Source organism: Papio anubis, chromosome 1 (assembly GCF_008728515.1).
Source record: "Papio anubis isolate 15944 chromosome 1, Panubis1.0, whole genome shotgun sequence".
NCBI classification, from domain to species: domain Eukaryota; kingdom Metazoa; phylum Chordata; class Mammalia; order Primates; family Cercopithecidae; genus Papio; species Papio anubis.
The window spans coordinates 154,274,487-154,411,340 of NC_044976.1; the positions used below are offsets into that span (position 1 = coordinate 154,274,487).

Sequence of the window (136,854 nt, forward strand, 5' to 3'; positions counted from 1 at the left end):
TGGCAGAATGATTTATATTCCTTTGGGTATATACCCAGTAATGGGATTTCTGGATCGAATGGTAGTTCTGTTTTCCATCTTTGAGGAATTGCCACACTGTCTTCCATAATAACTGAATCAATTTACATGCCCACCAACAGTATATAAGTGTTCTTTTTTTCTCTGCCACTTTGCCAATGTCTGTTGTTTTTTGGCTTTTTAATATTTGCCATTCTGACTGGCATGAGATGGTATCTCATTGTGGTTTTGATTTCTATTTCTCTAATGATCAGTCGTGTAGAGCTTTTTTTATATGATTGTTAGCTGCATGTATGCATTCTTTTGCAAAGTGTTCATGTCCTTTGCCCACTTTTTCATGGGGTTGTTTTTCTTCTTGTAAATTTGCTTAAGTTCCTTATAAATTCTGGATATTATACCTTTATCAGATGCACAGTTTGCAAAAATTTTCTCCCATTCTATCTGTTCACTTTGTTGATAGTTTGTTTTGCTGTGCAAAAGCTCTTTAGTTTGATTAAATCCCATTTGTCAGTTTTTGCTTTTGTTGCAATTGTTTCGGCATCTTCGTCTTGACATCTTTGCTCATTCATGTGTCCAGAATGGTATTGCCTGGGTTGTCTTCCAGGGTTTTTATAGTTTTGTGTTTTACACTTAAGTCTTTAATCCACCTTGAGTTAATTGTTGTATAATGTGTAAGGAAGGAGTCCAGTTTCAATCTTCTTCTGCATATGGGTAGCCAGTTATCCCAGCACCAAGCAACCCTAAGCAAAAATGAGAAAGCTGGAGGCATCATACTACCTGACTTCAAACTATACTACAGGAACACAGTAACCAAAAACAGCGTGGTACTGGTACAAAAATAGACACATAGACCAATGGAACAGAATAGAGAACCCAGAAATAAGGCCATACACTTACAACTATCTGATCTTTAACAAAACTGACCAAAACAAGCAATGGGGAAAGGACTTCCTATTCAAAAACTGCTATCTGAGCACTTACTGTGATAGGATACTGAGAAGACAAGGAAGGAAGACTTCTTTCAGCAAAACTGAACACACACATGCGTGAATTTCTTTCCTTGTGATTCTGATCACCTGATTTTGGAAGTTGCTATTTATCTCATACAAAATCAATATTCTACATCTTGTCACTTTTCTCAGCCTTTCCAGACTAATTTGGAGTTTGGGAGTCTACTTTGTTTTCCCAGTCAAGTGCTCTCTGATCTTTTTTCTATACTTTAAAGAGGTTTCACTAAAAATATTCCACAGTTCCTTCACTTTCAATAAGCCCATTACACAATTACAGTGTATATTTTTCCTGTGTGTTTCCTATTGATAAACCATCATTCTGTGTAAAGATTTTATGGTATTGTAAAATCATATTTTATTCATTAAGTTCCTTCTACCAAGCTTTGAAGTTTACCTTATATATGGGTTCTCAATCTTAGCCAAGAATCTGATTTAACTGTATTTTTTAATGCCCATTATTGGAACCTCTTGATAAAAATTTAGACCCATAAACCACTCTTCTTAAAACAACAGCTACATGTGTTCTGTGACATTAATCTTGATTATTTGATTCTTAATCTTTATCCCAATGAAAAAATAAATTTTCTATATATTACGTAGTATAAATACACTGTGTCATTTAAAATTATTTCCATATCGATTATCACAATCACCGTATGATATATGTTTTTTTCACTTACCTTAGGTCATACATTTTTAATGTATTTCCAAAGTCCTCATATGTATCACTTTAATAATCACATCATATTCTACTGAACAAAATTTACTTAATCATTTACCCAGCTTAACTATGATTCCAGACTCCTATTAGAAAAAATTGAATCACAACTAGTTAAATTTTAGCTTTATATCCTTTGTATACAGTCTTATTCTTCAAGGCTTTGTTCTTTTCCAATTTAATAGGGAGACCAAAGTCCCAATTTCCTTCTTATGTGTGCCATAATATTTCCTCCCGGACACGAGTTCATTTGAGGACTCTTCTAACATTTATCCTAACCTAAACATTTTTCTATGACTTTACATTATTTTAGTGCCAATAATGTGATCCCAGGGTAGTGTTAGAGGGGAAGCCATTGCTTTCTATCTAGGTGTTGTCTTTATCTTTCCTTCTGTAGCTTCCCCTAAATCCACAGCATGTTCTATGCATCTAAATCTCTTTCTTTGCAATATTGCCTTCTTTATATGCTGTTTCTGGTTCTTGTTCTAGTTCTTATGTTCTATTTATGAAATAAACAGTATCTCAGGAAATACTAATCTAGAGATCCCAGGTTTAATTTTTATCCCAATAACCTGAATTTAGCCTTTAGTTCTTTTCTTACATTGTCTTTCTCCAGTGCTTTGCTCATGAATTACTACAATCATTGATTCCCTACCACTGTCATCCTATGCACATGTTTTCTACATGCAGAGCAAATTGCCATCCAGTTCTCATTGTCAGCACAGGCTAAATGAACTGTTAATTACATCTCACATCACCACTGCCTCCCTTCACTTTAATGGGGCTACTTTTCCTGAGTGGTGTCTGAGGTCAATACTCTTGGAATTTCTTCTACTACTTGCCTGAGAATGGATGCTCACATTCTGGTGCCAATTCCATCACTAAGGGAAGGACTTTGGTCAATTCACATTATTTCTCTGGACTTCGTTTCCTCCTTTATAAAAGGAGGGGTTGAACTCTAAAATTCTTAAGGGCTGTTTCAGCTCTTATGTCTTATGATTTTATAAAGTCTCTTCCTTAGCACTTTCAAGACTGATCTATTGAAAATGGGCCTACAGCCTCACCTATAGAAACTCTGCCTTTGTCCTGCTTTTTCAGTTCAGCAATCCTTGCTCTAAGGAAACAAATTACTCTCCAAAACCCAGTGTCACATGTTTGAGTATACACAGTGAAAGAAGAATCCAGAACTAGATAACAGATATCACAGAAACAATTCTTGAGTGTTGCTGGCTAATGTTCATGCTGACTAAAGGACTTTTGTGCTTTGTAAAACTTTTAATCATAAGCAATATTCTTTCTAATATGTTTTTTAAATGAGTGCTCATCAGACAGTACAGTTGGATATTTGGACAAAAGACCCTGTTCTCCTTTTTGGAAAATCCCTCTAATCAAACCAAGAAAGACCGGTGCTTTCTGCAGGATGGTAAAGGGGTATTAGATTTGACCCTGGGACTTCCATGACATCTGACAAACATCAGTGTTCTTAGTCAATCTACTGGAATAACTAGACAATAAACAAACTAGTGTTTGTTCTTTTTCTTCATGCTTCCAAATTCTCTTTCAGGTGATATTTTTAGGATATTCTTATAAATTAAGTATAACAAAATAAATATAAATCAAATATTAACCTCACTGAATATTTTCTCAGGCCATTTGGCCAATAGCATAATCTTTCATAAGCATTTGGAATTACAGAGTTTAGACTGGAATAGAATTTTACATATAATATGATCCAGTGATTTCTAAACATGGCTGGCCATCACAATCACCCAGGAACATGTTAAAAATGGATTCTGTGTCTGAACCTAGGCTAAAGAACTTAGAAGCTCCCAGATGAAGGATCTAGAACCTGTGTTTTTTATGATTTTCCAGGTGGTCATTTTGACACAGTCAGTTTGGCACCCATATTTGAAAATGTTTGGGGCTTCTGAACATTTCCTTCCTGTGCTTTATGCAATATACTCTCTTTTATTTTATTTTATTTTATTTTATATTTTTGAGACCAATACACTCTGTTTTAACATTATCTGCAAAGAGCTTTATTAGTCCCCTCTTGACTAAAAATTTGTTTAGGCATTCTCTCCTTACTTGTAATTTTTTTGTTTTTGTTTGTTTTGTTTGTTTGTTTGTTTTGACAGAGTCTCGCTCTGTCGCCCAGGCTGGAGTGCAGTGGCACGATCTTGGCTCACTGCAACCTCCGCCTCCTGGGTTCACACCATTCTCCTGCCTCAGCCTCCCGAGTAGCTGGGACTACAGGCACCCACCACCATGCCCGGCTAATTTTTTGTATTTTTAGTAGAGATGGGGTTTCACCGTGTTAACCAGGATGGTCTTGATCTCCTGACCTCGTGATCCACCTGCCTCGGCCTTTCAAAGTGCTGGGATTACAGGCGTGAGTCACTGTGCCCTACCTCTCTCCTTACTTGCTTTGGCATGGAGACAAAATTGGCCCACCTGCTGTTTTCAACCATTGGCCTTACTGAATTCCGCCATTTGCTAATTCCCATATCTGACACCAGCTATCATGTCCTTCCATAGGCCAAGCATTTTACTTCTTGCATTAGTTATATTATGGATTCAAGTTCTTGTACCAGTTTCTTCACTTGCTGTTGGATACAACATATTTAGATAACTCTCCTTCTAAAATGTGGAGGCAAAGCTGACCTCAACATTGTACTTTATAATCAGCAAAGAAAAGCATGAGATTGTCGTCTTTTTTCCTGAACACTAAACTTGTACTAATGTGGTCCAAGATGACAGAAGCGATTTAGACAGTTCTACCACATTATTGACTCACTGAGTTAATTACATTGAGAAGTTGTTTTCATACGTGGTCTTCATAAGCCATCTTGATATCCATATTGAATTTATACATTTGAACATTTGAAGATTTTTATAAAATTAATAATGCAACAGTACTTATATATAACAAATAGTTATATTTGTAGTATTTCTATATGGTAGATTTGACCTAAAGCTTTCTTAGGTCAATATTATTTTGGATGCTTATCCTTTTAACCAGCTCTGGCTATTCATCCCTACCTCACCTCAATCACACATTTAACACATGTGTCATCAAAAATTCTTCCAGGTCAGTGAGAGGGCCAAAGTCAGGTTTCTTTTTGAAATAAACTCTCAATTGCTAGGAATAATTATTTTGTGAGATTAAAAGAAAAATGAAAGCACACACTTATAGATCGCACGTAGGCTCCAGTAGTGTTTTTGTAGTTGAACTTTATTCCTAAACATATGGACTTCAAAAGGGTTTAATTTCCTTCATCTAGAGTTGGTGAATTTTATAACTATTTTAATCTGCTATTCTCTGGTTTGTCTGTGTTACGTAATTGAATTCACTTCCTCCCTTCCCCCATGGGTTTTGTCTTAGACTCTCACAAGAGTTCCCATAGGAAATAGGAACCAAGGTACATTGCACTTGCCTTTCAATTCTTCTTTTAGGTTAAAGTATGTGTGGTACAACTGCAAATTTGAAAGTTGGTTTTAAGTCTCTGATTATTTTTTGGTTCAAAAATAAGTTAATATTAGGAATAATTGTATAATCTGAAATAAGACTAAATATATTGTCTCCAAACCAAAATTAAAAAGACTTCTACTTTGCAGCACTTAAAGATATGATTAATAGAAAGTTAGTTTTCAAACTCCTATAGAAATGTGAAGATATTATTACTAATCCCAACTTTTTCTATCCTATCTTATAAACCACTTTCAACCTTTTTCTTTTTTTCGGGTCCATTCTGCTATTTTTGTAGTTTTCACCATCGTCACCACTAACCTAGGCTTCTACAATAGCTTCCCAAGTTCTCTTTCTTTTTTTCCATTTCCAAAACTCAGATATGGGAGCATAGGTAAGAAAACAAGAAAACTTCACAATTGATGTTACAAATAATTATGCCGTTTTTACTGTAAAGTCTATCACACAATTATAATAGTCTTGCAATAAAATTATCATCTAAGTGTTACTCTTATAAAAGAGAAATCATGAAATAGGTAGCCCCTTTAAAAAAAAACAGGTGGTAACATAATAGAATTGTCTTAATATTTTAAAAGTATTCAAAACCCATAAATTAGCACTAAAAAGGAAAATTTTATCTCCATTAGTTTATAGTTTGTGGTTCCTTCTTCCAGCATTCAAGCTGGTTCCTTTGGGATGTGTAGCTCCAGAAATTTGTATTGAGGAATTGAGAAGTCAGTGGCAGATCTACTGAGGAATTCTTACCCATCTCTGAGGGCAATGGTTGTCATCCCTGACCGACTGTCAGAATCACCTGGGAAGGTTTTTTTTTTTAAATGTACAGATTCTCATGCCCCACCTGGGAGCTACTGAATCAGGTTCACTGTTCACTGAATCAGAACAGGCTGAGAATTTATGAATTTAAAAGTTCCCCAGGTGATTCTGATAACCAACCAAGGTTGTGAACCACAGTTTTAGGAAATTCTGATAAATGGGTAAAAAATTTGAATGTCATCAAGAGGAAGTATGCAACCCTAAATATAAATTGTTACAGTTGCTATCAGTTGAAGACATGTAAATGCAATTTGCGCGAATGGATTTAGAGACTGAATATGCAAACTTATCCCTATTGGATTTATTTATTTTTGACAGTATAAATGCCAATGCCAGGGTTAAAAATTATAAATATAATTATACTGACTTTGGAGAGTGAGGTTCAAATTTAGCATGATTTCAAGTAGATATTTCCAACAGAATACTCCCTTGGTAACACCCTAGACTTTTTCATGTCCTAATATGGCACCACTTCCAAAATCACTAATTCAGACATCCTGCTGTCTACATGCAACCTCATCTGCATTCAGCTTACCTATTCCAATGTCAAACTACTTGACCTTTGTTTGACTTCATGAGAACTTTCTGTCACCTTTCCCCCATTCTAATCTACTTGTCCACTCTATCTTCAGTTCCTTCCTTAATCAGTCTAGAGTCTATACCACAAGTTCAATAGCACTCCTGCCAATAACAAACTCCTTTGCCTGTTTCCTTATTGCAACTGTTTAGAAAATCCCAAACCTCAATCATTGTTACTTTCTGCTTTCCTTACCTAAGCACTGAGATAGAGTCACATGGCAGGTTGCACTAGTAGATAAATTCAGGATAACCAATTTCAAATGGATTCTCAACCTTGTGTGGCAACCTTACATTGTTTTCTTCTTTTTAATTCACTTCATCAATGATTACTTTGTATCTTCTTTATACTCTTCACCCTTCCAACCATAACTGACCGTTTTCTGCCTGCCTTCTCTCCTCCTTCCTCACTGAGAAGCTGTCGGAGATCTAGTCTCCCAATTTCGTGCTAGCAACTCTAGGACCCTCCATCTGCATTCTTTTCTTTTTTCCATTTTATCTCTTCTCTTATTGAAGGTCAGTTCTTTCACATGAGGTCTTGGATTCTACTCTTTCCTGATTTTTCAGAAACATTTAACTATCAAACAATTCCACTCTTGCCTGTATTTTCAACTGTGTTCTAACATTGGATCATTCCCCGTGACATTTAAAGAGCTAAAAAATGTCTCAACAGACTTTCTTCCCCCAACTTCTTCTCCTCAGACTCTGTTCTAGCTAGCCCTTTCTCCGCACTTCCAGAGCTAAATTTCTTTCTTTTTTTTTTTCCCTGAGATGGAGTCTTGCTCTGTCCCCCAGGCTGGAGTGCAGTGGTGTGATCTCAGCTCACTGAAACCTCCACTTCCCGAATTCAAGCTATTCCCGTTTCAGCCTCCCGAGTAGCTGAGATAACAGGCACGCACCACCACACCTGGCTAATTTTTTGTATTTTAGTAGAGATGGGGTTTCACCATGTTGGCCAAGATGGTCTTGATCTCCTGACCTCGTGATCTGCCCGCCTCGGCCTCCCAAAGTGCTGGGATTACAGGCGTGAGCAACTGTGCCCAGCCTGAGCCAAATTTCTTAATGTCTTGAAAGAGTTACAGATGGCCTGTCCTTTTCAACACCTTTTATTAATGTTCAACCTACTTTGATTTAGCCTCTATCTCTCTCATTATGACTAACAATCACCTTCATATTGCCAAAGCCAATGAACATTTTTCAGTTCTTGGTGGAATTTGACATTAACCACTCTTTTCTTTTTGAAACAATTTGTTCTGCTGTCTTCCCCACATATCATTATCAACTAGTTATCTGATTAGCTCTCTGGTCATTCTTCCTCTCTATATACATATATATCTTTTTTTCCAGATTTATCCTCCTCTCGCTGGTGATTAAATGTTGGAGTTTCTCAAGGCGGAATCCTGGGCTCTTTTCACATTCTATTGTATCTCCACAGGCAAATATATCTATTACCACATATAAGTATATGAATTGAAAAATTCTAAATTGAGCTCACACCTGTCTTCTATACCTAAGACCCTGTATACCTTATTTTGCCTCTCCATGTGGATACTTTAATATCAATATGTCAAACACCAAACTCAGTCCTCTCTGACAGAGCAGGAGCACCACATCTTGGACAAACACCACCACTTTAAGTTCCAGCTCTTTTTCTAGCCTCATGCATTTCAAGGAAATCACTTCTCTTCTAACAACAAGCGGCCAGAAAGAGCAGACAATAAAATACAGATAAGACAGCTTGGGCACAGAGGGAGGTGGTGGGGAAGTCTCTTGGGTAACTGCCAAACTTTACCCTCACACAACAGGCCCCAGTAAAACAATGAGCCTTAATAAGCACATTCCTTTCCCTTTAAGTGCGCTAAGACAGGGAAGCTAAAAGTAGACTTGGAGGGCGGGGGGATGAGTGCGCCTGCAGCTGCAGGAAGATGTATGGGAACAGACACAAAAGTCTCCCTCCCAGATAAGCACAACAAAGAAACACAGAAGCAGTACAAGTCTCTGATAAACGATTCCAACCTGAATCCTTAAAAACTCTTAGTCTGTAAGAAAGTTGGCTCTAACCTAACTTGGGCAGAAGCCCCCTCATGTTTGTTTTCTCTAAAATAAACCTGTCCTTAACTGTCAAGCCACCTTTCATGTTTCTTTCCTCTTTCTTTAATTCTTACTCCCTCCAAAGTTATTGGTTCCTGCCAATGTTTCTAATCTCATTGAATAGTACCATCATGCATACAGTCACCTAATTTACAAATCTCAGGTTCATCCATGACACCTTATGCTTTTCATTCTCCAATATCTAGTCCATCTTTGAGATCCATCTGTTTTTTGTTCAAAATACCTCTTTATCCATTCATACTTCCCAAATCTTCTGCCAGCATATTCCAAGCTACCACCAACTGTAGCTTAAAATAATGCACTAGTCTTTTAATTGATGTCCCTTCAATTTCTGTGCCTCCCATTTGAATTCATTTTTGACAAGCAATATCTAAAAAAACAAGTCTCATTTTGTTCTATTTGATAGAATAAATTCCTCCTTGTTATTGAAATACCAAAAAAGTCACCACCCCTCCCCATGCACACACAATTTTACCTATCCCTGAAGCTTTCAAAATTGTTAAAGGCTTTCCATTGTTTTTAAGCTATGGACCAACATCCTTAATATCCTCAAAGTTCTTGGTTCCAAGAAGCTGCATTGTATGGCTCTTGATGATCATCATAGCGCTCCTTCTACTATCCTCCTGAGTTTCTCTCTGCCCTAGTCATGCTTAGGGCTATAATATTCTTTGAAATGAAGAGGTGAACAAGGTTCCTACAGATAGATTAAGACAGATAGAGAATTGATCTAACCCTAAGTAGAACAGAAAAGATGTGTTAATAACCATGCCAGGTGAAAATAAACTGTTTCTGGTGTATTTTATTAACAGGTCAAGATAAAAATATTTTTTTGAATCAACAGCTGCATTGCAGGTAGAAGGGTACGTGTTCATTGGCCCTATCAATTGGAGTCAGGCTTTCATTAAGTTAAATGTTAAGCCAATATCATTTTCATGACCGTTTCTTTTCTGCATTGGCCAAGCAGGTGAGATGAATGATGTTGTAGAAATCATAAATGATGGTTACATTAATCTGTGCAATTTATCCAGGAAAGTAGTATTGCTTTTGGTTTACTCTTTTGGTAAGTACAGGAAAGTTCTAAGGGTTTCCATTGTCCTTCCCTACCAGGAAAATAAACTGAGTAGGAAAACAATATTTGTAGTCTGCAAGTTATTGAGCATATGTATTCCAACTTTGCATTCCTGAATTGCAAAATAGCCATAAAATGTGTTCAGGGACCACATGTGCCCATTCATCATAAGGGACAAGTTACTCAACTGGCCAATGTCAAGTATATCTGTGGATCAACCACTCTGAGTACTCCCCTTTTGCCTGGGTGTTAATTACAATAACCTCCTCCAGCTGGTCTGTTGAGTAAGTGCTACCACTTGGTCTTTATCCCTTCAGGATCAAATTATCTCCACTGGATTCAAAGAGGCCTTCCCCTCCCCTCCCCTCCCCTCCCGTCCTCTCCTCTCCCCTCCCCTCCCTTCCTCTTCTTTCCCCTCCCTTCCTCTTCTTTCCCTTCCCTTCCCCTCTCTTCCCCTCCCTTCCCCTCCCTTCCCCTTCCCCCATTTTTTTTTTTTTTTTTTTACTTTAAAAGCCAGATATATTTTTAAAAGATCATGCTTACAATAAGTAAATTACATATTAAGGAAACATCAAAATAAAGTAGATGAATAAAAAGGCACACTCGAAAAATGTGAGCGCAGAAAGGACAGTTCTTTTTGTTTTGTTTCTAATGTCAGAAGAAAGAGAAAGAGATATATTAAAATCATTGTTTTCAAGTGAAGGTTTCCGTCAGTTGAAGTGGTTAGCATTGGCTTTTTTTCTCCTATGTCCAAAGCAGGCTTTTCCTGTGCTGGCTTCTGAGGAGGTGTTCAGTCTTCTGCCATGTATAGGTGATACATGAAGGCGACGGCCACTGCAGAGATGGCAGGGATCACCCAGTTGGTCCACCAACTGGAACTAGAATCAACAGTAGTGATAAGAGTTTCCGGAGGCTTGTTTAACTTTGATCTGTCATCTGGATGGAGCTCCCCAATGATGTATGTTTTGGACATTTCCCTGGCATCTGTAGAGTGCCCGACATCCTCAAAGTTCTCAGTAGTGTCACCTCCAGCTTATTACCTTAAGACTTCTTCCCCACCAGGATGCTCTTCCAGAAATTTGGTCAAATCGTACACCTTGTGGTGCAGGATCAGCCAGGTGCTGTTGCTATGGTTGTGCTTCTGAATCTCCTTTAGAGTGTAGTACTTCACAGCCTCTTCCAACTGCTCTGCCACCTCGGTTTGCCACGAGCCAGGCCCAGCACACACAGCCACGTCCGGTGGAGGAGAGCGCGCCACTCCGCCAGCTCCACCCAGGACATTCCCCATGCCGGACACAGCACTGGGGGCTGGGTCTTCTTCATTTTTTTTTTTTGAGACAGGGTCTTGTGCTTTCACTGAGGCTGGAGTGCAGAGGCATGATCATGGCTCACTGTAGCCTAGACCTCCTGGGTTCAGGTGATTCTCCTGCGTCAGGCCTGTGAGTAGCCGGGACCACAGGGGAGTGCCACTATGACTGACTTTTTTTTTTTTTTTTTTTTGTACTTTTTGTAGAGACAGGTTTTGGCATGTTGCCCAGGCCAGTCTGGAATTCTTGGGCTCAAGCAATCAGTCCACCTTGGCCTCCCAAAGTGCTGAGATTACAGGTGTGAACCACCTCACCCAGCCAAAGAGGCCTTTCAATGACAGAATTTCCCACTGTAATTTCTGGCCTGCAAAGGAAATCTAGTACAGGGGACTTAAAGAATGCTGGAATTCCTCTCAATGTATTCCTCAAACTCTTGGGAAGATTGTAGCCTTTGGATTTCATGAGGCAAAATTAGGTAGCAGGTGCATAGCTCGAACATATTTCATTTCAGAATTCCAATATCCCTCAGTGTTTGTCACCAAGAAGGTAACACTTATGGTAATCAGTGCCAATAGCTGGGCAGTTTATCAAAGCTTATGTATGTGTCAAGCCTGTGTGTATAAATCGGGCCTGTGTGCCCAATGCTTATGGGTCAGGCTTATGTGTCAAGCCTATGTGTATGTATTGGGTTTGTGTGCCCAAAGTTTGTATATCAGGCTTGTGTGCCAAGCCTGTGTATCAAACCTGTGTGTCCAAGGCCTATGTCTCCCTCGGCCTAGAGGATGGAGTGTAAGGTACATGGATGTACTTTGGTCAAAGAAAAGACCAAGGTGGATATCCAGGCCTGCATGAATCAGCAAGTTTGGCGTGCAGGCGCAAACCTCCACTTGTTATATAACCTGTTTGTGTAAGTTCATACTTTGCTCTGAGCCACTATTGCCTGTAAAATGTATGATTGCCCTGCTAATGCTATACAGGGGCTTGTGGGCTTGGCTTGGCTCAACATGGCAGGTGCACTTGTGCCCAGAGAAAGAGAGAGTCAGAGCTATCTGTCTTGCAGACAAACAGGAGGGAGCAAGGACACAGCTCGACTGGCTTGTGTCCAGAGACAGAAAGAGTTAAGCTGCTGACCCCGAAGGCAGGGGAGAGCCAGCTGTGCAGCTGTATGTGGGAGCCGCTAGCTTAAACAGCTGAGACAGGGAAGACAGTGTAAAGAGTTAGTGTGGGAAAGTTGTTAATGAGAGCTGCTGCTGAATAAAACCATATTCACCTGCCTAAGGCCCCCTGAGTGTTCTTTCTGCCCATCCACCCACTTCTCTCATACTTCAGCATGGGCTAGATCTAGACCCCAGGATCTGACAAAGGTGCCTGCTTCTCCTTTGCCTTTTGCCATGATTGTAAGTTTCCTGAGGTCTCCCCAGCTATGTGGAACTGTGAATCAATTAAGGCTCTTTTCTTTATAAATTACCCAGTCTCAGATATTTCTTCATAGCAGTGTGGAAACAGATGAATACATATTGTCTCTCACAATAAATGTGCTCTCGTATCATTTTTCCTCTATACATAAGTATTTCTGATTACTTTTACAATTTTTTAAATTGGTTTTGAGTAACTGGATTAAAATGTGACTTGGTGAATTTTTTTTCATATTTCTTGTGCCTGTAATTTGTTGAGCTTCTTTGGTCTGTGTTATGATTTACAACAAATTAGTAAAATATTTGGCCGTCATTTCTTTAGTTATTTTTTTCTGCCTTCCCTTCTCTCTCCTTATCTGTGAGGACTCCACTTCCATATATATATATTAGACCACTTGAAATTATCCCAGAGCTCACTGATGCTCTGTCCTTTTTTCTTATCTTTCTATGTTTCATTTTGGATAGTTTCTATTACTATTTCTTCATGTTTGTTCATCTTTTTTCATGAAATGTCTAATCTGTTAATCGTATCTAGTGTATTTTTCTTTTTTTCTTTTTCTTTTTTATTATACTTTAAGTTCTAGGGTACATGTGCACAATGTGCAGGTTTGTTACATATGTATACATGGGCCGTGTTGGTGTGCTGCACCCATTAACTCATCATTTACATTAGGTATATCTCCTAATGCTATCCCTCCCCCATGCCCCGACCCCACGACAGACCCCAGTGTGTGATGTTACTCTTCCTGTGTCCAAGTGTTCTCATTGCTCAATTCCCACCTATGAGTTAGAACATGCGGTGTTTGGTTTTTGGTCCTTGCCATGGTTTGCTGAGAATGATGGTTTCCAGCTTCATCCATGTCCCTACAAAGGACATGAACTCATCCTTTTTTACGACTGCATAGTATTCCATGGTATACATGTGCCACACTTTCTTAATCCAGTCTATCATTGATGGACATTTGGGTTGGTTCCAAGTCTTTGCTATTGTGAATAGTGCCACAATAAACATAATGTGTGCATGTGTCTTTATAGCAGCATGATTTATAATCCTTTGGGTATATACCCAGTAATGGGATGGCTCGGTCAAATGGTATTTCTAGTTCTAGATCCTTGAGGAATCGCCATACTGTCTTCCGCAATAGTTGAACTAGTTTACAGTCCCACCAACAGTGTAAAAGTGTTCATATTTCTCCACATCCTCTCCAGCACCTGTTGTTTCCTGACTTTTTAATGATCGCGATTCTAACTGGTGTGAGATGGTGTCTCATTGTGGTTTTGATTTGTATTTCTGTGATGGCCAGTGATGATGAGCATTTTTTCATGTGTCTGTTGGCTGCATAAATGTCTTCTTTTGAGAAGTGTCTGTTCATATCCTTTGCCCACTTTTTGATGGGGTTGTTTTTTTCTTGTAAATTTGTTTGAGTTCTTTGTGGGTTCTGGATATTAGCCCTTTGTCAGATGAGTAGATTGCAAACATTTTCTCCCATTCTGTAGGTTGCCTGTTCACTCTGATGGCAGTTTCTTTTGCTGTACAGAAGTTCTTTAGTTTAATTCGATCCCATTTGTCAATTTTGGCTTTGGTTGCCATTGCTTTTGGTGTTTTAGACATAAAGTCCTTGCCCATGCCTATGTCCTGAATGGTATTGCCTAGGTTTTCTTCTAGGGTTTTTATGGTTTTAGGTCTAACATTTAAGTCTCTAATCCATCTTGAATTAATTTTTGTATAAGGTGTAAGGAAAGGATCCAGTTTCAGCTTTCTGCTTATGGCTAGCTAGTTTTCCCAGCACCATTTATTAAATAGGGAATCCTTTTCCCATTTCTTGTTTTTGTCAGGTTTGTCAAAGATCAGATGGTTGTAGATGTGCAATATTATTTCCAAGGGCTCTATTCTGTTCCATTGGTCTATATCTCTGTTTTGGAAACAGTACCATGCTGTTTTGGTTACCATAGCCTTGCAGTATAGTTTGAAGTCAGGTAGCATGATGCCTCCAGCTTTGTTCTTTTGGCTTAGGACTGTCTTGGCAATGCGGGCTCTTTTTTGGTTCCATGTGAACTTTAAAGTAGTTTTTTCCAATTCTGTGAAGAAAGTCATTGGTAGCTTAATGGGTATGGCATTGAATCTATAAATTACCTTGGGCAGTGTGGTCATTTTCACGATATTGATTCTTCCTATCCATGAGCATGGAATGTTCTTCCATTTGTTTGTGTCTTCTTTTATTTCATTGAGCAGTAGTTTGTAGTTCTCCTTGAAGAGGTCCATCACATCCCTTGTAAGTTGGATTCCTAGGTATTTTATTCTCTTTGAAGCAATTGTGAATGGGAATTCACTCATGATTTGGCTCTCTGTTTGTCTGTTATTAGTGTATAAGAATGCTAGTGACTTTTGCACATTGATTTTGTATCCTGAGACTTTGTTGAAGTTGCTTATCAGCTTAAGGAGATTTTGGGCTGAGACGATGGGGTTTTCTAAATATACAATCATGTCATCTGCAAACAGGGACAATTTGACTTCCTCTTTTCCTAATTGAATACCCTTTATGTCTTTCTCATGCCTCATTGCCCTGGCCAGAACTTCCAACAATATGTTGAATAGGAGTGGTGAGAGAGGGCATCCCTGTCTTATGCCAGTTTTCAAGGGGAATGCTTCCAGTTTTTGCCCATTCAGTATGATATTGGCTGTGGGTTTGTAATAAATACCTCTTATTATTTTGAGATATGTTCCATCAATACCGAATTTATTGAGAGTTTTTAGCATGAAGGGCTGTTGAATTTTGTCAAAGGCCTTTTCTGCATCTATTGAGATAATGATGTGGTTTTTGTCTTTGGTTCTGTTTATATGCTAGATTACATTTACTGATTTGAGTGTATGTTGAACCAGCCTTGCATCCCAGGGATGAAGCCCACTTGATCATGGTGGATAAGCTTTTTGATGTACTGCTGGATTCAGTTTGCCAGTATTTTATTGAGGATTTTTGCATCAATGTTCATCAGGGATATTGGCCTGAAATTGTGCTTTTTTCTTGTATCTCTGCCAGGCTTTGATACCAGGATGATGTTGGCCTCGTAAAATGAGTTAGGGAGGATTCCCTCTTTTTCTATTGATTGGAATAGTTTCAGAAGGAATGGTACCAGCTCCTCCTTGTACCTCTGGTAGAATTCAGCTGTGAATCCATCTGGTCCTGGACTTTTTTTGGTTGATAGGCTATTAATTATTGCCTCAATTTCAGAGCCTGAAATTGGTCTATTCAGGGATTCAACTTCTTCCTGGTTTAGTCTTGGGAGGGTGTATGTGTCCAGGAATTTATCCATTTCTTCTAGGTTTCCTAGTTTATTTGCATAGAGGTGTTTCTAGTATTCTCTGATGGTAGTTTCTATTTCTGTGGGGTCGGTGGTGATATCCCCTTTATCATTTTTTATTGCATCTATTTGATTCTTCTCTCTTTTCTTCTTTATTAGTCTTGCTAGCAGTCTATCAATTTTGTTGATCTTTTCAAAAAACCAGCTCCTGGATTCATTGATTTTTTGAAGGGTTTTTTGTGTCTCTATCTCCTTCAGTTCTACTCTGATCTTAGTTATTTCTTGCCTTCTGCTAGCTTTTGAATGTGTTTGCTCTTGCTTCTCTAGTTCTTTTAATTGTGATGTTAAGGTGTCAATTTTAGATCTTTCCTGCTTTCTCTTGTGTGCATTTAGTGCTATAAATTTCCCTTTACACACTGCTTTAAATGTGTCCCAGTGATTCTGGTATATTGCATCTTTGTTCTCATTGGTTTCAAAGAATATCTTTATTTCTGCCTTCATTTCGTTATGTACCCAGTAGTCACTCAGGAGCAGGTTGTTCAGTTTCCATGTAGTTGAGTAGTTTTGATTGAGTTTCTTAATCCTGAGTTCTAGTTTGATTGCACTGTGGTCTGAGAGACAGTTTGTTATAATTTCTGTTCTTTTACATTTGCTGAGGAGTACTTAACTTCCAACTGTGTGGTCAATTTTGGAATAAGTGTGATGTGGTGCTGAGAAGAATGCATATTCTGTTGATTTGAGGTGGAGAGTTCTGTAGATGTCTATTAGTTCATCTTGGTGCAGAGTTGAGTTCAATTCCTGGATATCCTTGTTAACTTTCTGTCTTGTTGATCTGTCTAATATTGACCGTGGGGTGTTAAAGTCTCCCATCATTATTGTATGAGAGTCTAAGTCTCTTTGTATGTCTCTAAGGACTTGCTTCATGAATCTGGGTGCTCCTGTATTGGGTGCATATATATTTAGGATAGTTAGCTCTTCTTGTTGAATTGATCCCTTTACCATTACGTAATGGCCTTCTTTGTCTCTTTTGATCTTTGTTAGTTTAAATTCTGTTTTATCAGAAACTAGGATTGCAACCCCTGCCTTTTTTTGTTTTCCATTTCTTCCTCCATCCCTGTATTTTGAGCCTATGTGTGTCTCTGCACGTGAGATGGGTCTCCTGGATACAGCAAACTGATGGGTCTTGACTCTTTATCCAATTTTGTGGTGTTTAATTGGAGCATTTAGCCTATTTACATTTAAGGTTAATATTGTTATGTGTGAACTTGATCCTGTCATTATGATGTTAGCTGGTTATTTTGCTCGTTAGTTGATGCAGTTTCTTCCCAGCATCGATGGTCTTTACATTTTGGCATGTTTTTGCAGTGGCTGGTACTGGTTGTTCCTTTCCATGTTTAGTGCTTCCTTCAGGAGCTCTTGTAGGGCAGGCCTGGTGGTGACAAAATCTCTAAGCATTTGCTTGTCTGTAAAGGATTTTATTTCTCCTTCACTTATGAAACTTAGTTTGGCTGGATATGAAATTCTGGGTTGAAATTTCTTTAAGAATGTTGAATATTGGCCCCCACTCTCTTCTGGCTTGTAGAGTTTCTGCCAAGAGATCCGCTGTTAGTCTGATGGGCTTCCCTTTGTGGGTTACCTGACCTTTCTCTCTGGCTGTCCTTAACATTTTTTCCTTCATTTCAACTTTGGTGAATCTGACAATTATGTGTCTTGGAGTTGCTCTTCTCAGGGAGTATCTTTGTGGCATTCTCTGTATTTCCTGAATTTGAATGTTGGCCTACCTTGCTAGGTTGGGGTAGCTCTCCTGGATAATATCCTGCAGAGTGGTTTCCAACTTGGTTCCATTCTCCCCATCACTTTCAGGTACACCAGTCAGATATAGATTTGGTCTTTTCACATAGTCCCATATTTCTTGAAGGCTTTGTTCATTTCTTTTTACTCTTTTTTCTCTAAACTTGTCTTCTCACTTCATTTCATTCATTTGATCTTCAATCACTGATACCTTTTCTTCCAGTTGATCGAATTGGTTACTGAAGCTTGTGCATTTGTCATGTAGTTCTCGTGTCATGGTTTTCATCTCTATCAGTTTGTTTATGGACTTCTCTGCATTGGTTATTCTAGTTAGCCATTCGTCAAATCTTTTTTCAAGGTTTTTAGTTTCTTTGCACTGGGTTCATAATTCCTCCATTAGCTCAGAGAAGTTTGATTGTCTGAAGTCTTCTTCTCTTTTTTTTTTTTTTTTTTTGAGATGGAGTCTGGCTCTGTCGCCCAGGCTGGAGTGCAGTGGCCGGATCTCAGCTCACTGCAAGCTCCTCCTCCCGGGTTTACGCCATTCTCCTGCCTCAGCCTCCCGAGTAGCTGGGACTACAGGCGCCTGCCACGTCGCCCGGCTATTTTTTGTATTTTTTTTTAGTAGAGACGGGGTTTCACTGTGTTAGCCAGGATGGTCTCGATCTCCTGACCTCGTGATCTGCCCATCTCGGCCTCCCAAAGTGCTGGGATTACAGGCTTGAGCCACCGCGCCCGGCCTGAAGTCTTCTTCTCTAAACTCATCAAAGTCATTCTCCGTCCAGCTTTGTTCCGTTGCTGGTGAGGAGCTGCATTCCTTTGGAGGGGGAGAGGAGCTCTGATTTTTAGAATTTCCACCTTTTCTGTACTGCTTTTTCCCCATCTTTGTGGTTTTATCTACCTTTGGTCTTTGATGATGGTGATGTACAGATGGGGTTTTGGTGTGGATGTCCTTTCTGTTTGTTATTTTTCCTTCTAACAGTCAGGACCCTCAGCTGCAGGTCTGTTGGAGTTTGCTCGAGGTCCACTCCAGACCCTGTTTGCCTGGGTATTGGCAGCGGAGGCTGAAGAAGAGTGAATATTGCAGAACAGCAAATGTTGATGTCTGATCATTCCTCTGGAAGCTTTGTCACAGAGGTGTACCCAGCCGTGTGAGGTGTGAGGTGTCAATCTGCCCCTAGTGGGGGATATCTCCCAGTTAGGCTACTCAGGGGTCAGGGATCCACTTGAGCAGACAATCTGTCCGTTCTCAGATCTCAAACTCCATACTGAGAAAACCACTACTCTCTGCAAAGTTGTCAGACAGGGACATTTACATCTGCAGAGGTTTTTGCTGCCTTTTGTTTGGCTATGCTCTGCCCCCAGAGGTGGAGTCTACAGAGGCAGGCCTGCCTCCTTTAGCTTCGGTGGGCTCCACCCAGTTCGAGCTTCCTGGCAGCTTTGTTTACCTACTTAAGCCTCAGCAATGGTGGGCACCCCTCCCCCAGCCTCGCTGCTGCCTTGCAGTTAGATCTCAGACTGCTGTGCTAGCAATAAGGGAGGCTCCGTGGGCATGGTACTCTCCAAGCCAGGCGTGGGATATAATCTCCTGGTGTGCTGTTTACTAAAACCCTTGGTAAAGCGCAGTATTAGGGTGGGAGTGACCCTATTTTCCAGGTGTTGTGTGTCAGGGTTTCCCTTGGCTAGGAATGGGAATTCCCTTCCCCCTTGCACTTCCTGACTGAGGTGATGCCTCGCCCTGCTTTGGCTCTTGCTTGTTGGGCTGCACCCACTGTCCTGCCCTCACTGTTGGACATGTCGCAGTGAGATGAACACGGTACCTCAGTTGGAAATGCAGAAATTACCCATCTTCTGTGTCATTCACACAGGGAGCTGGAGGCTGGAGCTATTCCTATTTGGCCAACTTGGTGCGGATCCTCTAGTGTATTTTTTGTTTTTGGATGTTGTAGTTCTCACTTCCAAAAGTTCAATTTAGGTCTTTTTTTTTTTTGTACTTTCCATACCTTTACTTATCTTTTAGAACATACAACCTATGGTCATAACTGAGTAATGTCGTTATCTGCTCACTCCAACATCTATGCCAGTCTGAGTAGGTTTCAAGTGATGGATTATCCCCTCATTGTGGACTGTATTTTCTTGCCTCTGCACATGACTGTTAATTTTTTTATTGGATAGTAGACTTTCTGAATTTTACCTTATTGGGTGCTGAATATTTTTGTACTTCTGTAAACATTCTTGCACTTCATGCTTTTGTGCAGTCTACCTAAAAAATGTGATCTTTTGGGGTCTTGATTTTAAGATATTTTTAGGTGAGGCCAGAGCAGTGCTCAATCTGGAGATAATTATTCCAATTCCAGAGCCAAAATCATCTGGCATGCTACATAATCCCCCATGAATTGTTAGATTTTCAGTCAAGCTGGTGAGGACAGGCACAGTTTCTGCCTGTGTTAGGGGCTGCTCTTGCATTACCATAAAGAAATATCTGAGAGTGGATCACTTATAAAGAAAAGTGGTTTAGGCTGGGTCCATTGGCTCAGCCTAATCCCAGCACTTTGGGAGGGCGACGTGGGTGAATTGTTTGAGTGCAGGAGTTCAGAACTAGCCTGGTGAAATCCTGTATCTACAAAAAATACAAAAGAAATTAGCCAAGCATGATGGCATGCACCTGTAGTCCCAGCTACTCAGGAGGCTGAGATGGGAGAATCACCTGAGCCTGGGAAGTTGAGGCTGCAATGAGCCATGATCACACCACTGCACTCCAGCCTGAGTGACAGGAGTGAGACCCTGTCTGAAAAGAAAGGAAAAAAAAGAGGTTTAACTAGCTCATGCAGGATTTATAGAAGCATAGTGTTGGCATTTTCTTGGCTTCTGGTAAAGCCTCAGGGAGCTTTCAATTATGGTGAAAGACAAAGGGAGAAGCTGATGTCTCACGTGGCCAGAGCAGAAGCAAGAGAGAGAGTGGGGGACCGAGGACTGCCACAAACTCTTACAAAACCAGATCTCACAAGAACTCACTCATCACCAAGGGAATGGGATAAGCCATTCATGAGGGATACACCTCCATGACCCAAATACCTCCCACCAGGCCCCATCTCCAACACTAGAGACTACATTTCAACATGAGATTTGGAAGGGACACATATTCAAACCATATCACTGCCCTTTTGTGAATGGTAAGCACTGTCACAGCTAAACCTTTTCTCTAGCCATGAGTATTTTTCTCACATGAATGCATTGAATAATATTCAGCTAAATACTCAAGAGCACCTTTTGCAGATCTCCAAAGTTCTCTTTTTTCTGCAGTTCTCTCTCTTCTATGTCTCCGTCCTGTGAACTCTACCTTCTTAGCTTCCTTGACCTCCCCATACTCTCAGTATTGTCTCAACTCAGGTAGTTCACTGCCCTCCACTGCCCTCACTGATTCCCCTTCCCTGTGCAGCAGTCTAGAGATTCTTTGAAGACTGCAAAGTAGGGCAATCATAAGTCTTACATCATTTGTTTCCCATCTCACAGGGATCCCGGTCCTTCATTCTCTGATGTCCAATGTCTTTCATATAATTGTTTCCCATATGTTATCTACTTTTTTGTTATATAGATGGAAGGGAAAACCCAGTTCCTCTTTTCCACCTTTGTTGGAAGCAGAAATTTCCTTTACGGTTAGATACCTTCCTCTACAATATACCTAGAAAGCTCTGACATCTCCATTCTATTCAACATAGGTCACCTTTGCATTTAGGTTTTAGTCAACCAGTGGAGCAGATTTTTAGAACCACTCCCAGTTGTCTAAGCTAATGCATCAAACCCAGAATCTTTTGTTAGTGCTCTTATGCTAAAAATGCATTAATGCTAGCACTCACCTGGTAAAAATATGACATTTCTTTCACTCTGATCTAACATGTTTAAGATCCACTCCCTTTTATATTCCCTAGATTTCTATGGACACAAATAGAGAAATCTGGAAATTCTTTCCATGCATATAATACTGCCTCCCAGGTCACACATACAATCAAGCCTGGGGAGCTGAGAGAACTTAAAAATAATTATAGATCTAGAAGCAACAAGAGCTGCTGGAGGTGGGTCTTGATGAGGATCAGCATTCCCCTCCAAGGTAACTTCTTTGGGAAGTTCATTAAAGCCTCTTCAAAATAAACATTTCTCATTGTAAGTCAGTTACCCACAGGATATAACTTTAGTTCTTTTTGTTTTGTTTTGTTTTTCTTTTAAGAAATGTTTACTCAGCTACATGAGATAATTTTGGGGGGCCTTCAAAAAATTTCTTGCTCTTTATTCAAGCTTGAATTGAGAATTTAAAGTCTTGAGCATATAATTTACTTTCTCCAAGTTCTCTGATTCAGAATTGGTTAGTAAACCATATACTCCTTATATTTATATTATCTTCATTTCCATTAAGATTAGCTCTATAGGCAGATGCCAAGATGAGAACAACATTTATTTTACTCACAGTTGTAGGTGTTGTGCTTGTTCATACAACTCCTAAATATGGCATTATTCAGTTTGCCCACTGTATGCTAAGTAGATAGGGTTTGTAGCAAAGTTATTTAGGTATCTTCCTGTGGATTGTTACTACCATGTTTCAACAGTAAAGCCATTCAATAGGGTCTTGCTCTGTTGCCCATGCTGGAGTGTCATGGTGTGATCATAACTCACTGCAAACCGTACCCAACCATAAGAGATAGTTAAGAAAAGTAGCGTATAGCTATGGAATATTATTACATACCTTTACAAAAAATAATAAAATATTTATGAAACATTGAGAAGTTAAAAAAAAAAAAAAAAAAAAAAGCAGCGTGAAACAAGAAAAAGTCATTTATAAAACCAAATTTTCCAGTGGCTACTTCAGCATTTTAGAACAATGACAGAAGAGCAAAATTCTTCTTGGGGAAGAACTGCTGTTTTGTTTAGGGAAGCTTGATGAAGGAAGTCCTTTTGCTCTAGGAGGCAGGGCCACAGGCCAGTCTAGATAGGGAGAGTTTCAAAAAATCAGGAGCCAAATTGTTCAGCATGACAGAATAACAAGAGTTTTTAGTTTTTACATTGATGGCCTAAAAGATAGAATGCTGGAGCACGCGATTAGGAAAGAGAGCCAACAAAAAGGTCAACAAAATTGTAGTAGGCCAGGGACCAGGAAAAGGTTGTTTCTGTAATGACAATACACATCTCCTAATTGCATGAGAATACCTGCTCTGGATTGTTAACTTTATATTCTACCTATTAGATGATGTTTTTAATTAGAAGAAAAGAGCATGATAGATATTCCTAGTCCGGTAATTCTTGGATAAAAAATAATTATTATCTTTCCTATCAGTTGCTGAACTGAGGCCCAATTGGTTAACTAGTTGGTTGGATTTATACACTGGGTCAGTGCAGGTTAGCAAATTTGTGCAATATTGGCACCTACTATTTGTTTTTAAGTTGTTTTTCTGTTTTCTTTTGGCAATAATCTGCTATTGCTAAATCTTTATAAAGTGCTTTTAAAAAAACACGTCCAGCAGCAATGTGTTTTGATGTTTGAGGAAATACAGGAATGGGAGCTAGATGGTAAAAGGAAATGATAGCAGGTGCAGAGGAGGAGTCAGATTGAGTTGAGGTCAGCTAGAACACACAGTTTAATAGAACTTTCTGCAACAATGAGGCGTTCTAGATCTGCACTACCTAATACAATAGCCACTAGCCATATGTGCCTACTGAATATTTAAAATGTGGCTAGTGTGACTGGGAGCCGAAGTTTCCATTTTATTTAGACTTAACTAGCTCAAATTTAAATAGCCACATGTAACTTATGGCTTTGTATTGGAAGGCATAGAACATCTATAGAAAATCAAAAGCAGTGGGTAAAAAATGAGGAATCAGAAGAAGGTAAGCATGTTCTCTTCCATTCAGAAAACTCAAAGCTAATAGAAAGGGCACTGGGCTTCTGGAAATCACATAAAATAGAAGCTTAAGATATTTTCTTCAATTACTTAAGAAAAGGTGACTCTAAAATGTTGAAAGACAAGTAATATATATTGTATGAACCTTTATTTTTTATTTATTTATTTATTTTTAGATAGGGTCTCGCTCTGTTGCCCAGTGTGGTGGCACAATCATAGCCCAGCCACGGACAAAACCTCTCAGACATTGGCCAAATAAAGCCAAATCCTTCCTTAACCCGCTGTCTGAGAGCACAGTTCTTGAGATATGAGTCTGCCGGTGCTCCCAGCCAAATAAAGTTTTCAGAGAGCTCAGTTCTTGAGACGTGAGTCTGCCGAAGCTCCCAGCGGTTTGGATGCGAATCTGCCGAAGCTCCTAGCCGAGTAAAGCCAATTCCTTCCTTAACCCGGTGTCTGAGAGGTTTTCTTTGGAGATAGGGTCTTGCTGTGTTGCCTAGGCTGGTCTCAAACTCCTGATCTTAAGCCATCCTCCCACCTTGGTCACTCAGAGTGCTAGGATTACAGATATGCGTCACCACACCCGTCCTGAACTCAAAGTTTTAAGGCACATCTCTGTTCTTACAGAAAAGACTGAAAGACTATATATCAAAATGTTAACTTCAGGTGGTATGATTGGGAATAATTTCTGTTTCTTTATACTTGCTACATTTCTCAAATTTTCTCCCAGAGCATGTCCAAGTGTTTATATTTGTATTTGCTTAAAATCTTGTTATTTGTCTAGATATTTTGAGTGTAATGACCTCCTTACCCCTGCCCTACCAATTTCCCCCATTTCCTTCCTCATTCAATTGATCACTGTGACTGCACTTCATAGCTTCTGGGAAGGTATAAGGTTGGTAAGAAAGCAGAAGTTATCTGCAAGGTTTCCGGTCTTTTATTTGTGAGTATAAATGTTTTCAAACTTTTTAAAAGAAATTGGGAGTTTGGAAGAAACAGAAGGGGGTCAGTGAAACTCCCTCTGGAGAACAAAATGGTTCCCAAGGGGCTGAGAGACAAGCTTGAGTGTTTCAGAGTAGAGGGGACCTGAGATTGACTTTCTGGTGGTGGTGGGTCTTGCATGACCTCGCAGGGAAATGGCAGCATGCTACAGCTGGAAAGTAGAATTGACAGGTGCTGGGTGCCTCTGCCTTATGAGAATGTCTCATGTGTCACGTGTGGTGTAGAAGCCACAGAAACCTGCCAACCCTGAAAGCGTCAGACAGCAGAAAATAACATTTCAGTGATAACTTTTGTGGACCCAAGGGTTCAAGCCCCAACACTTTGTGTAAGTTCCTTGAACTTTGACACAACCTTCGGTTGGGTGTGGAGGGCACAAGAAGGAATGAAATGGAATTCTACACCATCTGAACAGGAAAAATTTAAACACTTAAATTAACTTGCATTTTCTAAAAAGATGTGGAGAAATTGGAACCCTTATGTATTGCTAATAGGAATTAAAAATGGTGCACCTGTTGTGGTAAACAGTTTGGCAGTTCCTCAAAAAGTTAAAGTTAGACACAGAACAAACATATAATTCGGCAATTCCACTTCTAGGTATATACTCAAAAGGATTGAAAGAGGAACTCTAACAGATACTTGGACACCAATGTTCATAGCAACATTTTTCATAACAGCCAAAAAATGGAAACAACTCAAATTTCCATCAACAGATAGTAGATTAAAATCTGATGTATATGTACCATGGAATATTATTCAACCTTAAAAAGAATGATATTCTAATAAATGCAACAACATGGATGGACCTTCAAAACATGCTGAGTGAAATAAGCCAGAAACAAAAAGACAAATACTGTATGATTCCACTTATATGAGGTAGCTGGAATAGGCAACTTCATAGAGACAGAACCTAGAGTAGAGGTTACCAGGGGCTGGAGGCAGTGGGAACAGGGACTTATTGTTTAATGGGTAGCATTTCTTTTTGGGATGATGGAAAGTTCTGGAAATGGATAGCAGTGGTGGTTTCACAACATGGTGAATGTTCTTAATGCCATAGAATTATACACTTAAAGATGGTTAAAATGTTAAATTTTTTGTGATACGCATTTTACCACAATTTAAAAATCTTAAATGTTAGCTTTTTCCCCCCTGTTCTGAAGTTTGTTAAAGAGATTCAGAACAGCCTTTAGTCTAGAGCAAGCTTGTCCAACCCATGGCCCGTGGACCACAGGTGTCCCAGGATGGCTTTGTATGTAGCCCAACATAAGTTTGTAACTTTTTTTGGGTCATTTTTTAAAAAATAGCTCATCAGCTATCATTAGTGTTAGTGTATTTTATGTGTGGCTCAAGACAATTCTTCTTCCAGTGTGACCCAGGGAAGCCAAAAGATTGGACACCCCTGGTCTAGAGTGAACATAGCCTCAGTACTAAGACAATACCCCTTTAGTTTTCTACCCGATGCCCCATGTGCATGTGTAGAGTCCTTTCCACTCTAGCTAGTGAGAACACCAATTATTCCCAACCTAGCTGAGCTTCGAGAGTTTTCTGCCTATGTCTTCCTGGTGACTATGTCTCTGGCCTCAGGTAACTTCCTATACAAATGTAGATATACTCATCTAAAGACTTGAGAGTACCCCTCTGTAGGTCTCTGTGCAGCACCTCCCTCTCTGATCTTCTGCCCTTGTCCACTAAACCCCAGCCTCTGACCCCTCAACTCCAGACTGCTGCCTCTCTGGGCTGTAACCTGGTAACTGTCTCCAGGTAATGAGTTGTTCCTGTGATGCACACAGCTCACTTTGTTTATTTTCCTTCTCCTAAGGTCACAGTCCTGTGCTCCCTCTTACATAATGACTTCAGGTGGCCCTTAGACCGATTTCTGCAGCTCTTTCTGTCTTTGGCTCTATTATGTACTTTCCCCAGGAAAGTCCTGCCACCTCAGACTCCCTGAACCTTGATCTCTATCTCTTAAAGTCTAGGAACCCACTGTGCTCTGCTTGGGCCTTCCCTGTCTCAGTTGTGGTCCAAAACTCATCTCTATGCAGAAAGCAAGACAATTGTTGGAGCAGTTAATGTATGAAAAAATCACTTTATATTTTATCCAGTTTACTTGTTTATGATAGCAGGGAGAGTCTGATTCTAATTATGCTGTCTGGATGTGGAAGTGTGAATTACTTTATTTTTCACTTTTAGAATTTCTGTTGTGTTCTTTCTTAAACGTGCCTGATCCTTTTCATTATGTCTATTATGCTTTCTCCTGCTTTCTTCTCTTTGAATATTGTAGACATCCTTAAACCATTTTCATATTTTTCTATTCTCTGTATTTCTTTAGATGTGGTTTCTCTAATTCATGGCATCCCAGATACCTCTTTTCCCTAGTTCTTTGTCTCCTCTTGAGGATTGTACATTTTTTTCTAGGAACTCGTCTTCAGTGGGAGTTTTTCCACAGGCATCAAGTGCACTGGTTTGTGGCGGTTTCCTGTTGCAAGGGGCACATTTGATTCTACCACGGGCACAGTAGTTTCAATTTATATAAGAATTTCTCAGTGGGGGTTTTCCACATAGACAGGATAATGTAAATTCATACAATAGCATCAGCAAGGTTCAGAGATGTGCTTCCTATGTCTTTTTTTCTCCCACAGCACAGAGTGGTTGACTTGCTTCTTTGCTGCTTCATTGGCTTAGTGGTAAGGGTGTTCTAATTTTCATTTTATGGACTGGCTGTCAGATTTAAGCCCATTTCTAGGTGCCAGTGTTGCATGGGACTTTAGACTCAAATCCAGAACCCTGGTATGTGCTAAAATCATGGGCTCCCCCTAGGGATTTACCTGGTTTAGCTCTTACTCACTACATTGATTTTGAATATTCTATTTATTTCCTCGCCCTGAGGATCTCTCTCTGTCTCTCTCTCTCTGTCTGTCTGTGTGTGTGTGTGTGTGTGTGTGTGTGTGTGTGTGTGTGTTTGAGATAGGGTCTCACCCTGTCTCTCAGGCTAGATGGAGTGCAGTGACCTGATCTCAGCTCACTGCAGCTTTAACCTCTCAGGCTCAAACAATCCTCCTACCTCAGCCTCCCAAGTAGCTGAGACTATAGGCATGTGCCACCATGCCCTGCTAATTTTTTGTATTTTTTGTAAAGTTGGGGTTTCACCATGTTGCTCAGGTTGGTCTCGAACTCTGCCCCCCTCAGCCTCCCAAAGTGCTGGGATTACAGGCGTGAGCCACCATACCTGGCCCAGGATTTCTCTTTCTTAATTTCAATCTCAGTTATGTATTTTTAAATTAAGTTTTAAATTTATAATTGACACATAATTTTACATATTTCAGTGATACATTTAAAATTTAATTTGGTTCATTGTATCCATTTTTCTAATTCTTTTGTGTGGTAGGAGATGGCTTCAAAAGTCAGCCTTGTCATGATGTTGCCTTGATGTGTACGTATCTGTAGTGCTAAGTACAGCAAACTACCTCTCAAGTCATACATTTTCATGAACCGTAGAGTCTTCAACTTCTTTTTTTATTGTTAATGGTTACATTCTTTTCTCTTTTTTACAAATAATTTTAACTTTTATTTTAGATTCAAGGGATGTGCAGTTTTGTTGCATGGGTATATTATGGAATGCTTAGATTTGAACGATCCCATCACCCAGATAGTGAGCATAATACTCAACGGTTAGTTTTTCAACCTTTGCCTCCTTCCGCCTTCTATGAGTCCCGAGTGTCTATGTCCATGAGTACTCAATGTTTAGCTCCCACTTATATATGAGAACATGCAGTATTTGCTTTTCTGTTCTTGCATTAATTTGCTTAGTATAATGGCTTCCAGTTGCATCTGTGTTGTTGCAAAGAAAATGATTTCATTTTTTTTAACGACTGTGTAGTATTCCATGGTGTATATGTACTGCATTTCCTTTATCCAATCCACCATTAATGGACACTTAGGTTGATTCCATGTCTTTGCTATTGTGAATAGCATGGTGATAAATATACAAGTTCACATGTCTTTTGGTAAAATGATTTCTTTTCTTTTGGATATATATATATCTCTCTCTAAGGAATGGGGTTGCTGGGTTGGATTATGTATTTTCTTTTGGATATATACCTAGTAATGGGATTGCTGGGTCAGATGGTAGTTCTAAATTTTTTGAGAACTCTTCAAACTGCTTTCCACAGTGGGTAAAATTACATTCCCACCAACAGTGTATAAGATTTCCCTTTTCTCCACAGCCATGCCAGCATCTGTTGTTTTTCTGACTTTTTCATAATAGCCATTCTGACAGGTATGGGATGGTATCTCATTGTGGTTTTGATTTTCATTTCTCTGTTGATTAGTGAGGTTGAGCATTGTTTCATACGTTTCTTGGCCACTTATATGTCTTTTTATTTTTGAGATGGAGTCTCGCTCTGTCGCCCAGGCTGGAGTGCAGTAGCACGATCTCGGCTCACTGCAAGCTCTGCCTCCTGGGTCACACCATTCTCCTGCCTCAGCCTCCCGAGTAGCTGGGACTACAGGCGCCCGCCACCACGCCCGGCTAATTTTTTGTATTTTTAGTAGAGACAGGGTTTCACCGTGTTAACCAGGGATGGTCTCAATCTCCTGACCTCATGATCCACCTGCCTTGGCCTCCCAAAGTGCTGAGATTACAGGCATGAGTCACCGCACCCGGCCTTGTATGGCTTCTTTTGAGAAGTATCTGTTCTTGCCCTTTGCCCACTTTTTAATGGGGTTGTTTTATGCTTGTTTAACTGTGTAAGTTCCTTATAGATTCTGGATATTAGAACTTTGTTGGATGCATAGTTTGTAAGTACTTTCTCCCATTAGTCTTTAACTTTCCATGAATATAGTATTTATTTTATGCTTTGTTTCCCAAATAAATTTTAAGTGCTAGTATAGGAATTTATTACCTCCTTATTTGATTGTAAAGTACTGGCATGGAGCATGCTATTTTAATTTGTGTGCTCCAGGGCTCCTAATGGAACCCCAGCCTAATACAGTGATGAATAAATATCTGTTGAAAAGAACATCAGAAGCTTTCTAAAATTTTATTAAGAAATGATATTGATTAAGTTTAATTTCTTTTTCTTTTCCTTTTTCTTTCTTTCTTTTTTTTGAGATGGAGTGCCCAGGCTGGAGTGCAATGATGCAACCTCCGCCACCCAGGTTCAAGCAATTCTCCTGCCTCAGCCTCCTGAGTAGCTGGGATTACAGGCATGTGCCACCACTCCCAGCTAATTTTGTATTTTTAGTAGAGACAGGGTTTCTTCATGTTGGTCAGGCTGATCTCGAACTCCCGACCTCAGGTGATCCGCCCACCTTGGCCTACCAAAGTGCTGGGATTACAGGCATGAGCCACTGCACCTGGCCAGTTTAATTTCTTTAAAATGAAACTTAAGACAAAATTTTACCTTTTTGCCTCCACATAATTGTTATATATTCAAGTGTGTAAATGATCTCTCAACTAGCAGCTATTTTTTATTTTCTCTAAATCCGATTAGAAATATAGCATTAGAAAAACTCAGTAAGAAGTTATACCTTCTCGAAGAAGCAGTGCTTTCATTAGCTAGTGTGGAAAATGATAAAATAGTTCCAATCCTTTTCCATTTTATTTGTTATAATTAATTCAGATATACAAAGATGTGTAGAGACTGATACAATAAACATCTAACAACCAGCGAAATAAACAAAACCTTATAAATGGGAGTAGGAATGGAGAAGAAATGAATGGTGGCACTCTCATGTGGCTGTCATGGGACCACCCAGGGACAGTATCAGAATCTGGAGCCACAGCAGAGTGGGATGCAGGGGCAGAAAGACCCTTCTGTGAGAAGGAAGTGGGGGCTGGTGAGTGTCCTAAAACCGCCTCCTGCTTGCTTATGGCTCCAGAAGGAGTGGGTGTCTCCCAGAGGGTTCGTGTATGTGGGACTGAAAGAGTCTCTGGTTGGCCTCATAGCTGGAAACTTCAGGAGTAGTTGGAAGCACTTCATAACTCCTTGCTTTAAGAAAATCCCTAGATATCCCTAGCTGGAAATTTATGCAATTGGATTGTCCCAGATTTCCCTGAAGAAGACGGGACTTCTTGGGGTCTTCTGCAAAGGAATAAATCATTTGGAAACCATGGCACTCTGGATATTGTTTTTGAGAATTTTTGTAAAAGTCGGGGGGACAAAAATGTGGGTATAGGAGAGCATGACATTAACTTAGGGAACACAGCAGGGAAACAGCTGATCCAGGTGCCTGATTCCTCTATTGGGCTGTTAGGAGAGCCTCTTTCCAAAAGGATCCAGGATCACTGGAGGGGCAAGTAGTAAGGGGTGAGGGCAGGTTGGGAGTGAGATGGCCTTCGCACTGAACAGGGCAACCTTGATGGGCCTTGTTGGCTAATTGAGGACAAAGAGCAACTTTCTATCCATAGGCAACTCCTCTTTCAGAGAGGGAGCCCAGAAGAGTACCTTAAAGGAAAAAAACTCAAATTATATATCGGAAAAAAACTGAAATAACCCAAATATCTATTTCCATGAAATTTTAAAATCTAGATTAAAGTTTACTAAGAAAAAGAAAAAGGAAGACCAGCAATGATAATTGTGATTCTCAAGAGGCAGAAAAAAACACCTTTGAAGTTGAGTGTTTATCCATTTGGCTCTTGAAAACGCAAAGATTAACTATGTTAAATGACATGTTAAATGTAAGGGAAAGGTGGGATCCACTCTTGGAAGAGCTTTTAACAAGCTTGCTTCAGTTATCTTCACAGCAGGTTCTTCTGCAAGGATTGCTCAGAGAATCGATTCATTTCACTACCAGGGACTATGAAGGAAAGGTCAGCAATTCATCTCCAGCTCTTGCTTAAAGTATAATCATGTTAGGAGACAGCTTTAAGATTCTCTACTTTAACCCCTTAAATTCTCAAAGAGGGAATTAAGGTCCTGAGTGGTAAATGACCCACCCAGGATCCTATCTGCCAATGACAGCTGGGGCTGGAATCTGATTTTCTGACCCTCAACCCAATGTCTTTTCTAAGTACAACTCAAAATTTCTTGTGGTTTGGAGAATATGCTAAACATTGGTCTATCTGTGAAATATGGATTAAGATAATATTGACCTCAGGTTAGGAAATCACTTGTCTAGATGTAACAAAACCTTCTCCAGGGGCAGGAAAAGATGTGCAGCAGCCCACATTTGTTTATTGCCTGTGATGGGAAGGGAAGATAGTCAATGTTTCTACATAGAGTCATATGTTTAGGCCTCTGCTATTCATCCTACAAAGACATACAATTTGTGATTAGTTTTGAGTATGCCTGGTTAGATTATTAGGACCACAGGTAATTCTAGTCCTCTTCTGTTTTCTGTAGTGGCAGAGAAGGAAGAGAGCAAAAAAAAAAAAAAAAAAAAAAAAAAAAAAAGACTCAGTTTTTATTTCCCTTTCCCATTCCTGTGGTTCTGTCATTTTATGTAAGTCAGAATCCTTTTGATGGGAACAGAGTGAAATGGGAAAGGGAAGTGCTGGAGAAGGGGAAACAAAAACTTCAAGGGAAAGAACCTGACATTACTGTTCTTTATAGCAGACTCCAGCTCCAACATACACACTTGTTACATACAGCACCTTATATATACAACCAACACATGCAGGCATTTAGTTAGTTTGGGTTTGTTGTTGTTGTTTGCTTTTATAGACATACATTTGTTAAATTATGTAGCTTTTTTCTTGTTATTAATCTAATTTATGTAAGAAAACTTAGCAATAATTCACCTACTAATGTTTTAAGATGATGGCCACAGAAAGAGAGTGGGAAGATAGAAAAATATATATTTGAATAAATTATATAGGCTTCAAATTTCTAGAGAATTTTCATTTTGAGGGTCAGCTAAATTCAGCCTGATGTATATGCTTTTACGAAGGATTCTCTGTCTGATCTCCCCCTAAGTGTCTCACACTGAGGGACCTCATTATCTTTATTATGTAATTTTACAATAAATTATGGTTCTATTGGACTTAAGCATTTATAGAAACATTAGCTCCCTTAATCATCATAGTTGTAAATGGGGCAAATCTTACAAAGAGCATTGAACTTGGAATCAAGAAATCTAATATAAATTTCTAACTCTGCCATTTGCCAGTTTATTGAGTTTGGATGAGTTATAAGATCTCTTTGGACTACATGCTCCTCATCATAAGATAGAGACAGTAAACACTTTCTCTATTGCCCTCAGGGAGTGGTGGGAAGGATTACATGAGACAATGTATATAATTGCAGAAAGTATTATGGGTTTGTGAAGTGTTTATTGACATTGTTACATATGACAGAATGAAGGCTCAAAAGGTTTAGTTAGTAAATGGAGAGTCATCCCAAAGGTATATAAATGTTATACCTGGGACTCTTCATATTTAAAAAGGTCTGAAGGCTATAAATAAGTGTGAATAAGAAGTCTTGGCTCTGAAGTTCAGGAAGAACTGATAAATGGCCTATATAGCTAACGAATCCATAAATAAGGGCCACTAGTGTTTTTAATATATATCTAAAATTTTGAATTTTAGTTAATGTTTGAAAAGACTTTGTGAATACCTCAAAAACTTGATGTTACTAAATTTGCAAGTAGGAATTCAAATGAAAGTTATCAGCAGAAAATATTATTTCATTCCTGTATTAAAAGCAAAACCAGGTGTGGTGCCCACATCTATATAATCCCAGCATTTTGGGAGCCCAAGGCGGGCAGATCATCTGAAGTCAGGAGTTCGAGGCCAGCCTGGCCAACATGGTGAAACCCTCATCTCTACTAAAAAAAATAAAAATGAAAATAAAAATAAATAAATAAATAAATAAATAAATAAATAAATAAATAAATTAGCTGGACGTGGTGGCAGGTGCCTGTAATCCCAGCTACTCAGGAGGCTGAAGCAAGAGAATTGCTTGAACGCGGGAGGTGGAGGTTGCAGTGAGCCAAGATTGCACCATTGCACTACTACAGCCTGGGTGACAAGAGCAAAACTCTGTCTCAAAAAAAAAAAAAAAGACAAATTGTGGTGACCCTGATGATGTGTACCCAATAAAAACCACAGACTTCCTATGTATTCAGCACTTCAGCTGTTTCAGTGTGACAATGGCCTCACTTATTGTGCAAATCCTTAGAGTACTTACCTACCACTAGATGGAGACATAACCATAACTGATCAAAGGCCATTTAGCTGTTTAAAATAAAAAAATACCTTACCTTCCAATAACCATATATGAAAAAGTACATATTCATTAGCAATACTAACTTTCTTTGATATTTTGATACACTTGCTTGAATTTTTAATATTTCAGAAATGTGAAATATTGTCAGCTGTGAAGGTTCCAAGTACTTTCTAGATGGCGTATTTATACCTCAAATCTCTGGAACTGGGTAGCAGAAGACAGTCAGTTATAAAAGCAAAATAACGTAAAAAAGTATATATATGTTTTTAGAATAGCGTGAAGAATATATTTTCTATTGGGGAACATGAAAAGATCTAATAAACCCAGTAGAAAACTTCTGTAAAGCACAACTTTCTGCCTCTGAATTCAGAGATTTTTTTTCCCAGAATAATCCTAGGTGGATGTATTTGCTTTATCAACTCTGCCTGAAAGTCTGTGACCCTATTCACTTTATAGATTCAAGGTTATCTTCAAACTAGGGACAATTTCCTTTATTATTTATATATTTATTGTCTACAATGAAAATGTTTTATGTATGTGATGATGTACTTATATATGTACTATGTTAGGTCGTTCTTGCATTGCTATAAAGAAATACCTGAGAATGAGTAATTTATAAGAAAAGAGGTTTAATTGGTTTATGGTTCTGCAAGCTGTATAAGAAGCAGAGCGGTATCTACTTCTGAAGAGGCCTCAGGAAGCTTCCAATCATGGCAGAAGGCAAAGGGGGAAAAGACATGTCACATGGCAAAAGCAGGAGCAAGAGGGAGAGTGGTGATGGGGGGATGCCATGCACTTTTAAACAGACAGATCTAATGAAAATTCACTATCATGAGAACACTACCAAGTGGATGGTGCTAAACCATGCATGAGAAATCTGGCCCCATGATTCAGTCACCTCCCTCCAGGTCTCACCTCCAACATCAGAGATTATAATTCAACATGTGATTTGGGTGGGGACAAATATCCAAACTATATCATGCATATATGTATGTGTAAATTTATATGTATCTATATTTTTATAGAATGTGTATCATAAAAGTGAGATTTATAGATTAAGCATTATATGTACTTAAATGTTATCAGAAACCGCCAGATTACTTTCCAATTACTTTTCCATTGTTGAAATTCATACTTCTACCACCGATGTATGCGTCTGTTTCACCAAAATCTTTTCAACAGTGAATGCTTAAAATTTTGCCAATCTGATAAATAAAGACTAATTTATAATTTTCCATTTTCACATCTCTAAATGCCTGTGAGGTTAAACTTCTTTCCATGTATTTGTTAGCAATAGGCAATTTTCCCTCTGTAATTGTCTATTGCTTCGTTTTTTGTTTTTGTTTTTTTTTTTTGAGACGGAGTCTCGCTCTGTAGCCCAGGCTGGAGTGCAGTGGCCGGATCTCAGCTCACTGCAAGCTCCGCCTTCCGGGTTCACGCCATTCTCCGGCCTCAGCCTCCCGAGTAGCTGGGACTACAGGCGCCCGCCATCTCGCCCGGCTATTTTTTTTATTTCTTAGTAGAGACGGGGTTTCACTGTGTTCGCCAGGATGGTCTCGATCTCCTGACCTCGTGATCCGCCCATCTCGGCCTCCCAAAGTGCTGGGATTACAGGCTTGAGCCACCGCGCCCGGCCTATTGCTTCGTTTTTGTCCAATTGTTTATTTGAATATCTTTTTCTTTTCAGTTTGTAGAATTTATATTGACTATTAATCAGTTGCAAATATTTTCTCTCTGGCTTGCATTTACTTTTGCCACATAATTTTTAATATTATGTTATTATTTTTCTTTATATTTTCTGAGTTTTGTTATGTTGAAGTTTATCCAATGGTTATTTTCAATTTTTACCATGTGTGTCTGTATCACACACACACAAAAGGGAATAAAATTATATACGTGTATTTAAGTTTTAGTATATAGTCCACCTGGATTTTCCTTTTACAAATGGTATGTGCAGCAATCTTTCTTCCAAAACTGTATACATTTATGCTGGCCTCATTTTTAAAATATAACATTAATTTCTAATAAATCGAGTTCATCCTAATTTAAGTTTTCATATATCACTGTATCTGTTTTTGTATTGTATTATTTGACTCTTGACTTATCTATTATGAAATATATGTTAGTACCCTTTATGGTTTATTTTACAGTTTGAGATATATTGTTTTAAGGAATTAAAGATATGAAACAATAAGTAGTCTTAAAAATTAATGACAGAACTCTCAAATTTAGTAAGATTCCTGTACTTCCCATAGTAAAGATGAACAATTATCACTTGTTCCTCTTTCTGAGGCATCAGAAGTTATAAATTGAGATGATTACTATTTTTCCTGAAACCTAAACATAACACAGAGGTTTTTGTTTTAATAATTTTTCCACAATGAATAGTTCTATTGTTTTGATTTGAATTTTTTCCCTACAATAAATCATTGTTTCCTTGGTAGTAGTGTGACATATTGTCTCATTGCAAATTACCTAAATTTAGCTCAAAGGCCTTTTTCTCTGGATGGGACTTCCAGTAAGGGAAAGCCTGCTAGTGGCTGCTTAACTGTATGCTAGCCTAGTTAAACTGTGTTTCTCCCCGTTCCTCCCACAAACTCTCGAGAACCACTATTGTGTCAAAGTCATCCCATCGCTGGTAACATGTCTCCTGAAAATACGGGTTTCTGATTGGTAGTTTTAATACTTTTAGCCCTGGATAAAATATTTAAATTCACATATCTGTTTCATCAAAGACATAAATTCTTGCGAGTCTTAGATTTAAGGAAGAGCTTTAGATTTTTCTTTCTCATTTTCAAAGGATAAAATAAGGCCCAGTGTAGTGGCTCACGCCTGTAATCCCAGCACTTTGGGAGGCCGAGGCGTGAGGATCACTTGAGATCAGGAGTTTGAGACCTGCCTGGCCAACGTGGTGAAACCCCGTCTCTACTAAAAATACAAAAATTAGCTGAGCATAGTGGCAGGCGTCTCTAGTCCCAGCTATTTGGGAAGCTGAGGCGAGAGAATCGCTTGAACCCGGGAGGTAGAGGTTGCAGTGAGCCGAAATCGCGACATCACACTCCAGCCTGGGTTACAGAGTGAGACTCTGTCTCCAAACAAAAACAAAAAGGATAAGATAAAATCCATAGCTTTGCTGGATTCTTTTTTTTTTTTTTTTTTTCCCAAGACGGAGTTTTGCTCTTGTTGCCCAGGCTAGAGTGCAGTGGCATGAGCCACCGCCCCTGGCCCTGCTTTGTTGAATTCTTATTCAGAGAATTAAAGATTCCTTGTCTCTTTTAAATTAATAGTTGTCTGAGGACTACATAATTCAGCTCTGATAGGCATATACAATGACAAACAGAGGTAAAGTTAACCTCTACCTGTGGCTCAGGAGGAGGAACGCCCCCTGCCATCTGTCCCTAACCTGCTGAGAACATCATTGACAATGAACTGTCCATGCTTGAGAAGATCTGCAGAGCCATGAGAATAAAGAGAACTTCATGTATGTGTGGCTGTTGCTGGTTGTTACCGAGGTTGGATCCTTAGGACACAGGTTTTCTTTCTTAATGACAGGAGGAAGACTGCACACCTTCAAACTTAAGGAAGAGTGGTCTATGCTTCTGGTTTGATAGTTCACTAGGTTAGAGCCTTAGTCTGATTAAAGGAAGGCAACGGGTTTCTTTCTGTGCGCAAACTGAGGGCCCAGTAGAGGGAGGTTTGGGTTTTGCAGTGTGGGTGACCAGCAGCAGAGCCCTGCAGCTCTGTAGGCAAATCTCTGACCTCCCCAGATTCTTCCATCAGTAACAGGGTATGGCCACCCTCTGGTGGATGAATACAAAGCCATGTTCTGATTCCCCAAAGCTCACTCAGGGAAGTCAGGGAGCTCTGGATGAGACAGTCCCCAAGACCAGCCTCTACCAGATCTGGTTCAGGTTCCTATCTGATATGGTTAGACTTTGTGTCCCTGCCTAAATTTCATCTTGAATTGTAATCCCCAGGTGTTAAGGGAGAGACCTGTTGGGAGGGGATTGGATCATGGGGGCAGTTTCCCCCATGCAATTCTTGTGATAGTGATGGAGTTATCATGAGATCTGATGGTTTTATAAATGGCAGTTTCACCTGAACTTTTGTTTCTTCTCTCTCCTGCCGCCATGTGAGATGTGCTTGCTTCCCCTTCTACCATGATTGTAAGTTTCCTGAGGCCTCCCCAGCCATGTGGAACTGTGAGTCAATTAAACCTCTTTCCTTTATAAATTACCTAGTCTTGGGTATTCCTTTATAGCAGTGTGAGAACAGGCTAATACACTATTTCTTTTCTTTCTTTTCCTTGTACAAAAAAAAGATAGCTATAACCTCCACTTTGCCCAAACATTTGATGCTTCACTTTTAGTGAAATTCTCTCACTAAAGACAGTCAGTTCTTCTCCACTAAATAAAAGCCCATGAATTAAAAGATGGGGAATGGGGTGTACAAGTGAAATCCAGGTATCCTAAACAGGGGCTACAGCTTTTCAGGCACAGAGGCAGTTTGGCATCTCCATATTTCCTGAGATGGGAAATGAGTATATTGAAAATAACCCTGATATATTTTGAATAGAACCCAGTTTCCATAGAGAAAAAGTTGATGAAGATCAGTTTGTATATTTAATTATTAAATACAAAGGCAATAATGTCTCTCAAATGCAATGCCATTTCCATAGTATTAGTATAGTATAAAAAGACCACTAATTGCATATATCAATCCGGGAGGACCTTCAAAGATTTGGACAAAATCAAGATAACATTCCTAATGTTCTAAATGTGCTATCTCTGAAACACAACAAAACCAATGAAATAACAACAAAACTTCTCTAGGTTAAGAGAAAGCCAGAAGTACATATCTTGCAATCACTGTGTTTGCAAAGATAATCATTATTTATTTAAAATAAAGAAATAAATATTCAGAGCATCAAGTTTTCTCTACTTGAAAAATGTTGTCTTCTAAATAAAAATGCTGACTTATTCAATTGTGTGATAATATCATTGGTTAAAGATAAAATTTCCCTCTGACAAAAGGAAAAATAAAATGCATACACATAGGTGTATAGGAAAATCTAAATTATTAATGAATGTTTTTCTTTTGTAGTATAAATGCTTTCTATTCTTTAGGAAGTTTTTGGATGAGGAAAGGGAAACCAACTATGACATAAAGGCTTCAGTGTCACTGATGAATTACAAGACAGAGAAAAATAATATATAAATTAACAACAACCCAGTAATAGTACAGAAAAGGAAAAGGAGAAAAACACCTGAGGCATTAGATCTAAACTGTTTTCTGTCATCAAAAAATAATATTTAAACTGATAATATACACATAAAAGGCAGTTAAAAGGTACTTTACTTTTATTTGTGTGTATTTAATTTAATAAACACGTAGCTTACTACATGCCAGGAACTGTTCTAAGCATCCTACAGCTATTGACAGACAACCTGGCTTGCAGATGGCCACCTTCTGGTTGTGTGCTCATATGGAGCGGAGAGAGAGAGGAAGTTCTTAGGTCTCTTCTTATAAGGGCATTAATCCCATCAGGAGGACCCCACCCTCATGAACTCAGCTAAGCCTCATCACCTCACAAAGTCCCCACCTCCAAATACTATCACACTGAGGATTCAGGATTCAGCATATGAATTTGTCGGGGAGGGGGGAGGCAGGATTCAGTCTATCCCAGCCATCTTACAAGTGATACTTTGATATACAATGAAATGACCCTACTCCATTTGGCAGCTCCTCCTGAATCCACCAAGGTCCAATTATTTTGGGGTATGGTTTTTATGAAATGGTATTTCTTTTTATTATACTATATTAAAGCAACTGAGATTCTTTTATTTTTTTGTTAGATTTACTAGAGATTATTACGTATTTCCAGTTCAGGGCTCTAGGCTACCAACTGTTCATTCCCAACTCTGGGGCTTGCAAATATGTGTGGGCCTTTGTGACAGCCCTTGCCTGGTGTTCCAACTGTGATGCCACATCTGGCACCTGTGGACTATGACACATGAGGATGGGGAGGGTGGTAACAGATGTCCTTTATACTGTGTGCTCCTACTATGGCACCCAGGCCAGTCACCTCCTCTTCCAGTCTCCCAGCCTCCACTCCCAACCCAAGCCCCACCACTGGCTCCAGCCTATGTATCAGGCTGTTCTCTCCCCAGAGATTTCTAAAACACCAGTGGGCCCCTCCTTTCAATGCCCTGCCTCCAATGCATGTAGAAATGGGGCACTCTCCTGGGCTCATCTTAAGCCATGCCAACAGATGGGTGGACATTTCTTGTGGGGATGGAGCTGCTCTATCACTCCTCACAAGATCTGACCTCCCACTGGGTACAAGGGGTAGAAAGCAGGGATGCAGGCCCCACGGAAAGAAATCCCATTTTAGCCATGTGTTGATTATGGCCTAAAGAGTTCAGATGAAGACATATTATAGATTCCAAATGGTAAATTTAACAAGACTAGAAGAGGAAATATTATTTAGATTTTTCCCGCTTGGATAATATTTGTAATTGTGGTTCTCATCAATGAAGCACAGAAGCAACCTTCGAGGGTCATTGGAAGGAAGCCATTGTTCGTGGTGGTACAATAGATGATCAACACTGTGGGTAATGACATACTTAACAATGAATACATGGTATTAGGAAACCAGAAGGGCAAGAAAATCTCTATCATTTCAACTTGTATAAACAGGTTCTAAAGGGCCATGGCATTGTAATAGCAGTGTTGTCATCTTTGTCTGGTCAGAGAAGATACAAAATTAGCCAAGAACAGCACATTGTGCACATTTGACAATAAAAAACATGGAGGATCCAGACTCCAAAAAGGGAGAGATGGTGCCTGGACACTATGAAGAATCTTCATGTGCAACGATTGGGCAATGAAAAAGTTAGTGTCTTTTGATACTCATTAAAAAATTTTTATTTATAAATGACTATACCTCACATGGGACCATGAGTTTTGTAATGCATTTTTAAATCAAATTGTTTTCATAGACAAAGAATACACACACACACACACACACACACACACACACACACACACACACACACACACACACACACTTTGCTGGGGCCTTGCATGCCCTAAGGATGGCCCTGTCTACAGAAAAGTCAATGCTGCGTCTCTACCCCACTGATTTTCGGTGCAGTAGAGAAGGGGGACCGCAGCATCAAGCTCTGTGGAGAGTCCTTTCGTTGATCAGCCTGATTTCTGCTCCATTTCCCAGTCCCCTAATCCCTGCCTGCCATCTCTAGTATGGGAATCTCTGTAGTTTCCTCCAGGAAGAGTGGCTCCTCACCGCTGTCTCTGCGCATGTTTGAGCTACAGCTCCCCCTACTCTGCATCATTCCTACTAGGCTTCCACAGGCATTCTCTCTTCCAAAACGTCAACAAAAGCTGGCAGCTGCTGGCACCTCATTCAGTAGGCTACAGTGTTTGTGGCAATTACCAAGCCATGGGTAAAAACTGTGACACATTTCAGGGAAGGGTGCTCCTCCACATCAGGGAGTTGAGCCTGTTCTCTTGTGTCACTTAGCAATTGGGCTCAGAGCAGCTGCCCTAAACAGTGGTTCTGTAGTGAAATTGAAGATTAATCTAACTTTCACTAACTGAGGAATGTTGAAGGATATGACTAATCATGTCTGTTAGCTACACTGTCAGGGGTAAATATAGGAGATTTTGATAAAGAATTGTGAAGAACAGAATGTCAGAGCAAGCCTGATAAAGAATTACAAAAGAATAGAGTGCCAGAATAAGCCTCATTGATGCAAAGTAAGTATCTGCAGATCATTTACTAAAACTAGGATGATGTATAAGCACTGTAGCCTTAATTGTATTTGATATAATAATATATGCACTCCTTTATTAACACCTTAAATAATACGATTTAGCAGTGGTTTAATAACTGTGATTTCAAAGTACTGATACGCATAAGTGATATTTTGAAATATCTGTAACACCTGGAACATTTTTTGAAAATATTCCTGATTTATATTGAGGACGAAGTCCTAGATACTGCAAATAGTACTGTGGTTTGCTGTCACTGTATTAGTCTGTTAGGGCTGCCATAACAAAGTACCACAAACTGGGGGACTTAAACAGCAGAAAGTTACTGTCTCACAATTCTGGAAGCTTGAAGTCCAAGATCAAGATGCTGGCAGGGCTATGCTTCTCTGCAGGCACTAGAAAGTGGCCAAGATTCCAGTCTACAGATACACCCTACATACAAGAAAGAGAGGTGGGAGTTGTGTTTGTAAGGAAAAAAGTCTTCAACTAGCCCACATTCTGTTGCTGGGGTCTTTTTCCTCACTGGCCAGTGCACTAAATACCTCCTTACTCCCTGTACTCTAACAATCAACTATAACAACCTCAAGTGACCCAATCCTCTGACACTGAAATCACCATCTGAGGGCTATATGGTGAAAGAGAACAACCTCTGTTTTTAATCTAAAAGTCAAATGTTATCCTGTAACCCCCTGGAACTATCCCTTTTAAGATAATAGGTGGGAATTTACTCTGGAGTTGGGGACTCATACACTAGACCAGATTGAGGACTAGCTAAAACAGGACCCAGGTGGAAGCAGCTTTCCATAAGAACCTCATCAGTGCATCAAGTTACTGTTGCCACTGCAACACCCAACAGTTACCAGCCTTTCCCATGGCAATGACCTGACAACCCAGAAGTTACTGCCCTTATCCTAGAAATTTTGCATAAACCACCCTTTAATTTGTGTATAATTAAAAATAGGTATAAATATGACTGCAGCCCTGCCTCTGAACTGCTATTCTGGGCACACTGCCTGTGGAGTAAACCTGCTCTGCAAGGAGCAGTACCTCTGCTGCTTCTGTACACTGCCACTTCAGTAAAAGTTGCTGTCTAACACCACCGGCTTGCCCTTGAATTCTTTCCTGGGCTAAGCCCCAATTTTGAGGGCTCATCTGCCTGCATGACTTTGAAAACCTTCTCATCACTTTCAGAATTCTTAAGGTGACATTCAAGCCCCCACCACCTCCCTGGGCTCATTCCACTCCCCTCTAATACCTGAGACAATCAGCCACCTGCCTTCTCACAGGCCGCTGAACACACCCATCTTCCTTCGGTCTCTGGCTTCTGCATTTGCCGTTTGACCTGCTGTGATTCCGACGCCCTAAGGATTTCTGCAAGATGTCGGAGGAATGTACCTTTCTTGCATTTGAATTAGCAAAGAGAAAGACAGTGTAAAAACCCAGGAGTTTTGAATCCTGAGAAAGGCATCACGTATGAGTGAGAGTTCAGTTCATTAAAATAACTCAAATTTTATATTAAAAAAAAGACAATACTCTGTAGATCTGTAGCCATTTGCTGACTACCTACATGCATTTCCACCTGAATCATATTTGTTTTATTCAGTAACAAAATCAATTAATTCTATATTTATGAAATAGTATGTTCCTTTGGGTCTGGATTTCTTTCTTCCCCCAAATACTTCAGCTGTTTTCAATCTGAGCAAAAGTAGAAAACAGTGATATGTCTATGTCATCCTGGGATAAATTGGAAGTGTTTTGGCGCCCCTATTTGGGCTTGATGAAAAAATTCATTATGTTAAAAATAACATATAGCCTTTTTTTTTTAAACCATGAATTAGGAAAGGCCTCATATATTAAATTATTAAAAATTTCCAATATTTTAAAAAATTTAAATGAGAAGCATCAGCTTTCTCACTTACGTAGAGTTTTATGTAACTTTTTATTTGCTTTGTATAGCAAAAGGAAAATAAGATTTACTTTTTAGAGTAGTTTTAGGTACACAGCAAAATTGAGCAGAAGTTACAGAGAGTTTCCATGTACTTCCTGCCTCTATACATCCATAGCCTTCCTTATTATCAACATTCTTCACCAGAGTGGTACATTAGTTCCAATCAATGAACCTACATGGACATATCATTATTACTCAAAGTTCACAGTTTATATTAGGGTTGATTCTTGGTGTTGTACCATCTATGGATTTGGACAAATGTGTAATGACATGTGAGCCTCTATCTACATGACAACAGCTAATGATCCAACAAAACCATGCAAACCGGATAGTAAACCCTTCGTCATAGTATCACATAGTTTCATTGCCCTAAAAATTCTCTGTGCTCTGCCTATTCATTCTACCTCCTGATTCCGAACAACATCTGACCTTTTTGCTGTCTCCGTAGTTTTGCCTTTTCCAAAATGTCACATACTTGGAATCATAAGCATGTAGCCTTTTCGAATTGGTCTTTAAATTAATGAAGTTTCCTCAATGTCTTTTCATGGTTTGGTAACTCATTTCTCCCTTCCTTCCTTCCTTTTTTACTTTTTCTTTTTTTTTTTTTTTTTAACCATTGTTGAATTAATGCATAAGGAACATGTGAAGTTTATGAAACTCAGAAATGAATATAAATGGTTGAAAAGCAACATTTTTGCTTATTAGTTGATAGAAAAAAAAACCCTTCATTTCAAAGATTTGGATCCATTTACTGTCTCATGCTGCACGTTTCTTTAGCACTGAATAATATTTCATTGTCTGGATGTCCCAAAGTTTATCCATTCACCTACTGAAAAACATTTTGGTTGCTTCCAAGTTTGACGATTATGAATAAAGCTCCTTGTGGCTGACTGCCACAATTACTACTTGAGACTGCCACTACTACAGTTACTACTGTTACTACCTGAGACCGTCAAGACTGAATGAAGAGAGACCAACGTAGAAATGGAAACGTAAGACAAAAGAAGCTGTTGTAGGCTGGTGCAGTGACTCATGCCTGTAATCCCAGCACTTTGAGAGTCCGAGGTGGGTGGATCACGAGGTCAGGAGATCGAGACCATCCTGGCTGACAGGGTGAAACCCCGTTCCACTAAAAAATTAGCTGGGCGTGGTGGCAGGCGCCTGCAGTCACAGCTACTCGGGAGGCTGAGGCAGGAGAATGGCGTAAACCCGGGAGGTGGAGCTTGCAGTGAGCTGAGATCGTGCCATTGCACTCCAGCCTGGGCAACAGAGCGAGACTCTGTCTCAAAAAAAAAAAAAAGAAAAGAAAAGAAACTGTTTTAAAGGCAGGGGCCAGGAGAAGAACAAGAAAGCTCCCAGCTTCTAGTGAGCAAAGGCAGCAACCCTGAGCTTTCTATAGCCCTTCGTATTTATTGGATAGCAAAAGCAGGGAGGAGAAGGTAACGATTGGTCAGCTGATTAATTCATCACAGGTTCATATTATTACTAACAGACTTCAGATGTACCTAATCACAAGATTAGGGATGTGATTGCCCTCAGCATTCCTTCTGGGTGACATATGCAGTTTGTCAGCTTGCCAACATTCTGCATTTATGAGTAACAGTTTGCTGCTTACTCCTACAGCCTCCAGTGGCATACTGAGTTGATCACAACCCTCATTCTTTCCGCCTCCAACAGCTGCTGCTATAAACATCTGTATGCAAGTTTTTGTGTGGATATGTTTTCAGTCCTTTGGGTAAACACCAATGAATACAATTGCTGGATTGTTTGTTTGGTTTTGTAAGAGATTGCCAAACTGTATTCCAAAGTGGCTGTACCACTTTGCATTCCCACCAACAATGAATGAGAGTTTCTGTTGCTCCACATCCTCGTCAGCATCAGGTGCTGTCAGTGTTCAGGATTTTGGCTATTCTCATAGGTGTGCAATGACAACTTCTTGTATGATTTTGCATTTTCCTAAGGACATATGATGTGGAGCATCTTTTCACATGCTTATTTGCTGTCTGTATATATTCTCTGGTAAAGCATTTGGTAAGGCCTTTGGCTTGTTTTTGGTAAGTCATGCTCTCATTTTCATTTAGTTCAAAATATTTTAAAATTTCCCTTGAGATGTCTTTTTTCCGCGCTTTTTTTTTTGTCCTTTGATGTGTTACTTAGAAGTGTATTGTTTAATCTCCCAATATTTTGGGATTTTCTAGCTATCTTTCTGTTACTGAATGGCAGTTTAATTCCACTGCAGTCTGAGAGCGGATATTATATGATTTATATTCTTTTAGATTTATTAAGATATGTTTTACTTGTTATTAGGACCAAGTGGTAACTTCCAGTCTCCTTATATATAGAACTAGAAATTGGAAGTTCTATGTGACTTTTCATATACAGTTTTGTGCTTAAAATGCTCCATATAATTCCTGATCAAGAGCCTTCAATGGAGATCTTATATTCTTGATGGTCACCGTCAATGAAACATTCTTTTTGCAAAATTTAGACTGTTTTAAACTATCGACAAGTCATAGCACTTGAAATCACACTTAATTTACCAGCTCTCCTTTTTGTTGTAATGACAAATATGGTTATTGTGACAATGCACATTATTTTCATACTAAGTATTTTAAAGTGATGATCAAGCTATAATTTGCAGAATATGCATGATTGTTAGAGTAGTTTGTGTAGATAGTTTGAAAACCATTGCAAGGGCACATTTTACCTTCCTGCATCAAAGTATTCTATAATTGATTATACCATTATCTTCATGACAAAGTACAGACTACCTAATGACTTATGTATTAATAGTTTCTGCTTACATCTCTGACCTACTCTGTAGCCTGGTTCATACATTTTGAGTTATCTTGCTATGCTTGCTTCTTCTGACCCCCAGGGCTTTGCATGTGCTGCTCCTTTTCTTGAACCCATGCTCACAGGGCTAACATTTGCCTCTTGAAGAAAGGAGCGTATCATTTTCAGTACTGTTTCCTTAGTGCAGCCATTAAGGTACACAGTAGGAAAGTTACTGTTTGTTTAATGATAGAATAATGCCACCTTTTGGTGTGAGGAGTTGGTCACTGTAGGGGCCGACATTTCAACTGTGAAAAATGTATAAGATTTGGGCATATTCGTATATGAGTGGGAAGACCCCTTGAGTGAACTAAACAGATAGCAAAAAGCATGGAGAGTGGGTTGTAATTAAGGAGAAGTTCTCCAGTTTGGCTGAAGAATCAAGGAGGAGTGCAAAATAGTACTTGATTGGAAGGCTAGGGCCAGATTTTAGTGTTTCTTAAATAAGAATACAGTTCTGAAATTTATTCTCTAGATAGTTCAAGAGATTTAAGTAGAGAAATCTTCAATTTATTAAAAGTTCTGAAAATAAGAGTAACATTGTTGAAGTTCTACCCCTAAGTTCTACCTCTTAATCCAGCATCAATGTGTGCATTAAATAACGAAGTATACACAAAACATGAAGAAAAGGTCCCCTTTAGCCACATGCGTTCAGTTAGGCTTGGAAGTAGTGATATAGTTTGGCTGTGTCCCCACCCAAATCTCATGTTGAATTGTAATTCCTAGTGTTGGAGGAGGGACCTGGTGGGAGGTGTTTGGATCATGGGGGCAGATTTCCCTCATGCTGTTCTCATGATAGAGAGTGAGTTCTCATGAGATCTGGTGGTTTTAAAAGTGTGTGGCACTTTCCCTCTTGCTCCTACTCTCTTTCTCATGCTCTGTTATGTGAGAATGTGCTTGCTTCCCCTTCACCCTCCACCATGATTGTAAGCTTCCTGAGGCCTCCCAGTCATGCTTCCTGTTAAACCTGCAGAACTATGAGTCAATTAAACTTCCTTCTTCATAAATTATGCAGTCTCAGGTAGTTCTTTATAGCAGTGTGAGAACAGACTAATACAAGTGGATATCTACTAAACTTTCTGCCTAGTAATCTTCTTCCTTGGAAACTGACTTAGGCAATCTACAAGGTTACCAGACTGGATTCTGGATGAAATATCTTTTCATGATGACCTATGACTCTAGCCATAGAAACTGACTTAAGGGTGGCTTGGCCCTTAACTGACCAGTACCAGAGTTTAATTCCTGGAATCTGGCTGTGTCTAAGAGATTCTAGCTTCTGTCTGGATGTATCTCTTGAATAGAAATGCAAAACCTGGAAACAGTTGGTTATGTCTCCTGCTGTATACAGACAATGTAGCAGAACAGTCCAAAGAAAGACAAAAACAAAAATCAAAAAACAAAACCCAAACCAAAACCAACAAACAACCAAAATGTAAGCAGGTACCCAGAAAGAAAAAAGAAGAAAGATGGAGAGAAGACCCTGACTGTCGTCCAGGGCCTGGCTCCACTGCCCATCTGAAGGCAGCTATAGCACTGCTATAGAACCCCCCCTTCAGTGGGGCCTGTGAGACTCCTATGTCCTTATAAAACACCCTTCACATACATATACATTGAATTTTCCTAAAGCCACAATGCGCTGATTTATTTCACCTACCAGAAATGAGTTTTAACAAATCCACAACTACAACAATGAAGATCACTACTACTAAGCCTCTTTTATTATAATCATAAGTCAAGAAAAATAAAATCCCATAATTATAAAGCATTGGTGTCAACAACATAAAATTTTCTTATATTAATTGCTTCCAAGATTTTCAAAATACTAAAAGTTTTAAGATGTAAAATACTACATTTGATTTATTATTTCATTATGATTCTAAGCAAACTAATAAAGGTTAAAATTTTAGTGAATAACCTACTTCGATAAAAGTGACAATGTATTTATTCAAATTATAATTAGGTTGTACTGAATGATTTAAGATGCTATTTTTCTCCATATCACTGAGCCAGGAGCATTTAATGTTAAAAACAGACTTGGAAATATTTGGCAAAATGTAAAAATGTAAAGTTAATTAGATTTCAAACTCAATTACAGTGACATCATAAATACTGATTTATTGTAATTCAGCATATTGTATCCAGAAATTAGAGTAGTTAGGCCTCTGGTAAACCTACAAGAATATTTCAGACTTTAACAGAAGACATTAAAACATTCTACTCATTTAGACAGCTATTCATTCTATACTCATTACATGTAAACAGCTACTCATTCTGTGCATATACTCATGTCTAAAACAGTGGCTGTTACACTTGGCTATATGTGAGTCACCTGTGACCTTTTACAAATTATGGGTTTTATTTTTCACCGCTGGAAAATATAACTCAGGTGATCTGGATCTATGACTAGTGTCAAAGTCAAATAAAACTAGAGATGAATCTCTAAATTTAAAATGTTTTATTTGGGAAGCAAGACTTATAATTTGGGGCATACACACAGACTGGGTGGTCCATGGTATGGAAAGTTTATTGGCACTAGTAATGTGACTATAGTCTTAGAGTCACAGCAGGTTGGTTCATAATTAGATAAAACTAATTGAGGTATTTTTCTTCTGTACCTACTTTGTTGAGAGTTTTTTTTTTTTTTTATCATGACAGAATGTTAAATTTTATTGAATGCTTTTTTGGTGTCTATTGAAATCATTTTTTCCTTCATTCTGTTGATGTGATGTATTACATTTATTGATTTGCATGTATTGAAACATCCTTGCATTTCTAGAATGAATCCCACTTAATCATGATGAATAGTATTTATAATGTGTTGTTGAATTCAGTTTGTGAGTATTTTTTGACAGTTTTTCCATCTATGTTCATCAGAGATATTGGCATTTCATTTTGTTTTTTCATTGTTGTTGTATCTTTGTCTGTTTTTGGTATCTGGGTAATGCTGGCCTTATAAAATGAATCTGGATGTACTCTCTTCACCACAATTTTTTGAAATAGTCTGAGTAGGAATGATATTAGTTCTTCTTTAAATGTTTAGTGGGATTCAGCAGGAAAGCCACAAGGTCCTGGGATTTTCTTTGATGGAACACTTTTTATTACTGTGTCTATCTTATTACTTCTTATTGGTCTATTTAGGTGGTCTATCTCTTCATGATTCAATCTTAGTACGTATATATGTCTAGGAACTTATCCATTTCTTCCAGGTTTTCCAATTCATTTGCATACAGTTGCTCATAATACCTTCTAATGATCTTTTTAATTTTTATGGTATTGGTTGTAATGTTTTTTTTTTTTTTTTTCTTCAGAGACAGAGTTTCACTCTGTTACCCAGGCAGGAGTGCAGTGGTGCCATCTTAGCTCACTGCAAGCTCTGCCTCCTGGCCATTCTCCTGCCTCAGCCTCCTGAGTAGCTGGGACTACAGGTGCCTGCCACCACGCCTAGCTAATTTTTTTTTGTATTTTTAGTAGAGAAGGGGTTTCACCCTGTTAGCCAGGATGGTCTCGATCTCCTGACCTCGTGATCCGCCCGCCTTGGCCTCCCAACGTGCTGGGATTACAGGCGTGAGTCACTGCACCTGGCCTCATCTCTTCTTTTATTTATCTTACCTTTTAGAGTATTTCTAAATGCTAGGAATAAATAAAAAAAATTCTCAATAGCTCTACGAGCACCTCTTTGAATCCTTATAAATACTTTTGACTTTGTCCTTGAGATTAATATTACCAGCAGAAGAAGAGGCTAAGTCTGATAAATTAATGCAAAGGAAGATGTGATAATCTGAAAAATAAAATAAGAAATATTTATCAGGAAACCAACAGTAGAATTCAGGATCTCACAAAAAAATAAAGTAACAATTAAAAATTTACTCATAACTCATGAAACTAGCTTATAAAATAATGAGTTAATTCTTACCACCATAAGAATTTAAAACAGATCCTTTAATAATTTCAGCTGTAAAACTAGCATATGCAGTCAACAACAAAATAGGATAAATATCACAAATATCTATATGAAGCAAAATACATAATTATAACAATAAGAAGTGATATGTAATATGACAGTTGAATAGAAAATAGTGTGTGTGGGATGTGAGAGTTTGCTTTTGACACAGCTTAAATTAAGAGACACAGAGAAAAGATGTGAGAGGTAAGATGCGGGGGAGAGAGGCAGGTCATAAAAGCCCTCTAAGCTAGAAACCTGTACAATAAAACTAGCATCTTGTGAGAAGGTGCTTAGGAGGGAAATAACTGAGAATAAACTAATGTGGCCAAAGCTTATGGAGCAAGAATAAGGTGCTTAAGATAAATCTTGAGTGAGAGATGGGGCCAGAACATGCAAGATTTGACAGGTTGTATATGGACAAGGAAATATCTTTATACTTTCACTGTTCACTTAATAATCCATTGAATATCCTGACCTTAAAGTTTCTTGACTCTTTACCTCTTGTGATCTGAAACATCCTACATCTACTACCTCTCAAACTTCCAGTTCATTTAATAAAACACTTTCCATCTCAGACATTTTTTAAAACCTAAACAAGACTTTTAGATTGATTCCAGCAATTTACTCACCATCCATTAGTCCCTTTTACACACTCTTCTTTCTCAGTTTTGATGGTGTAGTACATCATAGTCACTCTTGCAAATTTGCTTGCATTAGTTGTCTCAGTTTCTCTCTAGCATACATATGCTCTAACCCTGGATGAATTCAATAATCTACTCTTTCTACATATGTGGACTCTAGCGGCTGAACATTGCTGGAAAAAAAATTCCACACATCTGGGTTGATTGTTTTCACTACAAATTAATGGTTAGAAACCTTAAACTGGCATTCAGCATTGACAATGCATCCTAAGGTTTTCATTAGATTACTGTATCATGCCATTTGTTCTTCTAAAATATATCATATTCTTTTCCACAATGTCCCACATTCAGGTGATAATTTTCTAATTCACTAAGAAAACGGCAGGCAACAGTAAAGAATACTCTCATTTTCACACCATGAAATACACAAACATACCTGTATGTTTAATTGTCTTCTTCTTCCCCCCATTAAGAAATATACATTGTTCATCTTATTAAACTCCAACCTATTTATACCTTTTAAATCAAGAAACAAAAGAAAACATTATTTTGAAAACAAAACAATGGGTAACAAATTATGTAAAAATCACCCATATTCCTCCAAAAGTGGAAGTATAACAAATCTCATAGATAATAAAGAAGGTAGAAAGGCTAACTGAAGCTTTCTTTTCAATGAACAGTATTGAATAAAATGCATGTATAAAGAACTCAAATAAACCTATGGATGCCAAGTTGGAATTTTTGATGAGAGAAAGTAATTTTGGATGGATCACACCTGTGGCCTTTTCATATTCCTTACTGAGGCACACATAACACCTGATATTTAAGTTGATTCATGCATTGATTTACTAAGCCAATAACATGCCTGGCACTTTTCTAGGCACAATGAAATCAGCAATGAATAAAATAAACAGAGCTCCTCATGATGCTTGTGTTCCAGTTGGGGGATACATAAAATAGCAAGTAAACAAAAAATATAATATTTCAGGTAAATAAATAGAATAGATTGGGAGTAGGGAGTATCAATAGCCCATTTAAGACCTTGGAATATCAAGGGAAGAAGGACTTAGCGGTAACAAAAGTAACAAAAGGTAACGTCATGCCTTCTTTGCAAAAATCAGGCTTGAGTACATTAGAGTGAAGGAGAAAAAGTGAAGAGCAGACAGCTTTGAAATAACTGTTATATAAATTTCCATGAGGAAACATACCGTACAACAATACTTTATGACCTAGAAAGACTTCCTGTTAGCCTACAGTCCAATTACTGAGATGATTAGGGTAGGCACAGTGGCTCAAGCCTTTAATCCCAGCACTTTGGGAGGCTGAGGTGGGTAGAATGCCTGAGTCCCAGAGTTTGAGACCAGCCTAGCCAAAATGGTGAAACCCCATCTCTACTGTAATCCCAGCTACTTGGGAGGCTAAGACAAGAGAACACTTGAACCCGGAAGCAGGGGTTGCAGTCAGCAGAGATAGCACCACTGCACTCCAGCCTGGGTGACAGAGTGAGACTCTGTCTCAAACAAACAAACAAACAAAAAATTTCTGAGATGATTAGAGTCAACAAACAATACTGAAGCACTCTCCTTGACTCACCCCACTCAGTATATGCCCTAAAGATCATATCTTTTTAAGAATATTAGTAACTAGGAAAAAAAAAAACTCATGTGACCTATGAAATGATATTGACATGCACCCCCTTCCCAATGGAGAAAGGGAACATAAAATATTATAGAGAAGATTATACACTAGAAAACTACACATGAAGGAGATTCAATTCATTCAGCAAATAGGTAACTTGCCCTTTCTATGTGCTACGAACTATGATAGATTTTACAATAGATTTTAGGAATATAGCAGTGAATGATACAAAGACCTTATATTCTATGGGTTGTAACAACTAACAAATAAAGAAATTCATATATAATAAAGGCTGCTGAGAGTTGAATCTCAAGAATTGGCCATCCAGTCTGGTAACATGGAAGTTATCAGAAATTTTGACAAGAGCCATTTTGGTGAGGTGATGGGAAAGGGAGGCTAATTAGATTGGATTCAAGAGAGAAAGGCAGGTGAGAAATCAGAGATGATGACAATAGAGAACTGCTTTGGAAAGTCTGGGGCTGCAAGTGGAGGAGAATATAGAAACAAGAAATTGATTCCAGAGGAGAAAGAGGAGGAATGATTGCAAGAACACATTCCTGGAGCAGGCAAGAGTGGATGGCATTGATTGCACCAAGTGGAGGGACTGCTTAGGAAAAGAGCACAAAGGGTATCTTCATAGTAACAGAAGATGATGATTTCATGGGGGTATAAATAGGTAAAAATGCATCTGATTGTACTTTTTAAATAAGTGCAATTTGTCAATCACATTTTAATAACGCCTTAAAATAAAAAGAAAACAAGTAGTAGAACTCAGAAATAAATTCAAAGCTAACTCTCTGACTTAGGAATAAAAATTAAACCACAAGCAATGAGAAAAAAGAGGCAAACCACAAATATAGTGTATCAGCAAAGAAAATATAGAAATAAATATAATTTAACCTCTTTTTTTTTAGAGCTTTTGGTATTTTCTTTCCTCTGGAGATATTATTTTACTAGATCTTCCCATATCTGTGTTGCTGGTTCCTCCTCATCTTTCAGGTCTCAGCTTAAATGTCACTTTTTCAAAGTATCCTTTTCTGACCACTCCAAAAAAAATTCCTTCTCCCATTTATTCTTTCTCCTATTACACTGCTATATTACCTTTATGGCACTTACTCTACCTGAAATCACTTTACTGCTTTTTCCCATGTCTTTCTTCACTAACATTGAAGCCCCATAATAGAAGAAACCTCATGCATTTTATTCACTGATATATACTAAATATTGGAACAGTACCTAGAAACTTGCTATGCCCTCAATAGATTTTCACTGAAAAACAAATGAGCAAAAAAATGGAGGAAATTGAAATAATTATAAAGTAACAAATTATTCTTTTTTGTTTTTTTCTTTTTTGAGGCGGAGCCTCTCTCTGTCAACCAAGCTGGAATGTGGTAGTGTGATCTTGGCTCACTGCAACCTCCGCCTCCCAAGTTCAAGCAATTCTCTTGCCTCAGCCTCCCAAGTAGCAGGGATTACAGGCATGCACCATCATGCCTGTCTAGTTTTTGTATTTTTAGTAGAGACAGAGTTTTACCATATTGGCTAGGCTGGTCTTGAACTCCTGACCTCAAGTGACCTGCCTGCCTCAGCCTCCCAAAGTACTGGGATTACAGGCACAAATTATTCTTATAAATGAAAAAACTGGGATTCAAAAGTGATTTTTCTAAGAAAAATAAATTACCAAACCTTATGTAAGAAGTGAAAAAATGTGTAAACAGACCAATTATTTTTATTTATTTATTTATTTATTATTTTTTTAGAGATGGAGTCTCGCTCTGTCACCCAGAGCTGCAGTGCAGTGGCATGATCTCGGCTCACTGCAACCTCCACCTCCCGGGTTCAAGCAATTCTCCTGCCTCAGCCTCCTGAGCTCCTGAGTAGCTGGGACTACAGGCACATGCCACCATGCCTGGCTAATTTTTTGTATTTTAGTAGAGATGGGGTTTCACCGTTTTGCCCAGGTTGGTCTCAAACTCCGGAGCTCAGGCAATCCACCTGCCTCAGCCTTTGAAACTATTTGTTTTTTAAACTTTTATCTTAGGTTCAGGGTACATGTGCAGGTTTGTCATATAGGTAAATTCATGTCATGGGGGTTTGTTGTGCAGGTTATTTTGTCACCCATGTAGTCAGCGTAGTATCCAAGGTATTTTTAACAGACCAGTTATTGCTAAAGAAGATCAAAGTGTCAAGCTGTCCTTATTCCTGTTCTTGGAAAAGAAGAATCCTTAGTGGAAATATGTCAATTCTCTTCAGATAAGATATATTTAATTTCAATGTGTCATTATTTTGAATGAGTGAAAACATTTCAGCAAATTAAATCTATAGAATAACCTGTATTGAATATAGAGGCATATAATAATGCCAATGACCTGGAATTTGTTAACTATGAGTAATATTTTGAGATGTCCTCCTTTAAATTCATGATATAATTGAAGTAATGTCACATGAACTTAAGGAAGAAAAGTTCCGAATGAGTTAATTGAGCTTCCTTTCTCCTCGGTGCAGGAATAAGATTCCTGTGTCATAAAATAATGGCTTGTTAAAATTTTAAAACTCAATTTGCCTCACTCTTAAAATTGTTCTAATGTTGATATTTATCCAATATGCATATTTACTGTCTTTTTAATGATAATTTAAATCATAACACTTCTTTTGCTCATACCTGAGCCATGCAGCAATTCTAGGTGTCTTCCATTAGTTTTGAATATAAAAAATTTGCATGGTCTCTAGTTCCTTAAATCAACTTATTTGCAAGACTGTTCCAAATACATACTGGCTAACCCAAATGGAGAAAGAAAAAGAAAAGTAAGTTAAAATATGTCTGGTGACCTGAAGGTAAATTTATAAATCAATATGTTCATTTACAAAGACAAGTCTCTTGAGAATCTATTAAGAAATAGAGGTATTAAGAAAATCTAAATACAAAATTAACTTCCTGAAAGAAAAACGAATGGCTCGTTTTATCTATATAATATTTGACAAAAAGTGCTTGCCATAGATACATCTGCCTTATGCAACTACTGTGCAAAGTGAAGAAGGCAAAGGAGAGAGTACATCAAGTAGGAGAAAATAAAAATTTGCCATAATAACAGAAAATGCTCCCACAGTTGATTTAGGGCAGTCAACCATCCAGCTTCAGATTCTTCACTAATGTGACCCTGCTCTTACTGCTGAAGACAGTTATCAGTCATTTGCTTTTATATTTCCCTCGGAAGTTCTATATCACTTAACTAAAAATTATGCCTTTTGCATAATAAATTGCCCATGACTTATCAGTAATTTTAGATATATTAATCTGTTATCTCTCATATGTATTGTGACTATCTCCTGACATTGTATCATTTGAGTTACACTTACTGCATACAATTTTAATCTTTACTAAACTTGATACTTCTCAAACTTTAGCTTTCATCAAAGGCACCCTGAGAGCTTGTTAAACCAGATTTTTGGACCAGACACAAAAAATTCCTGATTCAGTAGATATAGAGGGGTCCATTATCATTTTTCCCCTAAAAAGGAATCTGAGTCTCTTTCTTATAAGGTAAAGGAATGCACTGGTATTTTAAAATTTCCCTAAAGAGGAGTCAATGAATGTGTTAATATAATTAATGTTAACAGCATTAGAAGTAATGGCAAACACCACAATTACTTTTGCACCAACCCAATATATACGTTGTTGTGAATTTGACCAGGAGTCACACTAAAGAGAATGACTACAGAGAACCAATTTACAACAGCATAGCCATAGCAGCAATAAGACATGTAAATAGTTCAGTGCCAGTGGGAAAGAACACAATACCATCTAACTGGACCTGCAATAAGAGGTAAATTTTATATATATATATATATATATATATATATTTAATATATATATTTATATAATATATAAATTCTCTTACAACCCCATTTGTTAAGCTAATGGTTATAGGATGTGGGGTGCTTCAGGGGCTTGGCCCAGCAGGCAGGGAGTGATGGAGCTGCTTGCTCTTTTCAGACTCTATGGTTAGTGCATCCTCATGCCACTATTCTTGGCTTATGTCATGTCTTCAATTTCTAACTAGTTTGATTTGATATTATGGTTCTTAGAGTGAGATTTTTATGTGACTAGTAAATATGTAGTACTTTGATACTTAGTGAATAATATGTATTAATATTGAAAATAAACATCCAACAAATTCTGAATGTTTCTTAATGTTCCTCTTTTTACTGTTATTAATATCAATCTTCTGAATCTCTGAGAAAATAAGATTATATTAATGTACTACAGCCTGGAACATCACCTGATACAGTAGATGTACACCTGATATAGTAGAAAAGGTTGCTGGGCACGGTGGCTCATGCCTGTAATCCCAGCACTTTGGGAGGCTGAAGTGGGCAGATCACAAGGTTAGGAGTTTAAGACGAGCCTGCCCAATATGGTGAAACCATCTCTCTACTAAAAATACAAAAAAAAAAAAAAATTAGCCAGACTTGGTGGCATGCTCCTGTAGTCCCAGCTGCTTCGGAGGCTGAGGCAGGAGAATCGCTTAAATCCAGGAGGTGGAGGTTGCAGTGAGCTGAGATCGTGCCGCTGCACTTCAGCCTGGGCGACAGAGTGAGACTCCATCTCAAAAAAATAAAATAAAATAAAAAATAAAAAATAAAATGCAGTAAAAGTCTTAAATCAGAAACATCAGGAAATGCCATAAAACTCTTAAGTATCCTTTCATATTGAGGAAAAAAATACTAAAAAAGAAAATAGATGCAAATGGCACTTAAATGTTGTATCTTTAAAAGTGGAAACATTCATAGATTCACCAAAACAGGACTAAAATTTTGTAAAACTCATGCTCAAATAAAGAATAGTTATAATCATCAAGAGACATAATTAAAAGCACATATTAAATAAGTTCTACCTTAAAATATTTTAAATAAAATTTCTGAAACAATCTTTCATCAATGTATTGATGAAAAGAATGTTAAAACTTAGAATAAACCATCATAATTTAAACACTATGATTATAGTGTTTTTAGTATTTTAGCATGTTTAACCAAATTTTATTTTTAATTAAATTTTAGTGTTTTAGTATTTTTGACTAAAGCAATTTCAGAGTAAAATACTTAATATCATTTCAAAAAATAATAGTGATATGGGTTTTTCATTGTTATCTAGGTTGTGGACCACTTGCCACAATGTATAGTCTATTAAAATTAGAAAATAACTTTTTTCTTTTTTTTTTTTTTGAGACCGAATCTCACTCTGTCGCCCAGGCTGGAGTGCAGTGGCCAGATCTCAGCTCACTGCAAGCTCCACCTCCCAGGTTTACGCCATTCTCCTGCCTCAGCCTCCCGCATAGCCAGGACTACAGGCGCAGGCCACCGCGCCCGGCTAGTTTTTTGTATTTTTTAGTAGAGACGGGGTTTCACCATGTTAGCCAGGATGGTCTCGATCTCCTGACCTCGTGATCCGCCCGTCTCGGCCTACCAAAGTGCAGGGATTACAGGCTTGAGCCACCGCGCCCAGCCGGGTAGAAAATAACTTTTATGAAAACTTACAAAGCAAGGGATTATTGTTTTAATCAATTATCAATTATGGCAGCACTATTAACAAACCATACCAAAATCTATTATTTCTTCATCATATATTAAAATCTCTTATAGAACTGAATCTATTCCTAAATTTTATTTGACATAAATATATTTTTATGTACTTTAAATGTAAAATTCCTTGTAATTTAATGATTTGGTAGTGCTAAAATTAATGCAATTAATGTAACATCTGAATTAAAGCAAAATTTATACTTATTTATTGATAAAAATAGTTTTGAGCTGTGCATGGTGGCTATGCCTGTAATTTGAGCACTTTGGGAGGATGAGGTGGGAGGATCGCTTGAGGCCAGGAGTTCAAGACCAGCCTGTGCAACACAGCAAGACCCTGTCTCTACAAAAATAAAAATAAAAATAAAAAAATTAGCGGGTCATGGTGGCTCATATCTATAGTCCTTGCTACTCAGGAGGCTGAGGTGGGAGGATTGCTTGAGCCTAGGTGTTCAAGGCTGCAGTGAGCATGATTGCACCACTGCACTCCAACAGCAGAGTGATACCCTGTCTCTTAAAACACACACACACACACACACACACACACACACACACACACACACAAATATTCTTAAAACAAAAAGTGGTGTCAATTAGAAATATTTATTTGAAAATGTCACTGAATTCTATACAGAGAGAACTAGTGTCATCAGTGTCATGCTAGGAGAAATGTCTGGAACTTTGGCCAAAATTCTAGAAAAATTTCAGATATTTTACTTTGGCACTAAAAGCCAATATATTTAATTGTTTCTGAATGATTCAATAGGAAACTGAAATCAAACAAAGCACCACAAATCATTTCTCAACAATTATTTATTCATTTTCACAATCCAATAAGCATTATATAAAATAATGACAAAAGAAAGAGGCAGACATCTAAATAATGAAAATTAAAGGATTATTTGGATGTTGGTTAGCAGGCTGAGGAGCGAGAGCTGAAAATGCAGCTTGGAAGTCTTTCAAGCTCTGTGAATTCACGTCCATACTAATTTGCAATGGGAGCAGTAAACATCTAAAAAACGAATTCTAACACCCCACGTTCTCACTCATAGGTGGGAATTGAACAATGAGAACACTTGGACACAGGGTGGGGAACATCACTGTCGTGGAATTGGGGGAGGGGGGAGGGATAGCATTAGGAGAAATACCTAATATAAATGACGAGTTAATGGGTGCAGCACACCAACATGGCACATGTATACATATGTAACAAACCTGCACGTTGTGCACATGGACCCTAGAACTTAAAAGTATAATAAATAAGAAATTTAGCTTTAACATGTGATACACTAAAAGCAATGTCCAAAAGTCCTTTATTGTTAAGAATATAGTTATCAAAATGAAAGATTAATTCAATAAAAATACACATATAAAACAAAATTATAAGTAAAAGCTATTATTGACAGAAATACATGTGATATACTCTAGAACAGAATTAAATAATCAATTTTAAGAGAAAAACAATCAAATTAATTTTGTGAAAATACATTTGTTGATAACAAAAATAAAAAATGGAATTAAAAAATTTGCCAAATTGGTGAATCTTAAAATGTCATCAAATAAAACTCACGGATTGAAGGTGAGCAACATTTAACATAAGTAAGTCAGCTAACAAAATATTGTTACTGGATGGGAAGCCTTGACTGCAAGATGGGTTCTTGGCGTGTTGAACAAATAAACAAAACCCACAGACAAAGTAATGAAAGAAGGAAGCAATGAAAGCACAGATTTATTGAAAAGAAAGTACACTTCACAGAGTGGGAGCGGGCTCAAACAAGCAGCTCAAGAGCCCCAATTGCAATATTCTTTAGGGTTTTTATTAAACGAAAAGAATTTGGTAACACCACTAGATACACTTTAGAGGCCTCCAACTGGTTACACCCTATGCAAATGAAGGATTGGCCCCCCACTAATCAGAGGATGAAGTGAAGGTTCGGCCTGGGACTAATTAGAGGCATTTGTTATCAGTGACAAAGGGGAAAGGGGGTTTTGTAAAGTAAGGGGACTTCTGGCCCCTTATCGCTTGGGCATGAAGAGGTGGGGTTTTCCTTTTGGTGCAATTCCAAAAAGTCAGCAGTGGGTTGGCCTTAGGCTCCCTGTCCCCAGACTCTATTCTCCCACCTCAATATGACATTTCAGTAAAAAGCAGAGTCCTCTCCTTAGTAGATCGATGGCTGTTCCTCATTGCAAGGAACTGCCACCATCTGGAGAATAGGGCAGATGAAGGTCTGGTTGAGCAGAAGTGGAAGCTCAGGGTAGCTGAATGGAAGGATTTTTTTTTTTTTCCTTCTGAGTATGTGCTTCCCACTTGAACCTTGTGTCAAGCAGGCAGGCAGAAAGACAACTTCTATCAGCTTACCTAAACTTATTCAGAATATGTACAGTTCCTTCTTTTCCGTGGAAGAAAAGTATTGTAGACACTGATTAAGGGTAATTACCCCCTACCCTTTATGAATGCCAATCTGAATTGAGGGGTGGGATGTGGCCAGAGGAAGGTTTACCCTTGACGCTAATGCTGCAGGGGGCTTTCCTTGTATAGTTCATTCCAAGGCAGTAGAAACTAAATTTGAATTCATGGTTTTGTGTTTTTTTTCTTAAAAACTATCCCTGCCTTCAACATTTGTATAATTTTTAGTTCCAACAAAATTGGAATCCTCCCTGAAGAATGGGGAATTCCCAGAACTCCAAAAAGAGATTTCCCATTTGATGATGAGGCGCCTATGACTGCAGAGTTCTCCAGAAATGAAATAATTCCAGGGTAGGCACAGGTTGTGATTGGAGGACTTTTAAAATCTAGACTAGTTTGTGTGTTTTTAGATAATTCTGATAAGTCCCTTAAATAATGGAATCCCTGTTTTAATTGGCATTAAAAATCACTTAATAGTTGTCCAAATACAGAATGACTATAAAAATTTGCAAAAAATTAAGAAACAAAGCAAAACTTTCTAATTCTTCATATTTGGTCATGGTATAAGAAAACACACCTGCTGGGGAAAAAGTAAAGGCTCTACAGTCACCAGGTCAATGTAGTTTTTATACATAAAATAGACTAATTAATGTATCGGAGAACTGTATCTCAAAAGTCTTTTCTCCTTGGAAACAGCTCCTGCCAAATTCATTTTAAAAGGACATTATTCAATTGAGTTTTAAGCCCTTTAGTTAATGATATTGAGTTAAAAATAGATGTTACATTTTTGACAAGAAAAAAGAAAAATACTCATAAGTCTATGCATGAAAACATCTAAATGATTAATTAAAAATTTATTTTCCCAAACTTAAACTCTTTCTGTCCTTCAGAAAGTATTTAAACAAGAAAAATGGAAATTTAAGTTCTCATCCATTTTTTCTGTAAAAAGGTAAATAAATTTTAAACCTAAATTTGTATTTTTAAAGACTGAAAACTTCTGAAATAAGTATTTTAAACCAGGAATTACAAAGCTTTACTCTTACATGCTAAATAAACATAATTACATTTATAATCCAAGTTCATCATATCCTTAAGGTAAACCCTTGGATAAATTATATTTTATGTATTTGGAATATGAGAAAAAGCTCTAGGTATTCTCTCAGATGTTTCAGTGTAAAAATCAATGCATGGTGTGTTAGTCAGGGCTGGTTTCATGGGCATGCAACTCATATACTCACACTGGGACTCATGCTCACAAGAGCCCTTGGTTTAGTGCCCTGTAGTCACCATCTTGAAATTCTTAATGATTTTGGAACAAGAGATTCTGCATTTTCATTTTGAACTGGGCTCTACAGATTATGTATCGGGTCTTGATTTTAGTATGTGCCAAGACTTTTTTTTCATCAAAAAAGCATAAATTAAATGAAACATAAATATTTGATGTTATCTATAATACTATTTGAATTTATGTAAATTTAATATATATGCTCAACTAAAATGATTAACAATTTACATAAGCAGTGTCATTCTAAATTATTTCTCATCAATCTTAGAGTATATTACATATTATGTAGCACTAACAAATTACTACAATTAGAATATCTGGGCACCATGTCACATGCCAATGGTTGATTGAAAACAAACCATGTTTGTTTTATAAATTAGAACACTGCGTGGACTTCATTCCTAAAAGTTACTTTTTTTTGAGAACTAACAAAATTCAATGTCATTTCTTGGGGTTATGAATAACGACCTCACCTGTTTTTGTTCATATAGTAGTAACACTTATGATTAAAAAGCTAACGATTAAAGTCAATTATAATTTTCTGGAAATAATGAATTTTCCTTATATAATCAATAATACAATTGAATTATTTCTTTAACACATACAAACCTTGATTATCTTTTGTCCAGCTCACTTCAACAAAAACTTCATTGGAATTTGTTTGGAATTGCACTGATTTTATTTTTAAATTTGTGATCACTAGTTATTTTCACATTTTTCAACAAGAAAATGATTTACCTCAAATTTTTAGAGCTGTTTTTATAATTTTAAAAGAAATGTGAATAGTTGCTTCACATATTTGAAGACTCTTTCTGGGTACCTACATTCTTCGATATTTTAAAATGATTACCACTCATAAACGGGGTTATTTTTGCATTATCATATCCAATTTATTATTGTCACTATTTACCTAATATTAGGTCCATTGTTTAATCCCATGTATTTTGTTAGAGTTTAATTGGATTGTCTAGGTAGTTATTCATTGAATTTGTAATTTTTTTTCTTACCTTGGCTAGAAGATTTTGAGTTTTATGGCAAACCATATTGTACAGACCCAGGGCGCAGGGGTCCAACCAGGCTTGTTCCCCTACCTGCCCCTTGCCAAGTGGCCTCCTCCCCTATCCCAAGCAGTGCCATCCTCAAGACTTTCGTGATCCCCAGGCCTCCTCCCCTCTGGCGGCCTTTGGTCAGCCCAGTCCCAACCCGCACCCATACACCTCCCTGGTTTGTGGATCGATTCCTTCTCCAATACATGGTTAAGGCCAGGTTTACTCAGTTCCCATGACAACTAAGAGGGGCCATATCCAGCCTTAGCCCTGAAATGCCATTATTGTGTGTTCATTCTAATGTCTCACGCCTCTGAAAATTATTTTGATTTTCTTTACTCTGACTCCTAGTGAATGTCAACATCTTTTCATATGTTCTTGATCAATCTGATTTACCTCGCTAAAAATTTTCTATTGGTGTACCTGTCCATGTTGTATTGGGTTTTATGTCATTTACCTATCAATGTAAGAGCTTTTTGTCCATTATAGACACAAACCATTAATCTCTCTTTTGTGTTTTAGCAATTTATTTCCAGTTTTTCTAGTCATTCATTATATTTAAATTTTCGCATTGTCAAAAATGTCTATATTTCATTATGTAACTCTTAGGATTCGAATCTTTGTTTTAAAGTTTTTTACAGACCTTAGATTGAGGTCTTAGGTCTTGATATTCTATGTTTATATATGTATCCTGACTAATACATTATGTTAAAACTTTTGATTTGGTTTGTTGCCCTTTAGTTTCCACAGATGAGTTCCAGTTCCTTTATTTTCATTCTTTTCCTTAATAATGAAGGTATTTAAAGCTTTCAAGTTCCACTGAAAAGTTCTCTGTGTTCCAAATAACTTACTGTGAACTTCTTTTCACTCTTTCCTAAATAGTTTTTAATTTTTAACATTTTATCTTTGATATAAGGGTGATCTAGGAGCATCTTAATTTTTAAGTGGTTAAGATTTTGTTGATCACCTTCTTTCTTTTTCATATTTATCAACATGGCCTTTTAAAAAAGTGAATATACTTTATGGCCAAGTATATGATGTTTTTGAGCAAACGCTTCATTGATATATGGAATAACCCCTCATATCTTTGATTCTAAGAAACATTTTTCTCACATGTTAACATTTCTAGAATTGGGGTGCATCTCTTTAGAGCTGTTAGCCCATAGTAGTGGCATTGCACTTGTGTAAAACCTTCACTTGACATATTCTGGTAAGATCAAGAAATCAAGAAAGCACTGGTATCAAAGCGTCTTAGTGTAGAGGAAAGCCAACATATTGTCTTTAGATAATATAAGGTTGTTTTTCCCTGTCCCAGGTTTCTTTCTTTCTACCAAATCTGTTTGATTCTGGCAGAGATGTATTGAAATCTTCATTCATAATTATATTTTATTAGCCTTATCAAATTCCTAATGATTTTGCTTTATGTATTTAGCTAGTTGCATGTAGGTTGATACATACATATTTATAAATGTTACCTTTTTCATAAATTTTTGCCTTTTATAATTGGTGTGACCTTACATTTTATCTTTACTTATCTTTTATTTTCCACCCTTTACTATTTCACCATGTCCCTCATACACAGCTTTTGTTTTCTAAACCAAACTATGTCTTTAAGCTTTAGTGAAATAAAATAATCTATTTACATTTTATTTAATGTCTGTATCTTAGTTTCTTCATTATCTATTTTAAATCATTATTTCCTTTTTTTCTTATTTTTGTGGCTGTTTTTCAGGTTCATCCCATTCTTTCAAAGATGAGTTGTGTGTTTCCATTTCATTCATTGTTAACAACATGTCTGCTCTCAAGATCAAGTGTATATGAATCTATCCCTTTTCCCACACAGCTGTATTACCTCAACTTTCTTTCCTATACAAACTAGATGAGACCGCTAGAGCACATCTTCCTTTTATTCTTTTTTTCTCTGCCCTTTTCAGGTGATGAGACTTTTTAAAATGCTCTTACTTTGCCCTTCTACAGATTTCCTTAAAGTATGCTGTACTTCCTCAAATTATGTTGTTCAGAAAAAAATAAGACAAAATGAATTGAGGTCTGTAATGAGTTTGATGACACAATACTAACCCTTGACTGTTTCTCTTTTTTATTTTGAGAAAAAAAAATTAGAATACATAAAAGTATATATAAATAAAACAACTGCCCATGCACACATCATTCAAATTATATAAATTAACATTTTTAGTCAAATGCTTCATGTCTTTTACTTTGTAATATAAGAAATAAAACATTACACATAAAGCTGAAATACTTAGGCCGGGCGCGGTGGCTCAAGCCTGTAATCCCAGCACTTTGGGAGGCCGAGACGGGCGGATCACGAGTTCAGGAGATCGAGACCATCCTGGCTAACACGGTGAAACCCCGTCTCTACTTTAAAAATACAAAAAACTAGCCGGGCGAGGTGGCGGGCGCCTGTAGTCTCAGCTACTCGGGAGGCTGAGGCAGGAGAATGGCGTGAACCTGGGAGGCGGAGCTTGCAGTGAGCTGAGATCCGGCCACTGCACTCCAGCCCGGGCGACAGAGCGAGACTCCACCTCAAAAAAAAAAAAAAGCTGAAATACTGTCACCTATTCATTTCTGTTTTCTTCTACTCCCCCATTTGTGTTCCTTCCTATGATGAGGTGAACACATTGTGGTTAGGAATTCCATTTTTAAACAATGGTGGTCTAAGTTATTGGGCCTCATCGCTCTATAAAAAGCAACCAAGTCAACTGGATTTTAAAAATTACAATCTTAATACTATAGGTAAGCCAACAAAAAGTGGGCTCTATGGAGTGCAGAAGTATATTCCATCTACTATAGTGGAAGGCACTGAAAAGTCACCTGGCAAAAGATGTCCAGGTATAATTCTGTAAAAGGGAAGGAGTAAAGAATTGGAAACATTAATACAATCTACCAAAGAATGGAACAAACCAAAAAGTCTACTTAAAAAAAAATTGCAAATCATAACTGTAAAATGTGAAGAAATGCAATGCCATGAGAGACAGCCAACAAAATCAACTTTGGAAAGGAACTGACTCTAAGTGAAATTTCTTTTAATAGAAAAAATGTGATAAAGATATCAAAATAAATCTGGGAAATAAAGGACTAATATCCATGAGTAACTAAATAGGACCAGTAAAACAAAAATAGGCAGGTCTGAAGTACAAACTGTTATATATAAAGTAATTTGAAATCTTAGAAATGAATAATGTGGCAATTTCAAATTACAATATAAATTAATAAGCATTACTTCTGTCGTGCTACTTTCAGTATGTGTGGTCTGCTTTCCCCGGATTGCTATATTCTTCTCTGTAAGTCTCATTGTACTGAATACTGTGTGCCTCTAGTGTGGTAGCTCTGCCCCAGGAGGATCTTCCTGGTTCATTTTCCTCCATGGCCCTTTCAAAAGTGAATGTTGAGAGAGAATCTGTGGACTGGAAGGCACTGATGAACTTAATGGTTTAACTTAATTGATTAGCTAAGGGGAAGGAAACGGATTGAAATAAAAATAGTTAAGAGTTGTGGAATATTTGATTAGCCACATTTCAGTGAAGAAAACAAAAAATCCCTCTTAGTTTCTTTGAAAGAAAGAGCTGGGAATATTAGAAGTTAGAGAACTGCCTTTTTGAACTACTGGCTTCAGGATCACACCATCTAAGTCATGGAGTTCAGGAATCTGCTGCTGCTACAATCACTTTCCTACCACAGATTTTTATTCCCATAAAGTTGATGACTAGATAAATGAAAGTAGAAAAAGACCACCACAAAAGATCACCTATGTCTGATCTTATCTTGCCGGAAATAGAAGGAGCAGTGGGAAGTTGGCCCATACCTTAATTCTGACCTCCAAATATCACATAACTGCTTGTTACACTGTAGATCAAATTTTCTCCTAGACTCCTAGCTTCAATGGAGTCTGAGTAATACAGTCTTTCGTTTTCTGAAATCTTTTTTAAAAAATTACAAGGGAGATTTAGGAGAGGCAATTCATTTTAACATAAATTTAGAATCACTTTCTTAAAATCTCTATTAGAGTTATAAATTGATATGTGGAGAATTACTATCTTAACACTATTGAGGCTTCCAACCCATGAAAATGATATATTAATAACATTTACTTGTCTGTAATTTCTCTCAGCAAAATTTTATACTTTTTTTTAAAAATAGAATTCTTCCCTTTTAAAAAAATTTTACTTTAAGTTCTGGGATACATCTGCAGAACGTGCAGGTTTGTTACATAGGTATACATGTGCCTATGGTGGTTTGCTGCACCCATCAACCCATCCTCTAGGTTTTAAGCCCTGCATATATTAGGTATTTGTCCGTATGCTCTCCTTCCCCTTGCCCCCCACTCCCTGACAGGCCCTGGTGTGTGGTGTTCCCTTCCCTGTGTTCATGTGTTCTCATTGTTCAACTCCCACTTATGAGAACATGCAGTATTTGGTTTTATGTCCCTGTGTTAGTTTGCTGAGAATGTTGGCTTCCAGCTTCATCCATGTCCTGCAAAGGACGTGATCTCATTCTTTTTTATGACAAATGGGATCTAATTAAACTAAAGAACTTCTGCATAGGAAAAGAAGTATCTTCCATGTTTTGTAAAATTTATCTCTAACATGTTTTTGGGTGCTGTTGAAAATGGAGTTGTTTTCTAAATTCATTTTGTAATTGTTCATTGCTAATAGACAAAATTATAATTTTTGTACATTAACATTGTATTCTGAGCTCAATAAATCCACTTATTAGTTCTAGTAGACTCTTTAAGCTTTCTATGTATTAATACATGATCATGTCATCTACCAATAAAAACAACTTTACTTCTACAATTCCAATTTATTGACTGTCATTTATTTTTCTTGCCTTACTGCGCCGGCAAAAACTTCCAGTATAACGTTGAATAGAAGTGGCAGAATAGAATATCCCTGCCTTGTTCCTTATCTTTGAGCTTTGAGGCTTTCATTATTGAGTACAGTGAAAGATGTAGGTTTTTGAAGATGCCTTTACTTAGATTAAGAGAAATTTTTCTTTTATTCTTCGTTTGCCGATAGATTTTTTAAAATCACTAATTAGTGTTGAACTTTATAAAAAGCTTTTCCTTCATTTATTGAAATGATTATATGGTTTTTCTTCTTTATTCTAATATGGTGAATTATATTGATTAATACTCTCTCATATTTTGATTCAGATTACGATTTTTGGCAACAATACCACAGAAATGACAGAGTTCTTTTCAATAAATTGTCAAACCAACCTTTCACACCCCAGATAAACCTCATTCCATCATGATGTATAATATTCTTTTACATGTACTAATTTTCCGTGTTAAAATTTTAAGTATATTTTTGTCTATATTCATAAGGGATATTTGTCTGTAGTTTTCTTACATCTTTGGCCTCATGAAATGAGTTTGGAAGTATTCTCTATTTTCTCAGAATTTGTGTATAATTGGTTTTATTTCTTCCTCAAATGCTAGAGTTTACAAGTGAAGCCATTTAGGCATGAACTTTTCGTTTTGGAAAGATTTTTAATTAAAAATGCAATTTTTTGAATTAATAGGGCAATTCAAGTTTTGTATTGCATATTGGGTTAGTCTTGGTAATGTGTGTCTTTCAATGAATTGTTCATTTCATTCAGTTTATTGAATTTATTGGCATAAAGTTGCTTGCCATATTCTCATATTTTTCTTTCAATGATTATACTCTGCAGTGAGTGACATATTCTGTTGCATTATTAAAAGTTTATGGGTGGCAATTTCTGTCTTATCTCTTTAATATTTATCAATCTAAATGGAAGTTTACCAATTTTATTTTTTTGAAGACCCAGCTTTAGATTTCACTGATTTTCACTATTATTTTTGTTTTCTATTTTAATTTTTACACTTACCTTTATTATTTCATTTCTTAATTTTTAAAATTAATTTTTATTTCCCTTCCTCTACTTGATTTTCATTACCTTTCCACTCTGGAAGAGGTATTTTGTAGGATGATGGTCGAGTTGTCTTTTTTCTGATACTTCCTCATATTTTGATTCAGATTATGATTTTTGGCAACAATACCACAGAAATGACAGAGTTCTTTTCAGTGTATCCTATTAGGAGGAACCAGGTGTTATTTGTCCCATTATCAGTGATGTTAATTTTGATCACTTGTCTAAAATAGTGTATGTCAGGTTTTTCTTCTGCCAAGTTATTATTTGCAATTAAGTATTTTGTGGAGAAAAAAATTGAAGACTAATTAATTATTTCTCATCAGACTTTTACTGATTTAGCATTCATTGATTCTTGCCTGAAATAATTATTACTGTGATGGTTGCCAAATGCTGACTTTCTAATTGCATCATTTTTTCTACATGTAGGTAATTGGAATCTTGCTATAAAGAAGGTGACTTTCTTGTCTTTATTTATTCAATTATACTAGTATGGACTCAAATTCTTATTTTATTCTGTGTGCTATGATCCATTGTCATCATTATTTATTTATTTGCTGTAATTGTTTCAGATTTGGTCAGTGGGAGCTTGTTCACGTTGGCTTCTGAATCCATTTGACATGTCACTATAATTTTTTCAGCACTTATTTCAGAACGCTTAATTTGTGATACCCACAAGATGTTCCAGGTTCATCTTTTACTTTCCCTATCCTAGCCTGGAGATCAGCCATTTCTCCCAGGAGCCGTATTTTTTTTTTTTTTAACTGGAGAAAGATATTTAGAAATCTGGATCTGAATATCCGAATACAAAAATTAGCCAGGTGGAGTGGTGCGTGCCTGTAATCTCAGCTACTCCAAAGGCTGAGGCAGGAGAATTGCTTGAACTTAGGAGGCAGAGGTTGCAGTGAGCCAAGATCACACCACCACACTCCTGCCTGGGTGACAGAGTAAGACTGTCTCAAAAAAATAGAAATCTGGATCTGGAGTCTCACTGTTTGTAAGCTTTTTCAAGAAGACAGATTATATATGTTTTATATATTATAAATATATGCAATAAATTATATATAACATAACATATATAACAAATACATATAGCATATCTAATATACATAACTTATAATGTACTTATAAGTATATAACATATATTACATATATTTACATAATGTATAACATAGATTATAAAAATGTCTTTTTATAATATATATATTACATTAATATATAATATATAACATTATATATAACAGATATACTATATATTAATACAGTGAAATATTTTTTACATAATGTATATATATGTGTATACACCCACACAGTCACAACATACACACACATTTATATATATACACACGTATATACGCACACATGCAAATACATATGTATATACACACACAGATGTCGTGATAGCTAATTTTATGTATCAACTTGACTGGGCTAAGTGACAGGCCCATGGCTGGTAGAATATTATTTCTGGGTGTGAAGGTGTTTCCAGAAGAGATGAGCACTTAAGTCAGTGGACTGAGTAAAGAAGACCAGCCCTCACAGTGTGGGTGAGCATCGTTCAGTCCATTGAGGGCTCATCTGAATAGAACAGAAAAGTGGAGGAAGGATGGATTCTTACTTTCTCTTCTTGAGCTGGAACATTCATCTTCTACTGCCCTCAGACATCAGAGCTCCTGGTTCTCAATCCTTTGAACTTCAGGACTTGCATCTGCACACCAGCAGCCCCTGGTCCTTGGGCCTTAAGCCCTAGATTGGGAGTTACATCATTGACTCCCCCGGTTCTCAAGACTTCAATCTCAGAATTACACCACCTGCTTTCCTGGGATTCCAGCTTGAAGATGGCGTATTATGGGATTTCTAGGTCTCCATAATTGCATGAGCCAATTCCCGTAAATCTCTTCATATATCTATATATCTCTTATTGGTTCTGTTTCTCTGGAGAACCTAATACAGATATGCACACTCATGTGTGTGTGTATACATGTTTCTCTGTGTATCAGTTATGTTCAAAATCATGAGTTTATACTGATAACTCAAATTACAAATACCACAGTCTCCATGCTAGTGTTCCCTTATTTGCAATTCCCTTCAACAGTGAGAAACCTGACTCACTATTTGCAATATATTTGCTTATCTACCCCATCTAAGAATGCACATAGTGTTGAAATTGCTAACCCATACTACTATGAAGAACAAACCCACTAGACAAAATCCAATATTTGTTCATATTCTTGTCTTTAGCCCTTTGTTTGTATAATCAAAATACTGTGTTCCGAGGTTAATTCAATTCTACCTCACAGCTCCCTCTTAACTGTGGTCAAGTTATTCACTTGAAATACAGTAAGGGGCAGGGTATGGTGGCTCACGCCTATAAACCCAACACTTTGGGAGGCCGAACACTTGAGGTCAGGACACTTGAGGTGGAACACTTGAGGTCAGGAATTCGAGACCAGCCTGGCCAACATGGCAAAACCCCGTCTCTACTAAAAATACTAAAATTAGCTGGGCATGGTGGCACACACCTGTAATCCCAGCTACTTGGGAGGCTGAGGCAGGAGAATCACTTGAGCCTGGGAGGTGAGGGCTGCAGTGAACCGAGATGGGGGTTGCACCACTGCACTCCAGCCTGGATGACAGAGTGAGACTCCATCTCAAAAAATATATATATATATATATGTGTAAATATATAAAAAATATATAAATATACATTAAAATATAAATATATGTATACATCAATATATATTATATATATAAAATAAGTTTCATTTGTTGTGTTTGTATTGTGTTGAATTTTTTTCTCTGTTTTCATTGCGTATATTTACTTGGCTTTTTAATATGTGAGATAAGGATTCTAAAATTTGTGAGACAAAATGAAAATTAGAAGGAATTCCCATCTTCCCCATTGTTTCCACCCATGCCTTGTATGTAACTATCTCATTGGTTCTAGTTTATCCATCCTATGTTTCTTTTTGTACAAACAAGGACATGCATTTTTTTATTTCTTCTTTTTCACATGAGAAGTAGCATACCAAAGTCTTTTGTATTTACTTTTTTCACCTAATAATATTCTAGAAATACTTCATAATAGTTCAGAGATATTCCTTGTTCTTTTTCACAGCTGCATAGTATTCCATTGTTTGGATATAACATAGTTTATTCAGCAAGTCATTTAGATGGTTTCCAATCTTTTGCAATGACAAACAATGTTCTGGTGAGTAATCTCGTACCTGTGTATTTTCATATTTTTGGAGTATAGATTCAGAGTTCATTTTTAGACATGAGATTGGTGGATCAAAGGGTAAATGTGTATGCATTTGTTTTAGATATTGAAAAATCCCCATATAAAATGGCCGTATCAGTTTGCATTCCCACCAATAATATATAAAAGCATCTGATTTTCCACAGCTACACCAATAGGAAGTGTGGTCATACAAAAACCACACTCTCAACATAACTAGAAGACAAAGTACCACCTTCAAATTGCCCATAAGAAAACAAACAAACAAAAATGACCTAGGAGTTCTTCACACTGCTCCTAGAAGCCTCTGTGGTGAGCAAGGGTAGTCTGTGGAAAGACTTCATGAAAGAGAAAAAAGCTGAGCTAGCAGAGTCCTCAAATTGCTCCAAGACCACTGCCAGAAAGTAAGAGTCTGCCGTAAAAATGAAAATGCTGAAAAGGTGTCCTTGTAGACCAGAGCACTAACTACAAGCACACCTTCAGGAAAGGGGCATAAACATAATGTGATCTGAGCTGATAGTTTTTGAAAGATGTAGTTTCTAAAAGAGGAAAAGGGCAAAAAGGAAGGGGAGCCATCCTTTGGTGATAGAATGGTAGAAAAAAAAAATGAAATAAAATAAGAAGTTGTGGAGTGTTTTGATACAAAACAAAAATTAGAAAGAATGCAGCTCTCTCTCCCCTCCACAGCTTCCATTATAGGTCAGCCTCTGAGGTCACAGCAAGTTGGAGTGTGCTACAGAGTGGTTCTGGATGAACAAACAGAAAACATTCATCACAGTAGGAGACTTATAAATAGGAAGAAAGTGGAGAGTTGATTAACATACTGGGGTAACTAAACTAGAACGCTGAATAGATTATAATGAGCAAGAAAATATGCCTGAATTAGTGATTTAAGAAGGTTCCATGGAGATGAGTGACTCAGGTACAGTGAAAGAGGTCATTAGAAATCAAAAGGTCAAGAAAACCAGAGGCACGGATGTTATAAGGAGTCATCCTTGTCAATGTGAAATAATTATGGATAATACCAGATTGTAGGATGGTTGGGAGACAGTGAGCCAGGTTCCAAATCCCTCAACAGACAGGGGTGGGTGACCAGAAAGTAAAGGGATTGCAATAACAAGGAGTGGAAGAGAATCAAACAGTGGGTTTGAATGTGCAGACAAATCTCCAGTAGGCAAAAATATCTCATTGCACTTTTGTTCCACATAGTACAAGGCATAGAGGTGAAGTTGGTGCGCTATTTTATTCATCATTGCTATTTGCAGACCAATCCTCCTTCCTTTCCACAAAACCCTTTCCTTTGAGTTGCATATCATCAGAATATAGCACCTGCTGTCTTCTTGTTTGCAATCATCTTCAGATGTACAAGCCACTCCTCATTTCTTGAAGATTTTAGCCCCTGACTCAGTATGACTCTCTAACATGAATCCCCATGCTTTTTGGTGATTTCAGTATCAATTAAGATGTTCCATGGCCTCCTCTGCACCAATACTTTTGTCCATCATTTTATTTCAACTTCTCACAACCACAGTTCTGTCTAAACTCTTGCATCACCAAAATCTAGAAGGCTTCAGTGTTAGTTTAATGTCGACCACAATAACGTAACACACCAATCCCCATACTCAAACATGACAGAAGTTTATTTCTTCTTCACGTGAAATCTAAAGTGGGTGTTGCTGATCAGCAGACAGCTCTACTCAAAGCAATGATTCAAGCTCCTTCCTTTCTGTGGTTCTGTCATCTTTAGCATGTGACTTACTAGGTTACTAGAGTCACTTTCATCAACTCAGTGTAGGGAAAGAGGCAAGGAGGATCGCATATGGAGTGTTTTAGGGCCAGACCTAGAAATGCTACACATCTGTGATCATGTTGCTTTGGCCAGAACTCAGTCCTTCTACACTTAACTGCAAGGGTGCCAGGATGTGTGTCTAACTTTGTGCCCAAAATGAAGGGGAAGTGTATTTGTAGACAGCTTTGTCCTCTGGTTGCCAATTCTGTTTTACCCTCAATTGAGGCATTCTTATTTCTCACTACTACATATTACCATTCTAGTTCACCCTAAATAGTACCCCAAGTCTAACAATGACACGACCCCATTAAGGCCTACAAAATATTGATCCTGTTACTCTTTGTTTCTTACCACTCATATGTCTTCACTTCCCTTCTCACATAGCTTAAATTCTATGGTCCATCATTTTAATCACTCCCTTGTGCACCTGCTCAACTCACGTCATCAAATTCACCTGGGAACACCCAATCATGACTAAATCCAAGCAACTGGTTTTTTCTGAGACCGTCTCTAGAAAGCTAAATATGACTGCAGAAAAACTCAGAACCAAGCTTGATGATTGCTCTCTAAATTCATGAGCACTCACCTCAACTGGGTCTTTAGCATTGCCTGTTAATTGACTAAATGTCTCTAATCCTTTCCTTCTCTGCCTGTCTTCAAACATAACACCTCCTCATGTGTCATCATCTTCATGATGACCTTGATGTATATGTCCCTGAGAAAACAGAAGAAATGTGAAATCAATTTCCAAAAGCTGCCACCATGGGCATCTCCAACCCACCTGCAAACAGTTCCTTCCTGGTATCTACAGAAGCCCTGCATGCTTCCACCGAAGGCAATCTCTCCACCTGTGCACCAAAAAGAGCTAAAACTTACTGAGCACTTCCTACATGACTGGCACCATTTTAAGCTCTATGTGTATTAACTTTATTCTCATTGCAAATCCTACGAGGCTGGTACTGATTTTAGGCCCACTTTACACATAGATAACTAAGGTACACTGACAAGGAACATCCCTTGAGTCCTGCAGCTGATAAATGCCAGGGCTCCGATTTGTCTCCAGAATCCATGCTTTTCACCAAGGAGAATTATAGGGAAAACATTTGACATTTTAGTAAATCACCCTACAGAGTGAATGGACGGCTACTCTTTTTAAAGAGTTGTGTGTGGGAGTACAGATGGAAGACATGACAGTGAGGAACAAGGAAAACACCTCCACCACCTCTTAACAACGAGTCATATGCATGAAAATAAACCAGCCGCCACTGGAATAGGCTGCAAAGGAAGCAGTACCTTCAGGGCATGGGCTGTTTTTAGTTTCAGGAAGGAGGAAGAAAACACTCAGGACGGGTGGGAGGAAAATGAGGCATTTGCACATTGGACATTAACCAAAGCAAACAGGGTTAGGGTGTGACAAGACAAAAACTATTCATGTTCAAGCGTTCCCAGAAAAGTGACAGTGATATTGGGCTAAATATTATAAAACTCAAATTTCTACGGTGAGCAGGTATAACTTGCTGTAACAAATACATCAGTCTCAAGAGGAAAAGCAATACAACCTTTGCAAAGTAAAATCTCATAGGAGACGTTATCCTGAGCAAAAATAAAACCGCTCAACCTCATAACTACAGGATACACAGTAAACAGAAATCCTACAAGAAAATAGCTTTACCCTTAGCCAGCCTATTGTTTATATTTTCTTCAAGGTAAATGACTGTTAAATAGCATTTCCGCTTTTACCCTTATCCAAAGATAGTAAGTTCTTGCTATTATAAACCTATTTTATGCTCATTGATTCTAATTTGATTGAGCAGAATAAAAAGTCTAGAGCTTATAATTTTCACGTCTACACAGAACACATGACATAGTCTAGCCCTTGCTCTAAGCCTTTCCTACTTCAACCATCCTGCCATTATAATCTCATCTATTACTGCTTTCTCAATCAGCTTCCTGCCTTGAATGTCTCCCTCCCTGCCACTCAGTTACTTAACAAACAGCTTAAGCACCCATCATATTTGGGGCTCTAACACTTATAACTTTATCTTCTTTCTCTCAATAAATATATATTTTGGTCTTCCTGTAGCAAACTATAAGCAACTTGAGGGCAGACACTTGTATTTATCTTGGTAAGCTCACATTTAGCATATGGCAACTTGCACATAGTAGGCACTCAGCTTTTTTTCTGAATAAAAAAAGCACTCAGCTTTTTTTCTGAGCCAGGGTTACTGCTATCCCTGGAAGCACTGGGTTATTACAGAATAGGCAGAGCAGGCCCTCATATTTAACAAATGAATGAATGGATAGGTGGATATGTGCCTACTCTTAGAACTTCTAGGAAAGTTCAAAGAATTTCCTAATATTAGAAACTATTAGGAAATTATTGATAGTACTGCTAGTTGTGATAACTGTGGTTAAGGAGGAAAAAAAGTTTTATTTTGAGAAATACACATTAAAGTCTTCACAGTGAAATTCCATGAACGTAGGAAATTTAAAGTACTTCAACAACAAAACAGATGAAGCAAAATGACAAAATAAACATTGCCATAATAAATCTAGTTATATTCTATATAACTAGTACATCTTAGTCTAGTCTAATACCTATAATGTAATTGGCAAGATGACAAGAATATGGTAAAAACCTAGAAATTAATCAGATTGTCTTCAGGTAAATCAGGAACAAGTAATATAGGTACTCTAACAGGAAAGGATATAACATGCTTGAGAAAGTACAATATAATTTTAAAGTAACTGAAAATTATTCGCACTAGGACAACCAAGAAACAGCATTCTGAACTGCTTGTAGGAGGCAGGTAGGGAATTTCTTATTCAGAAATAAAGTAGTCATGTTTAAGAATAAATTTCAAATACTACATGAGACCAAAAAATGGGATCACTCATTTATTTCTATTTAGGGAAAATAAATTTTTCTTCACATATCTTCAGCTTTTCTTGTTTTACATGTAAAATCAGTATGTTCACTGTCATAAATAAATATAAATAAATATTACAAAAGAATAAGATTTACAAATTTGACTATGGACATCTCACTTCAGAAATAACATATAATCTTTTCTTATGTGAATACTGTAGTATCTCTGGATACTTTTAAAGACATTAAGTCAAAGAAGACATCTTTCACAGGCTTTTTCCAAACTGTATTTGTGCAACAAAGGAAGACTCAGTCTTTCATTCTATATTCCTCCCTTGTCACCATCAACACCCCTGGCTCACTAGCATGTTTTACCTTTAAAATATTTTGCCAACCTGAAGGAAAAATGAAAATGTCTTACAGTCAAACATTACTTTATAATGTGGTTCATCTCTCTTTAGCAATTTTGCTTAAAAGAGACTGAATTGGGTTTTCATTTGCTTTTGATATCCAAATGTTTTTCATTTTTTATTTCCTTCATAAGTAGAAATAACATTACAGATCTTGTGGGGAAAGAAATCACTTTTCTTCTCTTTTCCTCGTGTTCCCATTCTAAATATGAATAAATCTCTATGCTTTCTTACACTTTTAGGAAAGGAATCACTCTCAATTCTGCAAGTTGTTCTATTTTCAAGAGGTAGAGGTGTGCTGAGAATGTGATTCTGGGACTGCCTTTTTTCTCCTTTGTTGACATTCCTAACACACCCTAAAGACAATGAAAGCATCCTAAATGAAAAGCACAATTGCATTTATTATATCCAATATGCAGATAAGTCTAAGAGACTAGAAACAGTCTGTATAGTTGTGTGTATTTTCTTCTTAACTCTTCTTTGGCTAAGTCAGCCAGCCCATGGTTACTAGCGTCCCAAGCAAACCTGTCAACGTGAAACACGTGTACCCTGAAAATTAAAAAAAAAAAAAAAAGTTAAAATCAAAATGATTTTATTTACTAGTGATAAACATTAATTTTTAGTTACTATGTGATAAATCGCCAAAAAGAATCAGTTAATTCGGGGTGCAAAACAAAAAAAATAATGGTAATAGAATATGGACAAGATTCTACAGGTAGGGTTTATCAGCTACAGCAACAACTAAAATATGACATGGAGTTTTTAGTTTCTCAAGATGAAGAGTGGCTAAGCTAGAATGAATTAGGGTACCCTCAGATTAAAAGTCAATGAATTCCTAAGTGTGGGAGATGTTAAAAAAAATAAAAATAAATAAAAACCCCTGAATACTACTACATGTGGAAGAGAAGATTAAGAGATTAAGACACTCAGTTTTACAGACACATTTACACAGTTATTTTTGTGTGATAATTTTGTATAAAGATATGAGATGTCTTTTAAGATCTATAAACATGACCTATAAAAGGATATCTTAGCACATATTATAATTTTTCTTAAACATTGAAAACTCTAAAAGCCACCAAGCAAAAGGAGAAATACAAGGTAGGTCAACCATCTCATGATGCAAATTATCATAATGAAGGCATTCTCTTTAAGTCCTAATATATCACCCCTTTCCCCCCAAATATTTGTGGCATTATACATCTGATCATTACAATAAACTGACTTCAAAACATAGGATGAGATAATAAGCATACTGCTACCAAGTCCAGAACTGACAACGTGTCACAGTAATGATTCCATGCGCTAGTCATTCATTCAACAAAGGAAAAAACAACTCTAACGCCAGTATTGACTTAAGCCTCTATTATCCTTTAAAACTCATGAAGAACCCCCTAGCCAAGGGTATTAATGGATATTTTACAAGATACAGAAATGTGATGTTATTAAACCATATATACCTTTTATAATTTACCAGAAAGTCTTATTTCTGAGGGACCATCAGTCACACTTAAATGGTCTAACACAACATTGAGTACTTTGTTGCTCTCATGTGCATTGTAAGAGCTGAATAGTAGAGAAGAAAAAAACTATTGAATTGAATTATATAACTGTCATTTCCATCAAAAAACAAAGTCAGGCATCTGCTTACACTTCCATCCCTAAACTAAAATTTATCGTATAGACCTAACTCTTCTAAAAGAAATAAATCAACCCTCTGATAGGCAAACATGAAGAATCATTAAATGAAACCACATTATCACTTGCACATTAACTATATCCTGTCTTGATTAAGATCAAATATTTAATTAAATCAGTATGAAATCAGGAGGCTAGCCAAACATATGTAAAGCTAGCTCTTACCCTCAACAGCTTATGCTTCCAAAATAAGGCAAGTGGAATATTTTTTATGTGCACATAAAAAAGACAAATTTTTCTTAGGAGTTTGCAAGAGTTTCCCTCTAATTCAGAAAATAAGCAATTAAGTTCACTGCAAAACCCCAAAATACAATTCAAAACAAATACACTAGTCTCCTTATCTGTGGTTTCAGTTACCCACAGTCAACTGCAGTCTGAAAATAGGTGAGTACAATACAATAAGATATTCTGAGAGAGACAGAGAGAGACCCCATTCACATAACTTTTGCTACAATAAGTTGTTCTAATTGATTATTAGTTAATCTCTTACTGTGCCTCATTTATAAATTAAACTTTATCTCACAGGTATGTACATACGGGAAAAAAACACAGCACATATAGAGTTAGGCACTATCTGTGGTTTCAGGCATTCACTGGGGGGTCTTGAAACACCCTGCCCCCAACCAAGGATAAGCAGAAGTTACTATATTCCTTCCTTCTAAGTTCCTTAATAGGACATACAAGTATCACAGCCAATCACCTTACCAAAGTATGTAAAGAAACTGATGAAAGCCAAGAGACAGCACCTGGTAAACCTACCACATCCTGCTGTCCTGCCCCACCCAGTCTCCACTCCCACCCATCCAGAGAGCCTCAAAGCAGTAGCTTTGGTAAACTGATAATACTCTATACATTGATACTTGATAACTTGATAAATTGATAACAGTATTTCAAAAGGAGAGTTGGAACAAATACAAGAAAGTACATAAGATTGGTGGTTTAATTTTTTTTCAGAGTAGCTTTGCTGATGCTTCCATACCAATTCACTTTAGATGACTTAGAACTAACTGTGAGTTTTTGTTAGGTTCTAAATCACATTCCTAAAACATTTCTGATATATCTGGAGAAAAAGTTATGTCTTACTATATTTGCTATCATGACAGCTAGAATATTTTGTTGATATTAAACAAATGCCTGTAAAAATTATTAATCACTCCCCTGGACCTAATGGTCAAATATTTTTCCAAAAGACTGACTCATTTAGTGAGTCAAAGAATATTTACATACTTTAACTTATAATAGGCCTAAGTAATATTGTTAATTTAAGTAGAAAAATTGTAGAGGGTAAAAAGGAGATAGGTCACATCATCCAAAGAATTAAAACAGACAATTTAATAACAGCATTAAATTATAGTTTTCTTATTAATGGGAAAAATGGACAGGCATTAGGGCAGCTTAGAAATAACTCGTTTGTATAAATTCCACTAGTTTTCTGAACAGTTAAAACTACAAAACAGAAGAAGGTCAATTTAAATCATCCTTTGCTACAGGACACATCAGAGCCAATGGTGACATTTATACTTAACATTATGTATATTCAATGCAGATTAGATATTTTAAATAATACTGATGTGTGTGTGTGTGTTGTTGTTGTTTTAATATCTGAGTGCTTACTATGTGCCAAGCAATGTTCTAAGCACTTGACAGGTGGCAACTCATTTGATCCTTACTATAATCACATGAGGTAGGTACTATATTTCCCCCATTTTACAAATAAGTAAACTGAGGTATAGAGAGGTTAAATTTCTCACAGTCAAATAATTCCCAGATGGCAGATCCAGGATTCAAACTGAGCCATCAGGCTCCAGAGTCTGCTCTCTTAACCACTGCGCTGTTTTGAGCTGGACTGGCATCTATTAATATAACTGAGAAAAAGCCCTCATCACAGGCAATCTCACAGTATGTTAGAGGTTGATTTTTCCTAGACTTCTTTGCTTCTGTGCAACACTTAGATATTACCATAAATTATACTGAGTGGAAAAAAAAATCAGTGGATCGATAGATCACAAAATGAGACTTCAAGTCACTTTGCTTTGAAATGTGCCTTTGAATATATTGAGGAAAAACAGACATGAAGTCTGTTAATCCAGGATAGTAATTACAGACAAAAATGAATACGGAGACATGCCAAAATTTAAATAAAGCTAAGAGAGTCATACTGATACAGTACCAAATTTTACTGGAAATAAACTAGGAATAAATTTTTAAAAATCATCAGAATTTCTGCTCACCCTGATTTTCCATATTCCAATGACTAGAATTAGGGTACCAGTTAATATAGTACCAGCAAGAAATCCTTGAAGGGGAAAAGATATGGTAACACAGTTAATAGAAACATGAGCAAGTAAAATTACATTATAGTTTCACAATGACAAACATACTGGTTATGAAGTGAGTTAAAAAACAGGAGATATTAATTGCATTTTGTATATGGCTTCCTTATGTCATAAGTTTTTGACAAATGCGTGTTTTATTTGTCCTGTTTTCTTTGAAAGAAAAAGGAAGAAATGTATTTAGAGTATCACAATGCTCAAATAAAATTTTTTGACAGGCTTGAGAGGCTTCTAAAGTGTTTCAACCCAATCATGCTCAATTTTAAATGTTTTGATCGTTGAGCATTCAAATATGGTGACAGAATTATGTTATTTTAGAGCTGGAAAGTATCTTAGAGCTCACTTTCATTTTTTAGACGAGTAAACTGAGTCTCAGAAAGAAGGAACATTAACATACGTGGTTAACGGGAAGGACATTTACCTAGTTTATAGTAGATATAACAGATATGTAGACATTTTTCCATCACAGGAAATATGCTTGTACTATTATCATCTGAGATTGGAGGGCAAACTATATTTACTTTGCCTACAGAATATGCTTTTTAGTGTTCAGCCTATTGTAGATTAAATTTCATTTCAAAAATTTATATTCACTTTTAAGATTCAAAGCACTATTTTGAGCTGAATAGCAGCAAATAATTGGTCAAATAAGTTGGTCAGTATCAAATCATTTTCATAGCTTACACAATCTTTCTTCTCAAATGTACCCATTTGCCCTTTCCTCTCACCATCCTTGTTCTCCCTTTCCTCACCAACACCCCCCTACCCCCACCACCATCAACCCTGTCCAGTGTCCTTGGACTCAACTCTGTTGGTCTGTACTACAAAGGAAATGATAGATGACACTAGAATAGTAACTGAATCTAACGTGGCTAATGAGTGTGTTTGGCTCCAAATCAGCAAAATAGAGACACTGTACAATTGCACTGCCAGATGGAAATTGTGATTTAAAAAATAGCTATTTCTACCATAGGTAAGTTTTTACAGTATTTCACTTTATAAGTTTATTTAACTGATCCCCTAGGATTGTATCATTAACTTAGAAAGACTATCCACGAAATAAATCACAGCTTCTAAAAAATTTTGGGTTTCCCCCTTCCTGTCACCAGTTCCCACTAATTCCATCATTTTCAATATCTTATTTTTTATTTGAATGCTAAATCAAGATAGAAGATTCAGGGTGATCTAGAACATCCAGATGACAGAAGGAAAAGGCTATTCCCAGAACAATGATCAACACATATACATAGTTCTAGAAGAAAGTATAGAAGCTGATAGTTTAACAGAAAACCAGGCCAAAACACAGAAGTATGAAAAACAAAATTCTACGTATCTTCTCAGTAAATTAATAAGAGCATATGATCTCCCAAATTAGAAACAAACTTTCAGGCTCAAAGGTAACTGTTTATGATCTCAAAATTCATTTGGTATCTACAGAAAACCAAAGGTGAAACAACATTAAGATTTATGCAACTTGGGATAAATGAAAGTATGAAATAATGAATGAAATAATAATTATGATTCCAATGTTCCTAAGATTAAACTGAAGAGCTCTTAGGTAGGAAAATAACATGATGTTAGAAAAAGGTTTTCTCCTCCACAAAAGGAGTATCTTAGTAAGGTTCTTCATCATGTAGAACTGTATCTCTGTAGTGTTGAAAACATTGCAAAGCAGTTTGCCACCTATTATCTCATTTGATCACCTCTCCTTATTAACACAGTGCATGGCAAACAGTAGAACAGTAGAAAGTGTTTAACAAATATGTATTAAATTGCACTGAATATCTTGTTTCCAGATAAGAAAACAGGCCAAGAAAGAATAAATCAAACAGTTTATTGCCGGAGAAAAACTTACTTCTAGCCCCAGATTCAGGCCCTAATTTTAACTCTTTGAAACATTTTCCATAAAATACTTGATATTCATCAAACAAAATTTACATTAGACAGATACTACATTAATATATAGGGTATCATCTTCACTGCCAAAGAACTCAAGTTAGAATTTCACCTACCTACCTACAAGAACTGCAGTTACCTAGAGGATGCACATCATCTTTTTTGAAGAAATGTGGGACACTTCAAAAGGTCTAACTTGCAGAGCTAACAAAGTGGAAATGCAATCCATGTGCTATGAAAAAGCAAAGTTGTGGAAAGGTTTTGTTCTTGCTTATATCATATGTAACGTAACAGAATACAGGGTCTATGGACAAGTGAAGTCACCCTGGGAAGAGATTTTCGTAGATGATCTGAAAAACAGTATGCTTGAGTAACCCTTAAATTTTCCATTTTGTAAATGCAGTTTAAATTCTGCTTCCTCAGAGAGACATCCACAGGACCCTTTAAATGTTTTGCCATCATCGCTGGATTTTCTGTACCTCTGTATTTCTTCAATTTTTTTAATAAGGGAAATTCACATACTTCCTTTTCCAGGCTAAACATATCACAGAAAGAGTATATGATTATATTATCTGACTTAAACCTGAATAACAGACAGATAACTGATGTTACTTTATAATGGGACTTGAGTTTGTCATGTATAGGGGCATGTAATAAGACATAAAGACCCCTGTAACCACATCTTATTCATTTCAAATACCTACTTAAGCGTCAAGACTCTTGAAAGTACATTTAGATTTGGGCTAGTCTGTAATACATGCCATATTCAAGTTTAAAGGATAAATAAGTACACAATTGTTAGGGGATACAGAAAAAATATTTTCTATATTTCATTGAGTATTTCCTGACTTCTTATTTATTATTTTTTAAATTGATCTGTTAGTCTCCATGAAGGACTTATGAATGTCTCAGTATAGGACTTTGGCAACAGAGGGGAATAAAGCAATACTGTAGGGAATCAGGGCACCTTAACTGTCCAATTTGGGTTGTATAGTCTCTTGGTCTGTCACTAGGATGAGCATCTTTCCATCTTTTAAAGTACCTGGGAAGATCATCTGAGCCTAAGAAACAGAGGTTGCAGTGAGCTGAGATTGCACCACTGCACGCCAGCCTGGGTGACAGAGTGAGACCCTGTCTCCCCTCAAAATAAACAAACAAACAAACAAACAAACCTGGTAATAGAGAAACTAGTCATCTGCCTCTATTTACTGCCTACTAGCTCTGTGGAGGGCAAGTTACAAATCTTGCAAAACCACAGTTCTCTTAGCTGAAAATGGGGTATAAATGCTACACTACAAGATTGTTGTGAGAAGAATATGAAATAATACATTTAAAAAATATCAGTACAGTACTTGCCACAGAGAAAACATGTAAATATTACCTGAATAAAAGACTGTTTTACTCTTTGGTGTGGCCAGAGGGAGTGATAAAATTATCAGAAATCCAGCTTAGGAAAATAATAGTGATTGCATGCAGTGACTTCCTTAAGCTAGTATTTATTCAACTTTTAGGATTGTGCTTGGAGTTTTCATATCCACTAATCACATTAAGCTTCAAATACTTCACATAGGAATCACAATCTCTATCTCTTAAATGAGAAAATTGAGCCTCAGAGAGATTAAGTTAATCAGTTGGGTTGAATAATTACTAAGTGAAAAAAATAGGATTCAAGCCAACGTCCGACTGGTTTGACTCCAGAGGTTAAGTTATTTCTTCTATATGATTTTGTCTTTTAAAAAAATAAAAACAAAACCAACAGAAAACAAGCATTCTCAATGGGGGTGATACCTGATGAAAGTCAAAAAAAAAAATTCCTTTTTTAAGTATAGAGTGCAGATATAAATGTGATACATAAACTGATTTACAGTATATGTGAGTGGACGATGATCAAGAAAAAAATGTCTAAAAAGGTCTTTGGTGAGAAGAGAGCAAGAATTAACGCCCCTCCAACACACTAAAAAATTGGGAAACACTTATACAGAGCCAATGGAAGAATAGATTTAAAATTCACAACACACGCTTCATTTACAAGGCAAATTGGAAAGTTCTGTAACATTAGTCAGTCTTTCTTCCTTAGCAGAACAGGAAAAAAAAATCAAATACTTCAAAATTCAAAGATCATCTGTATCATTTTACTTACACTGCAGTGTAATCGATGAAACAATTTTCTTGCAGTAGAGTTAATTTATCTTTAAAGAAGAGTAACCTCATTCACGGAATACATTTAATGAATATAATTTTCAGGTTTATGTCCTACAAATATGAAATCACACACACACAAATGTTGCCATATGTCCAATTTAAGAAGGAAGGACTTCCTCTTCATTTTTTAACAGAAGCTGGAATTCCAACTAACACTAAGGAAAGTTTTCTAGAAAATCAAAGGGTATAATACTTAAAGAATTTCAGGAAAAAAAAAAAAGGATTTCAAACCTTCATTGAGTGCCATTAAGCAGGTGAGAAAAACTCATGTGTTAAACTCATCACTTTTGGGATCATTAAATCATCAGACTTTCATTTGAAACACTTTTATTTCTATTTAAAACAAAGTGAATTCCAACAGTTGGACTCTTTCAAGATAAATCTTTTAGCTTAGAAGTTCATTCAAAATATAAAATAACCACAATAAATAATAATGGTAGTAATGATAATGTTTTTATTACTCTTTTCAGATCCAACACTGGATCATCCAGATTCATAAATAAGTTCTTAAAGACCGATAAAGAGATGGAAATAACCACACAATATAGTGGGAGACTTCAACACCCCGCTGACAATATTAGACACATAATCAAGGCAAAAAACTAACAAAGATATTCATGACCTAAACTTGACATTTGACCAAATGGACTTAACAGACATCTACAAAACATTGCACTCAACAACAACAGGATATACATTCTTCTCATCTGCATATAGCACATACTCTAAGATTGACCACATGCTCAGCCATAAAGCAATTTTAAACAAATTAAAAAACCAAAATCATACTAACTATACTCTTAGGCCACAGCATGATAAAAATATAAATCAATACCAAGAAGATCTCTTAAAACTATACAATTACATGGAAATTAAACAACCTACTCCTGAATGACTTTTGGTATTCTGAAAATTAAGGCAGAAATCAAGAAATTCTTTGAAACTATTGAAAACAAAGATACAACATCCCAGAGTCTCTGGGACACAGTCAGAACAATGTTAAGAGGAAAGTTTGTAGCGTTAAACACCTACATCAAAATGTTAGAAAAATCTCAAATTAACAAAGTAACATCACCTCTAGAGGATCTAGAAACAACAAGAGGAAACCAACCCAAAAGCTAGCAGAAGAAAAAAAAATAACCAAAATCAGAGCTGAACTGAATAAAACTGAGATGCAAAAATGAATACAAGAGATCAACAAAACCAAAAGCTGGTTTTCTGAAAGAATAAATAAGATTGATAGACAACTAGCTAGACTAATAAAGAGAGAGAAAATCCAAATAAACACAATCTCAAATGACAAAGGGGATATTACCGCCAATCCTACAGAAATACAAAACACCCTCAGAGACTATTTTGAACACCTCTATGCACACAAACTAGAAAATGTAAAAGAAATCATAAATTCTTGGAAAAATACAACCTCTTAAGATTGAACCAGGAAGAAATTAAATACCTGAACAGACCAATAACAAGTTCTTAAATTGAATCAGTAATTTAAAAAACCTACCAACCAGAAAGACCCCTGTACCAGATGGATTCACAGCCAAATTCCACCAGACATACAAACAAGAGCCAGTACCAATCATACTGAAACTATGCCAAAAATCAAGGAAGAGGGACTCCTCATTTTATAAGGCCAGCATCACTCTGATACTAAAATCTGGCAAAGAGACATGACAAAAAAAGAAAACTTCAGGCCAACATCCCTGATGAAAGTAAATACAAAAATTCTCAACAAAATACTAGGAAAAAAGAATCCAGCAGCACATCAAATACCTAACGTACCACAATCAAGTAGGCTTTATTCCTGGGATGCAAGGTTGGCTCAACACATGCAAATCAATAAATGTGATTCATCACATAAACAGAACTACAAACAAAAAAACCACGTGATCATCTCAACTGTTGCCAAAAACGCTTTTGACAAAATTCAACATCCCTTCATGTTAAAAGTCATCAACCAACTAGGCATCAAAGGAACATACCACAAAATAGTAAGAGCCATCTATGAAAAACCCATAGCCAACATCATACTGAATGAGCAAAAGCTGGAAGCATTCACCTTGAAAAGCAGAACAAGACAAGGATGTCCATTATTATCATTCCTATTCAACATAGTACTGGAAATCCTAGACATAGCAATCAGGCAAGGGAAAGAAAAGGCATCCATATAGGAAGATAGGAAGTAAACTATCTCTCTTCACAGATGATATGATTCTAAACCTAGAATACCCCAGAGTTTCTACCCAAAAGCTTTTAGAACTGTTAAACAACATCAGTAAAGCTTCGGGGTACAAAAATCAGAAGCATTTCTATACACCAATAATGTCAAGCTGACAGCCAATCAAGAATGCAATCCTATTCACAACCACCACAAAAGGATAAAATACCTATGAATACAGCTAACCAGGGAGGTGAACGATCTCTACAAGAAATAGAAAACAAAGAAGACAGAGACAATAAAAACAAATGGAAAAATACTCCATGCTCATGCATAGGAAGAAACAATATTTTTAAAAGGGCCATACTGCTGGGCAGGGCGGTTCATGCCTGTAATCCCAGCACTTTGCAAGGCTGAGGCAAGTGGATCACTTGAGGTCAGGAGTTTGAGATCAGCTTGGCCAACATGGTGAAACCTCATTTCTACTAAAAATACAAAAATTAGCTGGGTGTGGTGGTGTGCATCTGTAATCGTAGCTACTTGGGAGGCTGACACAAGAGAATCACTTGAACCCAGGAGACGGAGGTTGCAGTGAGCCAAGATCACGCCACTGCACTCCAGCCTGAGTGACAGAATGAGACTCTGTCTCAAAAAAATAATAATAATAAATAATAAAAAATTTTTTAAAAGGGCCATACTGCCCAAAGCAATTTATAGATCCAATGCTATTCCTGTCAAACTACCAATGATATCTTTCAGAGAATTAAAAAATATATATTTTAAAATTCATATGGAATCAAAAAAGAACCCAAATAGCCAAAGCAATCCTAAGTAAACAGAACAAAGCTGGAAGCATCACACTACCTGATTTCAAACTATATTATAAGGCTACAGTAACCAAAAGAGCATGGTACTGGTATAAAAATAGACACATAGACCAAAGGAAGAGGTTAGAAAACCCAGATATAAAGCCACACCCCTACAACCATCTGATCTTTGACAAAGTTGACAATAACAAGCAATGGGGAATGGATTCCCTATTCAATAAATGCTATAACTGGCTGGCCATGTGCTGAAGATTGAAAATGGACCCCTACCTTTCACCATATACAAAAATCAACTCAATATGGATTAAAGACTTAAACCTAAAATGTAAAAGTATAAAAACTCTAGGAGAAAACCTAGGAAATACTATTCTGATATAGGTGTTAGTAAATATTTCATGATGAGGTCTCCAAAAGTAATTGCAACAAAAACAAAAATTGACAAGTGGGACATAATTAAACTAAAGTGCTTCTGCATGGCAAAAAAAAATACATCAACAGAGAAAACAGAAAACCTACAGAAAAGGAGAAAATATTTGCAAACTATGCATCTAACAAAGTTCTAATATTCAAAATCTCTAAGGAACTTAAACAAATAAACAAAAATCAAACCAACCCATTAAAAAATGGGCAAAGGACATAAACAGATACTTCTCAAAAGAAGACATATGTAAGGCCAACAAGCATATGAAAAAAATGTTCAACATCACTAATCATTAGAGAAATGCAATCAAAACCACAATGAGATACCATCTCATAGCAGACAGAATGCCTATTATTAAAAACTGAAAAAATAACAAATGTTGGTAAGGTTGTGGAAAAAAGAGAACACTTATACATTGCTGGTGGGAATGTAAATTAGTTTCAGCCTCTGTGGAAAGCAGTTTGGAGATTTCTCAAAGAACTCAGAATTACCATGTGACCTAGCAATCTCATTATTGGATATATACCCAAATCAACATAAATCATTCTACCATAAAGACACATTCATGCGTACGTTCATCAGCACTTTTCACAATAACATAGAATCAACCTAGATGCAAATCAGTGGTGGACTGGATAAAGAAAACGTGGTATATATACACCATGGAATATTACACAACCACAGAAAAGAATGAAATCATATCCTTTGCAGTAATATGGATGCAGCTGGAAACCATTATCCTAAGAGAATTAATGCAGGAACAGAAAACCAAATACTGCATCTTCTCACCTATAAGTGGGAACTAAACATTGAGTACACATGGATGCAAAGAAGGGAACAACGGCCACCGGGGCTTATTTGCGAATGGAAGGTGGGAGGAGGGTGAGAATCACCAAACTACCTGTTGGGCACTAAGCTCACTACCTGGGTGATGAAATTATATGTACACTCAACCCCAATGACACGCAATTTACCCATGTAACAAACCTTCACCTGTACCTCCCAAACCTAAAATAAAAGGTGGAAGAAAAAAAATGTGTTTACCCATTTTCCCTTTGGTATCCATGAACACTACATGTTGATTGTTTTCCTAAGACAATATCATGGGGAGTGGCTTCAAGATGTCTGACTAGATGCCTCTGGTCCTCCCCTCTTCCATGGAGAGAAACCTAAGTAGTGATTACATAATCACATTTTGAAGAGATCATCAAAGACAGAACACTAGAATTTAACAAACAAGTGACAGGATGCACCAAAGCAAGGAAGGAGACAGAAGCAAGGCAGCCTGTTTGGCTGAGATTGCCTGGGAGCCTGGAGAGACTCCCTAATGCAGGAAAAGAGTAAGTGAGAGAACCCCAGCAGACCACATTACCTCTGAAGACTCTCACAATGGGTAAAATGGGTAAAATGGGACTCCCTACAGGAGTCCCTTGATTCTCATAGACCCTAGCTATAACATAGGAAGCTGCCTGGAGACAGTGTGATGGCATTACTCCAGAGAGTAAGTTCACACTGAGTACTACAAATCCCTGAGTCCTAAGCAGCCACAGCACAACACTATTTTGAGAGTCCAGTCCCTCCCAGATTGCATCTTGCTTTGGGGCCACTGTTGCCTGAGCCAAAGCAGGAGCCACTGGCAGCAACCTGGCACCCCCAATAGAGGAGCAGCCAGGCATTTTTTGGTTCCTTGAGGACAAATTCTAATGCATGAAGCTATGGCTGCTGCTGGCTGCTTTGGGCTGAGGCATGAGCAAACTGCATGTGCCCCAGCCACCTCTCTGTGGCTGCTCCCAACTGAAAACAATTCTGCTCTCCCAAGTAGCTGGTCCACAACACAGCCACACTGTCCTCACCTAAGCATTCCACCAGTGGCCAAGGAATACTCTACCCTGTCCTACCACAGCCAGCACTCACATGCACCACAGGGAGGCCTGAGGACAAGTCCCCCTGGCCCAGCCTCACCCTCTCAGTACCCAAGCCTGCCATCTAGGTGCCTGGATGCTCAGCCAGTACACCACCATTGGCAGCTGAGCACTCATCCTGGGGTCTGAAGTCAGGCCCACTCAACCTGCCACTAACATCACAGCTGGCAAGCCACCTGCAGACCTGGAAACTGACCCGCCCAATCACCGCAGCCACAGCCAACACCGGCACAGACTGCTTGTGTCCCACAGGGTTGTCCCACCACTACTACTGCCATCACCCATGCCCCCACTTGCTGCCAAGTAGCCTGAGAACCAGGTCACCTATCATTTCTGGCACCCAAGCGAGCCACCTGGAAACCCACCTGGAGACCCACCAATAACTGGCCTGATTGGGCTTGCTAACACTGGTGCCAGCAATATCATCCTGGGCCCAAGGACAGGCAAACTCAGCCCACCACTGCCAACACTTGGGTCTGAAGACTGGCCCACATGGCATCCTATTCCCTAGCAAATCTCCACTAGTAACTGTATCCTAAGGCACTGAGGAAATGACAGATACCACTGATACTATTTACAGCTGAAGGTCATACAGAAACTACACTACTGCATGCACCCAGAATCAAAGCCAAAGTGCCCCACCTAACTGACACCATAAATACATCTTCAGGAAAAGTCCTCCCCTACAAAAGCAAATTCAAAAACTTAGAAACCACATATATCACATCAGATGCACATATATCAACTTCAGGAGGCAGGAAACATGAAAAACCAAGAAAATACGATACCACCAAAGGAACACAATAATTCTCCAGCAACAGATCCCAATCAAAAGTAAATTTACAAAATTCTGGGAAAAGAATTCAAAGCTGTGATATTAAAAAAGCTCAGGGAGGTGAGATACAAATTTTAAAATTTGTTTTAAAAAAAATACAAAGAAATCAGAAAAACAATTCAGGATATTAATGAGACGTTTACCAAAAAATATACATATAAAAGAACCAAACAACTTCCGGAAATAAAGAATTGACTGATGAAATACATAATATACTTGATGAAATATTAAATACATAATATACTTGAAAGCATCAATAACAGGCTAGATCAAGCAGAAGAAAGAATCTCAGAACTTGAAGACAGGTCTTTTGAAATAACACAGTCAGATAAGAATAAGGAAAAAATACTTTAAAAATGTGCAAAGTTTACATGACATATGGGATACCCTAAAGTGCCCAACTATTCAAATTTTAGGAGTCTCAAAGGGGAAGAGAAAATGAAAGGATTAGAAAATCTATCACTAAAACGACAGAGGAAAATTTCTCAAGTCTAACAAGAAATTTAGACATCCTGACACAGGAGGCTCAGAGATTACCAAGTAGATACAATTTAAAAAGGCCTTCTCTGGCCCAGCACGGTGGCTCATGCCTGTAATCCCAGCACTTTGGAGGCTGAGGCAGACGGATCACCTGAGGTCAGGATTCGAGACCAGACTGGCTAACATGGTGAAACCCTGTTTCTATTAAAAATACAAAAATTAGCCAGGCATGGTAACACACACCTCTAATCCCAGCTACTACTCGGGAGGCTGAGGTGGGAGAATCGCTTGAACTTGGGAGGCAGAGGTTGCAGTGAGCTGAGATTGCGCCACTGTACTCCAGGCTGAGTGACAGAATGAGACTCTGTCTCAAAAGAAAAAAAAAAAGAAAAAAAAAAAATGGTTTTCTCCATGGCAAATTATAGTCAAACTGTCAAAAGTCAAAGACAAAGAGTTCTAAAAACAGCAAGGGAAAAGCATCTAGTCACCTATAAAGGAACCCCATCAGACTAACAATGGATTTCTCAGCAGAAACCTTACAGGCCAGGAGAGAACGGGATGATATACTCAAAGAGCTGAAAGAAAAAGACTACCAGCCAAGGATTAGGAAAGTTATCCTTCATAAATAAAGGAGCAACAATGTCTTTCCCAGACAAAAGCAAGCTGATGGAATCCATCACCATGAGATGGCTTAAAAGAAATGCTTAAGGGAGTGCTATACCCAGAAGAGAAAGAATGATATCTACAATCATGAAGACACACAGAAATTTTAAAAACCACTGATAGAGCAAAAACACAAAGAAAAGACTAAAATGTTATGAAACAAAAACTCTATATCACAATAATAAGAGAGAACAAAAGGAACAAAACAACCACAAATCAATTAATAAGATGATGGGAATAATCCCTCACATATCAATAACCCTGAATGTAAACAGATTAAATTTTCCTCTTAAAAGATGTATACTGGTTGAATGGATGCAAAACACAACCCAACTACATGTTTCTTTCAAGAAATTCATCTCATCTGTGAAAACACATTGTGACTGAAAGTAAAGAGATGCAAAAAGATACTCCATGCTAACACAAACCAAAAACAAACAGGAGTAGTTGTACTTGTATCAGATAAAACAGACTTTAGGAAAAAAAACAGTAAAAACAGACAAAGAAGGTCATTACATAATTGACAAAGAGATCAATTCAACAAGAGGATATAACAGTTCTAAACATGTATGCACCCAATCCTGGAGCACCCAAACATATAAAGCAAATATCGACCGATCTAAAGGGATAGACTCCAATAAAATAATTGTGAAGAACTTCAACATCCCACTGTCAGCATTAGCTTATCTGGACAAATAATTAACAAAGAAACATTGGATTTAAATTGCACATTAGACCAAATGGACCTAACAGACACTAACAGAAGAGTTCACCCAATAGCCACAGAATTTTCTCAATGGCACATGAAACAATCTCCAGAACAGAACATATGTTAGGATACCAAACAAGTCTCAATAAATTTGAAAAAGTCAAAATCGTATCAAGTATCTTCTCAAACCATAATGGAATTAAACTAGAAAATGACAACAGGAACTTTGGAAACCGTACAAATAAACAGAAATTAAACAACAGGCTTCTGAATGACCATTAGGTCAAGGGAGAAAGTAAGGATGAAATTAAAAAAAATTTCTTGAAAAAATAGTAATGGAAACAGTGTAGCAAAACCTATCAGACACAGCAAAAGCAGTGCTAACAGGGAAGTTTACAGCAACAAATGATTACATCAAAAAAGTAGAAAGATTTCAAATAAACAATCTAACAGTGCATCTTAAGGAACTAGAGAAGGAAGAACAAACCAACCTCAAAATTAGCAGAAGGAAAGAAATAAGAAAAATCAGACCAGAGCTAAACAAAATAGAGACTAAAAAACAATACAGTGAAAACCTGTTTTTTTGAGAAGATAAACAACACTGATAAACTACTTGCTGGACTAACCAAGAAAAAAAAGAGAGAAGCCCCAAATAAAATCAGAAATGAAAAAAGAGACATTACAACTGATACCACAGAAATACAAAATATCAGAGACTATTATAAACAAGTATACATTGACAAACTGGAAAACCTAGAGGAAATGTTAAAATGACTATACCACCCAAAGCAATCTAAAGATTTAATACAACCCTATCAAGATACCAATGCCATTTTTCACAGAAATAGAAAAAAAAAAAAAAAGTCCTAAAATGATTGTGGAACCAAAAAAAGAGTCCAAAGAGCTAACAAAACCCAAGCAAAAACAAAGCTGGCAGCTGACTTCAAAATATAAGGTTATAGTAACAAAAACAGCATGGTATTGGTATAAAAACAGGCACACAGAATAATGGAACAGAACAGAGAACCCAGAAATAAATCCACATATTTATAGCTAACTGATTTTTTACAAAGGTGCCAAGAACATACGTTGGGAAAAGGATACCTTCTTCAATAAATAGTGCTGGGAAAATTGGATATCCAAATGCAGAAGAATGAAACTGGACCTCTGCTCTTTACCATGTTCAAAAATCAAATCAAAATGTATTAAAAACTTAAACATAAGATCCACAACTATAAAATTACTAGAAAAAAACATCAGGAAGACTCTAAAGGACATTAGGCAAAGGTTTAATGGCTAAGACCTCAAAAGCATAGACAATAAAAACAAAAATAGATAAATAGGACTATATTAAACTAAAAAGCTTGTGTACAGCAAAGGAAACAATCAACAGAGTGAAGAGACAACTTGTTGAATGGAAGAAAATATCTATAAACTATTCATCTGTAAAGGTACTAATATCCAGAATATACAAGGAACTCAACTTACTAGCAAAAAACAAATAATCACACTAAAAAGTAGGCGAAAGACATGAACAGACATTTCTCAAAAGACAACATACAAATGGCCAGCAGGTATATGAAAAACTGCTCATCAGTAATCATCATGGAAATGCAAATCAAGACCACAATGAGATGTCAGTTCTTACCCTCAGTTAGAATGACCATTTTTAGACAAAAAATAACAGATGCTGGTGAGGATGTGAAGAAAAGGAAATCTTATATACTGTTGGTGAGAATGTAAATTTGTACAGCCACTGTGGAATACAATATGGAGGTTCCTGAAAACACAAAAAATAGAACTATCTTATGATCTAGCAATTATACTACTGAGTATTTATCCAAAGAAAAATAAACCAACGTATCAAAAAGATATGTGCATTCACATATTTATTGAAGCACTATTCACAATAGCAAAGATATGGAATCATCTTAAGTGTCCATCAATGTACAAATGGATAAAGAAAACGTGGGGCCAGGTGCAGTGGCTCACACTTATAATCGCAATGTTTTGGGAGGCCGGAAGAATCGCTTACGGCCAGGAGTTCGAAACCGGCCTGGGCAACATGGGGAAATCCTGTCTCTACAAAAAATAAATTTAAAAAACTTAGCCAGGTGTCGTGGCACACACCTGTAGTACCAGCTACTTGGGAGGCTGAAGTGGAAGGATCGCTTGAGCCCAGGAGTTCGAGACTGCAGTGAGCTATGAATACACCACCGCATACCAGCCTGGGTGACAGGATGAGACCCTGTCTCAAAATAAATAAATAAATAAATAAAAACAAATCTAGCATATATAGAATGAAATACATTCAGCCATAAAAAGAATAAAATCATGTCATTTGCAGCAACATGAATGGAACTAGAGGCCATTATATTAAATGAAATGAGCCAAGCAAAAAAGACAAATATCACATGGTCTTACTCACATGTGAGACCTAAAAAAGTTCTCATGGAGGCAGAGAATAGGATGTTAGATACCAGAGGCTGGGAAAAGTGTGTGAGTAGGAGGGAGGATGAAGAGACTTTGGCCAATGGGTATAAACATACAATTAGATAGAAGGTTTATGTTCTAATATTCAATAGCAGAGTAGGGTAAGCATAGTTAGCAGTAATGTGTGATATATTTTTAATAGTCACTAGAAGAAAGGACTTAAAATGTTTCCAACACACAAAAATAATACTCAAAGTGATGAATACCCCAAATACCAAATTGAGAATCACACAGTCCATGCATGTAACAAAATATCACATTTACCTCATAAATACATAAAACACTATGTTTCAATTAAAAAATTGTAAGATAATCAGGGAAGTTTGGATACTGACTAAATATTTGCTGATATTAAGGAATTACTGGATTTTTTAGTATGCTATGTGGTTATGTTTTTATAAAGGTTACTTAGTGAAATGTTTATGAAGGAAATGATACGATGTCTGGTATTATTTTCCAAATAATCTAGGGGGTGTGGGGAACGTGGGTATCCATGAGTGGAAAATTGCTGAATCCAAGAGAGTATATGAATATTCACTGTACTATTTTCCCTATTTGAGTGATGTTTAAAGTTTTCCATACTAAAAAGTTTTAAAATAAATTGTAGGATAATTTTTTTAAAAAACAAGAAGACAATATTATCTCCCAGGAATACGGATTGTATATCCCACAGTGAAAACAATTTCTTTTAACTGCCTGAGAGCCAAACTTACCAGATAGAAGATGGGTAGTACCTACAGACGAAGGGAAAAAAAAGGATTAAAAACAAAAATTTGTTAAAGTCATTGATTTGCTAGCAATTTCATATACTATCAATAAACTACACTACAAAACTCAAAAGTAACTCAAATTTCCATAATTAAAAATTTATAAAAACAATTACACATTATTAACTTAATCAAGTAGAATGTAAACATTACTGTTTATATCTGTTCAACAGAATCAACACTATAAATACAAATTATGATAAAGAATTATTGACCACCAAAACAAACACCATTTAAATTGGATTATAACACTTGAGGGCTAGAAACATGTTTGAAAACGTAAACAGCAAATAATTGCTGATCCAATCATACTATCAAGAAACTATAAGAAGACTAAGTCCCTTTCAACAGACTATATCAAAACTCAAAACTACCACATCACCTTATTGTTTATATTTTTCAAGGATTACGGATGAGACATTGCAGAAATAAATTTACTTTCAGATAAGCAAAAATAAAACAATAAATAAGCTGCTCTCCTAAGTGAGGTGAACACATTGACTCAGAGTGTCATTTAGAACAAGCAATATTACTCAGCAGAAAAAGTGCAGGATTCAACTGTGCACTGTATATGAACTGTATGAATTAATCTATAAGCCTCTAATTCCTCATCGATAAAATCAATCTAAAGATACTTTGCAAGGTTGTGGTACAGACGAGTGGCATCAAATAGAAGGTGAATGGAACATATCCCTACAGTATATACTCAGTAAGTGGTGGCTACCATTTTTTTTTTTTCAATTAAAAAGAGTTAAATATGGCATTTTATATTGGGTCCTGAAAGAGTAAATTAATTGTACCTAAGAGTAAAATTTGATCCCAAATATTGATATTATTATTGACTCATTAGGTTCAGTTTAAATTAGTTAAATTATCTTATACTTTTTACAGAAGAAAATATGTCAATAAAGTTAGTTCTATAACAAATTTATAAGTGATGCTTATTTCTCTTTGCCTTGCCCTATTAAAAACTGGACGTATTCAACCTAGAAATTTTAGACCAAGAGATATCATAAAATTGTAAAGAAGTAAAAAACCTCATAAAGAATGAAAATTAGTGAAGTAAATCTAAATTAATCAATGTAAGCCACAAAACCAATGCTGAGTGCTAAAAGGCAATGAAACATATACAGTTTCTGTAAATTATTTTTAAAATATGAAACATTATTATGTACTACTTCTGGAAACATACATGGAATATAAGAATGAAAACAGACAGGAAGTCAGCACATCAGTTTCAGGGCAGTAATTGCCTTAGAGGGAGAAAAATGGGCTGGCGAAATGTATTAAGGAACTTTAACAATAACATCCATAATGTTTAAATTCTTAAAAATATCCAGGTGCTGGCAAAATAGGCTTCAAGGTAACAATTATGAAATACATAAAATCATTTTGAAAATAGGGTCATAATGGGTAAAACTATACAGATAAAACACAATTACTTGGTGCTACTGAGAACCTATCGTTTATAGAGCTTGTAGTAATACGAATTATTTGAAAGGATCTCTGTATTTTCAATTACTTAGACGACACTATTGAGATGCTTTACCAAATCTGCAACTCTAGGGAATCCGGAAAGATTCCTTAGCAAGCTTTGAGGGATGGGTCTCTATCAATGAACCAGACCCAGGACTCAACCTTAAAGACAGTATATATTTGGTTCTTTGAAGGGGTCTTGAAGAATTCGTTGACTCCCTAAAACTACTACAGAAAACAGAATTTCTTTTTTTACCAATTTTAATTTAGCATTTTTTTTTATGGGGCCACAGTCTTTTTCTCTATTATTGTAAATGTTTCTTTTTTTAAAGATTTGCCCTAGTATAATCCAAGTCTGCTTCCAAATAAAGTAAAAAGTATTAGTATGAAAAAACCCTGGCTACAATAAATTAGAGACCATTTAATCCTGCAATCTTGGTCAAGTTCCTATTTCCACCATAGCACATTAGATCCATACTCAGTAAACCTGAACAGTGTCAACTGACCTGAACTGGTTCCACTTTCTTTATCTGGGGTTGTTTTATGAAAATGCTTCGTTGTCCTGGAAGCAGGTGTACTCCGTGTTGCTGTAATATGATCAGAAGGGAATCTTTGTGTACTCTTGAGACCATTAGTCATTGGGGAATGTACATTGGTGGACTTTTGTGTTGCTAGAAGACTCTGCGTAAATGCAACTTTTACTGTGGTGAATCTTTGGGCTGTTAGTGTGGCCTGTGTAGCAGAAGAATTTGTCATTGTGGGATTCTGAGCTGCAGGAGGGGTCTTTGTAGATAGGGTTTTTGATATGAAAGATGTCTGAGTTGCTGCTGGGGCTTTGGTGGCTGAAACATTTACTGTGGTGGGTTTCTGAGGAGTTGGTGAAACTTCTATACCTGAAACATTTACAGTGGTGTTTTTTTGAGGTGTTGATGGGACTCCTGTAGCTGAAACATTTACTGTGGTATGACTTTGAGGTGTTGATGAGACTCCTGCAGCTGCAACATTTACTGTGGTGTATTTTTGAGGTATTGATGAAACTCCTGTAGCTGGAACATTTATTGTGGTGAGTTTCTGAGGTGTTGGTGTGACTATTGTAGCTGGGACATTTACTGTGGTGGGTTTCTGAGGAGTTGGTGGGGTTCTTGTAGCTGAAACATTTTCTGTGGTGTGTTTTTGAAGAATTGATGGAGTTTCTGTACCTTGAGCATTTGGTGTGGTGGTTTTCTGAGAAGTTGGTGAGACTTCTGTAGTTCGAACATTTACTGTGGTAGGTTTCTGAACTGTTGGTGGGGCCTTGGAAACTAGAGAGTTTGCTGTGAAAGGAAAGGTTAAGAAACAAGTTAACTGAATATTGCTGGCCATGTTAAGATTCTTAGTCATTGCTTGCTCTGTGGCTATCTCTCTCTCCCACAAACAACTAGGTATGACTTTCAGGAAACCAAGTCTTATTGTGTATTTCTCAAGGAGCTGAAGTTCTAAGTCACTCTTGCTTTGATATAAATCATACCTACAGGTGACTAAAGAAGACATATACCAAAGTATACTGAGGTGCTTAAGCTGCTTTTTGTGAAATAAAGTTAGAGTCACTAGTGATCTTATTCTGTGGCACATCTCTATTTTCTCTCCCAAATTATCTTCTGTGCTAATACTAAAGAAAAACAGGATGTTGTTCTAGAACAACTAAGCCAACAGAGACAATCACAGTCTTTTCTATCACTTAACCTTAATGAGCTTGAGAACTTGTTTTGTTTCACTTCTTGTTTAAAGTGATACTTAAGTCTGAGTAAAAATAGCTCCTTTTAATTCTCTTGTGCTGGTTACCAACTTTCCATATACTAGTTCCTCTTTAGATTTCAGACTAGATAACAAGTCACGTGAAACTTTCGTAAGAACATATTCTGAGAGGCATAAATCTAACAGCAGAGCAACTTTTTGGGTCTTCAGAGCCCATCTGCCACTGGGTCACTTATACAAAGTTCCTGTTGAGGTAGCATTGGGTAGTGCCGAAGCCTGATTTCACCACGTACTAGTGACCTCTAGCAAGTCCCTAACCCTTCTAAGCTATAGTTTCCTCATCTGTGAAATGAGGATAAAAGCAGAACAGATTGAGTAATTATTATTGAGTAAGGATTAAGAGAAATAATTGAGTAAGCTATTTCACAGTGTCTGTCCCCGAAGCAAGAGATTACATCATCCAGGATGACTGTTGCCAGCCCCATCACACACGGGATGCCCTAGGAACTCAGACGGTATCGGTCTTTTTTTCTGCCTCCTAACCTATCTCACAGGCTGCTATAAGGGATAAATTGAGTAAAACGCCTAGCAAGTAACACAGCATTTAGTAGGCACTCAATGATAATCATTATTAAGATAAGTTTTTTTTTATGAACTTTTCATTCTAGGACCCTCCTATATAAAAATTATTCTAAATTATTCTTTGTTCTATCAAGTTAGTTCTGTTTTGATCCAGAGAATGTATATACTACCTTAGAGTTTAAATTTCCTAGAAGTTAATTTTTTAGTTATTATCTTTTTGTTACTGACATCTAGTTTAATTCCACTGTGGCTAGAAGGTATGCTCTGAATAACTTCAATCTTTTGCAATGTATTGTAGTTTAGAGCCCAGCATAGGGTCAATTTTGGTAAATATCCCATGTGCAGTTGGAAAAAAATACTTGTCATCGGTCCTATGTATCTCATATATATATATGTTTAATATCTCATATGTATATATGTTTAATTGTTGCTCAGCTCTTTAGTCTCACTGATTTTTGGTTGTTTGTCCTATTAGCTATTGAGATAGGTGTGGAATTTTCCAACTATGAGTGTGTATTTGTCTATTTTTTCTGTCCATTTTTGCTACCTAGATATTGAAGCTATTTTATCAAGTACATATAGATTCCAGATTGTGATATATTACTGTTGAGTTGGCCTCCTTATCATTATGAACTGTTTCATCTTAAAATATACATTGATATTAATATAACTGTGTCAGCTTATTTTGAAGGGTTAATGTTTGCATGGTATATTTTTCCATCCTTCTAACTATTCTGTGTTCTTTTGATTAAACTGTGTCTCTTGTAAATAGTAAAGAACTAGGTTTTTTAAAAATCTTTTTTAAGTCTGACAATCTTGGTCAAATTGCACTTAATGTAATTACTGACATACTTGGGTCTATATCAACGACCGTATTAGTTTTCTATTTCTCCCATCTATTCTGTGTTCCTTTCTGCTTCTCTCTCTCTTGTTCTCTTTTGGATTAAATATCCATTATTATTCTTTTATTAGCTTGTGATTTATGTATTCTTCTGTCATTCATTTGTAGCAACCCTAGAGATCACAATATCAGACTATAAGTCAGTCATGCAAACTATCACTTTTACCACCTTTTCAGTACTGCTAGAACTGTGCAACCTTCACATGAATTTACCTCTTTCTGCCTTTTGCATTGTTATTGTGCATTTGTATTCTATGTATAATTCAGACCCCACAGGACATTACATTCACTGTTTATAAACTCAGTATTCATTTATTATCCTTGTTAGTGTTCATTTCCTCTTGTATTTTCATGTTTTACCTGGGATTATTTTCATTCTACTTGAAGAATTTCCTTTAGTTTCTCATTCTGTGCATGTTTGGTCTGCTAGTGCAAAGTTTTCTTGGTTTTTGTCTGAATACATCTCTATTTTGCATTCGGTTTTGAATGTTGTATTAGTTGGGTATAGAATTCTAGGTGAACAGTAATTTTCTTGCTGTTTTTTAAAGAAGTTTTAAAGTTTTTAAAGTAATTTTAAAGATTTCTTCTTATTGTCCTTTGGCCTGCATCATTTTTTTGCTGAGCAGTGATCAGTTTTACTGCTGGTTCTTTGAAGTTTTTGTTTGTTTTTGCTTTTTCTCTTTGTGCATCAGTTTGGGTATTTTTAACTGGTATTTCAGTTCCTAATACTGTTTCCTACTCTATCTGAATAGCTAAACCTATTTATTGTGTTCTTAATTTCAGATATTTTCCAGTTGTAGAATATTCATTTTACTCCATTTTTACAGATTCCAGTTGAAGTTCTCTTCTATCATCTGAAACTTGTTCATCAGTTATTTTAAGGTCTTCATTTGCTAACTCAATTATCTGGATATTCTTTATTTGGTTTTGTTTTCTCTTGATTTGGTCATATTTTCTTGCTTCCTTCCATATCTAACAGTCTTTTGTTGTATGCCAAACATTGTATATAAAACATCCAGATGATACGATATGCCTTTCTGATAAGCAGACTGCATTGAGGTAATCATATCTTCAACCTATTAGGAATTGAGCTGGGTTTCAGTTTCGGTAAGACTCCATCTACTTCTGCTCTTGCCTCTGTTCCTTGGGAGGGGCCCTTCTGGGCTTCTGATTCAAAGCCTGGCAGATTTTTGTTGTTTCACCTTTGGAAGATGGCAGGAGATCTAGGTCTGTCTTTCAGAGTTCTCCCAGCCATCTAATGTTCTTCCCTACACAGTTTCAAAATGAGCACAGATGTGCTAAGGGGAGACCTGTGGTATGCTAGATAAAAGCCTGTTCCTCTGGTGGGTATATGCCATCCAAATACCATCAGGTTCTGAAAGATTTCATTTTGTACTTTAGAAGCTCTGGGTCAAGCTTCCCAGCCTCACATGCAGCCCCAAAATTAGCAAATGGCCTTTAGGAAAAACTGGTTCTGCATTTGAGGGCCTCAATTTCCAGTGTATTACCCTATCGCTCCATAACCATTAAAGCTTTGCTGATTTCTCTTTCCTTGAAGTGGTCTTTTGTCTGGGTCAAGGTGAATCCTTAGTCCAGGTTCAGAATCAGCAAATGTCCCTAGGGAAAAATGGCTTATGGCAGAATGGGTTGCCTTCACCACCCGCCCCAGGAATTTTAGTTCATTCAGACCTTGTTATTTCCACAGCTATACCTTATGCCTTAAAAAATATAAATTTTTGGTAATCTATTCAGATTTTAGAGTTGTTTTAATGGAAGTATTAGCCTGCCATGACCTACTTGGGTACTTCCATATGGTTTTTAAGCTCTAAATAACTGATCATTTAATAAAACTTGGAAAAATTAATATGAACTGGATCAAATGGCCAAATTTAAAAAGCACACACTAAACTTCATAACTAAATGAATTCAAATAATAAAATTTTTTACCATTTACATTGTCAAATCTCCCTAACAATCATTATCATTAAAGGTGCAAACACTACAATGATGTAATATTAGTGGGAGATTAAATTGGTACAGTCTTTTAAAAAGCAACGTTAGTAATGGGTATGAAAAATGTAATTCACATACCTTTGTTACAAATAATTATACTGCATGGAATTTATTGTACAAATGTACTTGCATACATGTGCAGTGACAGATGTACAAGAATATTCATTATAGCATCATTTGTAATAATAGTTCATTTAAAAAAACAAACTAGAACAAGAAACCTAAATTGCCATCAATAGGGGACTGGTGAGATAAATGAATACCCACACCATTGGTATAATAAATAAAAAATATTTGTATGTTTATTTATATTCTAAAATAAAACAAAAGAATTTGTAAAAATGGTTACCTCTCAGAGTAGGACTAGTGATAGAGAAGAGGCTTTCACTTCCCCTTTTGTACTCATCTCCATGGCTTTAATATTATGTCATTATGTCTACGTATAATACTTCTAATAAAAATATTTTTAATAAGGAATTTTTTAAATTCACACTAATAAAATTTCAATTTTAATTATAAAAGTAAATACTCAAATGCTTGAGTCATGGTGGTATTCACCACTACTTAAACAAATGCCATCTATTGATACTAGGCAATGTTTAGTTCAGCTTCACTGATCTTCTAAATATTTCTTTTAAAATATATTTAAAGAGCAGTTCTAAGGATTCTGAGAGTACCTTCTGGGTATAAAAAGACATTGAAAGAAAAAAGTCTAGAAGGATGAAGGAGAATGGATAATAACAGAAATTCTGGAGGCAGAAAAGAATTGAATGTTAATTCAGGGAAGTCAACAGATGGCAAGAGTTTCTCAGTTGTTGCAACATGCATGGTCACTATCTAGAGACTTCAATCTAAGATTCTCCCGCCAATAAACCACTTTATATCCTCTTTGTATAAACAAAGTACCTGTATTAACTTACTGAAAGCAACATGGTATAAAACAGCAAATTTAAGCAAATTCACCAAAAATATGAGGCCTATTTTATATATACACATCATAATGTGTGTGTGTGTATGTGTGTGTGTGTATGTGTGTGTGTGTATACAAGCCATAGACCCTTCTGAGCAGCTTTAGAAATACTGTGTCCCACAGAAAAATACAAATATGTTTACGTAAACATTTTACATTTTTTTCTTAGGGGGTTCATAGAATGTCTGCAACTCACATATAGAGCTAAGGGTAAGAATAAAGCAAAAATGTAACTATCCAAAGTGATTACCTCTACATGCAGGTGGTGGGCCACTCCACTCTCCTTCATCGTCATTCACAGTACAATAAATAGAGTGCTCTCCAATCATGGTGAATCCTCTATTACATAAATACGTTATAGACTGTCTATATCCATAATGTTCACGTTCCCCTTGAATTATTCCATTGTCAATTTGTGGTGGTGCTGGACAATAAATTTCTTAAAAAACAATTCCAACATCTTTTAAATAAATAAAACTAGTAAAATATTTTTACAAATAAGACCAAAACATGTTAAAGATTATATTTTAAAGAAATCAAAATATCATTTTTCTAAATTCAGCATTATCAACAAGAGATGCTTATAAATGCCTATTAAGTAATTGGTAGTATACTAGAGCTTTGAATGCAAATGGTGTAGAAGACAAATGCTAACCTTGAAACTAATTCATAAAAATAATAAGATTCAGAACATGTATGTAAAGGAAAAATTATAATAAGATTTGGGCATATCAAAATGGTGCTAGGAAAAGTGAATGCTGCAGGAGTTTAGGGATGAAAGCAGTATAGTCAGAGAAGACTTGGGCAGGGAAATAGAACTTCAGTTTAAACCTAATATGTACCATGCTTTTGAGAGAGAACAGAGGAGAGAGCATTACTCTTCACTCTAAGAAGGAAACAATAGCAAATGCAAGGAGTTGAAAATTCAAGCAGCATGTTTAAGAACTAAGTACAGATCGTTTTAGATAGAGCAGAGATCTTAAATGTCAGGATTACATTGTGACTTCTAGAGTAAACATTTTTAGCACATATTGACTCACAGAGACTTCATTCAAAACAATCTTACTGAGCAGTTGAACTTATAAAATAAATACAAGCAGAGGTTTTTTTAGTTATAATGTAAAAAGGGACCACTCTCTGGCAATTGCCCTGAGAAAAAATTCAATGGTTCCACATACTCCAAAGGCATGATGTTGTTGTCCTTTTTTTTTTCCTAAGAATGGAAGGCAATTTAATATGCGTGTATGTCAAATTATGTTACACGAAGCATACTTAAGAATACAGAAAATACTTAGCACATTTATCAATCACTCTTCAGTCTTAGATCGAAACAAGCAGCAAGAACAAGCTGTTCTGATTTACACCAACTTAGAGTATGCAGAGACACACATACCATTGGTTCAGTTCAAACATTTTCTAACTGCCTAACACATGCCAGGCATTTTTCTATAACTGGAAGTGTAAAGCTGAACAAGATATAGTTCGTATGTCTTAAAAGCTAGTGGGGAAAAAAGATTCAGAGATGATTTCAATAAAAATTGCAAGGGTCATCATAGAAGTAGCCAGCCTGGGAATCTCCCTGATGGGCTAGAGAACTAACTCTTAGGAAAATATAGCTAAGTAAAGAAGGGGCAGTGGGGCATGGTGGTTCACACCTGTAATCCCAGCACTTTGGGAGGCTGAGGTGGGCAGACTGCTGGAGCCCAGGAGTTCGAGACCAGCCTAGGCAACATGAGGAAGCCCTGTCTATGCAACAAATACACAAATTAGCTGGGCATGGTGGTGTGCACCTATAATCCCAGATACAAGGGGGGCGCTGAGGTGGGAGGATCACTTGGGCCAAGGAGATTGAGGCTGCAGTAAGCTGTGATCACACCACTGCACTTCAGCCTGGGTAACAGAATGAGACCCTGTCTCAATCTAAAAAAAAAAGAAAAGAAAAAAAAGAGGTACATGGAAACCACAGCAGTTTGCATGTAAAAGGCATAAACCATGAGGGCAAGACCTGAGTGTCAAGCAGTAGGTAGACCACGACTGTCTTGTACACTATACTAAGGAATTTGGGCTTTGTAAGTGATAGGAGATATGAATAAGCTCTAAGGAGGAAACAGACATCTAAGTCACATCTGTGTTTCAGATCGCTCTGGGTAAAATATGGATGAAACATTAATAGAGTGAAAGAATGGAGGCAGGAGGCCATTGCTATCAGTTTCACTCTTGAACTCAGGCAACTAAGACTGCTGCCTCAGACCCCATATTTTAAAAGGCTGTGCTCTGGCCCTCCTCTGGATGCGTCTCTCCCCTGTTGGTGGGATATCTGTAGGCTGAGAGCATACACTTAATGACAACCTGTCCTGCGACTTCTCCTCCATTCCAGAACATGCTCCAGGAACTAGCACCCAGAATTCCCTGTGCCAACACCCTTTCCAGGGCCTGAGAGGGTCCCTCCCACTGGTCCACGTTCTTGGGGGTGGTCTATCCCGCTGATACACTTCACCTCTAACCCAATAGACAATGGAGGGTGGATACAAGTTATGGTGGATGTGGTGGACACGACTTGGGTATTTAGGCTGAGTTGTCCACTTATTTGCACCAGAAAACCCACAGTGTGGAAAGAGGAAGGCCTATTTGAAAGAAGGTGGGTCTTAGGCCAGTGACCTCCATTTATATTCTTGCCTGGGCCCTGAAAATGTTAGAGGTGGCCCTGATTGCAATAGTCCACAGAAGGAATAATAAACTATGCCATAAGTATACAGATGGAGGGCAAAACACAAGTTTGAAAAACAGATTGAGGAAGTAAAGCACAATGATTTAGGGATGAGATGTGAGGAGTTAAGATAAAGAGAAGGGTCTGGGATGATAGTCATTATATAGCAGGGATTGATTCTAGGTTAGCAGATACCATCAGTCAACTAAAATTTTGAAAAAGAAAACATTGGCAGAGAGATAAGCAAACAGGTCCTCTGACAGTGAGGCTCCATTCACAGGTAAACTAGCATCACCTCTGCTTTCTGTATAACTACAAACAATTAGTGGATGTATCCATTGTTCTTTCCTTCTTCATATCCATATTCACGCATGGACATTGAAGCAACCTCATGTGTTTATAGGCTAGGGCTACATACTCCAGGTGAAGCATTACATTGTTTAAGAATTTACTTTCCATTCAATCTTTTTGGTATGGTCAAAACAAGTTATGTGGAAATTCAAAATGATTCTAAAAGAAGTAAGGCCTTATGGGGATATTTGAAGGCACTGGGATTGCTTAAGAACAGGGGCTCTTTCCTACAGGATGCAGATGTCAGTGGTTGCTGAGTCAGAAAGGATAGAAGAGTCAAGGAGGAAAACACGAAGATCAGAATATTCAGCATGGAGTTCAAGACACCAAATAGGGAAGCAAGGCTGAGACCTAGACGGCGCAAGCAGGAAGATAAAGTGGGTTTGCATTGCTGTCAAATTCATGACACAGCAAGTGCTTGTGCAAATACTGGCTTCAGATGGGAGACTGTCTGAACTTTGTGACATGCTGCCTGGGTCAAACGAAAGATACGGCCCAGTTTTTCCTTGTTTTCTATCTTTAATTTACTATCATTTACAGTGTCTCTTACTGGACAAGGAAAGTGGGAAAGGTGCTACTGGGTAGCAATGATGAAAAATTTAAAAACAACTACAATGAGAAAAAACTGGTGGTAGCAGTATGACATCTCAAAAGAAGGGCACACGGTGGGTGTGGCAGGGGCAGGCTCCTTGATGGCACGGCTTCATTTTATTTGTCTTCATATCAGTTGACCCTACACGTTGCCTACCAGAATGTCAATCGATAAATGTTTCATAACTTACACTATATCTACTCTAGTTTTTTTCCCCTAGTAACACACAAAAACTTTAACTTATCAATAATTTTGACAATAGGGCCTTCAGAAGTCATTTGCAGGAGGGCACATTGTGTGTAGAGAAAGAGAAGGATGGAAAGAAAGCAAGCCTACATTTTAAAATATTGCTGTATTTTATTCCTCTCAATTTCCAAGAGACACGTTTCTCTAACTGACATAAATTTGACAGGATATATACCCATTTATAGCATTATTGCTGCACCATATCTTTCATTTGAGAAGATTCTCAAATACAGAAACAGTATTTCTCCTTTATGGTATAAGCTTCTCTCTCTCATGATAAGAATATATCACACCTTAAAACCCTTCTAGATAATTATCTCTTAATTATTTTAATCCTAAGAAGCAGCATGTAGGCAACACTGGGTTTTAGAAAAATGCTGGGTCTGAAATAAGAGACCTGGGTTAAAGGCCTTCCATTGCCACTTGTTTTAGGATATGGGGTCAAGTCTTATAGACCCTCTGATAGACAGTATTTTCTTACATTAAAATTGTGGGGTGGAAATCTTTTACCTATCATACTTGACTTTAGAAGTAATGGTTAGACAATAAATGACCAAGTGCAATACAAATCTAAGTTTGTTTTTAATCCGTATTCTATTGTTTGGGAATTGGGACTCAGAAAACTTGATGGTTTATCTCCACAGCTAATAAATTAAGAAGCATCACTAGAAAAGGTATTAAAATTAGCAAAGCACTCATATATTGAAAGCTGGGTTTGCTACAAATACACACTGTGCTAATTCTTAAGGGGCAGAAATTAATTTATCATTGAGTACTCAGCCTCGCAACCTGAGTGCTTAGATTTTTAACTCTTACCTCTGCACTCTGGCAACGTGTCACTCCACTGGACTCCACTGTCTGAAGCAAGACATAAACTAGAAGTCGGGCCAAATAATTTGTACCTAAAGCAATAGGGGAAGAAAAAAGAGTTTGTTACATTCACACGTATTTGACTTTCCTCAAATTCTTCAGGTTATTATCTTGAAATATTTACTACAGCAGCAGGTGAAAATAAAACAGTAGTTGACAAAAGTCCACACAGTAGTTTAAAGGAAAAGAAAAATTAAGTTAAAAAAGGTGACATCCAAAGAGTAAAAACGGGTAAGACATGTACATTTTTTATTTGCATGGGGAATATGTTAGAAAGCATAAAAGTGTTTAAAACATTTTTAAATGACAGAGATGATTGAACATTTTATACTTCCGAGTTCTAAATACAGGCTTCATAAAATAATAGAATGTACTTGTATTTCAAGGGTTCAACGTACTTCCCAGATTTTGTGTTTGTGACCTAACCAACATCTGTTCCGTAAAGGAGACAAGTGATACTGATATTTTTACTTTATAAAGAATAGGGACACACACACAGTAAAATAGAATTATTTAATTCACAGATATCAAATGAGAAAATAAATGTAAAGTTTTCAACAGTGTCTGAGACATTGATGGTACTCAATGAATGAGTTGCTTTTTCCTATATAGAGAACTTATCAAAGAACTTAGGTTAGAATATTTTCACACTAGGAATGTCTTTAACTCATGCTGTTTTGTAACAGCTTGTTTGCATAGAGAAAAACTCATGCAAATTCATTATTTAGGTCAACTAAAGATTGGTTTAGTATTTAACATTTGAAGAATTATTTCTGCAAGTAACATCATCTCAAATTTTTTTATTAATCACATTTAAAATTCTATATTGAATCACATATTTACTGAAATCAGAATTTAGAGAATTTTGGTGGTATAAGAAATCTTCCTTTCTTGCCCCATTTTAGTAAATTTAACTGTGATGAGCTCATGATGAAGGGTCTTTGAGGAGAAGGATTGTTTTAGTTGCTAGTAGCTGTGAATACCAGTCATGAAACTAACAATCTCATCTTAAGTCCTAATTTGTTTCCTCATTTCCTAAATACAGGGTTTTAGTATGCCCAAACTTACCCTGTGTTACATGAGAAGGAGATGGCTGCACCAAATAATATGCCATTTGATATATCGATCTGACCATTTGGTATTTCTCCAGGATTAGGGCATGATTTCTCTAGAATAGAATACAAATTGATTTTTTTTAAATTAAATTATCAGGCATACACACAAAGAAGGTAACTATGTGAGGTGGTGGATATGTTAATTAGCTTGACTGTGTTTATCATTTCACAATGTGCACATATATTAAAATATCATGTTGTACACCTTAAATAATATTTGTTGATTATACCTCAATGAAGTGTGGGAAAAAATTTTGAAAAAATTATCAAGCACATATATGTAAATTCATCATCTGAACCATTGATAGTTCTTATCCTTAGATTTTTTTTTTTTTTTTTTTGAGATGGAGTTTCGCTCTGTTACCCAGGCTGGAGCGTGGTGACATAATCTTAGCTCACTGCAACCTCTGCCTCCCAGGTTCAAGGGATTCTCCTGCCTCAGCCTTCCAAGAAGCTGGGATTACAGGCATGCACCACCACGCCCAGCTAGTTTTTGTATTTTTAGTAGAGTCGGGGTTTCATCATGTTGGCCAGGCTAGTCTCAATCTCCTTACCTCAAGTGGTCCACCTGCCTCTGTCTCCCAAAGTGCTGGGATTACAGGCATGATCCACCATGCCTGACCCTTAGACTTCTTTAATTCTAATTTCTCTTTATAATAAGTTTTGAAAAAGCAACGTATTTAGAATATATACTTGTTTCATTTTAGGTAACCTCAAACTAATTAAATGTGAAATTTTTGAGTGAATAAGTATTCCTACCACATAAATATTTAGTTTGTCTAATTCAAAATAAATTGACACTCATGGTCCTATCAAGAAACATCCTAAATAATAATATATACACACAGAGTTCTAGCATGAATGAAGGAAGGGATACTATTTCCCCCAAACACCAGATGGTTGAAAATACTTTAAAAATTTTTACTCACTTTTACAAAATTCAGCTGCTGTGGACCATTCTAAATTCTGAAGGCAAGTTAGTTTTGCTAATAGAGAAGGGTCTCTTCTGTAACCTGGACGACACTCATATTCCACAACAGTACCGACTGGAAAATAACTCTGAGGGATATAAAGCTGTTTGAGGGATGCAAACTTTAGCCTGGTTGGCGCACCGCAGCTACCTAAATGTATTAACAAAAGCAGCAACAAAAAAAGTAGTATCAATGTTTGTTTTATAATCTATATTTAATTATCTGGACCCTAATAACCCCCTTTCTTTACTGCTTTGCACATATTTGGTACTTAACTATATTAATATCACCATGGCACTTGCAATGTAGCAAATGCATTCACATGTATACTTTATTTCCCAGTTACTAGAGGCTTAGGAAGTAGAGTTGGTACACAGATATCACTATCCCCGCTTGAAAAAAACAAAGAAACAAAAAAACCATTTAGGTTGCCTGGCACAGTTCTGGCATTCAATAAATGTTGGTTTCCTTACCCTACCCTAAAGAACTACACAGCACCATACAGTACAGGAATAGGGTATTTCCAGACCCCTGGACTAATGTCCTGCACAACAATAATAGCAGCTAACATTTATTTACATATAAACTCATTTAATTCCCACAAGCCCTGGAGGCAAGGATGAGTTAATTGTATACATAAAGTATTTACATCTGTAAACAGCTGGGCAAATGTGAATCTAGAGAGGCATGGTCAAGTGGAAGGGTCACTGGATTTGTAGTCAGAAGACCCAAGTTTACACCTTGGTTTTGGCATAAAAGCTGCTGTGCTCTTAATGAAGTTATTTAACTACTGGGGCCTGTCTCCTCCACCACTGGATAAAGTAACAACATGGGGAAGAGTTAAAACATGATACGTGTGCAAAGACTATGTACTTCATCCTACTGCCTCTATCGTGGATAAAAATAAAAAGTTAAAGCCTATTTCACGCATGGCTTCTAAAAGTATTTGTGCCAATTTCTGTATTTACTGTAGCTTCTATTGATTTAAGTTGTTCAAAGTCAGGTTATTGGGTCTCTTTAACTTTACTCATGTATCTCAAAGCTAATACAGGGCTATGTAAATAACAGATTTTTTTCCTCCAAGATAATGCCGATATATATTTTATGAAACCAAAGGGCACACGAGGTGTGGATGACTGTATGTATATTCACCTAAAACAAGAAATCTTCATTTCTTTTAATTCTACTAGATATCAATATCAAACACGGTTACTGTGTTAGCCCCAAAACAACTCTTCACTGGGCCTCTTATTCATTTTTAACAATCAATCTATCTACCTGTCTGTCTATATCCCAATTTACATATATCTTTCTCCCTATATACATACATATATGTCCCTATATATATCCCAATTTATATATATATATATATATATATATATATATATATATATTTTCAAAGTAGCAAGAAGAGAAGATTTGGAATATTCTCCACACAAACGCCAAGTGTTTGAGGTACTGGCTATCCCAATTACACTGATTGATCATGACACATTGTATGATCTATAAATACCTATAAATACGTACAAGTATAACAGATTTTGAAGTAAATATTGAGAGCTTTTAAAAAATGCCACCACAGAGTTGTATTTGATAAGCCCTACTTTACAAAATATTTAAGAAAACAGATCACTTACGCTATGTGTCTCAAGGCAATTGCCAAATATATTTTATATATTTACTCCCTAAACAATACATATTGTTTAATTTCTCTACTAGTTCGTTCAAGGGGTACAGTGTTAGGAAGAAAAACTCTTAATGAAGCAGCAGGACCTACTCAGGGAGGTAAATGTCTTCAATTAGCTGGAGTGTGAAGTGCCAACAAGGTATACCCTGGGGTTTAGTAACACTAGAAAACTATCAATTACTAGTCACTCCAAAGATACATAAAAATAAATTTTAGATACATTTCATTCCCATAACTTTTCTTAAAAAAAATGAGGAACTTACGATTACAGAACTCTTCAATATCTGACCATTGACTGTCCTGAAGGCACATCACTGAGTCGTGCTTGCCAGGAATTTTCGTAAAGTTTTCATCACATCTGTACGTTATTATGGTGTTCTCGGGAAAACTTGTAAGGCCTTTCAAAGCTGGCTGGGCATTAGGTACAGCCGGGGGAGGGCCACAGTCAGCTAGGGAGACAAAAGCAGAACTGAAGGAAATGACTATCAAGAGTCCTCACAGTTGCTGTTTTTAGGACACACGCCCCCTTGAAATGCCACACCTTAAAGAGATGACATGCAAGTTTGCAGCATGGTGTGCTCTACACGCTGGACTCTGTCGAGAGTGGGCAGCGGTCAGCGGTCTGGCCTCCCATCCTTTTAGACCAGCTTTTTGGGTGTTAAGGCTCTCTTTGAGCCCTCCCTTTCGATTTTCCCAGGCTTGGCCGCTCCGCAAACCCAGCTGGGGCCTCTTTAACCTTACTCCACGCCAAGTCAGCTGGGGGCCGACACAGCAGGAGCCCCAAATGCTGGTGAGCGGCGACAGCCTTAAAGGTACAGGACGGGTGAACCAAGACCAAAGGCCACGCTCCCCACCTGCCAAGTCCCCGGTTCCTGTGCGTGTCTCGGAGACCGACTTGGACCTCCCACCCAGGGGCTTCCCTGGCCGCCAGGCCCCCGGGCCCCCGGGCCCCCACTCACCCCACACGGCCGGCAGGCACAGCAGCAGCAGCAGCAGCAGCCGGGGCAGCTCCCCAAGGAGGGGCAGCGCCGCGGGCACGCTCGGCCGCGCGACAGTCATGGCGCGCGAGGTCAGAATAAGTACGCGCCGCCGGGACTCCACCGGGTCGCAGCTACGCCCAGCTGCCTGAGCGAGTTGCAGCGAGCAGAAGCAGCGCCTCGCAGCTCCGCAATAACAGTTAAATGAGTGCTTTGGGCGGGGCCTGGGCTGGGGTTCTGTGTCACCAAGGGTGGGACAAAGAAGACGGGTGGAATAGGGATTTGTTGTGGTCAGAGGTGTGGTCAGAGGGCGCTGGCGTCATACGCCCCTGGGAGCCCTAGACTCAGGGATAGCGGGAAGGGGAAGGAGGAGGAACTCGCTGGCAACCCCCTCTGGGATTCACTCTCTCCACCGCTGGGTGGGGCCTGCGATGACCTGCCTTCTGGAAACCTAAATGTCTCCTCGCTACGTAAACAAAAACGGGGTGGAAACGGGAGAGGGGGAGGGGTGCTCAAGTATCGCAGGCGTTGCTGCCCGAACGTGAGTTCGTCTAAGCGGAGCATCCCCGCGGTTGAGTGCTGCCAAGCCGAGCTGCACGTGCGGTGGAGTTCGGGGACTGAGACTCGGGGATTGAGACGCGGTGCCCTCCCCGTGTTGTGGGCCTCTACTGCGAGGTCTGTCAAAGGCCAGCACGAGGGTGGGGAAGTAACTAGGGAGCGAGGGCGTTATCTCCTAGAACACTCTCTAATGTGACAACAGAGAGCTAGGGAAACAGGTTGAGGAACACAGTAGGGAGTGAACATTGTTCATGCCTTGTTCTGGTGGGAGTCACTTGCTTCACCCGGGTTCTCCTTATTTACCAAAGACACCACTTTGGGATTACTCCAGCCTGACTGTAGAGAGAGATTCATCAGTGTGTGTGTGTCTGCCTCGGGGGGGAGGGGGGGTGTGGGGTGGGGGAAAGGGGTGGGATAACAACAAAAACAAACCCCAAAAAACTGAATGGTGGTGGGGTGGATTTTAAGAGGAAGGCTTGTTACAAACCTTTAAGAATAAATAGCCTGAGGTTTGCAAGAGTGGCCACACATTAGAATCATGTGGGGAGCTTACATATATATATATATATTCATATATTTATATATATGAATATATATTTATACATATATAAATATATGTACTTCAAGTTCTGGGATACATGTGCAGAACATGCAGGTTTGTTACATAGGTATACACGTGCCATGGTGGTTTGCTGCACCCATTAACCTGTCATCTACATTAGATATTTCTCCTAATGCTATCCCTCCCCTAATCCCCACCCCCAACAGGCCCCTGTATGTGATGTTTCCCTCCCTGTGTCCATGTATTCTCATTGTTCAACTCCCACTTATGAGTGAGAACATGCAGTGTTTGGTTTTCTGTTCCTGTGTTAGTTTGCTGAGATTGATGGTTTCCAGCTTCATCCATGTCCCTGCATAGGACATAAACTCATCCTTTTTTATGGCTGCATAGTATTCTATGGTGTATATGTGCCACATTTTTTTAATCCAGTTTATCATTGATGGGCATATGGGTTGATTCCAATCCAGAGGCCCAAACTACACCTTAGACAAATTAAATCAGCATCTTTGGGGATGGCACTGGGTATCAGGATTACTTAAAAGTGCCACACTGTGCAGCCAGGTTTGAGAACCACAGACCTATATGGTACTGGTCAGAGTAAAGATCTATCCAGCCTAGGACCACCCCTGTCAAAAATAGAAAGGATATAGATGGCAAGGTGGGTTGCCCTTCTTCATAGAGAATAGCCTCAAGAACGTGCTTCCCTTTAATAATTTATCTGGGTCTGGCTAGCAGAGTCCTAGCCTAGATTCCTTTTCCCTTAAATGCCTTGCCTGGTTAAGTGAAATTCCCTACTTGGAATTATACTTTGGTCCATGGACCAGCTGTGGGGGTATTTGTTATATCCTATCATGATATTCTTTCCTGAAGGTTTTCTGATAGCTCTTTACTGGTTGGTATGAGCTTTATAAGGAGGAAAACAATTTTCAATCATAGCATTTTCTTTGACCCATACTTACTGTATAGAACCAAACCCTGTGTTGCCCATTGCTGGAACCAATCCTACAGTGATTCCAAGCAAGGGACTACTGTAGTATTTCATTGAAACCTAACAATATTCAAACATTGTGGAGTTTAGAAGTTAGGGTGGGGGGCTTTTAAAACCATCTAGTGTCATCCTCATATTTGATGTTAAAATACCTTACTTTTACTCCCATATTGGATATAAAAACACAAGGTATGTCAGGGCCTGGCAGTGTTTAGAAGTGGCACCAGGTCTTCATTTATTCCCCCTAATAACCTCCAATAACCTTAACCACCACTCCCTTCTGTCGTGCCATTATACATAGGTAATCTTCATTTCTGCTTGGGCTCACAGAATTGGTGTGAAAGGCAAGGTAGCATTGTGAAAAAGACAGGTCAAGCAAGACCAGTTATGCAGCTGCCAGAAGACTTAACATTGAAGTCTATTAAAGCTCTCTACGTGTTTATTATGTGAATGTCATAGCTTTATATGCAGAGAAAACAATGAGCTCTGCAAAGTGTCAAAAATATTATCTATCACACAACTTAGTGACACTAAATGTCCTAAGCATTCACCTTCCAGAGTACTTAGTTATTGGCAATAACTATTTTTAAAAGGAAATTTTGGCTGGGCGTGGTGGCTCATGCCTGTAATCTCAGCACTTTGGAAGGCCGAGGCGGAGGATCACCTGAGGTCAGGAGTTCGAGACTAGCCTGGTCAACATGGTGAAACCCTGTCTCTACTAAAAATACAAAAATTGGCTGGGCGTGGTGGCATGCGCCTGTAATACCAGCTGCTCAGGAGGCTGAGGCGGGAGAATTACTTGAACCTGGGGGGCGGAGGTTGCAGTGAGTCAAGATTGCACCATTGCACTCCAGCCTGGGGAACGAGAGCAAAACTCCATCTCAAAAAAAAAAAAAAAAAAAAGAAATTTTATGAACAATTACTGGATGGAGTCTTAAGTAATAGTTACAGCCACCCAAATGTCAACATTCTGAGGGGAAGGAAACAAAGAAATCCACTATGTATTTACTCAACTTAGAAAAGTATACATATGTAACAAACCTGCACGTTATGCACATGTACCCTACAACTTACAGTATAATAATAATAAATAAATTAAAAAAAAAAAAAAAAAAAAAAAGAAAAGATATCTATGATAAAATCTAAGCATTCCTCAGAAAAAGCAAATATGTGAATTTATAACTTACTAAAGATTATTTTAAATAAATGGACTCATTTGTTGTGTTCCAGTTGCTTTATACACATTATACCATTTCATCAGCACAACTTCATGAAGTGAAGATAACTCTCCATGTTTTGCAGACAAGGAAACAGGCTGAGAGGCTGTTTACCAAAGTTTACCAAAGTCCATGCACTAACTAGCGACTAGGTCAGAATCTAAACCTAGTTTGATTTCAAAACCTATACGTCTGTCCTACCATACTGCATTCTTTTTACTGGAATCAGCAAAAGTTTCTTGTGTGCAGAGGACAATGACTGAGGTTCTTGGGGAGGTGATTTGGGAACCCAGGGGCTCATGATATGAGCAGTAGTTCCGAGGCTTCATACTTATCTACCAGAAACTAGCTGTGTGTCCTCGGCTGAGTCACTGCACATCTCAAGGGCTTATTTCCGCATTGATTAAAAAGCATTTGGCACTAAAATAGTCTCTATAGAGCTTCCAATCCAAAACAAGCTTATGTAATTAGGCCAAAATACAAAGAAAATAGGTTTATGATTTTGACAGAGCAAGGGACCACGGCTCTTACTCTTGTCCCAGGAACCATACAATGACTAAATCAAAGACTGTTTAATAAACTTCCTTAGCACACAGAAGCCCACTAAGTGTCAATACTTGTGTTTGAGAATCTATAATCTAGTAGGGAGGTTTTTCATGATAAATGCTTTACAAATATCACAACTAAAGTGGTATGGGGCTTCAGAAAGGAGAGAAGGGAGTGTGGTAATTGGGGTGGGGAGGCTAAAAGCCCAGTGATTCAACTAAATATGACAAGTGTCAATGCAATAGGGCAAAAATAGGAAAAGAGATATGAACAAATGTTTGGGGTCAGGAAAAGGCCTGTTGATTCCAAGAGTAGTAAGGAGTTTAGTTTACAGAGAGTATGGAGAACTGAATTGAGGCAATGGAAGATGAGGGTGAGAGAGGCTGGAAAGAGATTTGAGGGAGCCTTAAAGGTAAGGCCTGTGCCTTTTACACCATTCAGAAGCATTAAAGAACTGTTGACAGTTGTAAGGAGGAAGCACCTGGGTAATTTGGAATTTGCATCTAAGATGCTGGAATGAGAATGACTGTAAGCTAAGATCCAGTTTAACTAACTACAACAGTTCAGGTGTTTAGGCTTAGAGAACAAAAATGTCTTTTAGTTTTAAAATAATACATCTATATTAAGGAGTCCCAGTCCTGTTGCTCTATAAAACTCCTGACACAATTATTATAGACTTTTGAATTTCCATTCCTGCTCTGACCAAACAAGTTTCAAAGTAATAACCCACAGAATTTGGCAACTGACTCGATAAGGAGCAGTGGGGAAAAAGATGTTACAGATGACTTGGAAGTTTGGAGTTTGTGAGATTAGCAGCCCTATTTAAAAGAACTATCCATTCCAGAGCCAGGAGGTAATTTAGAGAAAGAACAACAAATTCAGCTTTACACTTGTTGAATTTTAAATGCCTTGGCAGAGTGTCTACATGGAAACGTCCAGCATGCGATTGAAATGGAGGCAAGATGGAGGTGAAGTGGGTGGAGACGTGACTGCAGGCAAGGTTTGAACCAAGGGAAGATGTGGAAATACACAGAGAAGCCCAAGGTGTGAGACTTGAGGAGCCCCACGTTAGAAGGTACGAATGACAGAGAAAGGGAAAGGAGAAGGTAGTAGAAAGGAAAGAGAATCGTGCAATTTCCTGAAAGCCAAGAGATACAAAACTGTGAGCAAATATTGTCACCCTCATTGCAAGTGAACCAGCTGGTGTTTAGGGAAGTTAAGAAACTAGCCCCAAACCACATGGCTTGTTGGCAGTAGAACTAGTGCTTAGGATCTTAACGCCTCTGTTAGACTGGCCAGGCATCATTCTTCCAGGAAATCTCCCTTGCCATGACATCATGCCTGGTACCTTCCTCTATGCTACCAAAGTATGTAATGTGCCTATCTGTGCCTCACATCTAATGAACCAGTCTATTTCATATTTACATTCTAACTCAGCCTAAATATATTCCCAACTTATCTTAAAATATCCAATGGGCCGGGGCAGGGTGGGGTTGGAGGGAACTTTATATTGAGGCATTTTTGTCATGCAGCTGCAAATACAGGTAATTCTGCTTCACAGAATAAGGGTATTTTTTAACAAATGAAAACAAATGAGTGGACTCTCCTGTTTCTTATACATGAGTTCTTTTCTCCAGGAATTCACTAATCAAGGTATCAGTGTATTGCAGCAGACTTAGTAGTTTTCCTTTTCACTAGGTGCAGGTTCAGCAGGACCTAGGAAAACGTGGTCTAATTCCATGTGACATGTTCACCTATGTAATGGCATCCTGCCCTGCAGCTGACTTCCCTGTGTGTGTGAGAACAGGCTCAGCAGCCAGGGGGAAATGCAATGCTTGACTTATGTGAGCAAATATTTATTTGCCAAGACCTAACTTTCTGAGACAACAGTGAATTTTTGCTACCTCCACTTTGGAGGTAGTGGTAGGAACAAGGAAATGTGTGTGTGCACACACATGTGAGACTATGTGTTAGTGTGTGAACTTCAAACACAAATCTTAGGTTTTGCAATAGTAACATTATTTATAGGCGCAATTGGGAAGGTTAGGAATCTTGTGGCCTTTAGCTGCATGACTCCTGAGCCACAATTTTTAATCTTGTGGCTAGTTTGTTCATTTTAGTGTGTGTGTGCAAGAATGTGAGAGTGTGTTTGCATGTGAGTGTACATATATGAGTGTGTAAGCATGTGTGTGCATGTATGAATGTGTGTGAGCATGTGTGTTTATGAATGTGTGTGTGAGCATGTGAGAGTGTGTGTGCATGTATGAATGTGTGTGAGCATGGGAGAGTGTGTGTACATGTGAGAGTGTGGTCCAGCACCCAACCGCTCTGAAACACAAATTTCTCACTTATAAAACAGGTGTAATGATATTACCTCATGGGGTTTTGTGAGGAATAAAGGAAATAGTGTATGTAAAGCATTTGGTCCATTGCTTGGCACACAGTACTCAATAAATATTAGCAATAATGAATGATCATGGGTGACATGAATGAATGTTTCCTGTAACAAGACTTGGACACTTTTCATGAAATCCATAAAAATAGTCATGTCATGACATACAGTTTTAAAATTCTGTAAAAACAATAGAAAATTCTCATATATTAGCAATGTGGAGATCATTGAGTTGTTTTCCTTATTCTTTCCCCACCCAGTAGTATTTTTCCTTTAGCAAAGATTAGGTCATTTACCAAGATTCAGAATTGTTTAAACATTGGATTCTTTACCTCCACTGTAGTCCCATCTGCAGTTTGTTTCCCTTGATTTATCAGCTTGCAAGTTAAGAAGCAGATTTACAATTTAAGCGTATTAGAATTGCACAAGGGTAAGGAAGGAAGAAAGAAGAAATTCACATTGAAGGGATCACCTTCCACTGATACTCTCACTTTGAGACTTAACCTTGGTTAACCATCCAGCAATGCCATGAGTAAACTATTATTACTTCCAGTTGCACATGTTGGGACAGGTTCAGAGGGGAAAATGATTGGATAAAACAATACAGATGGCAAAGCCAAGCAAAATTGAACCAGGTCTAGGGAGATTTAAAATTATGTTCCATCCACTCTACATGTTACCTTTCATTTGTTGGTGCATAATGAAGACTAAAGGGTTCATCAATCTTAAAGTGTTCATTGGTGAGTATTTTCCTAGCACTGTTCTTTCAGATGTTTTTCAGATGTCAAAACTCCATTTACCTAAATGACGATCATTTCTCTCGGATAAATTTTACTTTTTCATATAGCCAAATGTTCTGCCATGAAGAAGGTAATTTACTTCAGAAAAACAATAATTGCAGGTTTTATTGAAAACACTTCTGTTTTCTCAATGCCCCCATCTGATATCACCTCCTCTACTACTTCTGTGACATGCTTTCCCCCTTATGTTTCCAAAGCACGTGGCCTCATTTTGATGTCACTTAGTCCATTCAGCCCAAAGGTCTATAATAATTATGTCAAGGTTTGTTTGTGTGTGTGTCAGGGTTTGCATGGAAAAAAAACAATTTGGAAAATACTTCAGTAACTTCTTACATAAGAGACACTTACCATATGACCTTATATTTCCAAGTATGGACCTAGGGAAAATAAAAATGTCTACAAAGATTTGTACATAAATGTTTATAGCAGCTTTATTTCAACAGCTACAAGCTGGAAACAATTCATAAATCGCTGAATGGTTAAATAAATTGTGGCACTTCCATACAATGAAAACTACTTCACATTAAAAAGGAACAAATTAATGATGCACACAATAGGGATGAATTTAAAAAACTTGCTGAGCAGAGGAAACTAGGCACATAGAGTGGATATTATATGATATCATTTATATGAAGTTCCAGAACAAGTGAAATCAACTTATGATGATAGAAATCAAAGTAATGACTGTCTGGAGTGGGGAGTGCAAGAGGGTAGGAGAACTTACTGCAAAATGGCAAAAGGGAACATTTGGGGGAAAATGTTCTATATATTTATTGGTGTAGTGGTTACATGCTGTATACATTTGTGAAGACTCATGAAACTGGATAATTTGAATGTTTACATTTGTTTTATATAAATTATACCTCAATGAAGTTGATTAAAAATCATAAAGTAGAATCAAAGGTTTCAGATGTGGAGTTGGTGGGCTTTGGCAACAGTGAATCAACTGGGTTATGTGTCAAGAATAGCACAACTAAATACACCTTTTCTCGTTTTGCCCCCTAATTTTGTCAGTCAGTTTGAAATAGTGTTAACTATGGATGTGAAATAATTTGAGCCCATAAAGAACAACATTGATGGGCTTTGCTGACTTGCAAAACACTGAGTTGTTATATATATGAGAAAATTGGCAAAATCACAAAACAATTATAAGCATATTGCATTAACCATTTGATGTGGATAGTATAACCTTGGTTGTTTACTATATTCTGAGAAGCACAGTGTTGAATCAGAATGCTCACCAATTACCAAGCCATCCACAGGAACTTCTGATACAATTTCCCATGAAAGGAGAATCAAGGAGATTCTGTTCTCCATACTGTTTGATCCCAGCCTGTTCTCACTGCTCTATCTGAAGAGCTAGTGATAGGTTCTCAGAGCTAATGAGGTAATTTTATGGATCTTTTCCACATCACCTCTCACCTGCTCAATGAATCCCCACTAAATCTTGTGCCAGGATAACATGGCAGACAGAAATAATGACAGCAACAATTTAGATGAAGGTAGCACTTATCATCTCTGGAGTGTTTTTCACTAATATCTCACTTAATCCTCAGATCCACTCTGTGAGATAGGTGTTATTATTAATTTCTAAATGAATTTCAGCGATTCTCTAACAAGTCCAAAGTCAAACACTTAATAATAATCAGGGTAAAGCATGAACCCACATCATCAGCTGTCTGCAGGTTTTGTGCTTGGCCCATCACACCACCCACACTTCACAATAAACTACAAAATAAAAAGCAGATCCCTGCAAGCACCATATTTTTAAGGGTGTTGTGCATTTGGTCTGCTCACTCCAAGCACCAGATTTTTACTTTGTCAGTGGGTAATGTAACTGCCCAACAGATTCTTCTTGCCCACTGTCCAGATGGAGCTGATTTATCCAGATGGGAATTACAGTAGACAAAGTTTAATACATGCAGAGTTGGCTAAATGGGAGACTGGAGTTTTATTGTTAGTCAAATCAGCCTCCCCAAAAATTCAGAGGCTAGGGTTTTTAAAAGACAGTTTGGCAGGCAGGGGGCTAGGGAATGGGGAATGGTGATAAGTTGGGTCAGGGATGGAATCACAGGGAGTCCAAGCTGTCCTCTTGCATTAAGTCAGTTCCTGGGTGGGGGCCACAAAACCAGATGGGCCAATTTACCAGTCTAGGTGGCACCAGCTGGTCTATCAGAATGCAGGGTCTGAAAAATGCTTCGAACACCAATCTTAGGTTTTACAATAGTAATGTTATCTATCAGAGCAATTGAGGAGGTTAGGAATCTTGTGATCTCTGGTTACATGACTCCATAATTCCTAATCTTGTGGCTAATTTTGTTAGTTTTACAAAGGCAATCTGGCCCCCAAACAAGGGGGTTTGTTTTGGGGAAGGCTGTTATCATCTTTGTTTCGAAGTTAAACCGTAAGCTAAATTCCTCTCCAAGTTAGTTCAGCCTGCACCCAGGAATGAACAAGGACAGCTTGGAGGTTAGAACCAAGATGGAGTTGGTTAGGTCAGATTTCCTTCACTGTCATAATTTTCCTATGTCACATTTTTCTCACTGTTACAATTTTTGCAAAGGTGATTTCAGTAATATAACTGGCTCAGATATATCTTTGTAATAATTCTACAGATTCCATTAATTCAGAAATTTAAAAGAATAAGATGCATTAAGAGAATAATTATATCCATGCTTCAGAATTTTACCAGTTAAGTCTATTTTACTAGTAAAGTTAAAATACATGTAAATAAATTTAAATGCAATATAAAATGCATTCAAGTGTAGATGTAACTATAATGTCATTCTATGGCCGGGTGCAGTGGCTCATGCCTGTAATCCCAGCACTTTGGGAGGCCAAGGTGGGCAGATTACAAGGTCAGGAGTTTGAGACCAGCCTGGCCGATATGGTGAAACCCCGTCTCTACTAGAAATACAAAAATTAGCTGGGCATGGTGGTGGGCGCCTGTAGTCCCAGCTACTCAGGTGGCTGAGGCAGGAGAATTGCTTTAACCTGGGAGGCAGAGGTTTCAGTGAGTCAAGATTGCGCCAGTGTACTCTAGTCTGGGTGACAGAGTGAGACTCTGTCTCAAAAAATAAAAAAAAAATAAAAACTATAATGTCATTCTGATGTTAATTACTAAACACTAGTTATGCCTGCTTAGATATTTTCCACACTATAGTTACTTCCCATATATCATTATCAGCTGTCCTTCAGGGACAGTGTGGTTAAAAATAATCACTCTGGTGACTCACTAAGGTTTTGCAATTTAACCATTTTATGCCCTCTTAAATAGAAGTTATGTTTAAACTGTTTACTTCTTTCATTCTCCATTGTTTTTCTTAGGATTTCTAGCTAGAAAACTGGCCTGAGGAGGTAATCCACAATACAGAAAATTGATTTTGAGCAAAGAGATACTAGGCTTATGTAAACAGAGAATTTAGAATGTGCTTAAATATCCAACTACACGGGAATGGTTAAAAACCTTTTAGTACATATACATACATTATTAAATATTATGCAATTATTAGTTATGTATACATATAAATTTGTAATGGAATATGAAATGCTTTATTAAAATGTTTAAGCAAGGCCGGGCACGGTGGCTCACGCCTGTAATCCCAGCACTTTGGGAGGCTGAGGTGGGCGGATCACGAGGTCAGGAGATCGAGACCATCCTGGCTAACATGGTGAAACCCTGTCTCTACTAAAAATACAGAAAAATTAGCCGGGCATTGTGGCGGGCGCCTGTAGTCCCAGCTACTGGGGAGGCTGAGGCAGGAGAATGGTGTGAACCTGGGAGGCGGAGTTTGCAGTGAGCCAAGATCACGCCACTGCAGTCTAGCCTGGGTGATAGAGCGAGAACCCATCTCAAAAAAAAAAAAAAAAAAAAGTGTAAGCCTGAAGAAAATTCAGTTGTAACTTTGTATTAACATGGAAACAAAGTTATTCAAAGAAAAGACTGAAAAATGTTTTATTAAAATGTTTAAGCAAGAAGAAAATTATATCTTCTATATATATTATGATGATCAGTTGTAACTGTATTAACATGGAAACAAAGTTATTCATAGAAAAGATTGAAAAAAAAAAATAACCAAACTAAGGGTATTGGAATAAGTTTACTGATTTTTTTCTTTATATATTTTTCCACATTGAGCATGCTTTATTGTTACATCTAGAAAGCTTTACTTTCATTTTAAAAGAAATCCTGCCAGCCGATTCATAATCATAATAGTTAAGTATTTGATTATGCTGTTTTGTAACTTGTTGAAACTTAGAAACTCATTTTTTCAAAACAGATACTCTTACTTGAACTTTTTGAAATTTGATTTCCTTTTAATTATATCTAGCTTTTGTAGTTTGAAAAACTTTTCTCCTTGGTAGAAAGATAAAATGCAAATTGTTTCTGTAAGTCCTTGTGGGACTTCTCATCCAGGATCCAGCCAATTCTACTCTCACCCCAGGCTAGTTTGAGATTTTGATAAATCTTATCCAGACTGCCACAATAAGCCATTACTTATTCTCTTCCTGTCAGTTGATTATATGTTCAATGTCCAGATTAACTTCACGTGCTCAGCAATCACTTCCCGTTTTCACAAAATAAAGTCCAAGTTTCTTAGTCTACTTTCAAGGCCATGTATAATTTGATATTAGGCCTTTCCTGCTTTGCTCTCACAGGTTTTATTTCTGGATGAACAAAATGTGCTATCCTCGCCGATCCCTGGCATGCTATGGTTACCACCTCTGCATGTTGATTCACTTACAAGGAATGCCCTCCCCACCCAGCTGGTCCAATTAAATGTTTCCTTGGCTATCAATCTGAAGGGTTTGCGCTCTCTTCTGAGCTCCTAGTGTAATACAGCAATTTCCCCTAAAGTATGCTTGCGTTTGTTTGTGACATCTCTTCCAGGATTATGTTGAACTGCTCCTTAAATTATATGAGGTTGTTTAGCTCTGTTTCTTCTCCCCCTCAATTAGATTATAAAGCAATTTGAGACTCCCAAGCCTTCTGCTTGGATTGGAATCCTACCTCCCTCTTTATATGAGCTCTATGACCTGGACAAGTTACTTCATTTTAGTGTGCCTCAGTTTCCTCATTTATATGATAAAATGGAGATAATAGTGTCTATCTCATAGAATTAAAAGAGATAATATGTAAAGAACTTGGGACAGTACCTACTGTACATTTAACACCAATTAAATATTAACTGCCATAGCTGTTATTAACGGTATTTTAATGTAAGAATTATGTTTCATATTTCTTTATATCTTCCACAACACTTGGAAAATTTTACTAGGGACTGATGAGTAAGGATTTATATATTTGTTGACTGTTTTATTAACAAGATTAACTTTTGTTACTAAGACTATCCCAAGCGGGCAAATCTTGGGGACTTTATTAATACTCTGTGGTGTATCAACATTGTATTATGTGCTGTGCATACATTCTTCTACTAAGCATTCACAATAATTCTTTTCCCACATGGCTTTTTATATGTGGTTTTAAAAATTTAACTTTAGATTATGTATGTGTATGCATGTGCACAGGCAATTTAGAAAGCCAAATAGTATTTTAAGGAAATGAAACAGTAGCTCCCCAACCCAACATCCCTCCAAAAAGTAGAAATATTCAGTAAGTATTATCTGTTGACTTCCTGTTATGAAGATTATAATTTAACTCTCTTAACACTCCCACTTCCCACATCCTTCCAGCATAATTAATTGCAGTTTGAAATTAACATTGTATTTATCGTATTGGTACTATGTAAAAATTGTTAAGTTAGCATGTAGTGCATAATTAATTTCCTTTTTTGTACCAAATTCCTTATACTTCTGATTTTGTTTTTTTTTCTCATTTTTTTAAATGTACCTTTTGCTAACTTTGCACAGAACCATATACTTCCTTGAAACATGATCAAAAACTTTAGACAAACTGTGAATTCCACTTTTTTCCTTCTTCTTTTCGGAGTACAAACCTCTTGTAGTTCTTCATTGTCTTTCACCAATCTGGACTTTCTGTTACATCATCCTGAGAACTACCCTGCCTCTTTAGTTATTATTGTTGGATGCCCGGCTTCTTGAATTCTTGTCTTCCTTTTCTTGTATTTCTCCTCATTTTGAAGATGTGTATTCTCCAATAGCTTCCTGCAAAAAAAAGGGGGCATGGGAGGTAATTTTCTTTTTTAGAGTTTTTAAATGTTGAAAAGGCTTTATTCTGCCCATAAACTTGATTGATAGTTTGTCTAGGTCTTAAAATCTAAGTTGAAACCATTTTCCTTAGGATTTTGAAGGCATTTCTCCATTGACATCTAATTTCAGAATTACTCTCAGAATATTAATGTCATTCTGATTCTTAATTCTTTATGATTGATCCACTTTTATTCTATTGAAAGTTATGGTTTTGTCTGTGTAAACTTTGAACTCCGAAATTTTAATCACAATGTGCCTTGTGTTAGTCTGTTTTCATTCACTGTGCTGGATCATTCAGTCTAGAAATTTGTGTCGTCCAATTTTGGAAACTATTCTTATATTATTCTTTTGATAATTTTTTTTCAGTATTCTCTTTTTAGAACTCTTATTAGTCAGACTGTTAATCCCAGAGCTCCTATTAGTTCTCTAAACCTTGTATCTTTTCTATTTTTGTTTCTCATCTTGTTATATTTTCTTAAAATTTCTCAACTTTTATCCAGTGCTTCTGTTGAACTTTTATTATTGCTATAATATTTGTAATTTCCATGAGTTCTTACTTATTCTCTGAATATTTTTAACCAGAATTATTTACTCATTTAACATATATAGTATCTTCTTTTATATGTGATGATATTAAATATACAGGATTTTACTTTGTTTTGATGGTGGTTTGTTTTCTTCTTCTGTTTGCATTGTCTATCTTCCGAGTTTCTTCTCGTCTGTGTTTGTTAGTTTTGTTCTCTGTATTTCATGTTGGAGGCCTCTCAAGCGTCTTATGACCAATGACATTTCCTTCAATATTTACCAATGAGACTCCAAAAAGCTACTTGTAAACTGTGTGTTTCCTGGTTGGGTTCAGTGGAGGGTTATTGGGTTGGGAACTTGACAGTGTGGGAAACAACCCCATATGTTAGCATCTGAAAGTATTTTCTCTTAGACTCATTCATTTCCCTAAAAAGAAATCCTCTGAAGTCTCACCTGGAGTGGAACAGAGAGGTCTAAGCCTGGCTACCAATATTCTGGGATCTTAGTCTCACCAGGGAGTTACAGGTCTCACCATTCAATGTTTGCCTTTCCTACCCTTCTTCTTTCACTGTCAGTTTTCCTAGAGTTGAGAACTACTCTGGTTTTGATTTTTCCATTTAATGCCCCCTGCCTCCTCTCTGGGTAGGAGAAATGGTGGCGAAAACCTTCTTTGTCAGACGGCACTTCAATTAGAAGCAAAACCATTAGTGCTTTGTGCACACACATTGAGCAGCTGTGATCCTTCAGGACTGGCTGCTCTCGAGAAAGAAAACTCCCTGTGGGTCACCACACCCCACGCCACTACTTTATCCATAAGGGAAGCAGTGGTATCAAATGGCCAATGGTCCTAGTTCCTGGATCAAAGTAAAAGCATGATAATAGTCTCCTAAATGCTCTGCATATGAGAAGGGTCCTTCAGGTCTGTCGACTTTATATAGACTTTCAGCTGATTCTCCTATTTTCAGTTTAATTCCTCATCTCCAGAGGTTCTTTGTGCCTCTAATTTCTGAGGCTTTCTGGGGTTCTGTAGCATAAACAGACTGGCTACAGGCAGGAAGGTTTTAGCTTTCTATGTTCTACTAAATCAGTAACAATTCAAACACCTTTCTGCATCTCCTCTGCCATTTGTTTTTTTGTGTGTTTATGCCTTTAAAAAATTATTTTAAATTTTAGTTAAAATGACATTGTCATTTTAGTGGCATTTTGAGAAAGAGTGGAAATAAATATGAATAGTCACATCATTTTTTCAATAGAAGTCACTATATATATATACACACATATACTATGTATATGTGTTACTGCTTAACCATTTCATGAAATGCTCTCTATTATCATCTTAAGAACAGAGACTCCTTTATCAGCCAATATGAATTTAGCATCTGGTTAGGCACTTTGAAAAAACTGGATATGTCAAAACAGAGAACAGAGGTACATGTTGAAAAATCTTCTTTGCCCTGGGATAGAAATACCTAGCAAATAAGGCAAACTATGAGTCTTCTTTTTCCTCTTAAATGGCTTAAAGAAGGGGCTCTTCTTAACCAAAATGCTACCTAAAATGCAACAAAGTACATCAACATTTGTCTTTTGCAAAGCCAATTAACTTGTAATTTATATTTTGAAAAATATTCAGATTTGACTCATGTTTCTTAACAAAATTCCTTGACGAAAAGTGAATTAAAGGCCCAGGGTTTGCTGGAGATAACAATCCACCTGGTAGGACATAGATTTAGACTAATTTTTAATCACTAATTTTATATGTTTTCTATGTTTAATATGTTTAATCACTAATGTTTATCATGCTTCTACTTTGTGCCAGGAACTAGGACCACTGGTCATTTGATACTGCTGCTTCCCCATGGATAAAGTAGTAGGGTGCGGTAGCCCGTAGGGAGTTTTCTTTCTCAAGAGCAGCCAATCCTGAAGGATCACAGGTGCCCAATGTGTGCACAAAACACTAATGGTTTTGCTTCTAATTGAAGTGCTGTTTGACAAAGAAGGTTTTCACCATTTCAAATATGTAACTGGAGTCTCAGTTTCCAAAAGGTGCTCCCAAGATAAAAAATTTCTGTGATGATATCAGCTTGTACTTAATGGACAAATCAGATTCTTTGAGAAATGTCAGTAGTTTTAATTCAGCAGCTGAAATCTGAATATGTTTCAGTGTTTCTTAGTGAAGGCTTTTCTGATGCGAAGGATCCACAAAGTCCAGTGTAATTTCAAGATAAGCAGATATGATGTGTGGAGGGTGCAAACTGGCAGTCTGCCTGCTGCTTCCAGAATGTGACGTGCATTGCTTGTCTAGGCTCCAGCCCTTCCACCTCAGCTGCTTTGCCCTTTACCTAAGATGTGATTTCTTTACATACCCGCCTAACTCATTTTACTTCAGGATGCAGATTAACTATTATCAGCTTCAGCAAGTCTTCCGTAACCTTCCCACACACCTTGAACAATATTCTATTACAACATTTAACAAAGATCTATAATTATTTGTTTTTGCCACTAGACCATGGCTTCTCAAGGACAAAGATTAGGAACGGTCATATTACCTCTCTACCAACTAATACAGTGCATGACATATAAGATAGAGTCAATATACCTATGAATGAATGGACAATGAGTGACGCTGCCAAGAACAGAGATTTAGTTTAGTTCCCTTTTCTTTGATTAGCAGTCTTGGTCTAGGGATTGTGTACATAACAGCTATCATCTTATGGGCTTATAATAAAATAAATAAAACAACATGTCACTTAACTATAAATGAATGATTCATGTCTCTTAATCTTTCCTATCGTGAGTCATAGGATCTGGGCATGGTACATAATATGTGCCATCATAATATTCAATATATTGCAGGGCGGTACAAACAAACCATTCTACCAGGCACAGAGAAGAATGACGTAGAGCCTAAGACTAACACAAACTCAAGGCACAGAAAATAAGACAAAATATGCAAGCAAGGTAACAAACTACATGCCATTTACCAGATTATAGTTGATTTTCCATTTGAAATTTAAATTTCATTTAAATTCCATTTAAAATAAAAGAAATGGTTAAAAAATACTAATCCAGCCTTACCAGTTCTGTGATTTCTATTAGTAAATGAAAACTCTATGCTTTTTCCACTCTGTCAGTTTCAGATTATTTCTCATCTTCCCTCTCATATAAAGTCTCCCAGCTTCTGTGGAAATCGTTCCACTGAGCAAAACTGCCGTTCAACACCTTCTGCTTGCTGTTGGGTACTGACCTCTCTTCAACCCTGCTTTTGACACCCTCAGAGTCTTCCTGTTTGTCCAACATCCACCCATTTTCAGGATGACATCATATCCTTATTTGATACTCTGGTCACTTACTGCCTTGACTTACTAACTTCCATGGACCTCCTCCACGTCAGCCAGTCATTCCCATAGACACACCCTGGAACATGTCATTTTCTGGAAATGCTTCAGCTCCAAAAACATTTTTTCAAACATCAGACTCTCTCAGCATAACCTTTAATCAAATGACTTTCAACCTATCACTCTTTTTCCTCATTGAGATCTTCCAATTCAAAGATTCTTTACTTTATATCTTCCTCTCAGTTCCTGACTATCTTCATTTCTTCCTCTCCTGATTGACATTCTATGGCCCATCCCTTCCTCCTTCTTTCCAATACCCTTATCTTTCCTATCTTGCTTTTCTGTTGTACCTGCCTGGCAAAATACCAGAGCTAGATGAACCTTACTGTTGCCCATTTCTAAATCTTCAGATAATCTGCTGGAGAAAATAAGACAACCAAATGGACACTAAACCATCTTAACTGAACTTGGAACACAGTATATGTTTCTTCCTCAATCCTCTGTCCCATCCTCCCCCTCATCTATTTCACACTTTTTTTGCTTTTCTCGAGTTTCCACCCTTCTTCTCAATATACCTTTCACTGAGCCTCCATAGATTTCCCCTTTTAATTAGCAGATGTAAGGCGAGCATCTGCCTTCCTACAAACATGCTCTTAAAGGTTAATTTCTCTAGACTTTTAGGAGAAGGAAGGTTTTGCCTCTCAGGCTTCTGGAAGTTGTTTTTCATGCATTGCCTGTGTCTCCTCTTCTTTCCAAACTCCATCAAGGAAAAGCCTCCCTTACTGCTGGCTGCCTCCTAGAATACCTGGGTACCGCCGCCTCAAAGTCCTGCATGGGTTTCAGCAGAGGAGTGAATGTAAGGCAGGCCACACTGTTTTTTAAAATTTCATACATTTATTCCTTGCAATGGTAACAGGTAAAGCTATCCTGATGCATTAGATTTTTCTGAAGAGTTGGTGGTAGAACTCTATTGTATGAGGGAAATTAAAAATGAAAATAAAATAGAAACAATAACAAAAACACTTGGCTAAATATACTGGTAACCATAGTCCAAGAGAAAATAAGAAAAAAAGTCAACTTATTCTCAAGAGGTACCCTCATGAGCAAATCCCATTTAAAAGCACTGGTCCCTTGTCTTACAGAGCTACAGATCAGTCCTACCTTTCGAGAGCTCCTGCTTCTTCAAACCTTTGCAGTGTGAATATCTGTCCCAAGTTAAGGACGCTCCAGTACCCACCTTTGGGGTTTGGTCTGGCCATGGGATCTAGTCTCCAGTGCCCAGGCAATGAATGTGTGGGAGTGATTTGAAGGAACAATTGTCAGGTCCAGGAGGAAGGAGGTCATGTCTATCTTATTCAGTCTTGTAATCTAAAACCCAGCACAAAGCTTGAGAAATAGTAAGATTTCAATAAGCATTTGAGGCAACAAAGAAAGAAGACGTAATGAAGACAGTCTCAATGCTGACTTTGCCTAAATTACGTGTTGGGTATGTTTTGTATTTTCTTATGGCAAATGCAGCCAGTCTTTGACTTCATCTCCTTGACTTCATCTCCTTTTCCTTAGCCTCCCATCTAGTTCCTTTGGAGTTCAAGTGACCCTCCTGCAAATGTCCATTTATTCTTGGCCCTGAAGTTCTTGGACCACCTATGACTAGCAGAATAATTGTGGACTCTGCTATCTATCAATCATCCTTGCAGAGTGCTATATTCCTGACATTTACTCCCAACCCTACACTTAATAGTAAATTAATATATAGCTGAACAACAGGAAACAAATTAATGTTAACATTCCCCTATAATTTATGAGCACTACTCCCTCCCTGGTAGCATACAAATACATCATTAAAGAAGCTTAACATTTTGAGAGGCAGCAATTCTTTTCCATATCTAACTAATGGATAAACTAAGGGAATGGAGAAAAGAGTGTCAGTAACAGCATTATACATGATAATAGAGCCCATAGCTTTTGACTCCCAAATGTCTGCTCTAACTATAAGACCAGAAACTCCCACTGTGACTTACTAGAACCTGTGCAAAATAAACAAACAATGTTTTAGCTCAGAGGAACTAGCTGAGCTATGTCTGTATAAGACAGAGACACAGAGAATCATCCGCTTTGAAGAGAGATTTTTTTTTTCCCAGAATTCTGCACTTTTCAACATCTCTATTTTCTAATTATTTGGCTCTTAGACCACAGTTTGCCTGAAGTTTCCATTTTTTCTCTGTCTTAAAAACTATTTTTGGTCTCAGTTCCACATGTGGCTCTGTGTGTGTTTGCTATGTGTTACAATAATTGATATGACACCGTTTTCACATTGCTGGTATGGGAGAATTTTTAAATTTTCTATATAAATATGTAAAGTTAACATAGAATTTGTGCATGTTATTATAAAATTATTATTGGATTTATTGGGAAGCACACTGACTCTCATAACTTGATCCAAGGATTTTCCTGGGCCAGCATGACAGGTCTTATACTGGGTTTTATGGTCAGTCCCTCAATTGTTATCAGTCTAAACTAGTAGTTTCCAACCCAGTATTACAACTCATTTTGAACATCAAAACCTGAATCCTTGTAAAATAGTAGTTTTACTTTTTGGTGCCCTTTGATTAAAAAATATATAATGACAAAAAGCTAACACAGATTCAGAAATACAGTACTTCTAAATGTATTCTGCTTATTAATCAAAATAGCATTCATATACTTTCATAAGTATTAGTCTATTAATTTGTCCTACAGAAAATGGTTTAACCGAGCATGAAAATTCCTAGACTTCTTAAAATTCCTGCAACCCCTCATTGGAACTCAAGGTTGCCCTCTTCTTTTCTTTTTCTTTCAGTCTTCATTTTCCTCCGAGATATTGCCAGTCTCCTTCATGCAGACTACAAAATCACATTCTCCTTTACTTCTTTCAATTGCACTTTCATCCTCATGAAACTTCTCATGCCCATTCTTCAGTATGTTCTTTTTAATTCAACAAGTTCAGATTTAACAAATTGAGCCCCTATTATGCGTCAAGTACTATGCTAGACACATTTACGCATAATTTCATTTAACCTCACAATAATTCTTCACAGTAACGCTTTGAGGATGTTATTATATCACAACTTTAGAGAGGAGGAAATTAATGACTTGGTCAGGTTGCAAAGTTTGTAAGTAAAGGAACCTGAATCCCGAACACTACCTTGGAGGCCTCTAGTATTTCCATGGCACAGAATCTGCTGTTGTATGTCATAGTACTCTCGACACCTATGTGAATCACATATCAATGTAGTAGCTCTTCTGTACCAATTTCTACTCTAGGTGCCAGATGAGAGCAATAAGATCAAGTTCCACACATCAAGGTTCTTATAATCTAATAAATATGATGAAGTTGTAGATTTTTAACCCATTTCCCATTTGCCCTGAGAATACTCTTGTCTCTAATCCTTATAACATCTACATTTCTGTTGCATTAGGATTAGAGACAAGTTCTATTTAGAAATAACTTCAGCACTTTGGGAGGCCAAGACAGGAGGATCACGAGATCGAGACCATCCTGGCTAACATGGTGAAACCCCGTCTCTACTAAAAAAATACAAAAAACTAGCCGGGCGAGGTGGCGGGCGCCTGTAGTCCCAGCTACTTGGGAGGCTGAGGCAGGAGAATGGCATAAACCCAGGAGGCGGAGCTTGCAGTGAGCTGAGATCCGGCCACTGCACTCCAGCCTAGGCGACAGAGCGAGACTCTGTCTCAAAAAAAAAAAATAAATAAATAAAAAATAACTTCAAGAACAGTTTTTATATTTTATTTTCATACTGAAAATCAGTCAGATTTGCTTCAGCCTCAAACAGCATGTTTATGTGAAATTAAATGAGCACAGCAGCAAGATGCAGTGTTTTTTTTTCTAAACAGGAAATGAGTTAAAAAGATGACTGGGCACATATAAAAGCAACCTGTTATTGCGAATGTAATTTATCTAACATTCTAAACAGTCAAGTATAGTTCCCTCTTATTCACATAATAGAGATTTACTATATATAACCAGATTCATAGAATAAAAGCATGAAGAATCAAATTGTAGAGATGCTATAGTTATTTCAAATTCAGCACCTGCTAACATCTTGCCAGGAATATGTGGCCTCTGTGGAAGTCCTTGTAACCAGGCAAACACCACATTGCCATGGCATTGTCTCGTGGAACAAAATAAGGCCCCAGTGTCTTCAGGGAGCTGAGGCCACTTTGGACTTCAGATCAAATTAGAGTCTAAAGAAGTCAACCATAAAGCACACCGGAGGCATATATGCACTTATGTGCCCACAAATAGAAATATGTGGCTTCCATGGTTAGTATTCTACATGTGTCATTTGCTCTTCTGCTAAGGTGTCTATTTTGTCTTTTGAAAGAAGAGTGGAACTCTGAGAGTAAATATTTATCTTGGAAAGCATGTTTGGCTTTTTGTAATAATGGAGGAAACAACTCAAAAGAAATGAAGTAAGTCTAAGAGGTGGAAAGCTGTGGTTTTTCTGGCACGAGGAAAGGCTTAAGTATGGAAGAGTTTCAACTGATCAAGCAGCAGTAATTATGCAGGAACTGGGTGCAGTTTCAACAATGAAAGTACTTATTTGTGAAGATGGAAATCATTATTCAGGCCTGAGAATGTTTGAGCAAACATTGCCAAAGCTGTTCTATTAATATTTGAAGCTTGTATTAAAACGCTGCCAGTAGAAAAGGAAGGAGGGCATTTCTGCCCAGCTGGGATTTTCATTTTGAGGTTCTTTTATGTCCCAACACTTCCCAGTCTAGCACAAAGTCCTGAGCTGAGAATCAAGAAACGTGAGTTCTGGTATCAGATCTCACATTAACTAGTAGGCTTACTTTAGGAAAGCCAAAGAATAATAGAATTGCAGCCTTAAAAGAAACTTTAACATTTTCTTAATCCTATCATTTCATTTTATAGCAGCTGTAATGGAGCTGAAACCCATCTGTGCTTTGCTTTTTCCAGTTCATTGAATGCCTTGATCACTTCCCCTGCCTCTATTACAGAATTGTAGTGAGGTCCAAATGAAACAGAAAGTTTGACCGCATGTTCTCACTTATAAGTGGGAGCTGAACAATGAGAATACATGGACACAGGGAGGGGAATAACACACACTGGTGCTTGGGGGCAGGAGCGGCAATGGGGAGAGAGCATCAGGAAAAAGAGCTAATGCATGCTGGCATAATACCTAGGGGATGGGTTGATAGGTGCAGCAAACCACCATGGCACACGTTTACCTGTGTAACAAACCTGCACATCCTGCACATGTATCCCGGAACTTAACATAAAAAGAAAGAGGAGGTTTGAGAGTGTCTCACTCTCATAACCTCTTTCTTCACTAAATTGCTTTGCTATTAATGTTAGTCCTATTGTTTCAGGTTTTTTGTTTGTTTTTTAATTGTCTAGGCTTGTTTGTGACACTGCATTTGCATACCTTTTGGTCTCACCTTGATTTTGAAGGCAAGGACCTATACTAAGTTGAAAATAAAGAGCACAAAACATACATCTGTAGAGCATTTGGTAACAACTGAACTTGACTATGTGGTTACTACACACCAAGTACTAGGCTACTGTGTATAACAATCCTTAGAAGTTGATAGCATTGATCCACCTAAGGAAGCTGAGGGCCAGAGAGGTTGAGGAGCTGCCCAAGAACACACAATTGGGAAGTAGTGGAGTAGGGACCAGACTCATATTTCTCTGGCACCAAAGCCTTTACTTTTCCGTGCAAACATGCTTGATTAAGTTAAAATGATTTTGAAATGTTAGACATAACTATAGTAACTATTGCATTTCCCTGAGGGACCTAGGAGATGAGTGCAGGAAAAATCAGGAGAAAGCAAAGAAAGAGAGAACCTTTTGCGATTATTAAAACCAACTGTGAGAGAACTGGAAAACTACTCTATATCTCATAGTCCCAGGGTACTGCACAGGAAATTTCATTCAACCTTATCTTCTACTCCTTTCTTTAGCCTAGTTACTGGCCTAAATTATGTTCTCTAGCTTTTTTCTTCATATCCAAATAAGGCATGGATTTGTAAATTACTAAATCCCTTAAATTTTATCACCATTCATGTATCTTCCATTTTATATTCTTCAGATCCTCTTACCTCTTCTGTCCCTCTCTGGTGAG

At 37.4% G+C, this 136,854-nt stretch overlaps 1 protein-coding gene, 1 long non-coding RNA gene and 1 pseudogene across 20 annotated transcripts; 1 reads left to right on the forward strand and 2 right to left on the reverse strand.

Moving 5' to 3' along the window:
- Nucleotides 1-10,290: 10,290 nt before the first annotated feature.
- On the reverse strand, nt 10,291-11,094 carry LOC101016856 (annotated as a pseudogene). The gene has a single exon (XR_159852.5). The product of XR_159852.5 is annotated as a cytochrome b5 pseudogene (transcript).
- Nucleotides 11,095-20,351: 9,257 nt separating this feature from the next.
- LOC103878160 lies at nt 20,352-107,933 on the forward strand. 2 transcript variants are annotated; one of them, XR_002519604.2, is made up of 3 exons: nt 20,352-23,493; nt 71,819-71,911; nt 107,384-107,933. It is a non-coding gene; the product is annotated as an uncharacterized LOC103878160 (long non-coding RNA). The 2 variants fall into 2 exon arrangements; XR_004178889.1 differs by lacking the exon at nt 20,352-23,493 and having other exon boundaries at nt 71,416-71,911.
- Nucleotides 76,139-114,080, reverse strand: CD55 (CD55 molecule (Cromer blood group)). 17 transcript variants are annotated; one of them, XM_009188361.2, is made up of 11 exons: nt 113,591-114,080; nt 112,895-113,080; nt 110,903-111,094; nt 109,927-110,026; nt 108,805-108,890; nt 104,343-104,531; nt 99,092-99,205; nt 98,399-98,479; nt 96,363-96,383; nt 80,936-81,000; nt 76,139-77,555 (listed from the first exon to the last, which is right to left on the reverse strand). In XM_009188361.2, the coding sequence occupies exons 1-11, from the start codon at nt 113,688-113,690 to the stop codon at nt 77,535-77,537; spliced, it is 1,155 nt and encodes a 384-aa protein (XP_009186625.1). In that variant the 5' UTR covers nt 113,691-114,080; the 3' UTR covers nt 76,139-77,534. The 17 variants fall into 17 exon arrangements, 12 of the variants coding, with proteins under 12 accessions (XP_009186625.1, XP_003893227.1, XP_031512035.1 ...); XM_003893178.3 differs by lacking the exon at nt 80,936-81,000 and adding an exon at nt 95,287-95,404; XR_002519435.1 differs by lacking the exon at nt 80,936-81,000 and adding an exon at nt 89,592-89,716 and having other exon boundaries at nt 77,468-77,555.
- Nucleotides 114,081-136,854: the final 22,774 nt, after the last annotated feature.

Coding starts and splice junctions, on each gene's coding strand:
- CD55 (XM_009188359.2), bottom strand. CDS start 113,690: ATGACTGTCGCGCGGCCGAGCGTGCCCGCGGCGCTGCCCCTCCTTGGG. Junction 108,891..109,926: donor TCCTTCTCATGTAACACAGG/GTAAGTTTGGGC, acceptor CTATTGCTTTAG/GTACAAATTATTTGGCCCGA. Junction 98,480..99,091: donor CACCACACCAAATGCTCAAG/GTACAGAAACTC, acceptor ATCATATTACAG/CAACACGGAGTACACCTGCT.